The 144,179-nt window shown below is 40.1% G+C and overlaps 1 protein-coding gene across 1 annotated transcript; it reads left to right on the top strand.

Annotated features, from left to right (window-relative positions):
* Window positions 1-46,929: 46,929 nt before the first annotated feature.
* On the top strand, window positions 46,930-92,787 carry tox3 (TOX high mobility group box family member 3). The gene is made up of 7 exons (XM_030048567.1): window positions 46,930-47,031; window positions 72,788-72,853; window positions 80,299-80,550; window positions 88,807-89,070; window positions 89,162-89,392; window positions 89,705-89,785; window positions 90,012-92,787. The coding sequence occupies exons 1-7, from the start codon at window positions 46,930-46,932 to the stop codon at window positions 90,843-90,845; spliced, it is 1,830 nt and encodes a 609-aa protein (XP_029904427.1). The 3' UTR covers window positions 90,846-92,787.
* The last annotated feature ends 51,392 nt before the right edge of the window (window positions 92,788-144,179 follow it).

Raw genomic sequence — 144,179 nt, 5'->3', positions numbered from 1 at the left:
TGGTTGGATGGTGAGGCCATCACAAACACTTTCTTTCTAGCTTCAAACAGTGTTCCAGGGATGATGTTTTTCCCTTTGAACACTTTATTTATTCAGTGCTAAAGCTTTATCAGGAACTTTTTTGACATTTCAAAGGTTCTCTCTGTAAAACTATACAGAGCTACACTGGGCAACTTCAGACCGTGGCAGCCCCCAGTGGCAGCAGGAACTGTTTAAATTTTGCAAACTACAAAACCCCAAAATCATGTAACGTGACGTCAGTGAGCTACACACAGCATGTTCATGTTCACCAGCCAAGCCAGTATCTGATCGTTTTTTAGTCTCAACTCACAAAAAACATTGAATAAACACAAAATTTGATAGTTGAGCCTGCATGTCTCTCATCGTCGGACTGACTCGTTGATAAATGAACTGCTTATTCTGCATTTTTTGATTGCCTAGTGTACACAGTCTTCATTTCAGTCGAACGTCATTTTTGCATGGTGCACCTATATATTCTCATTTGTCATTTTCAATGGGATGAGAGGGTTTTCCTACCAGTGTAGTCTACATATCAGAGTCTCCATTATGTTGCAGCCCCACTGTTGAGACTGATAAAACAGCGTGTATCTTTACATAACAAAATCTAACCTAGTGTAGCTTTAAAACAAACTTCCCTTTGTGGAACATCTGACAAGGGGTGTGGCTTTGCATTAGTCCAAAAACAGGTGCATTTTTACAGACCGGGCCCAGGCCAAAGCTTTCCCACAATAGCTGGATTTGGCAGTACTAGATCAGTAATGTCTGTGATCAGTGATTTTTCAGCCATCTGCACTGCATACTAATCATTATGGTTATGAAGCACCTGGAAGTTTGAATGACTGCAGATGTTGTTGAAACAAGCCTGCAAAAAAAAAACATCTGATGCAGACGGCATTGCTCTGCTGCTGCAGTGACATTTACATGTGTGGGTGTGCGTGTTCAATTTGTATGGAGGCCAAGGCGTATACAGTTTCATACAACTAGAGTGTTTGGCATCGAGTGAAATGCTTATGCCTGTCTTTGATCAATAGTCCTTTATTGAAGCACTACCTGCTACTGCATCCTGTAACTCTTCTTTACTCTAGTTAAACTTCATGTGTTTCCTTTATACATGACAGTGGAAGAGCTATTGGGTAAAAGTTGTGAACAACACAAAGAAGCATTGATTGCTTTCTATTCTGCCATCCAATTCTTTCATTCTTCCCCGAAAGCACTCTCTGGTGTCTTTCCATCTCTGTTTAAAAAGCACCTTGCTTCTTGGCGTCGATGTTCCATTTAGCAACATGTGGGCACTCTGCCAGCTGCTTTCATTGTTACATAAATGAAACAAATCCCTGCTGTGTTAGAAATGATGTGGACATGGAAAAGGATGATATTACTTCTCCATCAGGAGCTGGTCCAAATACCAGGAAGCTTGTAAAAGCTGGTGTGCTTGGACCATACAGAGCCTGTTCTCAAGGAGTGGAGCAAAAGGAGGAAATTAAATCTAGATGCCACTGGAGCCTAATAACAGTTTCCTAATTTCTCACAATGGAAACCGAGCAGCAAAAGGATTATATAATTCTAATTCAACAGTAAACAGCAGTTTATGAGAACAGTTTACAGTGGTTTGCCATGGGGATTTGTCTGCGATACAATCCAAACACCACACAGTATGTAAACAGATGTGCCTGAAATTGAAAACGCTTGGCTGACAAGTGTTTTTGATCCACTCCAGTGATTGAGGTCATCACTAATATAGTTTTCAAAGGCTGCACTGTTTATATCAGGGGTATTACCTCATACAATTATATTTCACTTCATTGAGATGAGAATACCATGGGATTGTTGGGTAAACATGTATGTGTGTGTGTGCATGTACTTGCGTGCACACATCTGCATGAGTGTGTGTGCATGTGTGTTGGAACAGACACGTGAGATCAGTAAGTGTTTATTCATTTCCATGGTATAGTGAGTCAGTGGAAAATAGATTAAATTCTACACAAGACCAGTGAGAAGTTATAAGTATTTGACTCACTCCATCTGTTCTTAATGCATAAAACATCAGGCTATTGACTAGCCATGAATGCTGCATTGTGAAAAGTAGATTAGAGTGAAGCTCTTTGCCATGTCTTTAAGTAAGCTCATTTTGAACCCGCCACCGACCATCAGATACAGTGTGCTGCTACAGGTTCGTTTGTATGCAGTCAAAGCTGTGCTCCTTTTGCCATAGGCATCTCTGTATCATTCTTCATTTAAGTGGTGGTTTGAAGAGCCCAGTGAAGTGTAGTGAGAGATATGAGTGAAAACCGCTGCCTGTCATGTGGGATGTTTACTCTCTTTGAGTGGAGTTTATAAATATAAGTCATTACACTCTTGTCCTATTATTGTCCATGTTGTTGTCCAAGAGCACTAATACGCAGAGCTTTTTGATAAATCTTTGGCCAGTATTGTTCCTCTAATTCCATAGGAACAGTTTTATGTCTTACATCATTAAATAGGCTTTTGGCCCTGTGCCTTACTCTGTTTGCAGATGATGGGAGGATAAATGGGTACACACAATCCATATGCATTTTTGTTGCTGCAAAATAGATGTGGCGCTCTGCACAAGGACCATATGGCTCAAATGCATTGAAAAAAGAAGAACTTTTTTTAAATGTTAGTGTTACAATGTGAGCTTTTTCTGTAATTTCGTTTCACTGATCAAATTTCTTTTCCAATGTTGTCTGGATGAAAAACTTCAGAGAGCTGGCTGGTTGAGTTTAAGCACGGCTAATGAGTAAGCAGGACTAAACCAGTACATGCAGCATTTGCATCACAACACGATGCATCAAAATCATGTGAGTGAATGAATTAATGAATGAATAAATGTTTTCTTTTCATGTCATCATTATGATCCTGTCTTCATTGGATTACCAAACACATTACTTCAAACACAATATAAACAATCAGTATAGCTGGCAGGCTTCCAAGTCAGATATAACTAAAGCGGCATATATGTTCAAATAAGAGCTGTAGTCTTATCTCCACCAGGCAGCAGCCTGGAGGGGATCATGCGTTTAGTTGTGTGTAAATGTCTATGTGCACATGTATTCATTTGCAGGTAATCTTGCATACTACTGGGCCTGTCAGCCTAATATTTTTTTGTACAGTTATGTATGATCAAGGACCTTTCTTGGTTGTGGTGATTCAAAACCTTTGAAAACAACCAACCAAAAAAAAAAAAAAAAAAACAGTTTTATACCACAATTGAGTGCTAACTCCTCATTTGCTTAAGTCTGAACACCAGAGAAGGCAAGAATGAATGCATGTATATCATACAGTCATAACTGTGCACAAAAATATTAGTCTGATAGATCCAGTAGTATGTGAGATTAGCTACAGACAGGTATATGCAGAGACAGACAGATAATCTTGGCATTTTCACTTAAAAATTAATGTTTTACATCACTGGCCATTTGGAATTGTTCCTGTCCAGATGTGCATGCCAAGGTAAGACAACACACCTGGCGGAGATCTACACTCTGCTGACCACCGATCAACAATCTGTAATTTCTAATAGACCAAACTTAAAGTATTGTGCAAATGCAAATGTTTCCTTTTCACTGCACTATTTAAAAAATAATAATTTTTCCATACATAAATAAAAAGTCTTTGCATTTTTGTTGTTGATATCTTATTAATATTGATGTAGCTTGTCATTTGAAATGGACTGAACTTCCATTACAGAGAAAAACATTCAACCACTTAAATGTGATTGAGGGATAAGAGCTGTAATTGTTGTCAGCCTGAATGCAGTGATATACAGCTCATGGAGCCATTTTGTCAAAACAAATAAATTTCCAGAAATATTATCAGTCAACAGGAGACAACTCAAATATCAGATTATTATCAGTCTTTGGATGAGGCACTGACTGACTAGATCCTATAAGAGCCACAACAAAGCACCTCTGCCTGGCTTTGTTCAGACTTGCATGCCATTAGGAAGCACAAGAACACTATTGCCATTTTTAGGGATTTACGTCCTGATTCTGGACTCAATTTTCCTGCAGTTTCATGGAAGATTAATGAGCTACTGCTTTGTGTGGCCTTGTGATATCGCCTCTGCAATAGAACTTCACAACCAATCACAAGCATAAAAGGCGACTCAGACCCAGTGGTCGGGTGGAATTGATACACTCTTTGGCCGGACTTTCCATTTCCCACTGACAGAGATTAGACTAATTGTGAATCAAGCCAAATGATTAACTTGAACACATTTCGAAAGGTTCTGAGGCATTTCAATTAACATGCAGGATACCACTGAATGGAGGAAGTTTAATGAGATCCAATTGTACTGTTTGCCAAAGAAATATCATTAGTTGATTTATGTGTATTGATGATGAATGTTTTATTCTTATTAAATGGGTCTGGCTCATTATTAATCAAACACAAATGGAATACTGATACAGCACAATGGTTAATGAATCTGCTTATTAAACGAAGTCCATGCCGTTAACATTCCCAGCATACAATTTAATTATCTTTTTTCACCCTCACTCCAATTATCTTTGATATTTTTCATCTTCACAACTTCTGATGGCTATCTTATCTTAAAGGCACATAGCCATGACTTTCATTATGCCTTTGGAGATCAAAAAGAGACTTGTCTGAGAGTAGTAGTTTTCAGTCATATAAGACAGAAAGATCAAAAGCAGAGCTGAAGAATACTCTCATCACAATGCTCGATTTGACTGCAATCTTTTACTGCGCTGTGGATTCACACTCTGTAACTAAGGGGGGCACAACACTAATAATATTGGGCAGACTACATTATGTATACATGCATGGTTGAATGCACCCACCCCACCCCCACCACACACACACACACACACACACTCACACACACACACACACAGACACAGACACAAACACACACACTGGCCTGAGTTCTGAGGGCAGCCTCTTAATGTACTTCATGAATATTTTCCATCCGATTGGACAATGATCTCTCTCCAAAAGCCAAAACTAAGTGTAGAGCCATTTAACTGACGGGGGGCCGCACTTGGTGAACGATAAATGAAGAAACTTTAGTCATAAAGCCAACATGTTTTATAGCCTTCACCCGGGAAAAAAAAAAAAAAAAAAGTCTCTGAATACATAAGCAGCTTTTGATCGACACACTGGTCACTCTCATTTCAACATCCTGAAAGCTAGTGGACATAAAAGGCTGAGAAAATAATATTTCACTCATCTATTACAGCGCTGTCTCTTTTGGTTGATTGCCATGAGCCCTTCTATACTGTAAACCTATCCATCCTGCCTACTGAATGGGCAGCTACAGTAAGCACCAGAATGGCTTTAATAACACCATAATGATATCTATGATTGGGACAGTAATTAGGCTGTGAAAGAGGAAGAGAGATGAATGGAAAGACAACTCTGCAATAACGACATGCATTCAGGAGATCAAAGAGTGGTGGATATGCTAGGAGTGATTTAGATACAGTTGTCACAGACAGCTGCCAGCATAATCACACTGCTGTATTCGTCAGCTGATGGGCTCTGATGAGCAGCCTGAGCTTAGCCAAATCATTATTAGATCCCCATTGTGATAAATGTTATTTATTGCTGTCAAGCAGCATTAATGTTTAATTCAGAGGTGGAAAATGGGCAGGGTATAGCCACACGGCTCAGCCCATTCACGGTCAGTTTGTGACAAAGGGAACTACTGAACACCAGCCAGATGAACTTCATCGCCCGGGAACATAAAAAGAAAGCGAGTGTGTGTGTGTGTGTGTGTTGGGGGAGGGGGGGATAATGGCTCTAATTTGCATGTGTTTTAAAAGGGTAATGAAGTAATATGATGTTTATCTTTTCTGAAGAGTTTAATTTCTGCTGGCAGAGACCCAGAGCACACCGTGACACAATATAATGAACAGCAACGTGAATATGGGCCAGGGTATGTAATGGTAGCAGATGTGCAAGAGTCCAAGGGTAGAGAGGGGGAGGGAGGTGTAGCTTCTGTTGTGATAGGGGATGAATTGGGTGTGTGTATGTATGTGTGTGTGTGTGTGTGTGTCATGGTAGTGGTGGGGGAGGAGGGGGTCATGCTCAATGATTTATTCATTAAGTTCTCTAACCAGAAGCCTCTGTTTGTTTGTTGACCCTCGACGGAAAGCTACAAAGACACTTACAATCTCGCCTGATCAATTAATCAACGCCTTCTCTTTATTCTCTTTCAGAGCGATTGACTTGGTTGCCTGCCAGCTTGATTTCAATCTTTTTGAAAAAACATATACACACAGGAGGCCATAAGTTATATAGAGTATAAATACTATAGTATTCAGAATGTGGCCCATGAAGGTGTTATTTATTAGGGTTAATGTGTAAATGATTTTTAACTTTTTATTCCTGTACTGTAGCTTTAATTGATAAGAGTGCAGGACAGGCATTATGCTTCTGCCTGTGCCCTTTCAGTCATAACTTCCCTTAATTACTTTGTTAACAGTATACCGTGTAGACTGTTCATAGTTATTGTGTAATAGATTTTATATTTTTGGGTGGATATTTTATCCTGTAAGAAATCTTCATATGTGTGACCACTTCATTTGATGCGGGATGCAACAAAATCCTGTTTCCCTGCGTCCAACTTGAGTATTCTGAAAGTGGAGGCTGAAAGAGAAATACTGCAGAGAAATTGCCATGCCCAAGAGGTTCTGGTTCCTGAAATAAGATGATGATGTAAAAGGGGTCAGCTGCTAATCTTTATTCCCTGAGTAAAGCCCTCATTCATTATGTAACAGTTTGCATTTGTATTCAGGCCACAGACCCAGGGTGCAGAAACATTCAGAGATCCACTCATAAAAAACATCAATTTATTATAATTTCTATAGCTTTCCTCTTTTCTCTGTCTCTCTAGCCTATTGGCAAACTAGTAATGAAAAAATGAAGACTTTTTTTCATACATGCTTCTTAACAAAGAAATACAGAAATTGAAATGATTGTCAAAAATGGATTATATCAAGAATGAAAACCCTTTGTTCTGAAGAGCCATCAAATATTTGCTTTGATAATGAACCGGATTAATTTCTTGCCCCAGTGTGCAGAGACTCTTTCAGTGTTAAAATGCATTTCAATTTGAAATCCAATCTGGGCCATAATTGTTGGGAAAATGAAGGCTCTTTAAGTGCTTTTTCAGAGTTTGAAGTGCTCATACACTTTGATAGGACCTGACCTCAGTATTATTGCTCGTGTCTCCACTGCAGTGTATGTCAAAACAGATGGGCTATTATATTTTATATTGGCCTGTTATATAGGACTGAAATGAAACTGCCTGTGTGTTTTAAATTAAAGCCACATTCTCCGTTTTATTTGACCATCTAAGATTTTAGCATAAGCGCATTTGTTCTGAAAGAGTTTGAGCTGTAAATGTAAAATGTATGAGTTTTCTTACAATATCATACCTTAAAACACTAGTTCTGTCTCATCATGGTAGTCTTATTGGTGTAAACACACCATGTTTAGTTGTCAGACACTGTCCATCCTTCCATCATCAGCTCAGAGAATACATTTTGAGAGTGACAGAAAAACAAATCCAGCAGTGTCAATTGCTTTGTAAACAAACCCTGCAGTGGGGCGACGGTGTCTCAAGAGGGGGTGTCAGAATTACCACAATTACGGATTGGGCCTTTAATTGACTGGGCTGGAGAAAAGATCACAGATAGCTGGTGTCAGTGACTCTGCAGAGAAGCGGCATGAATGATAATTGTTTAGATTAGATTGGGATGGCACAGAGCCAAACTGGATGTGCAGTTAACCATCTCTTTACAGAGGGATAACATCAGCGCTGCGAGGAGCTGAAGGGGTCCATAGACGGCCCCCATTCTATTTTCATCCTGGCTTGATAAAGGTGCCTGACATCATCTAAACAGAGAAGCCTATTTGTAACCAGGTTACCAGCTATCTTTCATCTGTAATTGAGAGCATGCAGCTTGAGTCAGAAGTGTATCAACAATATAAAATGTTGTTAGCCTTCCATCAAGCAGCCTCTGAAGGGAATTAATAGCTATCATCTAAGAGGAAAAAAGGCCTGAGACAGACTAGAATGGGGGTTGTAGTGACAGTGAAAGATGTTCCCCTGGAGTTATTGTTATTACGGCATAGGAGAGAGAGAGAGAGAGAGAGAGAGAGATGAGAATCACAGACAGATGTGTGTGTCGGCTTTGTTTACATGTGTGCATGTGCATACAATTTGCCTGCTTGTCTGCGTACCATTGCATAAAATAATTCATGTGCATATATTTGCATTCAAGGTATCAATATCATGTCTTCAACCAAACTCAGTGATCAGAAACATGCAGCATTCATACTGTATGACCACACAGAGGAACCTTGAACCACAGTCACACACTGTGTGACTGCTGCTCCACACATAAACCAGTATATCCTTTATTGCTTTTCTCCCTTTTCCATGCCATTTGCTCAAATTCCCAACGCAGCTTGACACAACATCTCCAAGCTGACCTTGGAGAGCGATTGCTTGACATGTGCTTGGCATGTGAGAGGAGACTCCAAGTAGATACATGATAGACACACATCTTCCAGCTTGTCAAACCATTTGCTCCCTGCCCCCCCTCCATGTCTCACTGTGATTGTGAGATGGATTGTGGGATTGCGGTGGAGGAGTGTTACAGAGGAGAGCCTCTGACTAGAATCTGATCCCAACATAAGACTGTCTGTACAAAACGCAGCAGTCCATCCATGCTGTCGTGGAAAGAGAAGAAAAAAAAAACAAAAACACCATGTCAATTGAATGTTTGCAGGGTCACTTACGTGTTCAGCGAGTTTCTTGATCCTTGAGACCTTGAAATCTATTATAAAACCCACTGTATTATTTCAAACATACTTAAGCATCACAGAGAAAAGCAGTTTTGCTCTTAAAAAAAAAAAGAAACAACTTTTTATAACACTTCACCACCACAGCCTCTCACCCTCTCAGACCTCTGCTGCTGGGACTGAACTTTTCTGTCTTCTCTCTTAACATGCAGTGCTCAAATTCAGAGGGTGATGACAGGTTGGATTTGATTTAGCATTATGATAATGATAAGCTTGTTTATGCCCGCTTGATGTGCACTTTGTGGCACATACAGTATTGACATAGTTGTTATGGTCTAAAACGAGCCTTTTTTGAGTCTGAATAAACACAACATGTAGTCCCTGTTGGGGTTATGGTGCAATATTGTGAAATATTTTTCCAATTTCACTTGGCTTTTTTTTTTTCTTTTTTTTTTTTTGCATGGGTTGAAACGAGAACCTGCCACATCAGTGCAATTGCATTGTAAAGCTAAACAAATGGATTAGAATGTACGGAATGTTTCACATTGGAGAAAAAGCAAGTGTATGTGCGCCGGAGGCAGTCAGCAGTTTGATATAATGGGAATTTCAGTCTTGTCTTGTTTGCCTTGGAGCTGAACAACTCCAGTGCTCTGCTTGTGTGTGCTCTAATTACAGACAAGATTAGAGCGGGCAAATTAAACTGCTACCAGCCACTGTTTGTAATTGCCACAAGCAAATGTTTGTAATTATGAACAGATTGCTTTACTGTCGATAATTAAAACAACAACACAACTTATTTAATGACTATCAGGAGATGGCACCCTGAAATTGACAAAGTAAAGCAGAGAAAATCATTTTCATCCTGCTGCTCTTGCCTTTTTCTTTTGCACTAAAATCTCTCCTTTGTTTTCTTGTGCCTATTTCCCAATGCTCCTTCACTGTAGATCAAATGCTTTTGATTGGATTTGCTCCAGATAAAACAAAGAGAGTAAAGTCTATGTTGATAGCATTGCTGTTACACCACTTGAACACATGCTCCGTTTCCCCCTTAGCAGTGATTGTTCATTGTCTATGAGGAAACTGATACACTAAGCAGTTGGTATTATTAGCTGTGGACCCATGATCATAATCCCCCACCTGTTGTCAGCTATTTGATACTGACATACAATATCCAGCCAAAGAAACTGACCCTGCCACTCCTCTGTCTAATGAGCTGGGAGATGAGGCCAATGCCTGCAAGCTAAATATTGTAGTTCTCAGTTAGATCTATATGGTGAAACTGATATTATTACTATTACGAGTATGCTAGTGCCGACTATTATTACTGCTGCTGCTGCTGCTATAGGTACTACAACAGCTACCACTGCAATTCACACTGCCAGGGACACTGCCAAGTGTTTGTTGTGTGTGTACGCAAGAGAACGTAAGATAAACTTTATTGATCCCCACTGACCCCACTCTATTATTTAATCTATGTTTGTATGTTTAAATTAATTTTGTTACTAAAATCAGATAAGACAAAAATGATTCCTAAACTAGATACCTTTTTGAGGAATGTTCCTCCTCTGTTTAAGTAACACTTTTTGTACTTAAGCCATGCACTGTGCCATCATTCTGTTACTTTTGTATTTTCTGTTTGTTCTCTATACCATGTGATCAGGGTCTTCAGCAAATAAAGGAAAGGAAAGGAAAGGAAAGGGAATTTGCATGTGAGAGTTACTCACAAGAAATAGCAAATACTTATGTTATTTGTTTGTATATTTTGAGTATATTTTGAGTATATCTTAAATGAGATACTTTTTACCCAAGTAGATTTTTACAGTACTATTTCTATTTCTACCGAAGTAAAATATCAGTAAAGTAGCAGTACATCTACTTCAGTAGTAAGTTCTAGCTCTCTTTCACGAGTGCATATTTAAACTGCATACTCACTGCAGTCCATTGGCAAAAGAACATTTTTTTGGTACAAAGTATGTTTTTAATAATTATGTAGTAAAATTTGTGAGTGTAACATTATCCAGGATCAGGAGGGTAAACAACAGAAATATGGCCACTATTGTAATCTGAGTATACTTTTGATTACATGAGGATTACAGTTGACTCCAAAATCCATTGACAGCACAGTTCAAAGAAGACTCTTCCAATTTATCAACTGTAACTTGAATTGGGTCAATCACATCAAATATCCATAATCTGCATGACAAACTGTCACACCCAGGCAGTCTTTCAATCCCCCATTGAGGCTCTCAAATGCACTGAGACACTTACACAGATTGATGTACTATAAGTGTTCCTCTCTGATGAAGAAAGCATCACAGTCATCATCAGTGAGGATAGCACAGTTGTGGCTGATCTGAACTGTCTCCCTCTGCACACACGGTGATATCCTGCTGTGTGTCACACTCTGTGTCAATATGCAAAGTCAGTGTGTCTTTGCACAAATGCCACCAAGATGAGCTCCCATACGTTTTTCTGCACTTGGGGAATGGAAGTGAATCTGATTCTGAAGGGACCGTCTCCCACCTTTCAGGACAGTCCCCTGATCACATTCCATTAGCTCCTGTATTCATTATCCTCATTCTCATCCGTGGGTGTGTTTGATTTTATGTTCTAATAAGCCGGTCTTGATGCGATAACAGATGGTGCTTCATTTTGTCGCGGCCCTGTAGCGAAAGTGCCAGGAGTTGTGATGTGTTTGATTTTATTAGAGATGAGATTTAACACATACATGCTACATTACTGCAACAGAACTCCCATTTCTCATCTGCAGGAGAAAATGAAACTGTGATGAAATGTAATATAGTCCCCCTCAGGCAGAACTGGAGGGACTGGGAATTGCAGCACAATAAATCTAATGGATATTACTGCACTCAGTTCTCTCCCTCTCTCTCTGCTCTCTCTATTTTTCTCTCTCTCTCTCTCCCTTTCGCCCTCCCTGTTCCTTTTATTCTCTCTGACTGTGCAAGCATGCATGCATTATATATATACACACACACGCACACACACACACACACACACACACACACACACACACACACACACACACACACTATGTCTGACAGATACAAATTTACATTTGCTTGAAGAACCTGCCCTTGCCTCCATGAAATTCACTTATATTTACCATCAGATCCATTTTAGATCATCCTAATGGATTTCAATTACCAGGTCTGAAGTTGAAAGCTAATGAAGTAGATGCCTTTCTCCTTCCCTCGTTGCATTCTAAGAGGCATGACAATTCAGAAAAAAGGTCTTTATGTACACATTATTATCAAAGCATTATATAAAGAAATAGCTGCCACTGCATGTGGATATAAATATGTATTTAACTTTACATATTTATATATAGTGCAAAATGTCTTATAATTGGGAGTGAAATGACTAAAAACTGTGCATATTAACAACAAGCACCAAAAGCAGCACACAGTAGTAGGATATTACTTCACAGTGCTGCTTTTGGTTGCCTATTCCTTTTCTGATAAATGCGTAAAACCGTAACTGTGATGAGGTTTCCCACATTTTTTCACTCAGAACTGATTGGTGCAAGAACTGACATTAGCAACCCCTAAACATGAGTTTTGTGTTTTAACCCTTTGTTTACTCAGGATAAGTTATGATGGCCCATCTTGAAACATGTGACTTTGGTACTTTGGTCACATTTTGAAACCCACCTCTGTAGTCACCAGTATTTTTTAGGACCTTTTGTAATATTCATACCCTTATTATTTTATTTAGTATCATTTTTAGCACCATTTTTAACGCCTCTTCTATTATTTCATTGCTATAGTTGCTACACTGTTGAGGAGTCAAAACCAAAGATTTTTACTTTCATACACTTGTATGATGGGATGTAACAATAAAAGAATCTTGAAACTAATATCTGAGGCGAGGATCAGCACCAAAATCATCTCTGTGTCTCTGACTGGTGTTTAGTTTTAGTGTACAGGATTTTAGGTCAACATGGGCAATTAGCCAAAAGTATCAAGAGAAACCATTTGGAAAGATTGCGAAGTTGGGCATTTATTTATTGTTCATTTTTGATCTGTAGGTGGCCAACGAATTTTGAATTTTGAATCCACAGCACAAAAACTTAAGCTGTCTGGTTAACTATCCTCACCTGTGTAAACAAAAGATTGTGCTCAAAAGAAATCTTCTGCCATTGAGCATCATTTCAAAGAGTTCATTCTTTTGTGTGTGTGTGTGTGTATTTGTCAATCACCTTAACAAGCCAGCAAGTTAAGTTGTAATAATAAACTAACCATTCAGCCTGAGAACGCCTACAAGTTGAGGCTTTGTCAGTTTCAGGGGAGGGCTGGTCGTGAATGGCTGCATGGGCCACTGTGTGCAAAATGTCAGCGTGCACACTGGACAGAGCTGTCTACCCACACACACATGATTTAACTAGTCATCTTAAGATGCTGTTTATTGTGTTTTGTTTTTGCAGTTGCCATCTGTAAATGCTAAAACTCTTTGGGACAGTTGTGTTGCTGCATTATCACCGTTTCAAACAAACTGCTGACCTACAAGGGCCAATGTGCACATATTTGCTAAATATGGCTAATACAATGTGCCAATACAATGTTCTGGCTGAAAATCTCAGCTCCAAAAATGTGACTTTTCTCTGTATACATCAAACACAGGTGAGGTCACGTATGTTGGTGAGTGTATTCTGACAGAGCACAATAACAAGTCGCCAAACTCTGAGCTACATGCTGCTGAAAACCATGGTTATTGAGGAGTTTATTTGCCTGGCGATCTGTCTGCTGTCTATCATGTCTTTCAGCGGCCCTTTACACTGTGTGTGAGGTCATGCTGTCCTTGGACCATATGTGTCAGTATTATGAACTGTGCTCTGTCCCGAAACCCTGCTGTCAAAATCATAGCATGCACAGAACTGGATAGAGATTGCAGCTTTCTTTTTTCTTTTTCTTTTTTCGACTTGTTTTTTTTAGGTCTATATCTGAAATTGTGAAAGCATCTTTAGCCTTACAGTGAGGCTATTTGAAACGTTTCAGCTCTACTCTCAATTTAAAACACATTTAGCAAGCATTTTATCTTTTTGTGGAGGTTTTGTAATGGCAAAGTAAAATCCCCTCCATGCAGACTGTATTCTCACTCATCATTGTTCACAGAGTCACAGGTCGAAGTTTGTGTCTCTGTTTACCAAAGAATTACAGGAGCCAAGAAGGGCTACATAATGTATGCTAACTTCTCTCATGAATATAAAGAATCCAGAAGGTAGGATCTCTGTTGTCTTAACAGATGGTGTAACACCTACACTGCAGCAGTCAATTGCTCTTTTGTTCTCTGGAATATTTATAGCTTGCACGCCTAACCTCGCCAGCTCTCTGCTGCCACGTGCAGAGAAAACCTGTTCGCTCAGGTTAAGCTGTGAACGGGGCCATTACTAACTCTTGATAATTACAACCACGTCAACAGGGAGCAGAGATCATTTTCACATCTGGCAAAATTCTCAAACTTTGTTTCTACTCTTAAAGGCAAACTCAGTGTTTCTGTTGCTCATGTAGAGTATCATCCCAGTTTTCAGTCTCACAGGTTACATACGGGCTTGTCTGCTCTGGATCCAACTTTGATGGGAATCTGTGCTTGCATGGCCAACACTGATCTACCCAGTGTGGCTAATGAGCCTGCCTTAAAGGTGCAGTTTGTAGTTTTGGGAGATAAATCTTAAACTCAGAGATATCAAAAATGGTGTATGACAAATATATTAAACTGTTTATAAAAATGTAAACAAAATATCCTCAGGGGATACCTGGGTCCCAATAACACTGAGAACTTACCCATTCATCGTTGTTGTTACAATAACAGGCACACAGTTTTGTTTACATACAGATTTACTATTCAGAAAAAAAAAACATCTTCTAGGCTTCTCTTTGATTGAACGTGCCCCAAAATGATTTATTTCTTTTGATTTTTTATGAAATGGGATAGAATAATTCCAAAAAATTGCATGTATAGTAACAAGCTCTGCTCATATAACAAATACTTGTGGCAAAACTCACATAGTGTACCTTCAAGTCTTACCTTCTACATCCTTATTATGCCTTCTTATGGCTGTCCGTGAACACAATCAGAGAAAACCAGTGTTAAGTGTTGCCATCTCTGACACTGGCTACCTTACACATGCTCGGGAGAAGGAGCAAATCATCACTGGTTTTCATCTTCTCATAGACAAATAAATAAATAAATAAATGAATAAAAATAAATAAAAATACACTAGTAGATACAATGGATAGTTTGCCATTTTTTATTTATTTATTTATTTTTTCATAATAATTGGATATTGTCTTACCTAATCGGTATGTAGGGCACTGGTGATGCTATCCTCCTCTCATCGTTCTTCTTTATTTCTGATTTAAAATTTTACCACTTATAGAAGCACTGTTAATCCTTTTTTGAGTGGATTTCGGCAGTCATTTTTTAAGAAAGCTTAATAGTTACCATTGCAAATACACAGCCAGTATCCAGCACAACAAGAAAAATGAGAGGGGGATGGCATCACTGCTGTCCTACATAACACTTAGGGAGTAAGTAAAATAATTTCAAATTTTCAAACTATGTGAACTATTCCTGTGAGAGTAAAATATTAACTGTCCCATAAACAGCAGCAATCCTCCACTCAGAGAATCCTGGCCCTATTAGTGTTATTTTACCTTAGATATTTTAACTGGTAAATTCGGGACATCTGAGGCCTTCACTGTGTAAGGCTGAAGTGGCATGATGCTGAAACCACTGCTTTAGGCAGTTGTTAGGCTCCTTGCCTTTTTGGCACCCTTGTTCCTCATGGGAGGCTCGGTCACTTTTCTAATCAAAGCCCTTGTGTTTTAACACGTGGGGAAATGTGAACTCGTGAAACTGAGTTTGTCTCATGTGCTTATTGTGAAAGAAGGAGTTGGCAGAAAAAGTAAATGAATACATCTCAATTATTTGAAGTGAATCATCAAGGAGGACCATCAAGGAGTATAATGTGATCAACGTCTGTCCTGCTTTGGAAAAGAACAAAAACATGTGACGTGGGGCCCATAATGAGACAGTATCCCAGAAGTCAGTACATCAGTGTGGTTTGTCTGGTGCTGGAGATGAAGCAGTTAATCTCACGGTGCAGATTCCCTCCACTGAATCTTATTGTAAAATACATTTCTAATTTACTGTCTCTCTGCATGAGCACAAAGGCAACAGTGAGCACAGTCTTGTTTGGTATTGGGTCTGCGTTGCCACAGCAACAGTGTTTGACAGGCCCTTGTCAAAAACAAGTGTTCAATATCTCCCCCAGTGTTGAAGGGTCTAGTGCTTTGATCGCTGAGCACACAAGGTCAATAGTTTATATTCTAATGAGACCAAGAAAAAATGTTTGGGCTACAAAAGCTTGGAGAAATCTATAGACATCAACAACGCTGCCAGTTTCATACTTCCATCCTACTGCCCTCCTCTCCATCCCGTGTCTCCTTCTTAGCCATTTGTTTCCTTTTTTCAAACATTCCTGAGATAACGCTGACTGCACTCATTTACATTTAACAAGAGATCAAGAGAAAGTAGCTGACACCTCTCAAAATTCATCTAATTTGCACCATAAAATCATTGCAACAGCGTAATACAACCCATTGTTTTATTTCCACTGCGATATGAGGAGCTGTCTAAGACTCATTCAGTGCATTTCATTACATGTAATCAGTGGAATCATTTGATTATTGATCTGTCTGATGAATGTACATTCGAGGAGGAATAAATTAAGTAGCTGCCCAATAAATTACATCATCCAGCAGTTAACTTTAAAGGCATTTTCAATTAAAGTCTAATGTCTTTGTGGCATTATGATGAGACGGTGTCTGCAAGGCAGTTCAGATCAATACCAGATGAGGACAGCCACATTTAGAGCTTCAACACATTCAGCCACCAGTCCCCAATAACTCCAATGCAGAATAAATATCTTCTTTCCAGACATACCACATTTGGTTCATTGGTGACTGATTATGGGAAAAAGTGCACCTACTCACTATACTGCACTATGTGTACAGTGCATGTCAACATGTAAATGTCAGCAAGTGACCAATGTGTTTATTGTATATCTGGATAATGTTGGCCTGGCCAATCATGTCATGTATGTATAACAGAATTTCCTGCCTGACCACAACTATTAAGAGCAGTCTGTAAAACCTGGATATTAATGCATGTGCACATTTTGTTTATGGATTAGAGTCTTCACTTTCAGTGTATCTCAGAGTTTCCCCAACCCTCAAATAGGCCTAATTAGCCACCCTGTTAACGCAAACATAATTTCAATAGTTTGAGTGTCAGTGGAGAGCTTTAATGTCCCACAGCTGAAATGCTATTGCAAAGGCTTTCTCATTCTGCCAAGAATTAAACTCTGAGGTAAACACAGAATAATATGATCTGTGACATGAAAATGGTGAAATCTATTGGTATCGAATATTAGCACTAAACACTGTGGCCTCAGTCTAACAATATCAGTATTGATGTTGGCCTTAAAATATATTAAATATATATTAAATAAATATATTAAAATATATTGGTTGAACGCTATTGCAGCCACACACACACACAATAACATAAACCATTCATACAAACTTACACATACATGCTCCCTCAAACAAACAAACAAACAAACAAACAAACAAACACACACAGTAATATTACTATGCTTGTATTATACTATGCAGAGGTATTCTTTGATGCTAATTAGGTTTCTAATTTACACCATATTTTCACATCACTTATAATTTTGGTTGAGGGCATTTGGATCTTTGCAAGCAGGCAGTCCTATCTACAGCTGATATTAGAGCATGGCTCCCAACCTGTCAGCATCGCTGACAGCTGCAGCATTAATTAGCCCAAAAGTCTGCACTTGATCTCTGGTTAACCTGTCTCCAAGCATGCAGGGTACAACCGTCAGAAAGAGGCTTTATGAAAACAAATGTCAATGTCACCCCTGTCAATGAAAATCTTATTAGCTCGACTTGTCCCCCTATTTGTACTATCCAAAACACAAGTCCCATGCAGAGCTGGGAGACTATGATGAAGAGCACAACAATTTTCCCATCTCCTCTAACATCCCCAAGGTGGTATCAGTGGAAACTATGTGTCATAGCCTCCAGCGGTATATGACCACAGGGCTGGGACCGGTAAGTTGATCAGCTAGTAACTGGAGGGAAACTAGTTCAATCCCAAATCATCTGTGCCCGGTAATGCTGAAATGCCCCTAGGCAAAGGCATCTAAAATCTAAACCACATGTCTAACTACCTGTTTCAACAGAGTCAGCATTTGCTATTATATTAGGATTTTATGGTACAATGCACAGCAAACCTTATAAATACTAATGCATGGCAGGACAGATGAGGGGATTGCAGTTGGTGTGCTGCTGTAGTCACAGTCCATAAGCAGGAGTTGGGAACTAAGTAGGGCCACAGTGGACCCCAAAAACTTTGAAGGGCCAATTAAAAAAAAAAAAAAAATCAACCACAATGCAAATCAAGGAAGTATACTTTAAAGTAAGCCACATATGGAGGGGACTTTCCATCTTAGCAATGATTACAGTTTCAAATGCAGCTATGTTGTGGAAGGCACAAGAAACATATTTTTACATTTGACTCATTCTGACTAAATAGTGTAAGTGAAAACCAATTACACAAATGTTTAGTTTATAGTTGAGCGATGTTAGATATCACAAATCTGAAGGGGCATGTCAAACCAAGATCCTGCAGTATATCTGAGGGTAGAGGTGATCCTCTGGGATAGAGACATTCTGGGCTGGGCACTCACATCCAGATGGCTGAGTCTAACAGCCATCTGTGGCCTCACAAACCAAATATGAAAAACACCACACCAGTTGACAGTCACTGACCCTGTGTCTCACATACCGTCGGACATTATGCTTAAGAGAAATTAGGTTTTTTTTTTTTTTTTTTGATATTCACTATAAAAGTCAAGTCAAGTCAAGTTTTTTTTTTTTTTTTTTTTTTTATCATGCCAGCATTGTGCGAAAGTAAGAATTATAGTTCAGCAGCACCTAGGATTTTGTGATGGGCTATAATGAAGGGGTAATTCTTCTACACATTCTCAAACAAAACATAGTTAATAACCCCCTTGTTCTGTTTTTTTTTTTTTGTTTTTTTGTTTTTTTTTTTCTCTCAGTGTTACAACAATGAAAACAAATTGGGGTCTGAAAACAGCCCACCATGTAATCCAAACACTGATGCAACCTTCTTAAAAAAAAAAGAAGAAGAAGAAGAAAAAAGCCAATCAGCCTTTCTTCAGCCCTCTGGTGATTATGATGAAGCGTGTCCTCACTCGAGATGCGTTGGAGTTGAGGGGCGGGTCGGCCAGTTGATTTCTGAAAAGAGGAAGTAAAGCAATGGAAAGTCTGTGCTCCAGCACTGTTAGATATTAAACTTCCTCTTCAACTTAGTTTAACCCACCATAATAATAATTGAGACATGCCTGGAAAGGTTCACTAAACATGAATTGTTGTTGACTAAATAGGTAGAAATGGAAAGCGATGGGGAATGACTGCAGTTAGCTGAAAAATTTAAACTAACAAACAAGCACATTATGTGACTCCAGCACTGGGCATGTTCACATAGCTGTTTCCAGAACTCACAGGGTTTGACAAGGGGAAGGGGGGTGGTGGGGGGTAATCACCCTTCTGAAAAAGGAAAACCTACAAACAAAAGCGTTCAAAGCCCCTTTCATATGTTTTCCATTGAAATTTGGTGAATATTCTGTCACCGTGCTTTTGAAGTGATTGCTGAGCGTGCAGTTCAGAGAAACGCTCATTTAGGCCACTGCCTCCCCAGTCTTTGTTGTCGTCTTCATTGTGCTTTGCTGACCCTGTGCTTTTCTAAAGAGCAACATCCCACACCTCCGATTAATGCCTCATTAGGCCTGATACTGGCTGTGAGCAGGGGCGGTGAGCTTGTCTCACGTCTCTTTAGGCAGAACTCCCACACCCAAACTTTTACCACGGAGGAGAAATTGTTAAGAGCCAAACCTGGGTACTGTTTAACTCCCCTTTTCTCACACCCTCCACCCTGTGGCAGGGCCAGAGTGCACCATCAGGTCTTTTTATTTGTCAGTCTCTTCACGTGATCGTCTAACAATTCAAAACTGCTTTCAATCACGTCATCCTTTATAAAAACCAAAGCTGATTCTTACGTGGCCAGTTAATATGACGTTCTACTTTGCGTATTGTTGCATGGCGAACAAAGCCCATTAAATTTAGCGTAAGGCACTGTGCTACATATCGGTGGGAATATCTTCCTTCGGGGAAAATCCATTTGTATAGGCTGCTCAATGCAAAATACTTCAGCAGCCATGCTAACTACAACAGCAGAGGGAGGAAGAGCATTCCCTCTGGTTGTCTAACAGACAATAGTATGCAGAGTACCAAACATTATATAGCAGATGTTGAATATAAAAGTGAATTTTAGATTGATTTTCTCCTTCCTGTGCAACCGGCAAGCTGGAGTAAAAGAAAATCTAGAAATGTAGCAGCACATCAATTACCTTCTATTTCCATGGACACTGCCTTGTGTATTATTGTGCTGTATAACCGTGTGTCTCGGTTTCATTTTTTAATATACCAAAATAAAGTTCCCATTTATTCATTTCCCCAGCTCCTGTGCTGACTTAATCATTTTGGCTGTCGCGCGAATAGCTCCGAGGTATGGCACTACCCCTCCCCAAAAAAATCTCCCTTTCTCTCTCTTCAGATGATGTATGAGGATTCTCATTTGATGGCATTACAAGTTACTACGGCCCCATTTCTTCCTCATCTCAGAAAAAAAAGTAGGAAGATTGTAACAGTATCTGCTGAAGCTGTATAAGCACGTGAAGCAGTGGGAGTGAACAATAAAACTGTGCTGCCTCCGAGGGGAAAAAAATAACATGTAAATCTACCAGTGTGATAACATCAAAAGTCTGAATCTGTATTATTATATTGCATGCAACTGCAAAATACCACTTTCCATTTCTACAGATTCATTTAGTTTGTAAAATTGCTCGATGTGTTGTTTGTTTAATTTTACACAGTCAGTGAGTAGATCAAATAAAAACTGAAATGAATTGACAAGAACACAAATTTATACACTGTTCAATACCATATATTATCCCTGCTGATGTTTATTGATTGAGCTGTGGCAGGTGATTGGTTGGAGAAGCCATGTTGCTGTGTTGAAAGATGGTTGTTTGACCAAATTCCTCGGTCTGCTTCTGCTTACAGCTGTCCTCAGGAGGACAATATGCAGCTCACCACCGCACTAAATATCTGCTCACCACATGTGCACTGGGAGAATAGCCTTTAATGAACAATGCTGTGTTGCTTGGAAGCGTCTGAGTGGTTGATAATGTGTTATTGCAAACTTGCAGAAGCATTGTCAGGTGCTGTGATGTGCTCAAAATGAGGATGGTATAAAAAGGAAGCTTTATCTAGATCAAAGCCACAATTTCACCCGGATAAACATAATACAGGGTGTAGAAATCAAGTCAAATAGCTGCAGTAATAGTAACAACTGCAGCAGAGTGACCTCACAGCTGTCACCACGGTCACCTTTAACCAATTTGTAAATCATGGTAAGAAACAAAAGGTTGTTTATTAACCAAAGGAGGAAGTGTGCAGTGTTAGTGTGCTGCAGACACTGGTAAAAGTAAGGCTCATCAAGATAGATTGTACAAGTGAGATACAAATTTGCTGGTAGCTCCATGGCAATTGTTCTGTAGTCGTGCTCTATTACACCTAAATGCCTGCGCAATAATAGGACATTTTCTTGAAAAAAGATCACAACAATGAACCTGAACAATTTACTTAAGTGTTTCAAAGCAATACACAACATCCAACAACCTCTGCACAACCTTAACATATAAACAACACGGTGCTATTCACAGGGGAGATGGCTGAGCAGTGCCAATCAACAGCAACTCTATACCGTGTTAGAAAAGATTACAGAAGTCAAATGGCCTTTTCTTCCATTGTCACTGTTAAACTGATCTTGACAGCCAGTCATAGACGTTGAGGCTCCGAGCTGCCTTCACCGCCCACCAAATCTATAAAATAAAGCAGGAGAATCTTTGAGGTGTTGATCTGAAAGGAGTGGCCCTGAATTTCTCTCTAATCCCACCCCCCAAAACCCCATTGAAAAGATTCATAAAAGCCATGCCTCGGTACTGCACTGCATTCTTCCCTTCCTTTTTTTAGCCCTGGTGGTCATTTGTCGTGCGATTAGCGATGAAAAAACTAGCCGAACGTGAATTAAAGAGAAATAACAGCGTGGTGAATGACCTGGATGTCGGTCAGAGGGAGGAAGAGAAGGGGGCTGAGTCTGTTCCAGGCAACCATGCTCGCCAGGACCCAGACAATGGACCCCATCGGCCCTGATGCGGCTTGACAAGTGAATGACATGCTGAATGGTTGCCATGGGAACAAATGTGTCGAATTTTATGCATGCATATTCTGTTGTGATTTTTTTCGCCCCCCTCCTCCTCTTTTTTTCATGGCTGAGGTGATTTGACTAATGGTGTGGTGACTCTAAACAGTGCGCTGAATGGAGCTGCACAGGGAGCCCCTTTTCCACAGATTCACTGGACATTGTAGCCCAGCTTAATGTTAACGCCTCGGAGAGTATTAGCTTAGCGCAGCTAGAGCCCAGGAGGAGATGAGTCTGCGTGAATAGACAGCAGTGCATTAGCTCCGAGAAGAAGGGGGCCTCCAGTGCTAATGATCTAATGACAAAGTCTCTGGTCCACTTTGTTGGACCTCATCCCCCATAGATCATCCGGTGGAGATTTCACCACAAGCAGCTGCATTATTGCACGCATCATAAACAACGCTGTCGTGGATTTGTTAAACATTTCATTTCTTCGCTATTTTTCCCTTTTCACTACATCTGTTAGACTGACTTGGGACAACATGTGTGTTGTTTGTCAGCCAATCTATAGTCTGTTAGAATGTAATGACATTATAAATGCAAACCATCTTTGTTTATTTTACTTTGTTGACATCTTTGACGCTAAGCAGCCATCACTGTATCTTTGCACTTTCCAGAGATCTTTTGGCGAACAGTGTGTCTGATACTGTAACCTGTAACCTGTACTGTAACTTGGACTGTCTATTGATGAAGGTTTGCTCTCTGGGGGTTGCTCTCTTTTACATTGCTGTTCAGCCAATGTGATAATTGCTCATACTAACTACCCAGTTTGTTTGTTAACTGCAAGCAAATCGCTGCTGTGGTTGCTGTTACTGGAAACATAAGATGCACCATTTCCTGTTCAGCCCCGGACCCAGGACCTGTATGACGTTTCTAGTGTTTACAGATGTGTTGTCATAGCTGCATCAGCCCATTAGATAGGAGTGGTAACTTACACTCAAAAAAGAAGCATTTCCAAATTAGCTTGGCTTAATGTGCACAAGTTCTAATTTTAATCAATGCAGATAAAATGTACTTTAAAAAAAAAAATCTACTTGACACTCCACTCCACTGAAATCTGTTTTGCACTGATGTAACTATGTCATTAGCCTGGACTCACAGTTATGATAGTCTATACTGAGCTGCTGACAGTTTATGATAACACAGGCAAAGAGTGTGGAACAAGAGAAATTTCCATAGTTTTCTAAGTTTACTGGTTTGGAGGCCCCATGCCTGACCTCACAAGTGCTCTGCAGCAGATTGAGAGCGGTGCATTGCTTCTGTGATGCTTCGAGTTGAACTTAGTTGAGTTTAACTGAATTCAACTTAAGGCTGAAACGCTGTGCTCATCAGTGTCAGTTCAGCATATCCTTGCTAACCACAATTGTCAGAATCTAACAAGGTGGGACCTCTCTCCTTCGCGGTTCTCTCTTTCCCTCCTCTGCCAAACTGAGTAAACGCAAAGATCTGCTTCCACTGTCTGTTGTCTGACAAGCTAGTTCAACATCAGTTCAACATCTTTGTTCAATTTGATAAGCCATTTTTACCTCGTAATCAGATGAACCAATATGCACTGTGTGCTGAAATTAGCTCTCCAAGAGCAGCAGTATGTTTTTGCCACTTACACTTTCATAATTGCAATGTGATGAACAAAAGAAGAGCTCAGTTATATCTAGCTGTGCCTCTTTGACCATTTACTTTTCCCAGCCAACCACCATGAGAGGACTGTGCATTAATGTTGTAGCTGGTGCAGGTGGTGGTGATGCTGTGGAAGATACTAACATAGTGGCTGTAGCTGCATCCACCAAATTATCTGCTCAGAGAAACCCACAGGACCAGCAGCAACAATGCGGAGAAGGGAATGATCACCGTTACTCTGGTCAGGGATGACCGGATAGACCCGCCCTCTGCTCCCACTGGCTCTGTCACCTTTTATATTTTGATTTGTAATTTCCACTGTGTGTGTGCTCCACTTAAACCAGTCCTCAACAACAAGCACCACTGTTATGATAGCAGGCTAGCAAATGCATGCTGATTATGGAAATGCAATACGACAGATTAGATGGCTTCATATATCCTCTACTTTTTCCAGTGGAGTTTTCTGTTGTGGTGAAAGATCCATGCTGTTGGCTATCAGAGGCAAAACTGCTTGTAGCCATCGCCGGGAGCTACCATCCTCCACAGAAATATTTCTCAGCAGAATGTCTTTACAATGCTTCTGATATTAGTCCTGGCTGAGCTAACATGCCTGCTACCGGTTGAGTAAGCCCATTACAGCTGAACACACACCTTAGCCCACCAATGCAAATCTTATTGGCTATCAGGCAATTACTACTAAATGAATCAGAGCCCATACATAGTCAGCCTTGCTTAAATGATGGCTACTCATATTTACCCCACAGTTCTGATAAAGGATAATTCAAAGTATTGTGGTGGCAGTTCTTGGACAACGTGAAAGCACAGTTAAAATGTTGAGTGTCTGATGGTGTAGTGTATTTTTGTTTTGGGTTTGAATGTTTGACTGGAGGCTGGTAATACTGTGCATCACTGAGATTTGGGTGTGTCTATGCTGTTAAGGTAGATGTTGTCTACTAATCCTGGCTGCTGTAACCTGACAGCATGTAAAAATATTATTTTCAACATGTTTGTATGCATATGTGTTATAGTGTTGTTCCTGTGGCTGAATTACACGTCTGTGAACGGGAACGTATTATTAATTTTGAGCAAACTAAAATTAATTTGTAATCAGTAAAAGTAAATCAAGTAAAATCTATGTCTGTTCATATCCACATATGCACAGATTTTTAACCTATTCTCAGCAAGAGTGTAATGTTGCCCTTCTACAATATATGTGAATGACAGCTGAAGCCTAACATTAAGGGCACTATTAAACAGTCACTGTTTTATGACTATTTCATGTTAAACATAAATGCAATTGTAATACCTCTGCTTGTGACATTATCCTCAATGTAGAATATAAAATATTTTTGTAGGGTCCCTTGAGTGCTTTTCAAACCCTCTAGCCAAAACCCTTGCTCCACCACTGGTACATGAATCACAATTGTGTTTTATCAATTGCCAGTGAAGCATTGCAAACTGACATTTATTATATAAAAATGTTTCAGATTATCACTGCAATAGCCATTGATTTCAATCAATATGTATTGATGTTAAAATGTTAAAAAAAAAAAAAAAAGTGTGTTTTTCCAAACCAGGGTTGCTGATTTCTTGAAAATAACTCTTCAGTAGTGTGCACACAATAGCTCAGGCGAGTACAAATGTTGAATGCAGAGTTTGTGAATGTTGGTTAATATGTAATGTGTGCTGTAGCCTGCTATCAGTAGACAGATAACCTATCTTCCTGCTGCGACATTTATAGCCCCTGGGTTTGGTTTGTTTCCAGTTTATGTGTCACCACACAGAGAGCAGCTAAGTTTTGAGTTTATTAATACAAAGTAGTATGGCATTCACAGAAGCATGGGTCCCCTACTTGTGCCAACTGTGTGCTAACATGTTCTGTGAACAGATTAAATGCTGCATTGGCCCTCACAAAACCCTGCTGATGAGAGGGGAGAATCATCACAATCTTCAAAAATACTTCTATCAGACACCTAACACAATGAAATTGAGCGTGTGTGTGCAAAATAGCCCTGTGATGAAATTGACATCTGAAACATTTTTTTTCCTCCCCCAGCACCAATTTATCATTTTCACTCCAGGATAATAGAAAGCAATCTTCCAACCCATGATTACACTCCTCAAGAGATCATATTTCATGTAAGGTAGAGACATGCTCCATGCACAGGACGAATATCCAAAGTGCCAATCATACCAAATGTATACTCTCACAAGCAAATAATGATAAAGGATACATAACAATGCATCCTCTATCTTCAGTGAGAGGAGAATGAATACTCCATATCATCAACAAGAATGCACCTATCACAACACAGAGGTGACCCAGACAAAATGCATTTATACCTTGATTGTTGGATGGTATGTACACAGCTTGCCACGTTTCCAGTTCACTCCACAGATAAAATTAAAATTAAATTACCATTTATCATATAATGCCAAGAATGAAACCATGCTGTTCAATCATATACCTACACCATCTCTGGTAAGACATGAAATTCCATATGAAATAGAAATGTACAATTGTAGCAATTAAGAGTATTAATTAATGAACATCAGGTGCCGTTTTCTTTGTTGGCCTCCAAAATGGATATTTAACATTTTTGGAATGAAATCTTTCAGTTGCAGATATGGAATGTGTAGAGCAGTACTCCAGATTTATTGCCTGGTTAACCTTTGAAACAAATCAACTTTATTTTACAAATGAATCAATGATCTGCTACCATGGACTGTAATGCTATCCCAGCAAATTTCATTCTCCATAGGTCAATTAGGCTCTGCTCCCATGAAACCCTTTGAGACCACAGTTAGCCTCTGTACATTTTGGCTACTGCACTGATGAAATTTGATCAATCATGGGTCATTTATAACTTTATTCATTAAAGATGCGTGTTGTGTTTATACATATATGCCCACAGACAGAGAAGGGTAGAGGAAAGGAGAAATATGGGGGAGGGGGGAGGAGGACAGAACACACCACTGAATGTCCCAAGCCATTAGAACAAGGGATATTTCTGGTTGACTGAGCAATTCATTCTCGACATGTCACATTGAATTTCTTCCATTATAAAACACTGCTGCCTTCTCCACTCCAAAGGCAGATTGCCTGCACCTATTTCACCCAGTGAAATATTGCTTCTCCCCTCAAACAATCTTTTTCATCCCAAAGTTGTGGAAAATTTTTGAAACAGTGATTAGTCTATGTTCACAGTGCAAATGGTATTCCTCTGCTTTTTCATACTTTTTGCTGACTGCATAAACTGCACAGTTTTTGATAACAGTTCGCTTACTTCAAATAAGAATCTGAAGCTGCTTCCCTTAAACATTTATGTGTATAAGGTGTGAAACATCATCAGCGTCGATGTGCCTCACAGTCAGATGGTGCTTGTTCTTTTTACTCTGCAACGCTATTTCGTTTCAGGTGTTACTCATGTGATATTAGACATCACAGACACAACAAGAATCAATTTGTTACTGTCACCCTATATGGGGCTTTGGTGCTGAAGGCAGAGTTTTACACTAAACCTATGTGGTGACACATGATGCACAGAGAAGGATAAAGTCTTTTGGCTGAGCCAGTTGTATGATCTCCCCTCTCATCCTCAGCGGCATCTTGTGGTTAGCTCCACCACTTCACAAAGCCTGATACTGGGAGCCTGGCTTTGCTCCGTGCCTCCGACAGTTCTGACAGCCCGGCAACAGAGATTGATGTTGCCCAGATAGAAAAGAGTGGAAGAATGGCAATTATATCAGGCTGGGAGAAACATGTGTCTGTGTGCTATGATACAAAAGGCCCTTGCTGCATTGTTATCGTTCTCAATAACCCAAGGTGTGTTTGGGAGTAAATAGATTGTCTGTAGAGAGCATTTCCACCTTTCTACCTCCTCTTGTCTCATCTCTTACGCTCTGGTCAGTTTTCCCCTATCTTCTCATTTCTCTAGCTCATGAACAGCTTCTGTTTTTCCTGAAGCGTTCTTTAATAAATGCATTTTTTACTTTTTTATTCAAGAAGGAAAGATAATGCCATATAGGCTACAGGCTGCATAAGATCAAATATATCCTAAAAGTATAGCGCTTGCCAAAAACGCACATGTGCTCTTGCGGTTTGAATCGGGCTTTTTATGTACCATGAATATTGTGAAGGATAACCATGGTTGAATCAGGCAATGCCATTCATGCAAGCACATCACATTCAAATGCTCTTTCACAGTGAGTCCCCCCCAACCTATGCAGACCTTATGGAGCACATGCGCCATAGAATTATCAAAAGCTATCATTATTGCAAATCCAAATTCCGCCACTCAAGAGCATATATTGGACCAGCTCCAGGTTGTAGACCGTAACCACTCTCTTTAAGTCTGATTTCAAATTCCAATGAAAGGTATAGCATTGTAAGAAACTTCTCCATTATACACACCAATTTCATTTACCAGCACTGTGGCACTATTCATGCTTCAGAAAATACAACCATTTATGAAGTATTCAGTGATACAGTCCAGTGGTTGTCCAATCACATAGAGTTATAGGGGATGAGAGAGTTTGTCAGGGCCCTAGTGAGTCCACGCTAATGGAAATGACAGTTTTGGAGAGAGACAGTAGAAGGGTCATGGCTCAGATCCAGCCACCCCTCTGTTTCTCCCCTGTCCAAACTGGCTGCCCTCCTCAGCCTCGTCTCACACAGCTTAATAAGTTGCTCGACTGGAGGCATGAATCAGCTCAAATCGCTGCATTTGTCTTGACATAATTACACTGTGGAAATCAATTATACTGGACCAAAAACAGTGGCGGAATTCATTGAACTGGTTGTCAGCAAGCACCAGCAGCAACTTGTTTTGACTAGTTAGCCGACTGAATACTCATATCTATTTAAACGGCGGTCTGCAGTTTTATGCCGTTTGCTGTTGTTTGCTTTGAAAGGTTACATGGCATGTCATTTGTCCTAAACCATGAGCCAAGCATGACAGTCTGGGAAGCGGGACGTTGTGAGGAATTACAGCATGGCGGATTTGGATTGAAATTAACTACTAGCTACAAATCAAAGATGTGTCACTCAACCACAGACAGGGGCAAGTTAATTTATGAGCACGGTGAGGAGCTTCTTTTTCCCCCAGACTCATCTATATCAGCAAATGACACATTTATATTCAGCAGAATATGAGGTTACATTTTGTTTTACACCTGTGTTGACATTTAATTCAAAAGACAACGGCCACGAGGGCAACACTATTCTCAGACCCATTTTTAATGTATTTGAACATTCAGCCATTGTAAAAATGAGCTCCGATTTTATTGTGATAATGGAAAAGTAGACTGGAAAAGTGGATTTGGAATTGGTTTGCACATAATATCTTGTGCTATAAAAATGAGATTTGCAGCCATAGGGAAAAACAAATCAAGATCCTTTCTTCAGTTATTGGACCATGGAAGTGAAAATGCAGTTATTTTAATGTCGCTGGAAAATGATGCTGTGTTCATTGTGCCCGTGCGTTGTAGCTATTGGACTTTTTAGTTGGAGCATGATGCTGTTGTCAGACCCTGTCAGGCAAAAAACATGTATCTCTACGAAATACATTTTGGATTGTTGAAGAAAAAAAATGTATATTTTCTTATTATGCCAACAAGAAGGTCACAAATCTCTCTCAACTCTGACCATGTAAAATCGGAAGCAGGAAAAACGAAAACATCAAAACTGTGAAGTTTTGCCTGACAGCAGGAACAATGTGCATGCATACCCAACTGAACTGGTATCTTCAAATGCCAAAAAAGGTCTTCATCACATTTGAAGGGAAGTGTAGATAGAGGTAGCCTGTAGGTTCAAGCCTGTAGCACCTCTATTTGTATGCAATGGGCAATATGTAGATTTAGATTTGTGTCTCAAGGCAAACAACCCTCAAGCAGCGCAGTATTTCATTTCATGCTGAGCATTCAGTTGCAGTGGGGCATACATATTCATGAGGATTCCTTCAAACTCATGATATAAACATAAGAATATGGCCAGTGACAGCCATTAGAGAATGGTCACATTGGATCAAATAGAATAACTTGTCTTTGATGCTGCAAAGGTATCAGCATTATAACTGTGATTAAAGGACCTACATGAGGCAGAACAGGACATGTGAAAACGCCTCTTCCTCTGTGACTCTTCCTTTGGAATCAGTTTTGCCATCAGCATCACACCTTTCAGAGATGCAGGGAAGATTAAAGCCATCTGTGGTGACCTTAGCAAACCAATAATGATCTGAGGCAAAAATTAACTGACTGTGTTTGTATAATTTCTGCAAAGGGCAAGCTCATTCTAATTAAAGGTGCAACACATAGCACTTAACCCACAATGTGGTGATGGCCTGTTTTTTTTTTTTTTTTTCTTTTTTTCTTTTTTTTTTGTCTTGTTCTTGTTCTTATAGGCCTACTTATGACTCTGAATTAATGTGGCTATTATTATTATTCTTAGCATTGTTGTTAACATTCAGAGATCCTGTTTAACATGTGAGCATTGCTACTGTTTCTTTTCAGATATTCTATATCTAAAATGAATATATAGATACGTACACATGCACACACACACATGCACACACACACACACACACACACACACACACACGCACGCACGCACACGCACACACACACACACACACACACACACACACACAGGACTACAGTGGGGACTGTACATTGCAGAACATTAACTTTATTTTACGTTTTCAAAGCAGGGCACATCATTTCACACACAATGTAACAGTTTAAAAGTGTAATGTCATCACTGGAAATGTTCAATCCAGAGGCTACATGTAGCTTCCTGTTGTACCTACAATAAGGCAACCCCACTGCTGAATGTGTTTATAGCAATAACACACATGCTTAGAGTTTGGGAGCAACATTGACACAGTAACAATGAGGTGTGAAGCACACATACTCATATAGTGAAGAACATCCTCAGGGAATTATGGCTTTCCAACTTGTGTGTACCGTTAAAAATGTTTTCTTCAATGTGCATTAGTACAAAATAGGAGAAAGTAACAAAGACTGGTAACTAGCTCTCTGGTTACCACAAGAGTTGCTATAGCAACCAATAAAGCATGGCTCACTGAGTTTCATGGGAAGTATAAGAAGAGCTCTAACACATCTTTAACCAATCTTTTTGTTTGGCTGATGTAAAATGATTTCCATTTCACTGGACTGAACAGGGTTTTTCACTCAAATTAACTGACTGGCTGACGTTAAAAGTTTTGACAGCATGTGAAAGATAGAAAAAAGCTCTGTATATGAATCATATTTATATTGTTTTATGAACAGTGCATTGAAGGGGATCCTGTCTCAGTTACAGTGGGATATAAAAGATAATCAAAATCCTCATCAAAAAGTTCAAAAGTCAGTGTGTCAAGATGTGTCAAGCCAGATTTGTCATACAATTGAATATTCACAGGAAAAAGTGTTTTTAGATCTATATAACAGCGGCTAAAGAATGACAAATCATGTTAGAACACAAGTGCACTCTCCCAGTGACACACTAGCCTGTTACTCTCACACCAGGTAGAAAAGTGCAGTTGGAGGAGTGCACCAGCTGTATTTCTCCTTCTCTAGTGCTCAGACGTAGGCAACTAACCACCCCTTTTTTCGTCTGCTGGGAAAAGGGAAAATATGGAGACACTGCCTGCATATCTCCCCTTCTCTGGTGTGCGGACATAGGAAAAAAAAACTGAGTTAGCCCTCAATTGTAGTATAAAACAGGTTTTTCAAAGGTTTTGAATCACTGCAACCCAGTAGTACACGAGGATAGTTGCAGAAAGATACACACGGACAGAATCACCAGTGTTTTTCCTGCCATTATAAGCCTATATAGCACCTAGGTTGATTCAACAGCGAATATGAAAAACAAAGTTTTAACATGCCCAATAAAAACATTTTACCTGTGAGTCTGTGGATGCACAGAATCAACGCAACCAGGAGAGGGTCTTGATCATACAGGCATAACTGTGAAAAAAACATACTTGACTAATAGGCCAGTACACGGAAACACATAGATGGCCAAACACAATATCCCCTCCAGGCTGCTGCCCAGCGGAGATATGATCTGTAAATTATTCACAACATTGAGTGCCAAGCTTCGTCTGGACCCTTTGACCACTACAGTCCTGAGATGGTGGAACTACTTACAGTACAGGCCAAAAGTTTGGACACACCTTCTCATTCAATGTGTTTTCTTTATTTTCATGACTATTTACATTGTAGATTCTAACTGAAGGAATCAAAACTATGAATGAACACATGTGGAGTTATGTACTTAACAAAAAAAGGTGAAATAACTGAAAACAGGTTTTATATTCTAGTTTCTTCAAAATAGCCACCCTTTGCTCTGATTACTGCTTTGCACACTCTTGGCATTCGCTCGATGAGCTTCAAGAGGTAGTCACCTGAAATGGTTTTCACTTCACAGGTGTGCCTTATCAGGGTTAATTAGTGGAATTTCTTGCTTTATCAATGGGGTTGGGACCATGTGTCCATTTGTGTGTCCAAACTTTTGGCCTGTACTGTACATTATAGTCAACAAAAGTATATTTCTCCACTGGAAAAGAGTAAGAGGTAGAATTTGACATTGTGGTTAGAGCACAGGAGGGATTTTCTTTTCAAGGGTCGGTCACCTTCAGTATGAGGCTTTGTTTTCAGGTGGTATGGTGAAGAGGAAGGGAGTGAAGAGACATAAGCCTTAGTATAGCATGAGGTACAGTGAAACCCATGCAGGCAGGGTGGTGGTTCTCCAGGCTGCACCAGTCAGTCAGCCACCACAGCAAAATCATATCATGAACAGAACTGCTGCAATACACCCAACTGCCTCACAATTACAAGGGCTTGAATTTGTTTTTGGATATTGAACTAATGCTGCACTAGGCTATGTTTTAATGTAAAAACAAAACAAAAAAAAAAAAAAACACAGCGTCAGATATGGCCACTAGTAGGGAATCCAAACTTAAAAGCTGAATAAAGCTGTATATCAGTGCATACATGTTCCATCCAGACAAATCTGGACTTCCTTTGGTATCTCCCTCCCAGCTTCATCCCTCAAATGTACTCTCTAAACAATAATTTGTAAAAAGCAGTTTTAAAAGCCAGTCTGATGCTTCAGATGACATAAAATGTGTATTAAATCACATTTAGTATACTAACATAACAATTTCTTTTTCATTCAGTCCCCTCTGTCATGGTGGTTTAAGCCTCTGTGCTGTATGATAGGTGACAATCTATATGATAGGTGACAGTTTCCCTTCACTTTGCATGATAAGGTGACAATTACTCAGCGAGCACAGTAATTTACGCTGGAAGCAGAACAAAGAGCAACTTCTGCTCTGTTAAGAGTACAGCACAAACACAAACAGAGGTTTGCCATGACAAGTTATGGAAAAATAACTGATTGCATTCTGCAAATAACAGCCCAGAACTATTTATCATTATCCAAAGGCCGTGGATACAAAAACCCATTACACTGTACCATTTAGAAAATATACAGTGCTTTGGGACACATTTATAATATTTTCCATGAACAAACTTTTCTGGAATAATAAATGCCCTGACAAAATGTAATTAATATTTTTGTGGCATACTCCTCACACTGAAGTAAATATTTTAAACAACAGCGACAACATATGGAGGGCTGAATGCATGGTCTTTCATAAAAAAAAAAAAAAAAAAAAAAAAAAAAAATGATTATCCATGTGTGATGATGATGAAGTTGTGGTCCTGACTTCTATTGCACAGCAAAAAAAAAAAAAAAAAAAAAAAAAATCTATACCCACAGCAAAATAATATATTGTGAGAGTCAATAAATCAACTGTGCAATTTATACACATTTTGGTAACATTGGAGAGAAACATAGTTTTCAATTACACTAACATTTAAATCATTGAAATGTCATAATTTATGTGTCTTAGTTTGTGAAAGGAGGTAGAAAGTAACAGAGAAAACATGAACTCTCATTGAGATAACACTGGAGCACAAACTAATTGTTTGTTTTTGTTGTTTGTTTGTTTGTTTGTTTGTTTTACCAATGATGCTGATAAATGATATATATGTGCTCATCAATTAGGTATCTATCTATCTATCTATCTATCTATCTATCTATCTATCTATCTATCTATCTATCTATCTATCTATCTATCTATCATCTATCTATCTATCTATCTATCTATGTCTTTTTATATATATGTATTTATATACTTATGTATGTATATATAATAAATCCCTGTAATGCAACTCAGTGAGCCAGGATGTGTTCTTGTTTCTATGTTGTTTGTGCATGTTTTGCAATCTATTATACAGCTTTTGGTGTTTTGGGTAAATGTAGCATGATTTGCACATAAAATACTGAAAACCTCATGAAATATGAAATTATTAAAAGAAAAACTGAAGCATATAATGTAATTACTTCCCGGGTTTAAGGAAACGTCAATCAAGGGCATATCTCTGAATCGCTTAATGGGATATTGAAATATCCTCTTCCAGCATGAGGCACTGAAGGCAAGGCGCTAATTAGTATGAATGACGAGTGCTAAGATGACTAATGCTGCTGAGGACAGGTTTTAATTGAGAATAATATAATGAAGTATCCTGCAGATTTGTCAGTATGCAGTCCTTGTTTCTCATTGGCCAACACAGGTCTCTGAAAAGACGAGTACAATCTTGGTTAAATAGCCTGCAGAACGTACAAAAGCTTTTGTCTTTCCGAGGGTACAGGTGTCATTCATTACACGAGAGCACAAAGCAAGTCATTCGAATGCATGTGTAACTCTTGAACATGGTTGTCTTAACGCAATGATAAAACTGTCTTTGTTTACATGTTTCAATTTGGCACACCCTGTGCAAGAACAAGGTGTGTGTATGTACACATATAAAAGCCTAGACAGACATACAGCTTATGTGTGCAGACAACATTTGGCACAGCAACAGTCTCTGAATAACGTGTCAGTGAATTCCACACAAACAGCGGCTTGGGGCATTAACAGTATTACAAATGTTCGAATGCAAATCCAAGAGGCACAGATATGATTCAGCAATGAGAACGTTACTATGCTCAATAAGAACAGAATGGAGCTAGTTTGCCTTTAATGTCTAATCTCTCTCATCATTACCGAGAAGTGTAATAGAGGCAATGGCCCCCAGGGGCAGGACATAAAACGCAAACAGAGGTTGGAGAGAGAGAGAGATGGGCGAGAGAGAGAGAGAGAGAGAGATGGGCGAGAGAGATGGGCGAGAGAGAGAGAGGAGAGTGAATCTGCTGCAGGATGAGATATTGAGAGATGCTAGCTACTGTATGTAGCGGCATCGGTCCTGAGGAGGCATTTAAAGCAGATCATCAACTCCAGCAGCGCCTCAGTTTGGAGAGGAAATTTACCAGGATATGACAGCCAATGAGCTCGTGTCACACTACATCACAGCTAATCAGATAAGAGAAGGAGCAAACACCCTCCTCTCTGCTAAACTATGAGCATGCCCTGTCCACCCAACACTAAAATGTCAAAGCAAAGAGAAATGAGAAATCTTATAAATGATATATCCGCATTCTTCCCTGGGATCTATTGACCAGTATTTCAGAAATAAGTTATTTTACCTTGTAATCATTGTGTAAGTAAAGGTCTTGAGCTAGGCTTAAACCACTAGCAACACTCTATTAGTGAATTATTACCATCAAGCTAGAAATCATTTTCTCGGTAGATGCCACACTTTTTTTTTTTTTTTTTTCAAATGGTGCATTAGGCTTATATCTTATTTTGCAGCTAAAGTCTTCATATAAAAAGCAGCACTGCTCTTGATCATGTTGTAACTGTTATCAAGACTTAGAAAATCCATCTAACAGGGCAACAGGAGGATTACAGAGATGTGCAGTGATTTAAGGCCTGAAACCCGCTCTCTGCAGAAAGATGTGTGCTGTGATCCACTAACTAGCTTACCACTGCTTTCACCCCGGGACTTTGTTTCTTTATTCTTACCATTTTTCCCCTAACAAATGAGTGCAGAAAAAATGAAATTCATCATTGTCATATTATTAAATATATTACCTATTATATCTATTATTATCATAATAATTCTTTCTGCTAGACACCAAAATAATGAAGAATGAAACTCCTCATATGAAAAGCTGTATTCCTCACTGTCACTGTAGTCTGTTATGTATCCACAACAGCAGGTGTAAGTGAAAGAGAGATATGTAACGGTTGTGTCTGGTCTGGTGTGTGTTATCCCCTCATGTTTACCCCCCTCAGTGTCTAGCTGCAGGGCACTGTCTATCTCTGAGTGGGTGACAGACTTAAATTTGTCAGTGATGGGTGCGAGTGTGTGTATGTGAACATTTGCATCTGTGCGTGTGTGCGCAGATACATGTGTGTGGCTGTATTTGCATATGTATGTGTATGTGTTATTAGTGTAAGTGAACTGGGTGCTCACTTACACTTGACTAAACTGCCATACAGGCCGTGCAACTGAGCCTATTTTTCTCTTCTAATGGCATGTAAACACAGTGATCATCCTTGTTTGTCTGAGGAGAGAGCACTTAACGCTTTGAATTAAATAACCCCTTTTTTTTGGCCATAGTACATTATGTGATGTGTCTTGTCAGTAAGGAGAGTTATCCATTCCTGGCTTAATTAAAAAAAATCATTAATGCACTTTACAAGATTAATATACTTCACAAGGAAAAGATAGGAATGAGAGGTGTTATGGAACAAAAAAGTGCAACACATCATCTGCTTAAACAGGAAGTTAATTAACCATTTTACATGGCTGAGTGAATAAAAAGGAAGCAAGCTAGTGCAAGTCAAGGTGAAGTTGATGCTCTTCATGTTGTAAGCAGTGTACGTTTTTGATGTTGAGACCAAAAGGACAAAATAAAAATGAAGCTTAACATAGTCAGTTGTAAGCGACAGTGGCAACTGATGTATCCAAGGACAAGTAGTTCCAGTTCAGTTAAATGCTGCTCCAGTCAGAGTACAGATTATTTCTCTGCATTATTACTCAGGTAGCCACATGCTTAGTTACTTAAAACAAGGTTTTCTGTATCACTTCATTTCACTGTAAAGTACAACCAGTTATACCTATGGCAGCCACTTAATAAAATTTTGTGAAATGAGGACAAACTCTGAAATGCAGATTGGATCTTGTGAAATTTGTTATGCCATTGTCTCTTGTTCATCATTATCACCGTTATGGCGAGACAAGGATGCGGTAGTAAACTTAAACTTATAGTTTGAGGGTTGAGGACAGGCCACAAAAACAACTTTGTTGAAGAAAAAAAAATCTCTTAAAATTGACACTCACAGTAGAAAAAAAAAACAAAAACTAGGTTGTCACATTTGAAGGCACATGCACACACACATCCACAACCCCCACCACATCACCCTTACAATGCATTACATGTATGTGAGGCTGAAACCTAAACCTGTACTGTGTAATTCTCAGTATTCTTCTCAGTTTTCAGGATCATATAATTGTATTGTGCTCATTCCAGGAAAGCCTGAGAAACAAGGCTGACTAGATCATGATGAAAAAAAAAAAAAAAATACAATTGATTTTGAAACTATGTATACAGTTATGGCATATTATTTGAGCGGTGTGACAAGTGCAATAAACTGCTTGTGACTGTGCTATGCAAAATAACTTTGCAATAACTTAGCAGAATAAATTTGATTAACGATGTCACTTACTGTAGAAGTTTCCCCTCTGTAAATTAAACACGCAATTTAGCTGCAGCATGCATATTTTCTCCATGGGTGCCTGTGATGATAATCATGATAGTTCTGAGCATGACAAGTACCTGAGTTTGAATTTAAACATGCTTTACTATGACAAGACTAGGATAATAAATAATAAGTATTTCTCGACACTTCAGTCACGAAAATGCCTGTTGGTGGGATTTCAGCGACAAACATCCGACAGCACTTATGTGTGACAGTGTCGCACGTTGTCAGAATCACACACTTAATATGAAGGGGATCATAAATAAAGATTATTAGGTTAATTAATTATTTCACATTTATTACTCTTTTGTACCTCCATATAATTACTCTGCAGTGCTTTAATTGAATTTGAACACGAGCCAAAGGAAGATAATTTGTTTTCAGGTTACCAAATGGTTCCAGCATTGCCGAGCTGAGAGGAAATGACACATGGTAGAAAGGCATAATTCATCTGGCTGAGACACTGATACCCAACCATCAGAAAGGAAATTAATTCAGCTCCCCGGCCGTACAGCCAAACAACATTAAAAACAGGAATAAATAACAACGGCAACCCAAATACCCACAGCTCGTGTTGTATTCAAAACCAAACATCCAATAACCAAGCTGAATTCAAAATGTAGTGGTGCTCGCTTATCTGATATGCGGTGTGTGGGAGACTGTGTGGGGCTTTTTATGTGTGTCTGTATGTGCAAGAGTGAATGAGATTTGATTGGGTGGGCGTATCAGTGTGTGTAGTATGTGAAGGCATTGCTTCGTTATGCATGCAAGCACCACTATCAAACAGGAACATGATGAAAAATGGTTAGCATATGCATCAGTGTGTCCATAATTACAAAGTAGATTTCTTGGCGACTATCATGGATTGTTGACCATCTCTAAGCAAGCGCTGGAGAGTGTTCAAATGAGGATTATCTCCTCCAGCACAGCAGAGCAGTTTAGCACTGTATGTCATTGATTAGGCTTGCCTATATTACATGCCAACACACATTCCTCTGCCATAGTGTTGTGTTACATCTCATAATAAGTGCTTGAAAGCACTCTCATCTGGGAGCAACAAAGCCCTATGGTATCTGAAAAATAAATTAAATATGGTATCATTTATTGCATGCATGTTTACAATACACTGATGTTATTAGTCTACATTATTACTGTTAAAAATATTCTTATTGTACTGTAATTATATGCATTATTATTATTTCAATCTACACTAAGGTGTCAGGATGAAATATGGAGTCATAAATTTCTTAAGACAAAGTAGTTCACGGATTCTGAGCTAATGTTTCAGTGGCACTATATATTACTCTACACATGGCCAATTTATTAGGTACACCTGCACAATCTTACACAATCCAACACAACTGTTCTGACATAAGCACTGACATGAGCACTGTTTGTGCATCAAGTCTAACAGTTCCTGAATCCCAGTACCGGGCGTCGGGTTCTGTCACTTGGTACATTTATATATGCTTCTTATATCTATTCATACACATTGTTTATATTAATATATATTGTTTACATTTATATAGGCTGTTTATATTTATTTACATATAGGGGAGAGTGGGGTAATTTGTGCCAAGGGGCAAGTAGTGCCACCCCTGTTATCTAGAAAACTATAGAAGAAGTTGGTCATGTGACCACATATTTTTGAAGAGGCATCCATTTCACTCATCCTGCAAAGAAGGGAGACACATGGCTTGAGAGGTAAGCACATTTAAGTTCAAAAAACATTTTTTTGCCCTCCAAAGTAAAATTTCTATGATCAAGGTTTTTTGATTGCTGTGTTTGAACAATTATAGAAAACTTTGAAAACAGTTCACACAGGTTTTAGTACTTTAGTAAGCTACACCATGAGTCTATACAGTTAGCATGATGTTAGCTCAAAACAGCTGGGGGATCCATTTTTTTCAAAATGGTGGGCTTGGGGTAATTTGTGCCAAAGGGCCTTGGGGTAATTTGTGCCAGTGGCACAACTTGTGATTATATACTATGTATTACTTTCTTGTATTTTATTGTTATTGTACATTATTTTCTTACCTTTGATCACTAAAACTATTGAGATTCAGATGAAGATGATTTTTAGGTGCTCATTTTGGACTTTTTATTTTGTTCTGGGTATGTGTTCATGTGGTGCTAGGCCTTGTTATAGAAAAGTGGCCTGTGATCTTGTTAAAATAATGAATAAATGTTAAATAAATAATTTTGTATTGAATTTGCTTTGCTTTTATATAGCATTATCATTTGTGAGATTAAAATGATCTGTTTTACTTCAATTATCAATGGCACAATTTACCCCAGTGTATTCTCTCTAATGGCACAATTTACCCCGCACCGGGGGCAAGTTGTGCCACAAAACCACTTTTTTTTCAAAAGCTATATTTCTCAAACAGTTTATATAAGATCCAAAGTGATTGTTCCCAGGGATGCACAACATCCTAAACTATATGTGCATATTTTAGTTGGAGGCATTACTGTAATCCCCTTGCTTTAAAGGCACTTTAAGTAAAAATTGGCACTATTTACCCCACTCTCCCCTACTGTTTATAGTTTATACATACTGTTTATATTTATACATATTGTTTATAATTGATATATACTGTTCATACTTATATATTTTATATTTTATATTTACTTTTTTTTTTTTTTTTTTTTTTTTTAACCTTGCTTTTTTTTTATTCATTTAGGCTTATACTGGGACCTGAGTTCTAATTTCGTACCACTAACGTGTAAATGTGAGCTGGTATGACAATGAAGTTCCTTTAATCCTTGAATAACGTTTACGTTTTTGATGCCTATAATGCTCAGGTTTTCTTTTTGTCACAGAAATAGAGGTGTTCATTCAACTACATGTTTGGCATTGAGCTCATAGTGCTGCTGTTTACTAGACTGCATTTTATTGAGAGCTGTTGCTAATATTCTGTCCCCGTCGTGTATAGAAATGGGGAGGACAAAAAAAACAGAAACACCTCTCAATATAATGTTGTCCAGTACAAGACCTCTGCAAACTACAACCTCAAGAATAAACACAGAATTAAATTGACACATTCTCCACAATGTCAACAAAAACTTAACATTACAAACTTTTTTAAAGGTAGAATTTATGGCAGAGCTGTTGCACTGAACTGCATTAGATTGTATAGGTGGACCTGATAAAGTGGCACTGAGTGTACACCTGGCATTTCAGATGCACTGGGATTGCAAGATTGCCAAATACATGCATCAGCCTTTCTAAGCTATATACATCACCACTCAATTCATCCCAAAAGCATCACATCACACAAAGTGGCAGCCGATGATCTGCCAAAAAATAATGGAAAGCAAACTCAAGTGCTTCTCTAGCATTCACCATGGAGGAGACGCCTGGCTGGAGTTTGAAGAGACCAAAATGTTGGCTGGCATTGTTTGCAGACAATTCTGTTCAAGTAAAACTTGAGAAATCTCACAGATATCAAATAGCTGTTGAAGACACTGACAAAAAAAAAAAAAGCAGGGAATGGCATCAATAGAACATGACTGTAATGTCAAATTGGAAAGTGTATTGTAAGGCTAAGAATAATAACTCCAAGAATGTCAGAGCAATAATTGCTCGTCCTTAAGAGCAAAGACGGGAAAGATGAACAATACAGAATGCAGAAGATGCGGCAGATTTTTCCTTTTTTGTGAGGAAGAAAGCAATCACAATTACATCCAGCTTCCCAGCATTTATAAAACGAGATGTAAATGTAATTTGGCTACAGCCCATCTGAATACAGCATAGATACATGTCACACAGCAATGCCAGGTGTAAGCAGGTCCATGTGACCCTCTTTAGAGCTACATTAACATGTGTCCTGGTTGATCGGGCTGTAACTGCATAGTGCAAAAACATAAAATCCAGGTGTAAAAGCACTGAAGGGCTGATCATTCAAACCCCCCTCTGGAGGTGATCAGAGATACATTTAGCCCCATTAACAGCAAAGTGTAAATGCAATGAGTCTCGGTGAGAAACGCATATAGGAGCTACATCAGTGTAAACACGTATTTACATGTGGATGCAAAAAAGGCAAGCAGGCAGCACGGCGCTTGGATGTCAACACACATGTCAAAAACAAGCAACAGCTAAACACAATTAACGCCCTTTTCTGATTTCCTTTTATCATTTGGACATTTGTTATCACATGTGGACTTATAAATTTCTGCAAATTGGCATACAGTTTAAACAACAAAAAACATGAGTTACAATTTATGAAATAATGCTTTCTCTTGAAATATAGGTTAATTGTACTACATGCAATCATTAGCTATGGATTGCTTTTGCAGCAAACCAAGAATCATCTTTGATTACAAACTAATGAAATACACAGTAATAGTCCTCTGTGGCAAAAACACAGAATGCAGAATTTTAAATAGTAAGTTTATCTGATTGTGTCAATTAAGAAAATATGACATTGTCAGACAACAGCAAACAGCGAACCTTTGGCTGGTTGATATTTTTTCATGACCAGTAGCGTAAACTCTGATAGAAGCTTGCCACCCTGGACAGCTAATGGTGAACGTTGAAGGAACAAGCCTGTTTTGTTGGCTTATCTTCTAACCCAGAGTGTAGTAGACAGTTAATAACCCTTCACTCAGTTCACGCCTGTCGTCATTTGTGGGATAGTGGCTGCTTACCTTTTTCAGCTGACGTTTTGAGACTGTCCTCCGGCAAAAAACGAGCCTGTTTGGTCGTTTGTACTGCAGCTAATTACAACCCATAGTTACGTTTTAAAGTTAAGCAACATCTAGTGGTCCTGTAAATGATGACACTGTGGTGTAGTATTACAGGAGCGACAAAGCTCTTGTCAGGATGTTGGCAGGGTGCTGGGTTTTGAACTAACAAACATTCGCTACCTAATATTAGTGAAGATTAGTTAATGTTTTGTAACCTTAACCCTGACCTTTTCCTGTAATCTTAACCTTTACAACAAACCTTATCCTAACTTTAACCAAGTATTCATTATCTTGCTGGCTAGTTCACTGAGGAAACAGCCATTTGGGCCGTATTAGAAACGCTTGTGTGGGCAGTGGTGGAATGCTACAAAGAGCATTTACTCAAGTAATGTACTTGACTACAATTTTGAGGTCATTTACTTGAGTATTTCCATTTGTTGTTACTTTATACAACACATGACGTCAATATTTACAGGCGTCAACCTCATATTCCAGTAGTTTCCAGTAATAACTTCCTATTTCTAAGAACTTATCAATCAGTGACCTGTTTCCTTCAACATTTGTTTTTTTTTTTTTTTTTTTTTTTTTTAGTTACATATTGTTTACTGCATACTATTTCACATACAGGCTTTCCTTTATTTGTTTGTTTCTTTTTTCTTTTTCTCAAGATTCTTAAAACTGCCTCACTAGTAAACAGTGATCTATTCTTACTCTTTTTCCACACATACAATACAGTTTACCCAGGCACTCTGAGGTGGGTTTCTTTTGCATCCCAGGTGTGGGCCCTTTCCTCCCCAGTATTTCCCTTCTTATAGAGAATGAACTACATTTACTCAAAATAACATCCCTGATCTGGTTGTCTCTCTCACGCTGGAAATAACAGTTTCTAGCGGCTAAAAGTAACAGCTACACAATCTTGCTTTGTTTCTCATTCAGTTCGTGAGAATCTGTTAGGAGGAAAGTGCACTGACTGGCATGTGCACTGGCATGAGGTAAGCATTTAAAGCTGTAGTTCAGTTATGTGCAATGATTTTTTGGCACAGTAGCATCTGACCTTCTTGTTTATCTTTCAAGAAAAAAAAATAAATGACCTCTTGAAAGCAGCCATTCACAGCACACAAAATAAAACAAGCAGATGCCCTGCTGGGCCTGCTGGTGGCACACAGGGACACCAAAACACATGAATGTTGACACTAAATGTCGTGGCGATTCACTACATTTTGAGATATACTGCTCTGGACTTAACTGACAGCAGGGTGGCAAAGTAGTAGTAAGTGTAAGAACCTAGGTATTTTGTATTTTTTTCATATTCCACACTAATTTTTAGTTTTTGTAGGTGTTTTTTTCATTGTCTTGCTGAAATTACCTATCATGCATATTAAATGGAGCCAATCTGGGTCAAAGTACGAGATTAGAGATGGGGAAAAAAAACATAAATGTCACACCAAAGAAAAAAGTCACTTTGGGTTGCAGACACCCATTTTGCAAGTTGTTATAATCCACTGTTCCGAGCAGCTTGTTGTTTTTATCTTTTGTTTTGTAATTTAGTATCTAGAGAGGCACTGTCAAGATTAAAAGATTACACTGGAAGGATGACATTTCCCATCCTAGTCTCATTGTTAGAGGATCTGTGAAGTGTGCAATAGGTTTAAAGAGCTACACAAACTTTTTTGGAGTATATGTGTCAGAGGTCATGATGACAAAATCTCACCTCGGTCTGGTGTATATTTGCATGCAATAATATGTTGGGTAGCTGGAAATGATTTGCAGTATCCAAAGTATGGTTAAACTTCATAATAGTCTGTTTTTTTTTGTATAGTGTGTAGACTCACAACTTCTGAAACAAGTCCCAGTCTTCATCATCATCATAATTGAAGTCCATTACAAATCAGGAGGTCAAGACTTTAGCTGTCTGGCTAAATTTTCCTGTGTAAACAAAACAAGCAATTTGAGCAAGCAGGCAAGCGTATCTTATTTTGATTTTTTTTTTTTTTTGTTTTTTTGTTTGTTTTTTTTCTCTCAAATTATACATCTGTTTTTCCTATTCTGTAAAGAAGCCTAGCAGGTTCAGGCATGTGTGATTAAACTTACATGACCTTCGCAATATACAGGTTGTTGTTTTCTCACTTTTAGGATAATGCTTATCACCAAGATTACTTAACATACTGTGTGTTAAAATGTTAGCATGCACACCAAACAAGCCTTTCTACTCATTGTATTGGGCATAGAAATAGAACAGGACATTAAAAAAATGTTAGGGGAATCTGGCCTAAATGATCTCAAACAAAAATAAATATATCACATTAAAATGAATCCACTAAATCACAACATAAATTAGAATTCCATTTGACCATAAAAACACATACCTGCAGAATAACTGAGTGCAGGGAGACAGAAAACCAAATGTTGACAGTATATAGACTGAGTGGACACAGGCTGGCTGTTGAGACAGGCTGCAGGCAGACCTTGCTACCTAGAGAGGCCAGCTTGTGCTCACTGTGTCAACAGGGAGAAATTGAAACAGAGATGCATTTTTTTGCTCCATTGTATCCTATATAAAGATATAAGAAACAAGAACTTTGAACAAATACGAAAAATCACCCTAGATTTAAGAAATCTCTCTGACTTTCTGAAGGCACAGTATCTTTGTGGTGAACAAAGTCAGTGAGTAGCATTAGCTGCAGCATGCAGTATGTTGTAGCCTATGCTCTGACACATCAAGGGGGAAAAAGCTCTGCAATGGGTATTTCTGACTGATTGAGATTGATTTTGTTGGTTATTGATCTCTATAGCCAAATGTAGCTTGTTTATTATTTTTAAAGATGTATTATATTGTCACTAATCCAGAATTTCCTTTGTTGCTTTGACAATATATGCCTGTGTGAATTTGAATTTGAATTTAATTTTGGTACCAATATTCTCATCACATACTGGGTAAGGTAGTGGGCCAACCTCTCAAAGAGCTGTGGCAGTCCTTTATCAATAATGATCACTACTGATTAACCTCCGACTATGACAAACAACTTGAACAACTCACTTGAACTGCAAGTTTGTGTCTTCGCTATCAGTGTGCTGTGCCCACCTGTACCATTACCTTTTATTCCACGCCATCATGGACGGCAGCATGTCACCCTTCAGTAACAGTGGATTAATATTGGGGAGACAATTCTCTGTCTATAATAAATTATGTGATGCATGCTTGTGATAAGTAAAAATCACACTGTAGTGCAGTGGGCAAGAGAGCTGAGGACCATGTTGAGGTGAGCAAATTCAATTGATACCACATTTGAACAACTGAAAACACATGCTCACACAATGCACATGGAGTGTATTAAACAGCTTTCCATTTCTCAAAGCATTACAGTCAAGAGTTGTCGAGAGCTAATTAATAACTAAATATTGTTCAGAGAAATGTGTAATGTTTCCAATATAAGATAGATAGATAGATAGATAGATAGATAGATAGATAGATAGATAGATAGATAGATAGATAGATAGATTAGAATTTGGTATAAGCCTTTAGGTTATCGCCCATCACAAATTATATAATCATAACAGTAAGTGTAGTATACTAATAGAAACAAGTAACAGGAGATGGTGTTACCATTTTCAGTGTAATTGTATTATCTCCCACTGACTTATATACATCAGCACTGCTCTCGACCGTCCTAGTGGTCAGATCAAAGAAAGAAAGTAACAGGCTGAATGAAAATGATGATGTGCACACAGACCTGCACAGTAGTATACACTACATTTTAATACAGGCTTGTGCCATGCCGACCACAACTAAAATGTCACATGGACTAAAATGCAGTGTTTTCATGGGAGTGGCTTGGTGTGTTTGGGGAGTGGCCCGCTTGTTCACACATTTTGCCTTGTTCATCACCATGACAGGCAGAGCTGAGGGCTGAACTGGGATAGTCGGTGTAGTACATCATATCCACTAATTGCGCACCATCTGTGGCGTGTTGTTTTGCTTGTTGTACAAAGCCGCAAAACACCAGATTTAGCTGATAGGCTTTTCGCAACACTCTACCTACTGCTTATTCGGGCTTTAAATATTAAAAAAAATATTCCACCAACTACTTTTAGAAGTTGGAGAAAGAAACTTCAGAGGGCGGAGGATAAGGACGCACAAATTGCATGGACAGTGCCTGTTTGACGTGCGGACTTATTGCGCGGTTATATTACCACTTTAGGCTACTAGTTTTCATTTTTTTTTCCTTTCTCCATCTGAAAAGGGAGAAAAAGGAGGTGGACCCACTTTCAGCCGCCGGTCGCGTGGCTTCTTTGTATACAGCAGCTGTGTGTAAATGCATGGGCAAACAGCGCATATAGGCTAGTACCGCTTGAGGAAAACCTTGGGCACAGTCCAGCCTTCATGTGGTCTTCCTCAGAAATGAAGCGTCTAATCAAGGCGTAGAAGAGGAATATCTTAACTTCCGAGGCTTCTGCTCTACCCGAACCCCCTTTCCCCCCAGTTTCTCATTCTATCCCAACAAAGCTTGAGGCAGTTTCGCCGCCTCTTTCCTCCGTTTCTCTCTGTGCGTTTGGATTGTAAAAGGCAGAAACAAATTGAGCTCTGTGCAGAGTAGGTTCCAGCCACAGCTGCGCGGCTCCTTGAGACAACATGGATGTAAGATTTTATCCGACCGCCGGTGGAAATTCTATTCCAGGAGATCCACCAAACCTGGATTTTGCCCACTGTTTGGGCTACTACAACTTCAATAAGGTGAGAAATCCTGCTGTTTATACTGTAGTTTTGTCTGGTGCGACCGCTGGTAGTCTACCATCACCTGAAACCATGCGCGCTGTAGCGCAGCGCTGCACAGCACTATTGTGTTGTGCATTTCTGCCGAAATTATGTTGATCGAAACAACACCGAGCGCATCTTATGTTTACTAATGCGGCTATACAGTTATTTCCCGTAAACCTACTGTTGATTTAACTCAATTGCTTAACTCCTGCTGTCTTCACTTGCCACAAACTTTGTTGCTGTCTAAGAGGACTGGGAGTGGGAGCAGCCAGTGTAGTGGCACGGTGTTACTTTTGTCAGGCTCAGACCTTCCTCATTGCATTAGAAAACTCTGCCACCCCAGTGATGTGATCCACATTCACGGGCGCTGTTGGCTATACAGTTTCATGTTCCTGAACATCAGTGGTGGATCATTGTAATAGCACCCCATAAAGAATTACAATGTGATTAAAAACAAGACATATCAGGTGTTATGTCTGCTGCTCTGTTTGTTTCTGTCTCATTGTCCGGCAGATGCAGTTTGCTGCTCTTTGCTTGGTGTGGAGACACTTGACCGTCCTCTGGTGTGAACTTTGACTGTGTCCTTTCTATTTAAACTCATAATGACCTGAATGCCAGCTATTCTTACCTATAATACAACATGTAGCCTACCCATATTCAAACTGGATGTTCATTATGGAGCTAAATAACAAGGTTGCTGCATTGGGAATGTTTTGATGCCTCCTGTTGTTGATACTACTTGTGTGAGAATGAAATAAATCATTGTCTAAGTCATGAACAATTTTCAACTTCTCCAAACAGCTGTCTCCAACACACACACATATTCATGCACTTTCTCTCCTTTTCTCTCTTGCTCTCTCACTCACTCACTCTCTCTCTCCCTCTCTCTCTCTCTCTCTATCTCACTCACACACACACACACACACACACACACACACACACACACATAACTCACTGTTTTGTTTGTCCATTCAGAATGAATGCACTCATTGTCAGGGATATATTAATGTTGTTCACTTATCTTAAACATGGCACCGCTGACTCTTCTCATAAACCAGACCGTCACAGTAATAGAGTTTGCCACTGTGATGTACAACAAGACCTATACCCTTTTTTATTTGCTCACTCCAAGGTTGAATATTTGTTTTTGTAAAGTTTTTCCCTCTTGGGTATATTCACTCTCCAAAGCTAAGTCTTAATGCAAGCAAGTCTCATGGTTAGTTGTGGATAACACTGATGAGGAAAGACAAGTTTATCAACTCTCAAATTTGAAGCTGGAGCTGAATAAAACAGAGTTGATGGTTTGTGATACTATGGCAATGATGTAATACTTGAACTATTAAGGCCATGATCCATCAGCAGCTTGACTCCCGTGGTCCTCAGCAAGAGGGAACATCATCGCAACAGAAAAAAAAAAATTACACAACTCTTACGTGATGTTTTTATAAATGCTAAACAATGCGTTAACCCCCCTCTCACACACTCACACGCACCGCCCCTTCACGCACGCACACACACACACACACACACACACACACACACACACACACACACACACACACACACACACACAAACCAAATTATTTACCCCTGGTGCAGCTCTGTTAGCCCCCCAAAACAGTTACCAGGTTTGTCTCACTGTTTCATCAGCTCTTTGTCATGTGGCCAAGTTGTCATGTGTGCCCAATTTCATCATGTATTCATCAGCCTAGAGAAATCTTAACTATATTGCTTTGAATTGGTGTAAGAGTCGAAGTATGATGTTATGCCTGCTCATAAATTCCCGAGGTCAAGTGAAATTTTCCATCTGTAACAGTAATTGGCTGAAATGCAAAGAGAGAGAGTGAGAGAGAGAGCGAGAGAGGGAGGAGGGTTAGAAGGTGCTTATCCCACATCTCTCCCAGTATGTCTCAGAGAGAGAGAGCACAGTGCATGCATCACATGATAATTACAATGCATATCTTCATAAACGAATGGGCTCTTTTGCATGCAACTTTCAAATAAGCCTCCAATTTATTTGAATCAGCTTGTTGAGAGGTAGCACAACGCGGAGCAGTTAGTCAACCAAAAGATGTGTCATGTTTACAGTGTCACAGAGAACTGAAGTATTACTTCTTTAATCTATTTATAAGCTGTCACAGCAACTCTGCAAACAGCAAAACTTGAGCGGAGCTTTCAGCAGTCGCTAGATTCGCAGTTTTGATTTTTTTTTTTTTTTTTTTTAAAGGCAGGCAATACCCTCTCAAAATGTTGGCACAGGAAATGTTTAATTTTAATGACAACAGAGACAGAAGGGCCCACAGGCACTTTGAAACATCAGAGATTCTTTTAAATTTACAGAAAAATCCAAACGAGTGGCACAAACTTAATTAGGTGCTGCAGTCATGACTAATGAAGCTGCCTGTTTTTTGGCTCCGAGATGAAGGAGAAACAGCAGCGCCGAACAGAGACATGCTACAGCTTCACAGGGCTGAATAATGTTCATAAAATATATTTAGCAAGGGAAAAAAAAGACTTGCTATAATCTAACAGGATTGAACACCACTTCTTTATGAAAACTATCTTTCAGGATTATATAAAGATTGCTTTATGACTCCTGGGTTATTATTTCTGTGATTTTTAAATATTTAATAGAGTGGGTTGTGTTCAGCTGTGTGACAGGGCAGTTACAGCAGGGTGTGTTTTTGCTAAAGTGCCTTGATTTAAAGTTGAACACGACTCAGCTATGTTTTAAGGGCATACCCACTGAGGCCCCTTTTTGTCACTGATTGGTTGGTACTTCAAAAACTGCGAGCAGTTACATTGTGTTCAATTTATCTGAGATAATGACTTTTAGTTTTACTGGCTCTTTGGCTTATGTTGAAAGCACATGTGGTTGTAGTCAGTAAAATTTACAAGAGCTGCCTCACTTCGTACCAGTTTAAATGAATACATGCCCACATGCATATGTATTTTAGTCCTCATTTGAGTAGTTGAACACCACTGCTCAATGATATGTAGGACAGCCTAGTTATTATTTTCTTCCTTTCTTTCTTTTTCTTTCTTTTTTTTCAATCATGCACAACATTAACCAAAAGGAGGGAGATGTTTGGATTTGGCTGGTTTGGGTATTTTGAAAGGTCAGCTGTGATTGACTTAAATGGCTCTGTGAAAGGGACTTTTTGTTATTGCCACATTTATGGCCATGTGTTGTATTTGCCTTAATAATGTTTCAGATACACTATCCGTTTAATGTAGCCTTCCATTAGCCACAGGCATAGAAGGACAGAAATGGCCAATCGATGTTAATAATACAAAATTGTGTGACTAATTCCAGCAGCGCTGACACGTCACAGTGTGCTGTAGTTGGGAATGCACCCGTTTGAATCAGGATCACAAATTAGAGAGAATCAGCACAATATTGTAGCAAACAAGGGGAAGTGCACATGTTCAGATCAAGTTATGAGATCTATTAAGGTGATATTATGTTAACGCCAAAGCTGAAAGACATGGCACATTTGTGTGTAAGGATGACTCACCATAGCAAACAATGGCAGCCTCTTTATACTTTGATTTAAGGAGTGTCTTCACCAAGGAATTATGAGTGATGATGACAAATCCTCTAATGCCGCACAGAACGCACATTACTTCCTCTTGCACCGAACAAAGCAGAAGCACCCTTGAGAATTTATTTAACATCTACTTTGTATTTTATCATCCACTCATCTGTGGTATGAAAGACCAAGTGTGCTGTAAAAGCAATGATTAGAAAGTTGTCCGCACTGTAACACTTGGCATGATGATGTAGGGTTGTAGTTGCAATTATCAGAGGACTTTACTGGGCCCATAAAATGTGCTTTAGGTGAAACAGAAGCCTGCTCGCGAATGACTTGGGCCCTAGCCCCATGCATATGTAAGGAAACCAAAAACAACAAGAGATTAAGCGACCTAGGGGCTGGATCAAGACTGCAGAATTACTGTATTTTCCCAGCAGCGAGCCCCCGGTCAATAGCTCCTCATTGTCTGCTGACCAGAGTGGGCCAGGCTCCCTTTGTCTTTGCCGTCCTGTCTGTTGTGTGGGAGGGAAGGGGTTAAGACTCTGCTCAACCGGGGGGCCGTGTGCATCTCTCCAGTGTACACAGCTGGTGCCATTTCATCACACACATTCTAAACATATCCAAACACTACTTTAAAAGGGGGGGGGGGCAACCTTACAGGCTGTCCACTTTGTCAAGCGCTGAAGTTGATAGATATGACCCTGAGGTACATCTTAAATGTTTAAGTATCCAGGAAGTGAATAGCCGATGTGTTTCACTGAGTCTTTTAATTGTGCCTTGTCAGACACGTAGTTCAACAGATTTATTAAACACCTAATTTTCCCTCTGAGATTAGTGTTATTTTTAGCCTGCCAGCTTGATGATGTACTGTACTTGGAGTTTCTGCCCCTAAGAATGACTGCTCTGTTTGACTGTGCCATGATCTGCAAATCCAGGCCCAGCAGATCTGTTTTTTTTTTTTTTTTTTTTTTTTTTTTTTTTTTAATCCACATCTCTTGACTTCCTGCACGATGCCTTAAGTTTCCTGCATGGACTTCCACTGAATGAGGCTGATTGTTGTTTCTAAGGACCAGCATAAAACCTGGAATGATGAAGTCATAAAGATGCTTTAGTGATGGATACATTCGGGTGGAAACAATGTAAATGTTTATGGAAACTGGCTTGTAAGGGTTTGACAATGATTGTTTCTGTAGACAAGACCCAAACTGGGCTGTAACAGGCTTGTGGTAAACCATGAGCCTGATAGTTTCCGATTCCTGTGGCACCAGATTATTATGGCTGTCACTCTCTTCATTTTGATGATCACGCTGACATGCTGACACATGGCATGAATGCGCTCATACATGAATAGAGACGCACACACAAACACACACTAATCACAAGTCTCTGTCAATTTGTTTCAGTTTATTTCAACTCTGTGTTTTACCAAAATAATTTGAGCTGAACCTGTGGGAAACATTTGACCAGATTGCCTGTTTTGTTTATGAGGTGGATCTGACAAAGGCTGTGAATATGTAAATCTTAGACAGGCACAGACCATTACCCAGATCAGCACTTACAAAGACCTTTAATCCTGCCTCCACTGCTCATAAATCCACTTCATTACAGCTCCTCAAACATCAGTCAGCATGCTTGACTTAGGCAGAGCTCAAATTCTAAAACTGTTTTTTTCTCAGTTGCTGAGGTTGGCCCCAAAAGGCCATCACATGTCCTTGGTTATTGGGCTGCAAACCAAGAACAACTTACAGCAGCACGGCATTGTCCCATGTTATCAGCGTGTGATACAATGACCTGGGACAAAATAGTACCTTTTATGACATGACCAGTGCTTTTAGGCAAAGCTTCTTACACGATCATGTACATTTTTAGAATGGGAGACTTTAACGGGTCGTGTTAGTTCCCAGTAAAACACACCATGCTGTGTCTGGACAGTTTGAGGTTTGGCGCTTGTTACAGAGGCATCTTTTTCAGCACCAAGAAGGCAGATGCAGAGGTGTGGCATATTTGCTGTTTGGTTTTGATCATCTGCTATTACACAACATCACGACAGACAAACTAAATCATATAATTGCCCGACTTTTCTGAAAAGCTGTTGCAACAGTCAAAGCCGACAAGGAGTCTTTCAGCTGTAGTGGGTCATTAAAGTGTCCTCTAACCAGTAAATAGTTTACTTCTTGTATTCATGAAGACTTGAGCATCAAAGCCCTATAGTTTTCCTCCTGATAACTAGTGGTCATGCTTTTCCTCATTGCCTATCATCACATTCACAGTGGATCACATATGGATGTGCCATATGTGATCCACTGCTATAACAGACACAATCTTTCCCTTTGCTTTGTTATTTCTTGCCTCCTGAAATTTCACATTGGAAACTCTGCAATTATTTGACACATCATTACACTGTTAATGACACTTGGAATGGTAATAATCTCTATCTTTGAATTATTTTTATGCTAATTAAAAGTAAGGTGTGTAATGCCACCCTAATCTGTTCAAATGGAAAAGTAACTCATGAAGACGCTCGTGAAAATGAAAGGCAAGCCCATACCAAACTCAGTGGTAACTCTTTCTGTTTCTTCTAACTATTGTCAAGGAGACAGACCTAATCTATGATAAAAGTGGAGTATTTGATCCTACCCACAGGTCCCATAGAGAATCGAATGATGATCTGCTTCACAGTGAGGCAGAGCTGGAGTTGGTTTCAGTTTTTGGTTTTAAAAGAGACTGAGAGATCACTTCAGCTGCCCAAAACAAAATCCTTATTAGTTACTGTGGCTTTGTTAGGTTGAATGTCATTGAGGTTTTGAAAGTTATTAAGTCCATTGTTTGGGTTAATTTATCTTATCTTAAAAGGTAAAATTAGTGTTCTTTTGTCGGTGTTTGGAGGACTGCTCTGTCAACAGTGTGCCCCTTTGAATCAAAGCAGATATATTTTTCCGCCATGATAAACCGTTTTAATCTCGTTTTGGCTCACTACATCTTTGACAGCATCAACCTTGCCGACTTATTAAAGGGAAGGGAAAAACTCCCTGTGCCCCAGAAACTGCTTTTACCATGAATTAAGCAGTTTTCAAAAGAACCAGTCAATCATTTCTGGTTGGCTGATTCAATAAGTGTTGTGTCCCTATAGTGGTTAGTCTTGCTGTTAAGACACATTTATTTTTAAAGCACTTTCTAGAGAGGCTGCCATTCCATGTTTCATAGATCTAATGTCCAATTCTCTTAATGGGCTCAGAGACTGTATCAAAACATTCAGCTGGTTTCTTTTCAACTTGACTTGCTTGACTTAAGCCCTTGGCTCTTTCAAGGAGCACAGGCCATTGACAAATGTCCTCCATCTCATTCTGTTGTGGGTAATATTTTCTACGACGGTCCACTTGAATCCACTTGCTGTTATCTCTTTCTGGACTTCTTTCCCTTAGCTGTTCCTGCAATTTTCCTTTTAAGTCGGCCCCCAATTTCTTAGGAATAGAATCGGCTAAGTAAATAAAAAAAATATCACATTTTCAAAATTAAGTTACCATTTGCTCAACACATAAAAATTAGTCTTGTCAAGCAAACCAGAAATATTGGCTGGGTTTGAGATTTATGACCCTGCTCTGATTTAGCCGTGACCCTTCTGGAGAAAGCAGCCTACACACAGAAATATGAATCATTATAACAAGTAATTTTTCATGTATCACAGTGAATCCAAATTTCATTCTGATTAGTGGTGTATGGGGTGAAGGGACTTTAAATTGTCTGTATTATATGTTACATGGAGGATTACTGCATTCTTTTTCAGCTGCGCCCACTACCACACATTCCCATGATTTCAGTGTGCCACCAGGTCATACTAAAGGGACTGACAATAGCAGCAGGTGTGCAAATATCCCCAAGACCTGCTGGACAAAGAACTTGAACAGAGGGGGTAAATGGTGAAAGAAAGTGCTGCAGTCTTCCAGGAGGCCTATCTACCAGTTCGGCTTGTTCATACACAAACATGAATCACTTCATGAAAGAAACTGTGTGACCTAAGTGCTAACAGTCATTTTTTTTTTTTTTTTTTTTTTTTTTTACAGGAAAAAGAAAAAGATGAACATTTGACTTTTTTATCTTTTTCTTAATTCAAGTTTTTTATTATTATTTTTATTTATTTAAATGGTCAGCAAATGACCGACATATTGACTGAAATAGTACTGATGTTTATTTAGCTCTTTATTTATTTTGTCTTGTCTCTGTGTTCATTTTTAGAGTTGGTTGACAATGTCTAAGTTATTTGTTTAAGAAAGCAGCCCTCTGAGTGCCTTTGTATAGTCATACGATTGCAAAATAGATGAGATAAAGATAAAGATCTATTGTCATTCCAGCTCAAAAATTCACTACCTCAGCTATCACGTTGGTAATTGGTGAATTTTTCCCCTCTACTACTTTCAGTCAGACATCTGCTTTGTTCCCATTTTGCACAATCCTGTGTATGATGGTTTGCTTTGGTTACTACTGACAGGGCTTGGATAGTCCCTATAGCTGCGAGTTATGGAACTTTGAGCTCCAAGTTTTCTCATGAATGGCTTATAAGATCGCAGTCACTGATTGCCTGTCGTCCTTTCCTAAACATTATGTCTGTTCGTGGCAATGGGGTAATGTTAATATCCATCTGAAACCAGTTTTTACTGCAGCAATAATACAGCAGCATATAAAGCCACTTCACCCACTAAATAAGGTTTAATAGTCTCCTTGAATTGGAAAACTTCCATCACACTCTGCCAGAGTTTGATTGGATCTTTTATAGACAACCATTACACTGATAAGAATATTCTATTGCATGCATACTTTGTTTTTCCTGGGAATGTCCTTCGCCATAATTCATGCTCAATTTGAATGGTAGCAGGATCTCAGTGCAGTGTGCTGAAGCAGCTGTTCTGGGAAGACTATATCTGTCCTTCATGCCTCTCCTGTAGCTGCTTTTGTCAGAAACGTCTTTGCATCCATGTCACAGTATATCCAGAGAAGTTGTCTCTTCTTGTTCATTTCCCATAAATAAAATTAAACAATAGCAGTCACTTGTCATTCTCTCTCTGTTTTTCTGTCTTTCTCACAGTGGCTCTTTCTCTCTCTGTTTTTCCCCACAGTGTTAAAAGGTGAGGGCAGTCATGTATTTTTATCTTGGGTTTGAGTTTTTCTTGTTTAAACATTGATACTTGACTGTATAACACACAAGAATACAGTTAATCAGGCTAACATGCAAAGCAAGACTCAAAGTAACACAGAGTTAAAGGGAGAGTGGGGGAAAATTTCAGAACTTTTAAGCACCTAGCTGTAAATGTCAGATAACGTACAAAATGAACTATGATATTTATTAATGCTCATCCTGCTCTAAAAATTGAAAACTCATATGCCCAATAAAAGTGGAAAATAGTCACATCTAGTGGGTTTCCAAAAAACTGTACCATAATCTCTTTATTGCTGATGTGATTTTTATTGGTCTCAGATGTACAGTAAACATAAAAGGGGGCTGTCATTTCTTTTTCCCATAATAAATAGCTCCATTGAGAATGCATTAATAAAGGCTCAATCAACAGAGTGAAGATTGTTTATATTGTGGCAGTGAAAAGCGATGTGGGATTTGGAAGTTGGTTAATATTTAAATAATTCTCACTTAAATCCTAGTGAGTAAACCCTACAGATCTCATTGTCCTTCTGTCCCAGACATGTTTGTGTTGTCATTTTTTCCATGCAGCACACTTTTAGCATGAGTTGTCATTCTGCCACATAAACACATTGCCTTCTGTTGAGCAGTAATATCTACTGGTTTACTTAAGACTTCTGATTAGATGAAAAAAGTACAGTATACACTAGCCAGGCCCCCAAAATTTACATTAAAGATATGCTCCACTGTTTTGGGCAAAATCCCCTTTTTCTGACTTACCCAGACTGAAATGTTTTTCACATCTGTACACATGACACATTCTGTAAATTAGACAACTTCAGACTTGCTGAAACATTTATTTTTGCACTTTGATGGAGGCAGGCTAATGACTACCATAGACTTCAAGTCTTTATGCTAAGCTAACAAAAAATGCTAACCATAGGAACCAAACCACTGGATGTACAGAGGTGAAAATGCTATTGAACATCTTGTCTCAGTCTGGGTTAGTTGGGAAAAGGGGATTTTGCCCAAAACGTTGGAGTGTTCCTATAACAAATGGAGTATATGAGTACAGAGAAAGTCAACTTTTTTCATGAAATGCTTTGACTGATACTTCTGTTATTTAAGGGTTTGAAGATGAGACTCGCTGCAATGTGTCTGTTTGTGCTTGCCATTGAACTCTCACATATGATCATAAGTGTGTAACGGCAGAGTTGGAGACAAGTCCGAGGTGTGTGAGGCGAGTTTCCCCTCTCCAGACTGCTGCTAACTGTTCTCTCAAATGACGTGCCTCTTGAAAGAAACCAATCCACATTACACAACTTTGGAGGCTCTCATGCACAGTGTGTCTTTTCGTACACCTTCCCAACCAGGAAAATGGCCCTGGTGCATTTGTGTCTTTCCTGCTGATAAACGAGAAGAGAAGCTGAATGATTACACTGTATCAAAGGCATTACAGGCAGTTGATTAAAGTGTTAGCTCGGAGTTAGCCAAGGTTAACCGTCCATAATGAAACTCTTTGAAAATAATGATACGCTGCATGGTTTTATGAAGGCTTGTGGCTGCTCAGCTCAGCGGTGGTGACCTTCAGCAGTTCCACAAGCTAATCGCGGCAATCCCGCAGCACCCCTGTAGTTTCGGGACTCCATTACCTTCTGATATGCATCTAGAAGAACAGACCTCATACAAGCTCTGCCTCGGAAACAGCGGCTGTGACATTGAGACGGCTGACCATCTTAACTTCGCTCTCGTTCACATGTTAGGAGATAGGCCTTCAACTGCTGCTTTGATTTGCACTTTCTGACCCTGTGGCGTTTGCCGCTGGTGCAGCAAGTCAGCATCAAGTTGTGAGAAAAGAAATATTTTACATTACATTTCCCGTATAGCCATTTAGCTGACACTTGTCTAGAGCAGTGAACAATCAGGGCAGCAGTAGAGTAAGCTGACATTAACAATATTACAAGCAATCGTCTTCAGCAATCAAAGATAGATGTGTTTTGTTTGTGGACAAAGCAATATGCAGACTGTTAGTCTGTCACAAATCATTGCCAGGCATGTGGCATGTTATTAAAAACAGCAGCATGCTTGTCTGCCGAGGTAGCACGGATCTTTTTCTTGCTGGTCCTTGAAGTTCCATATTGAAAACTGGCCGCTTTCCATGTTATATGATTACAGAATAAGTAAAACTTCTCTAGACGCAGAAACAACAATATTAGCTTTGGCTAACAAGTATACTACCCATAGGATGTCAGATGCGAACACTGTAGTTTATTTTTGTCCTGCTGAAAAGTCTCTGGTCCCTGCAATAACTCAAAGGATGAAAAAGGATGATGGTTTTGTGCTGATTCAGAAACACATGAGAGGACACTGTAATCAGACTTTAAATGTAAAACATGCCCTCCATGCCCAATGCTCAGATTTATACTCATGAATCACATATTGTCTCTTTTAATTAAACTAGTAAACTACACTGGAATTACTGTGGAACCTACCGCATTCATTTTTACAAGCCATGCAGTGTAAAACAGTATTGTACTCAGGGCAGGCTTTTCATGTATTGCTGTGTTTCTATTTTACGCCTATTATTTCAGTTTTCCGTGACTTTTCTGTTGGTTACTACTGCACAAGGTGTCATATTGCATGAGGATCATCACAGTGCCTAACAATGGCTTGTCTAACCACAAATAAACTGTCATATTTTCCTCTCAACGTTTTTGTTTGCTTGCTCTCACAGATACAGATGTCCATGATACATATGAGCAGATTGTGCTAATATGTTTTGGGGCTAAACAGGGGTCTGAGACGCGTATTAGTGGGACTGATTCGCAAGTGTACACATTTTCATTCATGGAACTGTGTTGGACTGCCACAAGCTTGGCTCCTGATGATTGTTTTAAAAGATTATGCTTTGCAGATAAGTATTTTAGCTGATTTCATTTGACTAATTTGTGTATTTGTTTGTGTATACAAGAATGGAAAGAGTGTATGCAAATGTATTATGCAAGCATCTTATCCTGTTTATGTGCTGAGCAGACTGAAGCAAATTCCTATTAGCTTTGGTTGATGTACATGTAGCTATAAATTGTGAACAAATTGAACTGAACTTGTATTGTAATATACCCAGCTATCTGTCCAGTCATAGCCCAGTCATTGTTCTCTGTCTGATTGTTATGGGTTGGACACATAACATGAAATGAGACAGCTCTATGTGCAGTGGTGATATTGTAGGTTATTGATATTTTCTGATGAATATGCTCTTAACAGGAACTAATTAACAAATAAGAATAATTGCCCCATTCGTACATTCATCACCAAAGTCTCTCATAACAGGCGAGCTTCAAGCAGAAACAACAAAGTAGTACATAAATCAAAGTAGTTTTCTTTGCCAAGGTAGAACCCCCTGGGAGGTACCTTGGTGCTTAATTAAAATCCAGAAGGATCATGTTTTAAGTGTAGGTGAGCGAGCACTGAATAACAATGACAAATCATGCCCCAGAGCATTAGTGGTGTGTTTTTGGAAAAGAAAAACAGGCACATCTTTTTTTTTCCTCTTTACAAAATGAATGAGATTTCATGTGAAAGAAAGCTGATTTCAATGCACAGTGGCACAAGGGCTGCGGTAAATAAAGCTTTTCCTGGCTGCAGAACCCGCCAAAACCAGGATTGGCATATTAATCTCATAATTACCCATATGGGATTATAATGAAACAGCTCTTTATTAGACATTATTTGATGGCTTATCCTTTTCAGTTCACTGTTTGTACCCTCTTTTTAAGCCTCACAATCTGTCACATGTGTGCCAGCTAAAAATATAAGTAGACTGTTGACAGAATGTCATGGGTCATCACTCATCAATAGCGAGTTGGAGAATTGACACATTAAAGGACCTACAATTTGTGATTTGCAACAGTTAAAGCTGTAATTTTTCAGGAAGATTTTCAGTCAAATTTGGGGCTTTTTTTTGCTTTTGGATAATAGTGTGCTGACAGATTCTTTTACACTGAATGATGAACTTTATATGGATATTTTCAAACTAGATATCTAGCATGCTGAAACTGAACTTAACATCCTGTAGTACAACATTAGTCGTGGCACACAGACAGTCGTGTCAGCATTCAGTTCATTTCGTATGTTGTATTGTGCAATGTCAGAGGCCACGATGGCAGTCCCAGGGCTATTGTTGTCCCTGATCTTTGAATTTCTGGATCTGACAACTCTGCACTGACCAGCCCAACCAATGCTGACTGGTCTCTGGCTGAGAGAGAGAGAGAGAGAGAGAGAGAGAGGGAGAGAGAGAGAGAGATATACTGTGGTAAATCATCAGATTAAACACGATATGGATTAGCATTTCCAGGGGATGGCAGCTGGAGTATAAACTGTCCTATATATACTGCTGCTCCTGCAAGCGTCATAACTCTGATGTCCACTGGCTCTTAGGCGAGACTAAAAAAAGAACAGTATATTGAAAAGAGAATGGGTGTGTAGTTATCAGCAGAAAAACCTTTCCCAAGTCAAATCCGCTCAATTACAGAGCTCTGGAGAGCTATCCCCAAGCAACCCTCCCATTGGCTAATCAGTCACAGTAAATTGCAGTGGTGAATATTTTAGACTTGACAGATTTAAATAAAGACATCATGATTATTTCACTGTTGTACAATCGTCCTGAATAATTCTGGGGGGCTTTTTTGGAACTAGAATAAACTGAGCACACACAAACACACATATGTAGAGATGGATGGATAGATAGATAGATATAAAGCCGAGAGTGAAACACAAGAGCTGTCTGTCAGTGTGGCAAGCTAATTGGGTCGATCTCTTTAGTGAAGATGAATGAAGAGATTACCTCTCCCTATGTGTCCGGTGAATCTCCCCCTCTGGCTCCAGGTAAATTAGCTGATGACAGGTTGACAGTGGGAATTCTCCTCTTTACTCCAACTTAAAGCCCCAGTCTGTAGCAGCAGCATGGTGCCCCCTATTGGAAACACTGCCTTCCCATTACTGGCTGCGTTCATTAATTGATTAATTGGATTAACTAACCCTGTTTTGCGTTCTGGAGTAATTGCCTGAAGTTTAACTGACAGCGTATAACAGCAATACTTGTATTTTGAGGCTGTAAGAGCTTTGGTTATATTTGTAAGGGCTATGAACACTGGAATGAAACAGAGTGATATATGTATGATTTAGTAAGTTACTTTTCATCTGTAGACTTGCAACTCATGTCAGTAAATCCAAAATGTAGATGTTCACATGTACCTTTTTAAATCCCTCCTTCCGGTTCCAGGTAAACGGTCCATGACAAGCTGACTGTGAAATATTTTCCTGTCTCTTACGTTAATTACAGCAGTACTTCTCTCCAACTGCCTACCACAACTAGCAGCCTGTGGTTGAATGTGGCTCCAACACCTCTCCGTCTGCAAAACAGCATGCCAGGAGATCTGGGCTGTGATATCACACCGTGTGATGCTCTCTACAGGCTGTAAGCTCGCAGAGAGTCAGAGAAGCAGGTCAAACATGAGCCTAATGAAGACAAATGAAGAGTGATGGCACAACATGCGCGGGGAAAAGGTGTGAGTGTAGAGCAGACTGTGCCCCGCTCTCATTTATTTTAGTAGAGAAACTCTGCACGGTCCTAAAATAGAGGTCAAGGCTGAAATACAGAAAATGTCAGTGACCCCTTTTTTAGCTGCCTGGACGGGAGAAATGGGATAAAAGTGCTCTGAGGGAGCTGTGGTCAAAGGAGGAAATCAATACAGCTGTAAAGGGGGAGTTGTACAAATAAAACGTGATTATTTTCAATTGTAAAAAGAGACAGATTCAGGGTTATTTTCTCTTACGCCTCCATGTGCAATATTCTTGGAGGAACATCTCAAAACTACATCTACAGTGCAAACGGCCGTACCCTTGTGTGTTTTTGCAGACACTCCAGATTAGTTGGATTAAGATGGTGGATCACTCGGCACAGATGGTAGAGGATGGAAATCCAAATTACATTACAGTTACCAGTTTTTACTGCACTATTTATGCATGAGTAACTTAATGGTTTGTGTAATTGGCTCATAAACTGCTCCAAAAAGTCAGATGGTTTGATTGATATTATTAATATATTATAAGAAGTTCACAATTGAAACAGGGAAATTGGTTGTATTTGATTGGTCATGCATGATCAGTGCAGGCGTGCTCATTCAATATTAAGTCAATTTTAAGTTTTTTTTTTTTTTTTTTTTTTTTAACTCTGACTTGCACTAAAAGAAATGCAAAGTAGCAGTGTAGACAATTCAGTCTCAGCACAGACAAGTCATTTTCTCTTAACAGTGCAGAATTCGATTGGAGAGTGGTGAGATGCTGCAGACAGCCATCTTATGATATGAACCTCGTTTTGTCCCAGAATCACTGGAAACCCCACAAGACGCCAATCATTAAATGGCATGCTAAACATCCTGTTTTCCTGCTAGTTGGCAAGGCAACTCAGTTTGCACTTTAGTAAAAATTGAGATAGGAATCATTAACCTTCATTTTAAAGTCACAGCTACCTACATGTCTGTGACATTAGCCATACTAACAGTTTACATTTTTGGGGTTTTTCTGTCACATGGTCATGAATATAAATTTCACAAGTTGTCACACCTTTCCACAAATAACCACTCAGATAGCAAAACAGAAGCATGGCAGTAATTTAAACTAAATGGAACCCAGCTGTTCCAGCTATTAACATTTCTGTGCATTAATGTAAAGAACAATGCTTTTTAAAATGCAAGCCAACAGGGGAGGCTTTAGCCAGGTTTTTAGCCAACTAGAAACAAGTCAGGCTGACATGTTTCACCTATGCTTAGTGACAGTCTTTGGATCCAAGTAAAAAACTGGGATTCAATTCAACATGGCTTTTTGTTTTTTGTGCGATATCCCAAATTATATCAGGGACCCCTACTCCTATGGGGGTAGTGGTCTTTTTTGTATGTGCACCCCCTCAAAAAAAAAAGGGTGCATGACACTCCTGCATGCTATGAAAGTATTATCCACTCAAAACACAGGCTATCTGCAACCTTTTTTATGCCACCTGGAAAGAAAAGAAGGCCATTTAAAAACTGAAATAATGAAACAAATCAGGAGAAACAGCCTATTTCTGTTTGAATGCAATTAAAGAAAGCTCTGAAAGCCCACATGGGCAGGATAAGAAAAAGGACACCAGGAAATTAATTGTCAAGTGACATGAAGTCCAATTGTGTTTAGTAAAGCAGATAAGATGCATATTGTGCTACTAATTCTGTTCTTTATTAATTTAAGAGAGGACAGGCAATGTAAGAAAAACACTCATTCCATGGTGTAAAAAACTTACTTCTTAGAACTGTATTTAACAAATTCTAATGCTTAAATTTTAGTTTCATTTTTTCTTTTCTTTTTTTTTTTTTTTTTTAAACTTTCTCAGGCTTTTTGAGGACCCATGGACACCCTGAAAACACGAGTTCTGCAGACAGCTCTTTTTACTTTCCCTTGTATGAAGACTTTGCGAGCTGAGCTTACCTTTTTTCTTCTTGTAAAAAGGAGCACTTTAAAACACGCCTCCAGTAACTCCACTGTCATTTCCATGCGCCTTTGATCTCCATCCTATCGTTTTACACAGAGGAAAGGAATAATTTTTACATTATGACTAAACAGATCTGTAGTGCGTCTTTGTTCGGAATCTCTTTAAATGTCAGTGCAATGATATGGAATGAAAGGTGAAGCTTAGTGTTTGTAATTATTCAAGGCTGGTGTCTTAATCTTGCTCTGCTTTTGAAGCGGGAAATGTTAAAATGACATTTTGAGTTTAAATACTGTTAAAAACATCAGTGAAGCACTTAGCCTTGATGGTTCCTGTCACCAGAAAAACAATGTCTTTGACTCAACAGCCGTCAGGTTTGCTAATGATGTCCTGGTGTGCTGTCAATCTAAGAGATGAATGGACAATAGTATGCCACGGAGAAAATGCTTGAAATAGCTAATTGCTTCTAAGATGCTGCTCAGCCGTTCCCTAGCTGCTGTGTACTCACAGATGTCTTTTCCAGCTGCAGTTTCATTGCAGAATTCAATCATAATATAGAAGCAATGCACTAGCTTTCTTTATGAGCCTGCGTTAATGCACACACCAAGTCTTAATGGTTACAGATATATTATTGCAACAACTGTGTGAGGGGGAAAAAAGTATGTGCAGGAACAGTACAAAGCAAAACATCCATATCTGTGCATTTTCATAATTTCAGCTAATTTGCCCCAGTCATACTGTTAATCTCTGCCAACCTGTTGATCGTCAGTTTTTAGACACATTTCTGGAGAGGAGCCCAAGAGTATTTGCAGCCGGACCTCTGTCAGTAGCGCCAAGCAACACAGCCACAAATTGGAATGTGGTACAGCTCTGGGAAGGCAGCCAAGATTTAAATTAGACAATAACCTCTGCTCTCTCTATACTGCCTGTCTTTTCCAGCTGCAGGCCCAGCCATTTGTTTAATACAGTCAGCCCTGTAGAGTATAATAGACTGATATATGAGTCACCGCTCAGCAGTTTGTGTTTTTCAGATTTATAGTGGTTGAACAAATGGACGGTTTGTACTTATTGTGGGCTTATGTAGAGAATAATAGAATATATGCAGGTAGCACAAGCTGGATACACACATGTAACTTATAAGGTATTATTGAGTTCATTACTGGTCTCATGAGTTTTGATTAACAGTTCAAGGGGAAAAGCAAAGAGACTTGAAGCTATTACTAAAAACACCACGGTTTGTACAAAAACCTACAAATCAGAATGTTTTTTTGCTGTGTACATTTTAGGTAGGTCTAGTTCAACTCTGAGTTACACACAGAATCTGAGCTTTTTACAGCAGTTATCATCCATCTTCATTGAAAATGCATGTTTTCATCCAGTATGTTTAAACATTACCAGCTCACACTTTGCAGAATCTAAATACTCACAAAGCTCATGTTTATTTGTCGAATACTGTCAGTCCTTGTATAAATAGTCTAGTCAGTCATTGAAAATCAATGAATCATTACAAGCCAAGCTAGTAATGGGGCAAAGGTTTTTCAGCAGGGTGCTATATTGCAGTTATGGGCCAGGGCTTTCACTGAACATAAAATTAGGTTGTGCTTAAGACAAATGAATATCTTGATGCTGTTGCTCTGGCCTTTTCTACCTATACTATATAAGCCTAACAAAACACATACTGTTTTTATCCCCCAAGTCAAATAGAAATTTTCAGCAATTACTCAATGAGAAATTGAGGATTGCATTGACTTCACTAAAAGCTCTTGACTGTGCACATTTCCAAAGCCAGTTATAATGAGAGTATTAGCCAGTAATGGCACACAGGGAATAGAGAAATGTGTCTGTGCTGCTAGAGCAATAAGACTCCACTCCCAGCAGCTTTCAATAGAGCTTTATGTGGATCCAAGTCCCCGAGCTCATAGCCATCTGACAAACCAAGAGTAGTAGCAAAACCATCACCATTACTGCCACCAAAAACAAACCCATTTCCAGTGGCAGAAAGCTGTTCTTCTCCTGTATGACATTTAACCGTGTAATTTTAGATATTAGCTCCCTTAAAGCCATTGCAGCCTTCTGCTCTGTAGCGCAAGAATGGCAAGTGAAGTAAAGTAAGCCTGTTTAAAATCCACACCTCTGATACCATCTTGGGCTGGACTTGCTTCAAAGCTGCTGAGAGTAAACAGCCTTGAGACATGGCTTAGCAGCAAATGCAAGACAACACCAGCAAGCCGACCCTTTCTCGTGTTGCTTCCTCAAGAGCTGTGTGTCTATGCAACAGCAGCCATTGTGCGAAAGCTACACCATGTTTCTGAGGCCCTCTCCATTGCCTAAGCTCCATTGTGGCTGTGGGCCAATGGCTTTGCACCCCGCTAGATCAAAGATGGAACCCCATTTAGCTTGTGCTTTCTTTTAGGATTTGCTCTCCAGAGTATGGAGACTCACAGCGAGGAGAAGTGGGATGTTGGATGGTGACCTGCATAGTGTTGAGACTAGTTGTATTGGGCCCAGGGTGCGGGTTCATTATGACAAATGCTTAGACCATTTTTATTTTGGCAGCGTTTGCCTGCCCGGAGGCCTCGGGGAATTCAATAAACAGTAGCTATGGCGAACCTCAGTCTATTTTAGCTCCATTGTGTAACATGATGCCATACAAAAGTTGGCTGTGAAAATATTGGCTATGCTACACACTCATATTAATGTGTGGCTGTCGTGTCACAATATTGCAGAGAGCTTTACAATTTAAAACTAGATTAACCAGCTTAAAGTATGATTATTCATTCAAGATAAACCAGGTTGTTGGGTTTAACATTTAAGAAATGTGCCTATATGAAATTGCAGTGTAGAGCTGGTTAGTATACCCTGTGTATCATATCTCTGTATCTTCCATTCATCCCAAAATTTAAGCTGTTTGATCGTGTTGCTGTGGTCGGACCTGGATCAAAGAGTAAAACCGTTCTTAGTGTGTATTTTAACCTGCCTCTAGCACTGGATGGGTGTGGTCTGGAATTGTATATGCGATAATGTTTGCCAGACTGTTTGAAAGTTGATTTATTTTACTTCTCTGTGATTGACAACTTCTCTGACTCTGTCTGAATTGTCCTGACACAGTGAATTCCACTCAGGCGCCAAGTAGGTTAAATCGAATGCTAAAAATTTTCAAACACTGTCTCACCCTCATCTGCTTATGTCTCCATGTTGTCAACCTTTTATTTTGTATATGCGCTTAGGGTAAATTTAGCACCGTGGAATATACTAACTGCACTAACTCTTGCAAAATATAGCTTGTCTTTTGACTCTTTCAACACTGCCATAATGACTGGGAAGCTTGAAACAACATAATGCATATTTGCTGAGCTGTGAAAACACTCAACTCTTTCCCTTATTTTCATAGTTAAGCTTGTCATTTTGGTTGGATATGCAAACTTACTTTCATGTCCCATAAAACAGAATTGTAATGTTCCTGTGCCATGTAGAGCAATGTGGAGAACTGAGGCCCTGCCTTTGGGGTTAACTCTCTTGACTTAGAATCATCTATAATTCCCTGCTCTCACATTTCAGAGACCTTAGCAACTATATTTTTCAAAAAGTTACAGGGAGCACACACAGAACCAAATTTCATTCCCACTGTATCAGAGCGCCAAGACACCTGGAATGTCATGTGTTCTGATCAAACACCACATATTGGTAGTGTACCAGGAAACAGGTGGTCTTTTATTGCCATTTTGATATCTCAGCAAGGGTTTAAACAGTTCCTCCAGGTCTAGATTTACTACAGCAAACAGAGCTGCGATGACACTAAGCCAGGCTACAGTGGCCAGAGTGTGTAAAAGAGGAGATAATCAGGACACAGCCTGAACAAAACTGTCATCAGTTTGATTCAGTTCCCAGATAAGGCTGGGATTTTTCTCTCAGGCCTGTTACTCTACCACTGTGGAGGTAGTCGCACCAAGAGGCAAAGGAAGAGAGAGATACTCTCAACGAACTTCCCCTCGATGCTACCTTATGTAGTTGTGGACCAGCAGTCCTAATGGCGTAAGACTGTGCTGGGCTGGGGGAGTAATGATTTTAGCTTTAAACTGAATTACCAATCGATTCGGCCTGCAGATCAGAACACAGCTTGCGAGCTGACTGTGTGGACACGCTGTGCTGTGGAGTTGCTTTACAAATTGACTGCTGCACACATAGGGGGAAATATATCTATATATGTCAGCTTGGCTCTGCATGCACGGTGGCCTGCTGGGCGTGAATAGGCCTTGTGATCACCAGAGAGGCAGCTGCACAGTGTTTACGCCGAATTGGCTTGTAAATGAGCATGTATTTGGTGAAGAGGACCTCAGGAATCAGAAGATAACTTTCCCAGAGGTTTTGTTTACCCGAGTTATAACTGGGCCCGAGCAGGATGGCAGGGCAGGAAAGGAAAGGGTGCTGCTTTTTTGTGTGTCTCCTCCCCCCTCACTAAATGAAAGGCTCTAACCTGGCGTTGTGCCAAGCCTAAAAGGAAATTGCATAAAATAATACAAAGCAAATTACCCTGGGTTTCTCTGGATTGGAGGTTGAGTTTTAACTGTGGTGTTTTGCTGTCTTTTAAAGAGACCACTGGAGAACATATTAGCACAAGTGTCATGTTCCACAGAACAGAGGCTAGGCTGTGATTACTGAGCTCAAGCTGAACTGTAAAATCGCTTGTCAGCAGTTGATATGTTTCTGGAAAAGCCTGTGCTCTTGATTGAATTAGTTTGGGGTTTTCTGTGGGGAGGAGGAATGTGTCCAATTTGCTTACCTGCTGACAGACGGCACTGATATTGTGACTTTGTGATGTGACTGTGGAACCAAAGAACAGCCTCCTGAAGCTGTTTTTATCGATGGAATAAATTGATGTTGCCTTTGTAATATTTTACACGTGCAATCTCAGAAATTTCCTCTGCGCTGTTACCCCAGGGTATTCTGCTAGATTTATTCATGAGATCTATCTTCTGAATCAAATTGGTTCAAGTGTAGCTAGCAAAATGCAGATGTACAGAATGTACACTCTGATACCATTTTTGTTACTCAGAGGAGTTTCTTATAGAAAAATGCTGCATCATCTGCGCCTTTTCTATCCTCCCTGATCATTTGATGACCACTGACCAAGCAGTATTTGAGTTTTAGATGTAGAGCTATAGGCCGTAAAGCAGCACTATATATTTTTCCATTTGTATGTACACAGAGGTGGCAGCTGTGCTATCAGAGGCTCTTCAGACTGTATTCTGTGGATTTTGGTTGTCCAGTTTATGTTTACTGATAGGATCTGTGTGGTTACTCCATCATATTGGAGGTGAGATGGGGTCATGTTGGTGCAATATTGTGTTCGCCCTGAGGTTGAAATAATTTTGTTTGCTATAATAGCTGTAAAACACCGTATTTCCCACTGGACATTCTTTCATGCGAATATTCCTGGACTGGGATTCAAAGGGTGGAAAAATCTACCTTCAAAATGTCACAGGTTGCAGTCACATGTTATGTTGCATGCTAATGTTTAATTTTAAATCCTGAATAATTGACTCTTACTGCTGGGTCTCATTACATTTATGTACTACCTCAAAACAAGGCATTAAAATGTAACATTTTGCATGGGATTGTTTCAATTCCTCGTCATCCCCAGGTTCACCCACAAAGAGTTGAGGATTATCCTGGAAATACTGTTATGGCTAAAACAAAAACAAGAAAACTATAGATTTATACTAAAAATGCAGAATTTCATGTTGATCTCTTCAACTCGTTCTCTGTGAGGTTGCTTGGTTTTCTGTCTGCCTGCGATCATTCACAGTGGAGTGTTTTCACGTTAGGATCAGGATCCATGTAAGCTCTTAATTCTCTTCTGTTAAACAGTTATTGAAGAAATGTGCTGGTGGTGCAGAAGGAGGAATAAAAACACTGGATGCCCAGTGTTTGCTCTGCCGTGTAGCCATGTCTGGCTCTCAGTGTTACTCATATTACAGAGCACCTTTAGCCATGAATCCACTCAGTTAATAAAAGACTCCTATTCCACAGCTATTTTAAAGCGCCCTTTCCTATTGCTTGTTCCCTTCTGCCAGAGCCCTCTAGCAGAAAAGGCAGAAGGGGGAGGGGAGGGGGGGTTGTAGGTGACTGTTTTTTGGAAACATATAGAACTTAAATGTTTTCAGGTCTAGAAAGCACCGTCACAGTACTGCTGGGGCTGCTGCTGCTATGCTGCAATAGGCATTACTAGCTTAGAATTAAATACACATTAATCACCAGGCACAATAAATGCATATGAATGCAAATATCTGACTGAATACCCGATGACTATTGGTGTTTTCATAAGATATTTAGACTGAGAGATTTTTGAGAAATCATTGGTAATGTGGATATGACGACCAAGTAGATAGAAGCAAATAATAGAATAGTTACAACAGTCTAATAAGTTCAGAAAACTGCACTTTACTGTAATGCAGCTTTTAAATTAAAACCAGGAAAAGACAACACCCATGTTCATGATATCCAAGATCCCAGACAACATGTAGTCTCATATCACAGTATCAATGGAATACCAATACATCGCCCAGCACTACACAGAAATTTGTTTCAGTGACACTGATTCACAGGTTACTGGCAACACATAGAGGCTGAGTTCACATGGCACACATGATACAAGGACAGCATGCAAAGGCACAGCTCAAAACATACAGACGGCAGAGTATTCATATCACGCTACAAATACACACCGAGCATTCATAAAACCCTCTGGATAACATTTCAGTAACATTTATCTTGCCACAATCAACTGAGTCCATTCTCCATATTTTGCAACCTGAAGTCTCAGCTTGCAAAATGCTTTCCTCTGCGTTATTGGCCCCTTACAAGGCTGCTGCGGTGCTTGTCCAGCTCGTCACATCATTTTAATTACAGAGTGTTCATTGTCTGTGCTGACCCATTTTACTGTGGGTCCTTACCATCAGCTGCACAGCCCCTTCAATCACACTTAATCTCATCTGGCATTTGACTCACTCTGCACAGCCACGAATATGAGCATTGAATGCATTCCCCCCAAAATGAATTTGGAATAACAATAACAAGATCCACTCCCTTCCCTGGCCATCCACCAAGGCCCCTGGCCCAGCCTGCACCGTGACATGGTACAGCTTTTAATGGTGAAGATTGATACTGGTGGCTGGGGACATATCTTGGGATCTTAGTCACAGCTCTCTGTGGAGATTTTGAGCTGTTCTTAAAGCACAATAAAACTGTCCTGCCCTGGAAACATAATAAAACGGGCCTCACAGAGACGAATCCCTGAGAATGTGACACTGCTAATTAGAAATTGGACTTCACATGATTGCGCATTCTCCAGTGAAGGTAATGTGATTCACACCAATGTCTATAGTAACTGTGTGATTCCATCATACCTTTTGGTGTGGAGATTGTTGTAATGACACATTACTCCCTGATTTGTACATGATTATACAGCTCCTCGTGCTTTTTGGAAAACTAATCAGAGAGGAAATTAGCACGGAACCTTAAACAGATCCACTCCACTCTCAAAGCGACCTCTATCACCTTGTTTATTTTCTTGCAGGCAGACTATTTTAAAAAAGCAGCGCAAGTGTTCAAATCTGTATACATTTCTCTGGACTGTCACAGAATTCTAAGGGAGCTCTTTAGAGCGAAGAACCATTGTTTGCTCGCCCCTTAAAGTCTTATTCACATCCAGAGAGACACAGGGATGGAGGAAACAGAGACAGCACTGCACGAATCCCTATCTCCCCCCACAATCAGCACAATGTTCCTAGTGTTTGAATAGAGAGGGATATCTCTGAGACTTCAATTTGTTATCTAAAAGAAGAAGGGGGACAGGGTAGCACTTCCCAGATAAGACCAGCATAAGGTTAATTACCAGTCGAGTGGCTGACGTAACCCAGCCATGTCAGGTCTCAAAGTTACACGCAGCTGGGAAGTGAGGGAGTGCTACTTATTGACAGATGTTTCACAACTGACGTGTATGTGTATCTGTGTGAGTGTGCATTCATGTTTGCACGTGTCTGTGCATGCATTTGTGCAATCGTGTAGACCCCATGGCTCAGCTCAGATATAGTTTAGTGGGGCAGCTCCAAGTAAGATTGCACTAGAGCACTAAAGAGCCCAAACCACCTGCTTCAGCAACTGCAAGCAGGGCTTGTGGCGCCTCTTCTCATTGGTGCGTACTGCTGTTAACATTGCTGCTGATTCTCCGCTCACTCTCCAGGGCATAGACTAATTAATGGATACCGTTCGCAGTTGATTAGCAGCAGTTCTTTCGGTAATTACATTCGCATACTAACCACTCAGAAGAAAAGAAGAAGAGGGAAAAAAAACAAAGGGCTAGAAAATATATTAATGCACTTCTCAGTTCGCTCTGATGTTAATTTGTTTCCACTATTGTTTGCTCACTGTTAATATAAGAAATCATCTTTTCCCCTCTCCATCTATTGGAGTTGTTCAACATTCATAATGTTTTAAGAGAGTGACTTTGTAATAAACACACAAAGGAGATTACTCCGGTGCTTTGTTGGAAATAAGGGAGAATGTTCTCAGTGGAACTTCATGAAGACGCAACTAGCTGTGATTCTTTTTCCCTCAAGCCGTGTAGGCAGGGTTTGCACTGCTCACTCACAGAGAGGTGCATTGTGCTCCAGGGCCCAGCTGCTAGCCCATAATTCTTCATTCTATGTCCCATTGTTCCTACCTGTCAGCACGCTTGTGTCTCAGAAGAAAGGAAGTGGCTGCCATTTTGCCAGCAGGCTATGTGTGGGTTGGGGGGACAGGAGGGGGGTGTGTCGGTGTGAAAACACCATGTCATTTCTTACCAAAGTGCAGTTTTCAATACCTTATCTACAGTTTAAAGGCCCTATCTGTAATTGCAGTGTGGCGCCCTCTGTTGAAACATAATTTCCACACCTTTGGCTTTGTTTCTGGAGATTTTCATATTTTTTGCACTCTATCCTTTGAAGCTTTTAAAGCTGTGTTTACATTTTAAATGACAGTAAACACATTGATTTAAGTTGCATAACCTTTACTTTTTATCTTCAAGTCATATTTTTCATGATCATAGGTAAATAACACATTGTAAGTTGCTGATTGTGTTTTTATCCTTACCACCAATATACAAAAATACTCACCGCTTCATTTTTTCTCCGTCAGTAACACTCATCCCCCATAGGTTATTTGAAGTTAATAACCTGCCACTGCATCTTGATACTTGGCTTTGTGATGCAAACCTAGCTTTAATTGTCATCCCATGAGAGCTCAATAGCCAGGCCAGATTCTCATTACCTTAGTTTGAATTGGCTTGGGCCTCTCAAAGGCCTCTCTTTATGTCATAATAATGGCAAAGTGGCAGATTTCGCTTGTGCAAGGGGAGTGACAGGTTAACTCAGTGTGTAAACATTCAAAACCAAGTGTTACACACCATTTGAATGATGGGTGTCCAGTTTAGAGGGGTGATGCTGTGGTATAATAGATGTTACCATGACAACAGTAGGTTGATTGTGTTTTTTGTCTTCATTTTTTCAGTTCCAGAACAACAACAACTACATGAATATGGCAGAGGCCAACAGTGCCCTACTTGCTGCTGGTGATGTGAGTATACCTCCTTTACTTTTATCCATATTCCAGTTTCCATTTGATCACAGGAAAGGCAGCTGATAAATATGTCACCCAATACCCAGTACAGATGCAGCCAATTAAAGTGATAAAGTACTGTGGAGTAGACACTGCTGAATGCAATATCTACTCTAAGACAAGTTTCTTAGTTGTTTCTTGGAGAGGCGTTATGGCCCGAGGTACCTTTCCATGCTGCCACTTAAGTGCATGGAAAAGCATCGTAGTTTGTGCCTTATAAATGACTGCAGCTATACTGCAGTTTGACACATTCCCACTGAGTAAGGATTTCCTGTAGATATATGCAAATGATGCTGCTTTTTCTTAATGTAAATGGTTGGCTTGTGATACTGTTTTTCTCCATCCACTATTATAGATGGGCAAATTTGCCAACAGTCAATAGTGCAAACATCACCTCTATTTCTTAAAGCCCTTCATGTTTTCTATAACGATTGATTCCAGTTTGCTAATCTGTTTCCACTACAGGCAGTATTGCTCATCTTCATTGCCTCAGAATGTTGCCTGTTTATGATTACCCAAAGCCAGGCTCCCCCTAAAGCCTCGTCACAGTAACAATGGGTATACTAAGAGCTGTGTGACGAGACTTTCCTGACAGCATCCAGTAAGCTTAAGTGACATCCCAGAAAGTTTCAGATGTAAACACCTGTTTTCCTCCTCTTTTCAATGACACAATCAAGGAGCCCATAGAGATTCAGCTGTTCTGTCACTCACAGAGCCACTCTCTTTGCTGGCACTCACCGAATCTGAAATGTCACCAACTATCTTAACTGTGGAGCTGTCTAAATAATTTTGTGTGCTGTAAATCACGTTAAAAGAAAGAAGGGAATAGCTCTGTTTCTCTGGAGGTATATAACTGCCTCTCTGAGCTATAGTAGACCTAACAGTGTGCTAAATATACCCGTTTTACTCCCCCTCCGCCCTCTCCACTGCCCTGTCATTAGAGACAAGTGCACCAAAAATACCCATCATCCTCTGTGGTTCAAACGGGCCAATCTCATCCAGTTTAGCAGGCGAGATTGATCCGGCTTCAAAATCCACAGCAAAGCATCATTACACAGCTCCCAAAGAGTTAGATGGATGTTATTGTTAGCGCTTCACATTTTTCACCATACAGGAAAGGAGTTATTGTTTCCATTCTCATTAGCCTGGCAGTGGGGATGCTGCTGTGACATTCATTCACAGGCAGCTACAGCACAAGTGTTTGGAGTGCGAGACCTCATGTTCATAAAGTGACCGCTTCACAAAGCCGGAGAGTACTATAGGAGAAGTTTAATTTTCCCCCACATTTGCTCTGAGTGGGTGCATCCTCTGTAACCACGGGCTGCTGAGGCCCACTGTGACGGGGGCCACGCCGGCACAAGCTGTTCGGAGAGCATTCAGCCCCCAGCTGTGAGGGCCCAGTGTGGCAGCCAGGGAGGGGGAAGGGCAGGGGGTGGGTGGTGGAGGGGACTACTTGATAAAGCAGCTCAGCTGATTTGCATTTTATCAAAAGGAACAACTGTTTCCAGTGTTAGGGCACAGATGGCATTGTGCTTAGAAAGAGAGAGAGAAAGAATCACAAGAAGTCTTAAGTGTTCAGCATAGATTTTTCTTTTCAAATGGCAGAGGGAACAAATTATTGTTTCTTGCAACCTGAGCTGAAAAAAAGATTAAAGTGAATTTCCACTTTGAATCGTGAAGTTTCACACCAAAATGAGTTTTTTCTCCACTGTAATGCTATATTAATCTACTTAATGTGTCAGTCTTGGGCTCGGGGTGCAGTGGTGGGGAAGTCTTCTGTATGAGCGCCAGCCAAAATGAATCTGGACACCATGATGAACGGCCAATTTTGACAGCTGGCTAAATTTATATAGCCACGTTTGCCTAGAGATTGTTTTAACTCGAACCAGAGGAGAGTCGTTTAAAAAAAAGAAAAAAAAAAAAAAAAAAGATGCGGTCCTCCTATAGCTCTGAGCAGCAATACTGTATTGTACAATATAGGCTATAAAAAAACTCTGTATATCTCCTTCTGCTATGTAAAGAAAGCTTTATTTAGGATTTCTCTCTTACACACAAAAAAAATCTTTGGACAGAGATCCCATTTACAGCTGTTGTTGTCTTGGGTTTTGACCCTTACGCTCACATTATCTGATTGTTGATTATTGCAATTTAGCCATTTGGCCTAATTCTTTTGCTGCACAGGCAAATGCCTAAATGTCAAATATAAAGTCATCCCCACCCAACCATAATTAGTTTGGACAACCCATGTCATTCAAATGCATATGCACTTCATATGCATTGTGCAAGAGGCAGAGTGCATGTACCTAAGAGCAGCAGAGCTGTATTTGCTGTTTAGATGGCTTGAGTATCATTTACCTTATGCACTTAGAGGATGAGATAAGATGACCTTGGTGTGCTTGGTAAAGCATACATCCTAGCAGGGAAAGCTTGACTGCTTCCCAGGGAAAAGGATACTGTACACTGAGATTGAGTTCCACCGAGAAGTATCGCTTTACCTTCTCAATCAAATTAGAGGGGTGTAATGAACTATAAATATGTAGAAATGGACTACAAATGATCCAAATTTGAAATAATGTTGATTGGGGGTGCCATAGTTGATGTTGTCATCTGAGTAGCCGTGCACTCTGCCTGTCTAGATATTGGAAACTGGAGCCTCAATCCTGGCTCTATTGATTCGGAGGCCTATTATATGCAGTAATTGCATGGTGCTGCCTTTAACAAGTCTTGGTTATTGCATCTGTGAATTGGATTACAAAGTTTATTGAAAGACTGGAGATATTGCCTGAAAAGCTTTTTCTTGCTCTTGTCTCCTGATATTGGAGGAGTACCATTGTGGTGCGAGGATATGAAACCAGAATCTTGGGATCAGTTACTGATATACATCATGAGTGTCTCTTCTTCATCTCGTAGTCACCTTCCTGTATCTTGCTATTGTTATAATTCTTGCATATAATATTGAAACAAAATGTGCACATGTATCATTAACTATCCTATATTTGTGCAGTCCTGTCGTCTCTCTACCATGTGTCAGTATTTTGTTAATCACAGTTGTCAGTGTGTCTCTGTACCAGCACCACCAAGACACATTCCTATTCATTTACTGGATTCTCTGTACTATTTTGCAAAATCAAATATGATATTTATTACCAAATTCTTAGCAGTGTTTATGAAGAAATGCTATTATTTGTTACCCTGTTTGAAATGCTACTGCCTAGTGCAGCAAACTAGGCACAGTTTAGACAATCAAACAAAAATATTTGGAAGCCATTGTAGTGTCTTTCCTCTGTGATTGATGACTTACCCAGTGCAATCCAAAGTGTTCTGAAGTGGATAAACTCCACCTGGTTCTTCAAGCCAAGATAATAACAACTGCTAAGAATAAATTACACATATAGTCTAACCCAGGTTAACCTCCTCCATTAGGCACTGAGGTGAGTGGAGATTCCCCACACATCTGCACATGATGCTCAAACTGGAGAGATGAAGCTTCTCATTTACAAACCCTGCTCTGCCCTCATGCCACTGGACCCAATACATGCACACTGACACAATACATACAAACACATATGCTCTCTCTCTGTTTCTCTCTCTTTTTGTGCCTTGCCCCCCGCCCCAGTCCATTTCACATGCCCGCACATCCCGAGCCAGCATCTGGCTTGGCACTTGGCTCTGCTGAGCCTTTCAGAACAATTTAAATGGATAATCAGGCTGGTGATGCGAAGAAAGTGGATTGTGCATCTCTTAATCTGAGATCAGAGCCCCCTAAGCTGCTCCCAGTGCAGAATTAGACTGGCTTTATGTGAAGTGACACCAGACAGTGTGCAACACTGTAGCACTCTGTGGGTTCCAGTAGACTCTTGGAGTCTGGCACCTCTCCCCCAGGGAGATGGCCTTCCTTCACTGACGGCTGACACCTTCCATAGCCCCAGATGAGAAACAAACTCCAGGTCTCCATTATCAGCTCCCCATGTGCAGATGTTAATTTGGATCATCATTAATAAAGGGAGGCGACATGCATAAGGCACGGTCTTACCTGTGCTGATCTTGCTCCTCCTTTCCTCTCCCTCCCTTGGCTCCCCCACTAAATGCTAGCATTCCTGCCATCCATGTTCATGTCTCTGTTTATCTTAAAGGTCACGGTCATGTTTGTGCTGATTTCCTTTAAAAATGGAGCTCACCTCAGCTCACCTTCCTTCTTGAAGGTTGTCTCAAATCTCTTGGTTGCCTCTGTAATTCAGGCCACAATGCACCAGCCTATAGGATCCTGTGGCCTATATAGTTCTGCCCTGATTTAACTTACACAATGTAATACCACAAGAAACCTACTTGCATCAGCAAATTGTATCTATATGAGAGCAAGGGCAATAAAAGTGGAAATGATAGATTTTCTGCCTCACAACCATCTTTTTGGGTCCATTTGTGGGTAAATCTAGCCAAACAAACCCAGCTCTTCATGTGCATTTTTCTTCTTTACATTCGTTACATCTCGATGATTCGACTTGACAGGAGGGCAGACCAAGACAGGGCAGAGCCTTCTCTGAGACAGGAATTACAATAGTGCACCAATGTTTTAAAAGTCCTAATATCCCAAAAAATATAAAGATATCCTTGGTCAGAGATGAGGCTGCGACCACAAGTTTTACGTCTCTAGGCTCATCTGGAAATTGATCCTGCTCTAGATGCAAGGGAAGATGAGAAAGACAACAAAGCCTGTGATGATGCATAATCTCTGATCCCCTCCATGTGTTACGGGAACTCTTCTCCAATAACTCATGACAGTTTACTTTTATATATTTCATAAACAGTTTGAGTTTTGACTCACATGCTGCTGAATAGGCATGAATGTGAATTACATTCCAGAGGTTTCTTAGTGGACTGGACCATGATATGACAGTAGAGGACTCATAGAAAAGGCTTTCTACAGTGCTGCTTGAGATTTATTCTGCTCTCTATGAGCCAGGGGCCAGTGCTGTGATGAATATGACCTTAGCTCCTTCAGAAAGGAGAACTGATTCAATAGCTGTGAAACAAGCACTGAAAAGTGAAACAGTGGTAGGGAACAAAAAGCGAGAAAGAAAGGGGGAATGAGAACTCTATTAGCTGCCTCTGCCACTGGAATTCATCAGTGCTTGTCAAGACAGCTGCCCTGAGTAGGCAATGAATTAGTTTCAAGTGTCTGTGTGCTAAAGCAAGCAAGGGGAACATTAATACTCCCTAATCAAGGGCTGTGTTGGCATATTCCCTCCGCTGTCTCCCTTCTGTTATTCCATCCCCTTCTGGAGACAGAGAGACAGAGTGGAACAAGATGGAAAATACAAGCCTGGTTAGCTCTGTCGGTGAGTCTAGCTAACTCCGATGGTGGAAGATGTCAGGTTTGTATGTTCACGTTTGATGTTAGGAGTTCATGTTGTGGTCCTGTAGAGTTCAAAGGGTTTGATCCCATTGGGGCCACCTGTGCTAAAATTGTGTGTGCCCAAAGGTACTGTAAGATGCTTTACTTGTCACTAAATGGTTGCTGTGTCATGGTGTTGCGTTAGGAATGACAGGACAGAGTGGGAGAGGAGCAGGGTTTTTTTTTTTGGGTTCTCGGAACCATGTATTAAAACCTTCTTTCAACAGCCTCATCAGTCCATTCAAATCTATCAACAACTTTGACAGGGATTTGTCTGAAAAACTGAAGCATTATTATCAGCAGTACCCACCAAAATGAAAGTCAGCAGTGTCAAAAGCTGGATCAAGGTGGGCATGTCCCATCTGTGCTCGCTCCAGTTGGTAGAAATACAACGTTGCTCCGATGTTTACCCTGCAAACAAATAATTTGCATGCCATGCCTTTTTGAAAAATGTAAAATTGTTTGTGAAGTCAGTGGAGGAAGGGATTTAACAGCGCTGTAACAGTGACAGCAGACCCAAGAAAATATGTTTGAAATTAACTTAAAGCATTTAAAAGATAACACCGGTATAATTGTGTTTTTTTTTTTTTTTCCTTTCACATTTTTGCTTAATCAAAAGTCTAATCCCAGCAATGTATTTGCCACAAATTGTACTGTTTGTCCTACTGTAGGTTTTGCTTTATGTCACAAAAGTCATGGGCTCCCATTGTTTACTAAAATACATTAAAAACTACTCAAAGCAACATATAACTGTACTGACAAAATACAGTCCTTAATTTTACATAAGAAGTATTGATTTTTCCCCTACCATGCCCTTTACAAAGCCACAGTCATTGCAGGTCATATTAAAAGTTTTGACAGTTGAATATAAAAAGATCATTTTGTGTGTATTTAGCCCATTTTGCTGTAAGTTTGGTTTGCTTCCTCTCTGCCACCAGAAGTAACCACGCACAGTAATGGAATGTGTGAAAACAGTCCTCATTAAACTCAATAATAATGTGCTAAAAAGAAAAACTAAAAGTACACCGGTGTTTAGGTTATGTGTCTATTTGTAAGCTCTCTTCATAGAGCTGGCTTCTTTTTCTTTTATTTTTAATGAAAAGGACACTTTTCACATTTCCAACAAATGCTGAGAGCTTAACAAATTCTCAGTGCTCACTAGAAGTTAAAACATTTCTACTTTTAGCAAGAGACCTGTGCTTCAAACAAGCTTTCAGTTGCTAAACAGCAACTTCCTCAAATAATTCTTTAATAATGCTCGCTTAAAAAACAAACAAACAAACAAACAAAAAAAAAACAACATTTTGGATGGACACAGAAGTTAGCATGTCATTCTGTTTGGTCCTGTGTTCATTTACGGAGCTGCAGTGTGGTCATTGTGGGTATATGATGGCTGGCCTTTTGGAGAGTAGCTTAATGCAATGTGAAGATGAAGACAAGACCCAAGTAGGTGAACAGTTCCATCTCCAAGAAGGCAAATAAGCAAATTAAGTGTGACCAAAAGCTTTAATTCGAAAGGCATAAGGATTAGGATGTTTGATGAGCAGATTTAAGGGTGCAGGCAAGGGGAACAAAAAGAAACACTTCTGGCCAAGCGTAATAATCTTTGAAAATGTTCTTTAAACCCATCTCCCTGTGACGTGTATTTTCTCTGCACTTCAACCCAACATCTTCCATCCGTAAGATTAAGGGCTTTTATCATGTATCCTCTCTCTCCCATGATTGCCGCTTGATATTTTTGCGTTTGACGTCTTCCTCCTGCACTTGCCTTTTTCCTTCTTTGCTCAAAGTGGACTTTAATAGGTTTAGGAAATGTTACATCTCAGTGCACTTATAGACAAGTGTATTACCACTCCACTAAAACACTCCCTCTCTTAAACAAAGTTGTTTGATTTAATCCCTAAAGGTTTCCTGTCGGCATGTTAGATAAGGACTACCTCGGCAAATGCTTCTTGTCTTAGGTCGTTTTGTGTTACTGCTTTTCATGATTTTCCTTTATCCTTCTTCCTAGACTTTTCATACGCCCAGTTTGGGAGATGAGGAGTTTGAGATCCCTCCCATTACACCCCCACCTGAGACGGAGTCTGGCCTGGGTTTATCGGACGTGGACTCACCCTTCCCTGGAATCCCGGAGCCCCCAGCCCAGCACAGGGGCCCCTTAACCCCCCAGTTCCCCCCACAGAGCCTGGAACTGCCCTCTATCACAATCTCACGCAATATGATGGACCAGGAAGGGCTGTCCATCAACAATGGCCCACCTGTGGTGAGTATAACTCTAAGTGCACACCACAAATTCTAAGTAATAGTGGACAGAGCTGTTGGTTTGTGGTTTGTGGTTGTTTTGAAGCTAGGGCACTGTGTCCGTGTTTACCACCACAACATAGCAGCCAGAATGATGCAAAGCACTGAGGCAAAGTAGATCGATTCACAGGCAACCTGTAAATCACATGGCAAACCTAATCCAAAATAACAAAATAATATGTCATAGCCTCTAAAAGGCTCAATTATTTAAAAAAATCACCATGGGAGGTGCATTAAAGGAAGTAAAATTATGTGGTCTATTGACTTACATGGAAGTGGGAGGGGTTTGGGGTTGCTCTAGAGCCAGACACTAGGTGGCATCAGAGGAACCTTCTCTTCCACCACCTCCACATTTGCTTCAAAATGTTAACCATTTCGTACAAACCACCAGCAAATTGAAAAAAAAAAAAAAAAAAAAAAAAAAGTTTCATGAAATAGAGAAAGAGTGAAAGGCATTGTTGTTCCAATTTCAGTAACCACAGTTAGTTTATAAGTTTATTTACAAATCTTTTATAATACAAATACAATCATCAATTTACAATCATGATACGTTTTGTAAAATGGGACTCCCCAGAAGCTATCTGTAGCTTATGAACAGGGGCCCAAACACAGTTACTGATCTATTAGACTAGTAGTTACTTGTGTTACATTATTTAGCCTTTTTTATCTCTTAATTAATATAGGCTAATGTCCATTGAAAGATTCCCCTCATCTTACCCTGATTTCAGGTCATGTCAACCTGACAAATATCGTAATTATCGTAATAACTGTATCTCACCAATTAATAGCCCAGGCGTTTAATTCGCAAAATCAACTTGGACCCCAGGTGTTTAAAAGAACCAGGTGGCTATTCGCTGCAGGCCTTTATTTATTTTTACACAGACCTGCACCAGGCCATTATTGTGATGACAGTTACTGTCCAACATATTTTTTAGTACAAAAGTACTAACAATATGGTACAATAAGGTACACCCTTTTTTCTAACGTTAGCTAGCTCTCTTATTTTGACAGAAAACGGAAGTGCCGCACAGTTATTGTGGGGCTAACTGTTTACTTCTGCAAAAATGAGGTGAATAGCCTTATTTTGGGTTTACCTCAATATAATGCAAATAATCGTCCCGGCGGTTATTCGGGTGGGTGTTTAATGCGCGAAATGGGTGCAGACCCCAGGCGATTAAAAGAACCAGGCGGCTATTTGCGGCCCCGCGATTAATTGGTGAAATACGGTATCATAATTATGACTACAGTGCACATGAAAGAGTCAGCAAAGAGGTAAAAACTTAGTGGAAGGTTGGAATTTGATATTGTTAGTGTTTTTGTCATTAAAAACTTTAAAGGAAGGTTTTTGTGCCTGCTGGCTTAGGTCAGTGATATTTATTGGATCAATGGATGCATGTAAACCCAGTCCAACTGTTTTAGCCTGTAACACAAATGTACATAATATAACACAAGTAGCAGAACTAAATACTTTTCTTGGGGAGTAGTATGTGAAGTAATTCGTTACTTAAAAAAAAAAGATGCAAAAGCAAACAAACAAGCAATTTGCACTTCATTACTTTTTTTCAATAATGCCCCAAGCGCTGCTAGAAACCCATCAGCTGATGCTGTTGTCATGTTCATTAATGCAGAAATCTCATACTAGCGTTGTTGTGTCCTGCTTACCACTGCAACACTGCCGGTGTACAGCTAGTTATCATCTAGGTCAAATCCTCCAGTAACACAGTGATTCTGTTGCTAGAAAATGAACACTCATGGACACCCCTGTGAGGACAGTGCAGAGTGAAGTAGTGCCACAAGCATTCAGGTCTTAAATGAGTCCCTTTTTACTGAACCATAGTGTCACCTTCACACTTTTTGTATGCCTCCTGTTGTCAATGCATCTGGCACAGCATCTGGCCTTGTTTACAACGCAGGAGGTATATGATCATATTGAGTAAATGTCATGATATTATGTTACTTACTGTGAGGATTTTAAAAAGCGCACAGAGCGTGAATGATCCTCTCTGTAAGGTGAGCAGATGTGAATAGATCACAGGTGTTAGAGTACAAAGTGCATTCAGCCCTAGAAGGACAGTGAAAATGGGGCCCAAAAGTGCCACTGTTTCACAGGCTCATATATTATTCATGTTGCTTCCAGAAGCCCTTCTACTGTAAATGCTGATGCATACTTCTGTCCAATGTCACATGAGGTCTTCACAAGCCTTTATCTGATACCGAGTGCCTGAATGTTCTGAATAGGCCATAGTGCTTTGTTTGGAGTTCAGGTTCAGCTATTTGTATGCAATGAAAAGCACAGTGTTGGAGAATTAACCTCACAGAAAGCCTTTCTTAAGGACCTGATGAATAGATCCGGGGTTTAATGCTGCTTTCCACCGATGTGGATGGTCAAACATGGAACAGTAGATGGAGTAATCACTCTCTTGATGTTGATAATGTTATGTGCTATAGATTTTAAGATTGTTGTGTGGGGGTGGAAAGGCATTTTCAAATGCCACAATCATAGAAGCATTGAGGAGGAAAAATGGAAATGTCACTGGCTGACTAGTTGTCTTACAGACCCATTACAAAAATGGAAGATTCATTTAGGAGAAAAGAAATGAAAGGACAAAGGCATGAGCAGAGAGATGATGATATTGATGCTGAATTTGCTTTGTGAACCACAAAACGTATTACAGTGAGAAGAGGTGCCATGATCATTTTAACTGTGTGAAAAAATGAAATGTGTTTTAGACCCCCCGCTTCCCCCTCGACACATTTGGTGAATCACACTGATAATACAGATATTTATTTACATTCTATATGGGAAGGGGCTATAAAATTTTACAGCTCTTTTTCCTGCCTTCATGCTTCTGGCATGTAAAATAATTGCAGCTTTTAAAATATCCCTGCCACATACAGTAAGTGAGCCCCAGAAGGGTTTTGCCTAAAGAATTTTCATTTCATGGTCAGTTAAGCTTTCTACATCTGGAAGAAACGGAACCTTGACACAATTACATTCCTGACTGTTCTCACGACTTGCTGGAGGATTAGATTTGATTCTCAAACATTATTCCTCTTTAACACCATTTGCATGGCTCATGTCTCTGATTGTGTGGAGACTCTATTAAAAACGGGGGAGAGAATGTAGGTTTCTGCTCCCTGCCTTGTGGCATTGTCGCTGGCACACTGTTCACTTGTTATCAGTCATCACACATTGTACCGCAGGAAGGCTTACAGTGGCCCTTCATTTTCTCTGCAAATGAGATTGATCCCCAAAAGTCTAGAGACAATGCCTATAGAAATCCCATTCATCTATGTTTTTATCTTTGCCGTGAAAAGGGAACGCAACTTTTAGATGAGATAAGTAACACTGCCTTTCATGATGTATTCTGTATACAGAGACAATGATTTACGAAGCCCTGCGAAGGATGTTTTGTCATTTTGTCAGCACACTGATAATGGAATGACAACCTTATATACATGATTATATTCTCTGTTATTTGTTATGGCTGCAGGGGCAAACAAATAAACCATGCTGTATTGCAATTACATTTTTCATCAAGCCACCGTGCTCACATTTCCCAAACAGTTGTCTTGGTTTTCTTCTTCTACAGTAGCTTACCGGTGGTGAATATTTAGTGTCTGTGAAAGCCTGTCTCTTATCAGAACTTAATGAGAAACCCAACCAGTGAGTATACCTGGGCTATTTTCAAAACCTCCTTCCATGTCATTGCTTTGCCAAGTGTTCTGTTAATTCTTCTCCCCTAATGTTCAGCGTATGTCTTGCAAATTGGCCACAGATGCTGGGGTTCTGCAAAGAGAAATACATTTTCTCAGCTGCAGAAATGCCTGGCAAGCCCTGAATCTGAAGTCATTATTTATTTAATCTGCTCTCCTAACAAGCTTCTGACTCTCATTTTTGTCTCCCAGCATGTGTCCTCCTTATTTGTGATTGAGTCTCAATAGTGCCAAATAGTACTGGAGTTAGAGCTGCCAGTATTGCTTTATTCACAATTTCTTCTTGATTCTCTCCCCGCTACACAGCAAGGGTCTTTGGGTACTATTTCAAAAAACACCTGGTGCCTTCACCATTTTTTAGCTTTTTTTTTTCATTCTTGACAGATGTAAGCATGTACCGAAATGGGGTCTATGTCTGCCATGATTGGATTTGAAATCTACAGTAGTCAACTAGTTTTAGCAGATGCCGAAATCAATATTTAGGAGATACCGGCGCTTGCTGCCTTGTTACATTTGCTACTATGTGGTGATGCATTATATATTTTTCACTGCCACCAAGCTGTTTCTGATTTGGCTAGTTATACAGCAGCATACAAATTACAAAGATAGCATCTAAGTGTTTGCACTGCACGCATCATTCAACAACAACATATAATATGAAACTGTGGCAGAATGAGCCATTTGTTGTTTGCTATTCGCATGATCAAAACGCCTTGATATTGTGTAGATTGCCAGTGAACGTAATACCCCAGGTTTTGACTGGTCAAAAACTACTATATCCTGAATCAAATGGAAGATGTGACCACTGTTGCAGAAAGCATGTTTTTTACACTTCTCTCTTATCTCCCTTCCAAGCCAAGTAGCACTGACATCAGTTGTACATCAATTTCAGAGAGTGAATTTTTTTCACTCCGTTTCTTCTCCTGTTCTTTTCTCTTTTCTCGTTTTCGACAGACAGCTATTGTGACATATTGGGTCAGTCAGAAATGAAAGATTTTCATGCAGGCATGCAACTTGTAATGAAGTCTCGGCCTGACCTTCTGCATGATTGATTCTGTAATTTACTTTTCTCAGGCAGCGCTCAAAATGAAATGATGTCATGTTGAACAAGTTTTAAATACCCATAGTGCATCACGAGAAATGGTGGAAGGGGTATGGGTCAGTGGCTGTACCAGAGCAAGGGGAGGGAGCCCGCTGGCCTTAAGGTCTGGCCAAGGGGTGGAGGAGAAGGGGGGGGGGGGGGGGGGGGGGAGTAAGAGAGATTTGTTTTTAAGTGGGGGTTAGAGGTTGGGAAGATAGACTGAGTTTGCACCGCACAGAGAAAGAGAGAGAGAGAGAGGTGTGTTTGACTGAGACAGGGGAGAGGAAAGAAAAACAATTTATCTTCATGCTATTATAGCCTTTACCAGCATTCAAAATTCCATTTTTCTCATTTGGCTTAAGCACAGACTTCAGCAGGTTGCTGAAAATGGAGGGAAAAAAATAAAATGATGTACCCGTTTAGAAGCCGAGTAAAGGAATATGTGCAGAGCACTGATAAACTATCTTTAATAGGACTGACCTTTCATGCTGGCGAAAGTTACTGGGGGATTCATCCTTATAATTACCATATAGATGATTTTACCCCTCTCCTGCCATGGAACATTTCCAAGAGCTCGGGCGTTGATTGAATGGAAATTGAACTTGTTAACATTCTTTTCAGCCTGTTACAGCTTACATGGTGCCACTGTTCATAAATTCTCCACCTCCCCAAATTCTGATTTCCAATATCTTCAAGAACAGACCCGAGCCTGCTTTCATTGACATTACTGTTGAGATTTTTATCCCTGCACTTGTGAATGAGTAATATTGCATTTTGAGCCCGGCTACAGTGTTTATTGGTTGGTGTATTGTGTTAAGGGTTTCACCCATTGTCAGTAGTGTTTTTTTGTTGGTTTGTTTTTTTTTTTTTTTTTTTTTTTTTTTTTTTTTGCATCTCCTGCTTTATAGAATGCCTCATGCGGCAGAGTATTTGCAGTGTTAAGTGGGGATGAGGCCAACAATAATGTACCAAACAACTTCTTTTTTTTTTTTTTCTTTGACCAACATACTGCTGGCAGTATGATGCCAGTTATTTCAGATTTTGCATTTCAAAGGCACACAGTGGGTAAAGTTGCAATCAGAATTTCCATCAAAAAAGCTTTATTGATTAGAGAATAAATTTCAGCTTCACCAGTGATTGACACAATGCATTCACGCAGACATGTTCACACATGCACACACACCCGCAAACACATACACACACAGGCACAAACCTGACAAAAGAGGGCACATCTGGCCACTGTGCACTCAAGATAAGGACTTATTTGCAGATTTACGATGACTATCAAAATATCTAGTTAGATGTCTGCTGTGACTGCCGACAATACTGCAATCAAAATGCAAATGAGATGGCAGAGGGACATAAATAAACATCCTTGTTCTAAATTCATATTCACAATCAGGGCCACTGTTACTTAACATGATTTCTTTCACTAGTGTGTTATTAGCTGTTATCTTTTCATGTAGGATAGCATTTGTTCAAATCGGGCATGTGCTTAAGCTGTTATTTTACTGACATAACTGTCATTGCACTTTTGTATCATAAAATGAAAAGGAAAATTGCTGCCACTCTAGCTCTTGGTAGAATATGGGGCAAAAGAATGCGTCTCGGAAGCTTTTTGAGTGTGATATGATTAAGTGTTAGATATTTAACGGTGGTCATCAGTGCATGTCTTTAAAATGCATAGCATCTGAAGGCCATTTTGAAGAAATCAGCATATTCCAAACAAATGGCGGAATGGGCCATTGCTCTAAGTCAAAATTGCAACATTGGGATTGAGCAGAAGTGTTATTATACAGATGGCCACGACTAATGAGCTCAGTGTGTGTGTCTTTGATGTTCTCAGCAAGCAGAGAGCAAACTGAGAGCCATCGTGTGCTCAATAATGAAGATGACAATAACACTTGGAACATTTTGGGCCGCAGATATGTAAATCACAGTCATTTGGTCACAGACTTGTTTATTGCAGCTTTTATTCACAAGAGAATTTAAAGGTTCCACATTCAGAAAATCATAACAATATGTCTTCAGATACTTTCCCCATTTTTGTCTCACCTTTGCCAAATCTTCCTCGCACATGTAAATATGAAGTACGCACTCACCTCATAGATTGCATTTATGATAAGCAGTAGACATGGCATGTGAGAAAGAAATGGATTGTAGATCCAATATGTTTGTCTGAAATGGTGTTACAATATTGTTTTTGAAGACGGGCGTTCAGAAGGTTCTTTCAATAAAGCCAGGTGCATGGGTTTATGATGTGTTGATATTGGTAGAGATTGAGTTTGTGCTGCTGAATACCAGATGGATGTACCTAGGGGAGAACAAATCACCTTTTCTGTTGTGTTCACTTCCCCTTCTCTGTTCCATGTCAGCTCTACTGGCTCTCTGATCAGTCTTCCCTCTGGGGAGCTAGCAGTCCTTGTAATTTCATCCTCACCGCAATCAATGCAAACACTTCGCCTGTGCCTTCTGTAGCACTCTTTCAAGAACCAAATGTTTTACACAGGAAAAACGTACATGAGATTTTGAAGATGTTATTATACTATACCCAAGAGTGTAGAAGGGAGGGGACCTGTCCAAAACACTTAAACTTTATTTCCTCTGTCAGTTGATTCATGGAGTTGATTATAAAGAGATATTTTTCCACCCTGTCCATTCAGTCGAAGTATGATCTATCAAAGCTGCCACTTGACAGAATTTTATCTCATTTCAAACTGTACTGAAAGTATAGTTTTTGCAGGAGCAAGAAAAAGTGATAACTGCAAAAAGTTGCATTTCATTGAAACATATAGGGCTTCTTATGTTGCTGGGCACTTCAGTCCAAACTTGATTTGTGGCTAGTGGTATATGCATACAAACTGCAACTTCAACAGCCTCTTTATTGTGACATTTTAAGTTATGTGCTTGTCCAGTGTTAGCCAGTCCGCTGATACTCTCCAGGGACTGGACAGTCCGAAGCGCTGTCCCAGAATTCCATACAATAGAGTTCTGAAATGAATCAATTGAGCTGTGTAGCCATCTATTACCGGCTTATAAAACAGGCTCCTCGAGTGTCAAGATAATTTATCATGGCTGGTAATAGAGACGTTTAAGATGCGGGGCATAGTGGCATGTGATCTGCTGTGTAACAATCCACAGAATCCAATGACCCGAATTCCTCTCTGGTGAAAGGCTACACCTTCATAAGCTTAATGCATTGGGCAGCAATGGGGGCGTAGTGATAGGGAGACCGTCTTTCACCTGCAGGACCCAAGTTCAAAACGTTTATGTTGACAACCTACCAGCCTGCTAAAGTGTCTGTGAACAAAATGCCTAGAAACGGCTTCACAAGCATTTTTCAGTGGTTGATCCAGTAAAGTATCATACATATTTACCTTATCTCAACCCACCTCTCTCTGTATACCAATGTTTGTCCAGAATGTTGGACCAGGCCATCTTCGCCAGTACCCACCCAACCCAGCCATGGTGATGAGATCCATTATCAGCATGAACAACCCCAATGGGATGATGTCGCGGAATCAGCTGACCACCATTAACCAATCTCAGCTCAATTCGCAGCTGGGCCTAAACATGACGGGACCCAACATCACCCATACTTCCCCATCACCGCCTGCCAGCAAATCCGCCACACCATCCCCCTCCAGCTCCATCAATGAGGATGACCAAGACGATGGCAACAGGGTGAGAAAAGAGTTGGCAAATAACTATAGAAAACACATATTGTTGGCCTTCTTGTCTTGTTTTGTCTGAATGATATCATGTTCGATTGTAGGTTATTGGAGAAAAGCGACCAGCCCCCATAGACCCCACAAAGAAACCCAAGACCCCTAAGAAGAAGAAGAAGAAGGATCCCAATGAGCCTCAGAAGCCTGTGTCTGCTTATGCCCTGTTCTTCAGAGACACTCAGGCTGCTATCAAGGGTCAGAATCCCAATGCCACCTTTGGAGAGGTGTCCAAAATCGTGGCCTCCATGTGGGATGGTCTGGGAGAGGAGCAGAAGCAGGTACTGCAAGATTTGGTTATTCAGGCTGAACAGGTATTCAGGAATAATGCTAATGATCATGAATGAGTTGGAGAACTGCACAATCTAAGGATTAACAAGTTTTATTTAATTACAGTTTAAAGGGAAATAGCTACTAACAAATAGATTCACACAGGAAATTAAGGGCGTGAGTGCATGTGTGCATGCATGTGTGTTGAGTGTATTTCGCCTGAAGTAAAGATCTGGACTGCACCAAAAGTAACAGGAAATATATTTATTTATAAAGACTTTGTGTTAAAACTTGACATTTACACAGTTCATTTTTCATCACAGGTTTACAAAAGCAAAACAGAAGCTGCCAAAAAAGAATATTTAAAAGCCCTTGCTGCATACCGAGCCAGCCTGGTTTCTAAGGTGAGCCACCTTTTTTCCCTTTCACCTGACAAATGTGTGAATTAGACAAGAAAGGGAATTTTTTGTATCACATTATATGGTTCCCTGAGAAGTTGTATAAAAGGTTGATTTGCAATAACAAAAACTTCAAACCTGAACCCTATGACGTTAGTACAGTAATGAAAACAGTGTTTGAGGTGAAAACCGTGGCTTTGTTGACTCACCTGTTGCTGTTTTGTTCACTCAGGCTGCAGCAGAGTCTGCTGAGGCCCAGACTATCCGCTCAGTGCAACAGACCCTGGCGTCCACCAGCCTCTCCCCAGGCCTGGTGCTGCCCTCACCCCTCAACCAGCACCCCTCTATGCCCTCAGCTGCCCAGGCCCTCCAACAAGCTGTACCACGGGCCATTGCCCCCAAACCTCTGCAAATGAGACTGGGGGGCAGTCAGATCGTGACCTCGGTTACAGTGGCCCACCAGAACATGTCCTCTGGGCTGCCACCGCAGCTGCTTGGCCAGATGGGTGCCGGAGGAGCCATGGTGGCAGGAGCTCAGTCTACGGCAGTGTCTCAGATGAGCCCCCCCATGCAACCAGTGCAGCAGCATGCAATTCAACAGCTCCAGCAGCAGCAACAGCAGCAGCAGCAGATGCAACAGCACCTTCAGCACCACCAGATGCAGCAGCAGCAAATGCATCACCAGCAGATCCAGCAGCAGATGCAGCATCAGCATTTCCAACACCATCTCCAGCAACAGCTGCAGCAGCACCACATGCAGCAGCAGCAGCAACAGCAACAACAGCAACAGCAGCAGCAACAGCAGCAAATGCAGCTCCAGCACATGCAGATGCATCAGCTGCACAAGCAGCAAATTCAGCATTTGCAGCAGCAACAGCAGCAGCAGCAGCAACAGCAGCAGCAGCACCAGTCCCAGTGTTCCCCACCCCAGCATTCCCCCGGTACACCCCATTCAGTGGGAGGCTCTGCATCCCTCGGCAGCCCCCAGCCGGCCCCACAGCAGCAGCCCCACCCTTCCCAAATCCAGGCCCATGCCCAGGTCCTGTCCCAGGTCAGCATCTACTGAGCCAAATGGAAATCCTATCTCAAAGAACAGGAATAGAATAAAAGCATCAATCCACGTTGCTTTTCTAAGTTGCACTTAAGAAGTGTGTAAGATTTAGAATGTTATACAAAGAAACTGTCCATTGTTATAGACGGATATGCACTCGTGTGTACAGGGCAAAAACACATTAGCTGGATTTTTGTCTATGAAATAGGCTGAGCTATGAGAGAAGTCTGTGTGGGCAAGTGCCCAGTGATTGTTTATTTGTTTGTTTGTTGGGTCTTTCAATTGTCATTTTAAAACTGACTCTGGGCACACAATATGTTGAGAGACATGTGTCTTTCAACATTTTATTTAACACTAAAGCTTTATTTATGAGGTCAAAGTTGTCAGTTCAGCCCAGCGAATGGACATTTTGAATGCATTTCAACAAAAGGATTTTTATCAGCTCTCACCTCTTGCAGAGAGCACCTGAACTGAATGACTCACAGGTACCATGCTGGAAACCAGTAACCCACACATCAGTCTTTGTTCCCACACTGGCCAGAATATTGTGAGACTTTCTTTACTTCAACCTTTCTCTTTCACCCATCATTCCTGTGGACGTAACTGTGCAAGAATGGCCTGGGGGAAATCGTAGATCAAATCATCACATGTAAGGCCAAGTGATATTTGAACGAATTCAAACCATGTCATGAAGGCAGACAATGTCTTGAGGAATAAGGGAAACCGAAAAAAAGGTCTTGGGATGTAGATCTCTGGATGAAGGACTGAACAGACTGAGACATAAACTGCCATAAATCATTTATGTCATCACATCATCAAACTGTAGCTGTAATCTGCTGTACATGTTTTGTAGAGTGGGAAGAGATCAGACCTCCTTTACCCTCGAGATCATTTGCTGAAAAGCGTGTAACTGGCACCCCAAAAAATCCTCCTTTTATGTATTTGTTTTTACTTAAGATGTTTAACGATTAAATTATGTTTTTATTTTGTGTAATAAAGGGGATATTTTATGGTAAATACAAATTTCAGGATCAAGGCAGATGGTTTCATGATTGATGTATTTTTACACTGCTCCTTGATACCATAATTGTTTCAAAAGAGCAAAAAGAAAACTAGTAGAGCCAGTTTGTTGCACTGTCAAAGCCAATTGAAAAGGCATTGGAGGTATTTTTGCCAGCTGTACAGAAATCCCAGAAAAAAAGAAAATGTTGTAAATTTTTCATATCACCTGTTGTAAAGTTTTAATATGTGAGGCTTTAATTAAAACATTGGTAAACGACCTGTGGATTGCTATATCACATAGTGCATTTCTGCTCTTTTATACTTTTTTATGAGTTACAATAGCAGCAATTAATTTTGTTTGTATTTTGCTTACAAACCAACTGCTTTTGAAAACTGTCCATAGAATAAATGCATATCGGTATGAAATTCTTGAAAACTTGTTTTCAGCTCTTAATAGGAACAGTAATTTAATGTTTTGAGTTTTGCTCGGCCATTAAGATGAGACATTCCATCACTAATATGATAGTAGCCATAATTTTGTATGAAGTATTATATATTTCTTTGTGTCTCTTTGTTCAGAATTAAAATAACAATCACAAATATTTATTTGAAGGAATTGGTTCATTTCAAAGATTATATTAGCCATAATTTCTATGAAGTATTTCTTCATGTCTCCTTGTTAGCTATTGAAAATAAAGATAAATACATTGATAAATATTCATAGCACTCACTTCTTTACAAGATATAAAAAAATAAATTTGTATGTTTTTTATGGAGTAATTCTATGAAGGAAAAAAAAAACATCTTTGCAGGGATATATGACCATTCATGTTGGCATTATTATAGTATGTACTGTTTCTCAGTGATTTGAATGGAAGTCCATTGTAACTGTGTGTAAATACAGTGTTGAGACTGGACAAGGTCAGCATGTAACTGGTACTTGTCTCAATAACAGTCCCCTTCTCACACACCAGTGCTTTGGATTCTGCCTCTTTCTTACTCCCTTCAAAATCGCTTCATTTCCAAGACATCCCCAGGGGTTTTCTGAGCTCCCTTGAATAATATGGCGAGTGGGGGAGGGAAGGCAGGCAAACAATAATTATCATATCTCCACAATAGGCTGTGAATCCACTGGCCCAGAGAAGGTTTTTTTTTTTTTTTTTCCAAGACAGCTGAGACATTTAAACATGAGTTAATGTTAGTTACAAATTAGGGAAAAGAATCTGCTCCTGTGCACATGTGATAGTGGCTTGATAGAATTTTAAAATTGTGGTTTGTTTTCAATTAGCTAGTTTGAGTAAAGCATTTGTAATTTGGGCCGAGGCCTGCTGCTGTGCTGATTGGCTCTTCAGCTCAGTATGGAAACGATGCCTGTTTCTCTGCCGTGATTAATTGCAGCATCTGTCCTGTCAGAAGCCTGAGTGAAGAGGTCTGCAGGAAAACTGCAAATAAGCGCTGGCAACAGTCTTAAAGTGCTTATGATGAAATGAAAATTAAAAACAGCAAGTGCCATGCATGACCTGAATCTCAATACGTGGAGGAAGAAGAGAATGTAAGAGCGGGGTGTCCATGGATACCAAACACATGCTTTAAAAACACACAGTAATGAGGCTCTGGGAAATAGCTGTTATTATTCTGAACAGATTCACAGCAGAGCCCATTAATAATGCATGGAGCTCCTTGTTATTCCATAACCCCTCAGTACTGCGGTCACTGTGTGTACAAATATCTCACAGCCAGGGTTGGAGTTATGGGACTCTGCAATAAAAAGGTTACAGATTCAAAATACTGCTATACACACAACACAATTTCCAAGGATAATACACTGCTCCTCCTATAATGGGGATTGGATTAATTTGAATAGTTGAATAAATATATTTCACCTGTTTTGTGCAATTGATTTTTTTTTTCCTCTGTGGTGCTTGACAAACAATTCCTTCTAGCACTGTGTACTATGTTATTATGATACAACCAAGAAATAATCAATAGCACACATGGTATTTTTCAGTATTATCTGTCCCCATCATTAAGTAATGCTGATGAAACGCATAAAGGGCACAATAGCTGTAAAATGTCATTTGAGTAATGTAATCATGAGGTGACCTAATTGTCTTCCTCCTCCCCACTAAGGTCAGTTGTTCAGCAGTATGTCGAGGCTGACCGAGGAGTCAGATGTGGAAGCTGAGGGATTCTGTATTTTAATGATTCATTTGGTCCTTTTGTTGTTTTCCCGTTCAATGCACACATACAATGTGGGCATAACAAAGGCCCTGCTGACACTGACCGTCTGACCATCAGACCCACGCTGCAGCCAGGCTCAGAGTATGGACTTAAGTCACAGATGCAAGACCTGCCACTTGGACACCCAAAAAATCTGTCTCCTAAAAAATTTTTGAAACAAATAAAAAAATAATTGGCCTTTGAGTGGTAACACCTGGTTCAGGAGGAGGAGTAGAGACAGTTGACCCTTCAAGTCCAATGGTAAGCTTTGTTTACAGAGAACAGTTAGACCCCTTGTCGAATGGCTGCCCATGTTTAAGAAATTCTTGACCTTGCAAGCCAATAGTGAGCTTTGTTGAGAGAACTATTGACCTCTCGGTTGAATACTCAACTTTGTTTAGGGGGTTGTTGGCTGCCATGTTGGCTGGCTAGACTTTAGATAATGGACTGTCAACGTCCCTGACCAATGGCAACCTTTGTTTAGGAAACTTCTGACCTGCCAGGCTAAAGGAGTGCCATGCTTACAACTCGCCTTAGAGCAAAGTTAACAGTGATTCATTGGGGTAGTATAAAGGTTATGATACCCTTGTGCGACCCTTGTTATAATCTAATCTGGAAAGAAATTGTTGTATTTTGGGCGATAACTTTCTTTTCAACACTGATTTCATCACTTGATTTAGTGTTTTAAGTACAAGTCCACCGACAGTGTAAATACAGCTCAGTTTACATGAATTTGATGTTATCAGGAGACTGGCATTGCTACAGGAGGTACAATAAAAACGTCTGTTTGCTATGCCCTGGAAAATATGAGCCCAAGCACACATAATCACATGTACACACATGCATGCGCTCTCTTGTTCCCCCTTCCTCTCTCTCTTTATCTCTATCTTTCACAACCACATGCATGCACACACACACACACACACACACACACGCACACAAACAACATGCAAACTCACACACACATACACACATTCTCCTTCCTCGGATTTCTGCACGATGATGTTGCCTTGGTGACATAGTGATTCAGCCTTTAGGCTTATCCCCCGTCTTTTGTTGAATTCTGTGAAAGTAAGCCTGATCTGCCAGTCTTTCGACCTCTGTCAGCCTGTGCACTGCTCACTATCGCAATTCTGATACTGCCACTGACTGAACACCACCTTCTTAATATATGATATATCAGCGATCTGACTGTGACCGTACAGACCAGTGATCTACATGGCGCTACACATTACTCTTTTTTTTACTCTTTAGTAAATCATCCTGCTAATAATGAGTTTGATTAATCTTTTTCTTAAATAGTGACTGAGAAATAGACCCAATCATGAGCAATCATAATCAGCAGAGGATTGAAGAATATGATGATATGCTGTAAGCAGTTCTGCAGAAATGTAATGTTTACAGCTTCTGAAGCTTGCAATCTATTTGATGAAAGAAGGAATCTGCAGTAGATGGGTTACTCAACTATACAGCATTGAAATATTCCTTGAAACAGACCTAGCTGTCTTGCATCTGATATAGCTCATAGAGTAGTATGATTTTGAAAGCTCTGATGCATCAATACATAGCACAATCGGAAATTCAAATGACAGGATTTTACATTTTCAAATGTATTCTGATACAGACTGCGGGGGTTTGAGCACAAGCAAAACCACAAGCATGTGTAAACATAACACAGATAAATATGCTACTTAATCTCAACCTCAAACAAGGTCATGGAATAAAAGCCTTTAGCCAAAAAGCTGTTGAAAAAAAAAATACCAGTCAACTTGTAACAATAACATCAGTGAGCATATGAGGCTCTGGTTTGTTTCAGATTATTACGGTTAGCACAGTATGTTATTGTGCATTGTCAGTATTTAGTAGATCCAATGCAGCTGGAGCATTTATTCTGTGTTGAGTTATACAGTCACTCTAAAAATTGCAGGGCAAGCTGTCAGTGATTTGAGAAAGCTTGCTTTATTGTGACAGATCATCATGCCCCAGAGGTTGACAGATGTCCCAGCATCCCATGGAAATGATAGCAGTTTCTTTTTATTTGGACTTGTTTGGTTTCAGAATGTAAAATCCTGCTTGCTCTCCCCTATTGCCACTTTCCGATTTATTTCATCACTATTTTATAGGCTTTGTGTTCAGCAGAGGAGCCCAACGCTGAAATTGCCTTTTATTGCAACTTACTTAGCCTGTTAATATAGGCTATTACAGAGCCAACGTGTCTCTATGGCAACAAAACTGATAAAGTGTACCAAGAGACCAGAGTGATAGATTACATGTGCACGCTGTGTCACATCCAATTAACTCAAACTGACTGTACACCACATTATGCCACGACTCGGAGGAAAATCAATAAATATGGACGGTGCCCAACAAGGTTCCCCCTCTGTTTCTTTCTTTCATCCCTTACGATGGCAGCGAAGCCAAGACAGATCATGCCACTAGGATGTCCCTGCCGCTACAAGAGGCAGGTGCTGTGTAGACACCATTCAAAACTTGGCCTATTCAGTCCAAACTCCTCTAACGCTCCATTCATGCATAGCAAAACACCATCTGCTCCTGTTTTGCCTGGAGCAATCACAGCTGACCAAAAAAAAAAAAAAAAAAAAAGGAAAAGAAAAAGAAAAAAAATCCACGATAACAGCTGTTGCCAAACAAAAGCCAAACAAAGGGGGTAGGAAAAGGTTAGAGACAAGTTCGACACCAGAAATTAGTCACTGGAGAAGGCGAAGGAAAACATTTACTCTGAGGAATAGTCGGTAAAAAGGGATGCCATCCAGCGGAGTGATGGGGAAAGGGTTAAACGTGAGGCATTCAATCTGTGGGTCTGGCACACTTGAAACAGCGCTGGATCAGGTGATAATAGATTCAAGCTGAGGATGATTCTTTCACACAGTCAATTCTCTGGGCTCTGAAGCAGAGACAAATGAGCCATGGAGTTGCCTCTCAGTGTATGATTGCTCCTCTAGCATCTGAAATGCATGTATATGCTCAGTATGGATACACATATGGGCTATTCAGGCTCTTATGAGGAACAGCTAGCACACTTGCAATCCTACCAGTGTCTATCTGCTAGTATGACCAAGTTATTTTTTCTAACCATGAAATAGTGTGTTGACAGCAAACAGTCAAATATGTAAAAAGACTATGACAGGCAAAGGAAAAAACAAAGACATAAAGAAAAAAGAAAGTTCAAAATCTAAAAATACATGATATGAATTACATTGTATGTGCCTGTTTTATGAGCTTCACACAGACAGCACTTTGGACACATCTAAAACAATTAGGCCAGAAAAGCTTCCATGAAAATCTTTTACGATACATGCTATTTTGTCATTAATACCTCCTAAATGGCCTGTGAAAAATCAGTACTAAAAATATTGTGAAGCGAATGAGGTGAGCAAAACATGACTGAATGAAGAGAGAGCGCGTGGGCCACTGCTTCAGCGAGGCTGTTTCTACCCCTGCTATACGGTGAATTGTGGTGTGATTGGCACCGGTTCCTTGACCCTGTGAGGCCTAGCTTGATCTAATGTATGGTCGCTGACCTGGGGGAGGAGCCGTGAGGGAAGGTGAAAGACCAACAGCTTGCATGCCTCCAGACCTCAGCTGCCTGTGAAGACTGTAAAACCTGTTTGAGCGACATAGAGCTATCAGCGGAATAGCAGGGCAACCGTACACAAAGCTGATGGCGAGTTTACCTGATACAGAAAACAGCAGTCAGAAAAAAAACGCGGCTGTGGTTCTCTGAGAGGCATCAGGATAAATGATGCTATTTACCCGCAGGGATAACTAAGTTTCATCTTACCTTACACTGACTATAAACAGTATGACATGAGTCATACTGCATTTTCAGTTTACTCTTGAGATGGAAATAATTCCTTAAATTTCTTCTGCATACACCAACCACCAGTGTTAACAAAGCTAAAATCGTGGTTGAAAAGTAAGTTTAGTGCACATTTCTGTGATGTGCTTAACAACAGGATCTGAATTTCCCTGATATTGTGAATATCCAGTTTGGAGGAAAAGCAAACTCTATGAATTATTTGCACATGCATTTTGGTCCAATTTGACTATGACACATGCAAATCTTCAAGTTGGACATTGCTGTTGTGAGAGTTGTCTCCATTGGTGGAGCTTGATTTATAAACAGAAGCTCCAGTGGCCGTTGATCAGCCAATTTGCCTGACAAATAACCCTCCAACACATTTTCAACGGCTGTATACTATGGCTTTGGAGTCTGTAACCAGTCAAGCAACCAAGAGCTTACACAAAAAAATAAATAAGCATAAAATCTGCAGTACATAATAACTGAAAAGGGTCTGGACCCATGGAAATTTCTTGCTCTTTAAGCTCATGTCCTGTGCTATGAACCCGGCTGAATGGCTTATATGGCTGTATGGATGCCTGGACAGTGTACCAGAGACTTGTAATGAAGAGGGGTAAGACAGGACAGAAGACAGGCTCCAGCCTCTTGCCATTAGAGGTGATTTGTCTGCCGCACTGATTCCAGTCCTGGTCGTTTTATCAGTTTAATGCCCAGGCAGCGTTCATTATTTCTTTGCCGTGAGGGTGAGCCTCTCTTCAGCAGAACAAGTGTGTGTTGTGTTTCTGTCAAAGAGGGAGGGGGGTTAGTGCTTGACCTGCAAAGCCATTCAGCTCTCAGAGTGATCCATTGTTTGGGTCCTCTCTTTGTTCAGTCTTTACAGAGAGAGAAGGGGCCAGTATAGGGGGAGGGAGGAGGAGAGCTGGGGTCTCACTGGGTGCCAGAGGTCTGCACTCTTCCTAAACATATTCTCGCCTACAGTGCATTCAGGCCTACAAGAGCCTACAGTCTAATGCACTATGAGTCTACTGTACCTGCACACACACAAAAACACATATTTAAGCGACTGCACTACAGACACACAGGTAACATACCAGTGTTTTTATGCAACTAAAATTTTCAAGATACTGTCTGAGCACCAAGCAGGAAAAAAAAAAAAAATTAGATAAATGTTAATTCAGCGATTATTTTTCTTGTAAAACCGATTAAATGGTTTAACAAGTTTTTGAAGTTAACTGCAAAAGGCTTCGTATGAGAAAAGTCAAAGGTATGTAGTTACATGTGTCCTTTGCAAACAAAGTACAATGGCATAATGACATGGGGGAGTCAAGGAGGTGCAGGGAGGTCTGCCCCCAACAACAGCAGTATTGTCCTTTTGGCTGTACTGCACACCACAGAGATCCAGACAGGCTGAAACTGATCCAAGTGGTAGAAAAGTATGCAAAAATATCCTCTTAAGAACCAACACCTTGAATTTGCTGTTTCCCCAAGCCCAAGGTCAAGGGCCGTGTTCATGGTATGAGGGAATCAAAATGGCATTTTCAGCTATTCAGAAATGTACGGGCCACCTAGTGCCTAGAAAATACACTGTGGCTCAATGGCTCACAGCAAGGACCTGCTTTTCTTTGTGGAACTTAGATATACATTGCACTTACAAGCTGTTAAGCTGTATATGTACACACACACACACACACACACACGTGTGTGTGTGTGTGTGTCTATATCTGAAAAGGGTCTATCTATAGTTTATAGTTTTATAATTTATATATGTATATATGTATATATATATATGTATATACGTGTGTGTGTGTATATACGTGTGTGTGTGTGTGTGTGTGTGTGTGTGTGTGTGTGTGTGTGTGTGATCTTTATTTCTGCCCAGAGATCCATTGGGAATCTTCTTGACAGAAAACATGGCACCCAGCAGGCCACAGGTTGTCTTGTCATTCATTTTCTCTGTTATTGGTATTCAGCAGGTCGGCGCTGGCAGCATGTACTGGGACACTGAGCGGGATTAAGGATCAAAAGTGGTTCAAAGTTGATCGGTGTGTTATCTCACAATATTTTTTTTAATAATGTGTTATGGTCGTCAAATTAATCGCATGTAGGGATGTCATAAGAGCTGATACTTCAGTACCAACAGTACCAGTACCAGTATGACAATAGTCCAAAAATACAATGCTATCCGTTTTTCTATTGCACTGTACCAGATGTATTTATTTACATTTAGTATGTATTTAGATTTAGTATTTATTTAGAGTTAGCCTTCAGCTGGCCATAACATATTCTTCCAGAACTGATGGGGTCAGTATACATACAATTTACTGTTGTTTACTGTCAGTGCCGGCTTGACCTGTGTTGGCGCTCTAGACAAAATTACTCCCTTGCGCCCTTCCATGCTTGAAGTTTCCTGTTGAATAGTTTTGTTTTCTAATTATGTATAAGCCTACTTATTATTTTTATATTCTTCTCATGTCCCTGCAAGATACTGCAATTGAAATTCTGTGCAATCTAAAAAGTTGTTATTTAAGCACAGTTGACATATTATTTCTTTTAAATACTTGAAGTCTTAAATACAGACATTAATGAAGGAGTGTATGTTGATTTATTTTTTTTTTTTATTTTATTTTTTTTATTTTTTGTTTTTTTGTTACCATGGTATCGAAACAGGTATTGAGAATCATAGAAATTCACTGGTATTGGTATCGACTATTAAATTTGTGGTATCATGACAACCCTAAACACATTCATTTACACATTAACTTCTGTAGACTGGGATAGCCTAGGCTCTAGCCACCTTCAGGATTAAACAGGCAGAAAACAAATGACTGTAAGCAGTGGACAGTTCATTGTTTTCACCTCATTTTCGCCTTTTCACCTGTGAACTGAGTTATAAAAATAGTAAAAGAGACAAAGTTTTCATTTTTAAGATTTTGGTAGCATCTTTTTTGCCTGTACCAGTCCATCATTCGCACCCACTCTAGCTAGCTGGCTAGAGAGGTCTATCACCAGTCTATTGCCAAGAGGAATAAATCACCCCGCTCTGCCAACATCACATCATATCTCTACACTCTGGTAGGGCCGCTGTCTTTCAGCATCACAGTGTAGCCTGCTAGCAAAAATGCTGCTTTTTATTTGTGAATAAAAGCTTCACCAGGTAAAATGATTTTATTTTGAAAAGAGTTGCAGTTGCAAACACACAGAATGAGACTGTAACAGTGGGCCAGCGAGGCATCACTCAGTACATGGTAATGGAGCACATTTTCCCAATCTTGGGCTACTACACGCGTGCGTACACACACACACACACACACAAAAAAAAAACTGCAATGAAATGTAGGCCTGCTTTGCAAAACCCTACATTGCTATGGTGAACACGCACAAAGCAGCAAGCTCTTACATAAACTGCAGTGGCCGAACTGCACTAAACAGTAAGATTAACACAGAGCTCAGACCGGCGTATCTGATCCTACGCTAAACTCAAACATCAGTATATGCAGGCCGATCAAACAATACATCAGCACACAATGCAATAGGAGAGCACCCCACAAACAAAACCTGCCCTGGAGGTTTTGTTCAGAAAGAGAAAATTAAATAAACCGTTTATACACCATAATCCCATAGCAGCTGTCTTCCTGTGACATCATGCTTATATATAGAAATTTATCCAAGATGTTCATTGATATTTCATCGTTAATTTACACCTCTACTAACGAATCATGTCCCGTTATCAAATGGTCACGTTAGTTACAAAGTGGCTGAATGCTAATGTTAGCTGTTGTCTAACCGTAGCTAGTGTATGATCAAATATGTTGTTTTACCCTGAAATATGGCCCCATGTCCCTCCAGATTTTTGCTATCCATTGTTTTCTTATTTACTGATCAATCAGGAAGCAGTGAAATTATAACATTTTGTCAGATTCCCTATGTCTGTAAGATATGCAGCTGCACAGCTGTACAACATTATCCTTTTGATTACAGCATTTGAGCTTTCCACCTTGAGTGACATCAGTGTTAACATGGTCTATAGATTATATAGATTTCCATTCTCTCAACTATTCATGGCTCCAGTTGTGCGGTCGATCAGCAGGTGGTCCAGCAAAGGCTTTCACTGCCAAATCGTACAACTGGTCACGTCATCATCGTCCTCTCCTGAGCACTTACTAGCTCAGCAACCATAGTTTTGTTTGTTTGGTTGGTTGGTTGGTTCGTGAATCTAAAGCTGGTCAGATCAGATCAGCAGCACTTGCCTCCATTTTTACAAATCCCCTGTGGAAAAAAGCTTGATTGAATGGATTACTATTTAACATCCTGTTGGTGGACAGGTGACAAACAGACAAAAAAAAAGATGGGCATGGACATGACCTTTTGACTTTCTTTGCAGTCCAGTTTTATTTTTCATTACTATTGAAGAGTATCAGTTATTGTAATTAGTAAAAGAATAGTTTAGACTGGTGCACTTATTATTATTATTATTATTATTGTTGTTGTTGTTATTATGTCATGCATGGATTAGCCATTGCAGCTGCATAGCTCAGGAAGAATCCCTCAATACCAACTAAGAAAGTTTGACTGATTGATTCACTGAGAAATTGGAATCTGGTTCAGAGTGAAAATGAACACATGGGGAAAATAAGTTACATCCTGATTATATTATCTTACATTGTTATTCCAGACTTTTGCCAGTGCCATTATGCAGTTCACACCATGACAGGTTTATCTTAGCGCCTCGGTATGCAAGAGGTAAGTAGCGTCAAGTTTCAAATTCTACTACCAGCAACTCTAACTACAGAATTGATGGGGAAGGTGTTGGCTGGAATTTACATATGACTTACAAAATATACTTGAGTAGATCTGTGTACATGTATAAATCAATTAATGATAAATATTCTGCAAAATGTGCCATAGCCACAAAGCCAATGAAGAATACCTGCATCACAAAAACTAAAATAGAGCACCGAGGCTTAATCAACTTGTTATCATTCCAAGTATTTTTACCATTGTTCCATTCAGCATCTAGACAAAAGTGTACCCTATTCTAATAAATAAGCCCTTACACATTGTTTTACTACATTCACAATTTGTAAGGTGTTTTTGGGTATGCTGATAATATTTTTGGTTGAAGCTTTTGGAACCAGCTCCTTTAAAAATCTATCAAAGCAGTTAAAGCTTCATCATGTCATGGAGGAGGGACCTCTGTGCTTTGTCACCAGTATAATCGTTTGGCCTGTTTTGAAAATTTCCACAATAATTGGAACCTACAGTTTATCATTAATTATATAAAAAAACATCTCACAAATAGCTGCTCTTATCTTGTCAGGCATTTGAAAAGTTTCCCCATCTCCAGCCTTATCTCAGCCGGAGTCAGTGTCAGCATCAGATGTGGGTGTGCAGCCAATTATCCTCTTTTGCACAGTGAAGTACCTCTGTGTCCTCTCATAAGACATTTCTGTGCTTGTTTTCAAAGCACAGTGTGTCTCAGGCAAGTTTATTGCTAGCCATACTGATGACAACAAATCAGATAGACTTAGCACTTGTGAAGTTCATCTCACCCTGACAGACACACTGCAATTGTTGTGGACTTCTTCAGCTGATTGACAGATGGAGTTAATTACAGAAGCTGAGGCGAGAGGTTTTCTGCAAGCGGAAAACTCACATCGCCATGTGGCTTTGTGGGCCTGTGTTGACCAAAATAATATCAAATGTTAAATTAATGGTATTTACAGAGAAGAGATGTGAAGAAGACATTTACTTGTTAAATTGTGCAAATAGTGTAGTTATGCACTGTTCCTACAACTACAATTCTTCAGCTAATACTTGTGTATTGTGTACTTGTGCACTGAGTAACTGTAGGCTATGCAATTTCAAGCTTTATTTAAAGAAAGTAGTCTATTTTACTATATGATACCATTACCTTCCTCTCTGCTTCACTGATCTAAGCTGCTATTGGAATTAAGTTGAGCTAAATCAACTTGATGTAATTTGCGCAGACCACTGACCATCTCAAGAAGCAACTTATTCGGGTACAGTGGTCAGTAACCTTCAAGTGACATTGTCAGGTCCACCGTGTGTCAGTGTTGCTTAATTGGACATTGTGGACAGTGGGTAACCCAGACAATATGGGCTAGGGGTTCGATGCAAGCACATGCTAGCCAACTGAAATCAGCTTAAGCTGTGGGTGCAGTCAATTTGTCTGGCTGCTCTTAGAGGTGATTTGGGGACTGGGTGGTGGTGTGTCTATTTATCATACAAGTCCTAATGTGCTAATTCTGTGTTCATAATCTGAGGCAGCATCATCGATCAATGTCGGTTTGACAGGCCCTACCCCCACCTCCTCTCTCAGAGGCTGTCCACGTGCATAAGGGGGTCATTTCTTCACAATGTCCTAAATTCTGAATTGCACTCCGTAACAATACAAATGAGCTTGCTCTGCCATTGTTGATTAATGGAAAATCAGAGGCTCTCATTCTTTTTGAATTCATACAAGAGATGCACCACTAGTACTATTATACCTATTGTCCTCCTGCCTCTTTTACATTGGAGGGAGTGGAGAGCAACATATAATAATTATCTAAGCATGGGTAAACACTTATTGGAATTTTTCCTCTGCATGTACACCATTAATAATTTTCTATACAGTAATGATCTTGATTTAAAGTTTGATTACATAGCTTCTGCATTTTTAGGTATGTATTTATTTATTTTTATTCCCTATAAGCCAAATTTTGGCTAAATACTGATAGAGCAGCTGACTTCAGGAAGTTGTAGTTCTCAGATATGTTAATATATTTCAAGGCTAGCGGTTTAATGTTTTGTTATTTATATGTGCATATAAGTACTGTGGTTAATATGGCACTTTGAGAAACTGTGTGCATATATGGTCGAATGAAAGTACACAGACTGGTGAGGTCTGACTCTGGAAACATTAAAGGTGACACAGCTAATTCAGCAGGCAGACATCAGACATGAGTGCTTGCTTTGACCTTTTCTATGACTATGAGAACAGAGTAACTCACAATAGGAACTGTATAAGAAAATAAATGGATGGTCTTGGTGGAAAGGTCAGGACACATGTTTCTGTGAAGTGATGTGGAGTAAAGTCTATGTTTGTGGCAAGGTTTGGTTGAATGCGTGTCGATACCTAGAATGTGAAACAAATCTCTGTTGAATCTCAATGCAAAACATATCTACATACACTGTGATTATATCATCAGGAGCTGCAAAATACCAAATGGTTGACAGGTTAAGGCTTAACTTAATGGCCTGCATGACTGAAATGTTTGCTATATATTTTGTCAGATATGACCAACTTCAGTTGATCCATAGTAATGCAAGCTGGCAGGAGGGTTGTGATCCTGCACTTGTATTGAACTTTAATGTGATCTTACATTTCACTTGCAATTCCCTTATCAGTTGATAAGATGAGAAAAGTGCTGAGGCTTCGAAATATCCCCAAAGAGCGCAGACCATCTCAGACCAGATGTTAGCCTAATGTGAGCAGAACTTGGGCTTTGCTCCTTTAAAGCTGTGATAGAGAGAAAACATTTTGAGGCAATATAGATGGTAAAAATGCCTGCAAAAGGGATACTGAGACCAAGTCAGTATGGATGGGTGCAGTAAGGACATGATAAGTATGGATTAAATGCAGATTCTGTACAGCTCCACAGTATATTCAGGGTCTTGCAAGTTAAAACTAGCAATTTAATTTAAAAAATGTAATATATTGCAAATACCAGCCATAATCTGTTTTAAGATAGGGTAGTAAATTGCAACCAAATGGTCCTAACTTCTGGGAGATATGTTGTTTATTGTGAGTCGTATTCATCCAAACATTTTTCTCCTATCTTATTTTTTTCTGTGTTGACACAGTTAGTAAAGATGTGTGAAAACTGGCTGCTAATGTGTGAAGATTCGTAGTTAAGGTTGCATTTTCACAATAATGAAGCTTTTGCTCCCCATATAATGATGAATAAATACCATAAATGATTTGTATAAAATGATTCTCCGAGGTGTTGTGAACCAGAAACTCAGAAGTGGGGAAAGCAGTTGAGTAAAACTTTCCCTCAACAAGCATGACTGCTGTACCTTTGTGCTTGAGAAAAACACAGAACCCTGTATTGCTCCAGTGAAGCTGCTTAAATGTTGACAGTAGAAAACTGTGGTTGTACTGGGCTGCTCCCCACTGTGAAAGTATGTAATTATATGAACATCAAGCAGGGCAGTTCTAAAGACAGAGAAAGCATGATAAGCAAAACTTTCCCTTGTTAAATAAAAAATGATTTAATGATTGGTAACCATGGTATGTGGGAAGCATTTTAAAAAAGATGGACTTGAGCAATTTCTGGAAAGTGGCATGGCCATAAATTTGCATTGGGTTTGGGGGTCCTTTGCAATCACATTTTCTACAATTCTACACAATACTATGAATACATAGTGCTGTTAAACACAAACATTTAGACACAATTAAATTTATAATGTGCACTTCCCAAGATATTAATTTAGATGTATTTGTTTCTAAAATGAAATTAAGGGGAAATAATTACAAAAATTCAGACATGCATGTTTGCGAGACATTTAAGACTAAGAGAGGTCCCAGAAGTCCTGCAGGTGTGGAGGTCAGCCAGTGAACTGAGACAGGAACCAGTAAGGAGAGACACGATCAAGTGGCCAAATGCAAAATAAGGTGGAGATGTAGCAGAGGTTAGACAGGGACCTCAGCGAGGTACTAGCGCACTCACTAAGTGGAAACCAAGCTTAATTCATTTAAGGAAATCCTGCGTGAGGAGTGCAGGGACGGGACAGGGTGGCAGAGCTGCCAAATAGGGAGGCTGATGCTCCAAGAGGAAAGAGTAGGAGGGAATAAGATATCGACCACCTGATACAGAGGCGGTGAAATCTCTGGAGGATCTGGAGAAAGGCGATACAAGAGGACAAGGTGGGCCTGAAGATTCTGTGGGAGGAGGTGAAGCAGAAGCTGGGCAGCCTACACAGAGCAGAGCACATTTGCAAGTGCAAGAAAGAAGGAAAGATCCAGTTTCTTTCTTCTTGATTATATCCAAAAACAGCTGGAGAGCAAAAGACTGGGAAGCTAGAGCCACCAAAGAAAAGCTGGAGCAGCACATCAGGAGCCAGTACAATGAATTGGTAAGGACAACCCAAAAGGGAATTCCAGGGTAAGCTCCTTGTCCTGCTCCACCAACCCTCCAGTTCAACACTGCTCTCCCCATTTGCTTTTGACTCAGAGATTATTAGAAAAGCATGATCAGCATCAGCACCAGGCACCAACAGAATATCTTACAAGCTTTTACGAATTGCCCTCGCATGCTCAGAAACTTATGAGAGCTACGTGGAAAAACCAACACATCCCATCACAGTGGCGCACAGCAAAAGCATGTGTCATAGGTAAGGAGGAGAATGCCAGTGACATCAGGCGGTTCAGGAGCAATGCCTTGCTGAATGTACATGAACATATCTTCTCTTCTGTTGTGGCCAAGAAGATGACCAGCTCCTTTATGAACAATGCCCTCCTACATTAGCACCAGACGTCAGCAGGTGGGGGTGCCAGGCTTTCCAGGATCATCAATCACCATCAGTGATAAGTCCCTGACAGAGCAAGCTGAAGTGTGGATGTCAACTCTTGTTGGGCCAACTAGGCTATTTGGGTGTCCCACACCGTTAGGTCTTGTTGACTCCCATAAGAAGCTAGCCTGCACACTCAGCACACTGAATCAGTGGCAGAGGCAGTATTCTGATTGGCTGCACAACCTGAGCAAATCAGGACTCAAGAAGAGAAGCAGAAATCTAGTTGTGTTGATATTTTACTGCTGCCATTTATTGGCATGGAGAGTTATTATGCACACGAAAGCTGTTGGTCGCAGGTCAGCTTATGACCTGGGAAAGAATGAAAATCAAGTGCTCCAAGTCACAGCCTTTCTCTTTCAAAAGTGGCAATATCTATTTTTCTTTGTCACAGGTATAAAGCAAATTCCAAAGTTGGTCAGGCCACCCATCCAGAGCCTAGGGAGGCAGTACACTGGGACATCTCTGGCAGTGGGATGGGGAAGGTAATGTAGAAACAGTTGTCAGATCAGCCTGGGGTACAAGCAGGAATCATAGACTTGTGCTGGAGCTTAGGGAATCTTCTCACCCACCAGTGAAGCACAAGTGGACAAGACCATCAGCTTTCTGTAAAATCAGGAGGGCATTGGTAGCCAGGAAGGCATTGTGCACTCCATTGTTTGGAGTCCACATTGGATGGGCAGGGGTTGGCTAGAGAGAGGTGTTGCATCTGTAGTCCAAAGCCACCAAGAAAGAGAGGACAAAACAAAACAAGAGGATCAAGGCAGCTGAACAACATGGAAGAGCACTGTCAGTCGGTCATTAGTATGGAGACATTTGGGGCCCTATCTTGCGCCAGACTCCCTAAACCCGCTATTTGCGGATTTAGGATTTAGGAAGAGGCGTTCCCCCGTAAAAGTTGCTATCTTGTGCACCTCCCGCTATCCGCAAAACACCTCCACTACCCGCTATATTATGCATAGGCGTGTTTTGGGTGTTACGCCAGCTAAACCAATCAGTGTGCCAGGTGCCATTGCCTTTAAGGGCAGGCTGCGCTATCCTAAATCCTAAATCCTAAACCCGCGATGGAGAGAGGGAGGTAGATTTTCTCAGGGCTTCTACTGAGGCTAAAGCAAGTTGGCTTTATATACATATTATATATTATATTATAGGCGAGTTAATTCGGGAGGTGGAGCCACATGTGTCCAAGTGGACGTGTCACAAGGTTGTTCTGATTGAGTAAAATCCCCGGGTCACACCACACACACACAAGAGGCAGAGGTGGAACTATGTGTAAACTAATTTACTGACAAGGTAGATTGGGCAAATAAAATATTAAAAATAAAAATATAGCACAGCTGCTGGCTTATGATAAAACAATAAAACGTGCTGGCATAAGTGTCCAATTAAAACAGTCTTTCCTCTAAACAGTCTATATGAGTAATATACTCAGTCCATTCCGGCGGCGTCCCGGTATCAGTGCGTGGCGAGGCTCCGTCGGGGTGCGCATTGAAGCCGCCTGGGCGCGCTCTCCTAACAGCCCAAACTTTAGGGATAGCGGATAGCGGGTGGTCAGGACCACCCGCTATCCGCTTTCCCTTAAGTGTGTGCGCAAGATAGCAACTTTAGGGATAGCGCATGAAACACGCCCACGACGCACCTCCAGGCGCAAATGATGCAGTCGGCATAATGGATAGCGGGTAGCGGGTGGCGCAAGATACCATTTAGGGATAGCGGAAGTTCCTAAATCCGCAATTTGCGGGTAGCGGGTCGTGGCAGCGGATAGCGGGTGGCACAAGATAGGGCCCTTGGTCTGATTACTGGGAGATCCCACAAGCCCAACTCAGCTTCCACCCTTCCCTGCCCTTGACACCTGCATTAACAGTTAAGCAATGCAGAGAGCTGCTCCCTGCAAAATACCATCAAAGCCAGCTTCTAACAGATGCAAGCCATGCTGCACCAAGGGTGCTGTAGGTGGCAACATGATCAGGATGTAAACAGCATGGCAGGATAGACAGCACCCATAACAACCTCATCCACTTCATCAAGACAGAGGAAGCACTGAAACCTCCTGCCCAAGACTTCAATCAAGACTGCTCGCCCCCAGCAACAAGTGGAACATGGTGGTTGACCACAGCATGCAGCTTCAGTTTCCTAGCAAGATCACCACCACATCCCCCATTTCAGAAATAGTGATATGGCCCATAGTTGCCAAGACGATCCTTCTCATTAAGCTCACCATCCCATAGGAGGAAGAGGCTGTCCAAACCTAGCCTTATCCCATCTTTACCTCCACCAAAAGAGCTGGACAGGGGTTGTTTTTTCTCCCATTCTATTTGTCTCTCTGTTTAGGCAACTCCATAGAACTTTGCGGGAGGGCTGATCATGTGCAAAAGAAACATTTATTAACTTTTAATAAACTGGCCAAAGTGGGGGCATGGCTTCTTACAAAAAGGTATGTAACTTTTAAACAGATTCATGAAACATGCAACTTTATGGAAAGGTTGGTAATGTGGCAAGGAATAACTGATTCCTTTCCACACCAAGTGGCCTAAGTGGGTATGCTGGTGAATACCCAACATGTGACATCTTGTGACATGTGACAACATCTACACTTGTTATGTTATTGTAAGCACAATAAAAGCTTTGCACCACCCCCAAAGCAAATCTTTGATGTAACATTACTGTGTGAACTGAGCAGCAATAACACACAAAAAAGAAAACTTTACACTTCATAATGTCTTGTATTCATAACAGGAAGTATGGGTAGGGTCCAGATCAATTTGCTTTTTTGGGAAAATGGTGATATATGAATGAACCTCTTTTGAATAAATCTTTCCAATGACCAGCATGAACTGAATCATCACCATACGCTTTTTCATGCAATGTACAATTTCCACACACAGGCCATAGCTGGTATGGATACAGATAATTAAAATCTTGTTTTAAAGACATGAATACATCTTTGAACCTAAGTGGATGAAACAATTGAAATCAATAAAGTGATTTGTAATTACCGCCATGATGTACCTCTGTAGAGCTTCCTTCTCCTGCAGCAGCTAACTTCAGACAGTCAAGCCAATCAACCAGCCACATAAATGTATTAAAGGGAAGCAGGAGCAAAATAAACACATACCAATAGAAATGCTTTCTTTGGAATGCACAAGTTGGAACATGAGTCAATGCCTCGTGGAGCAAAAGAAACTAGATCTTGTGATAAATCTAAATGGCATTCTTACCACACTGACGATAAAGACAATTTTAGGTAACCAGAAAATTGGTGGGGAAATTAGTGAATTTTGTGAATCAGCTGATTATTGAAACAACACATTAAGGTGAACAAATTGAACTTTCTGAAATTGTAAATCATTCAGGGATCGAGGTCGGGCTGCATTTTGCACACTGTAAGTGAACCAAAATGTGTGTACAGTAAACACAAGATGAGCATTCTGGATGAAGGCTGCCTGCCAGTGATTTCAGTGCTGGTTGGTTGTTCAACAGCCATCACAACAAACTGACAGAGCTCCTTGTTCATTCATAGTTTCCACAACAGGACATCCAAACAGCATGACACTTCATGGTGCAACCGTAGTACTGTATAAGTTCAGCTTGTTCAGCACTTCAGTAACTAGTGCATGGGTTAGTAGCTCAGTTACTGAATCGGCATCTTTCAGTTGGATTGAACAGACTGTTCAGCTTCTGTACTGGCCTGAAAAAATCATTCAAAATGATATGCAGTGGCACCTGCGTTTGTTTAGGAGGTTAGCAATGAAATTGTTAAATTAGTCCAAATTCATGGTAGCAGACATATTTCACTGACTGTATTTGGCTATTTGAGTGTGGGCATGTAAGACTAGATTTAGATAAGCTTTTATATTTGGTTTGTTCATGTGAAGGTGTGTTTTTTTCCATTGAACTTAGACCTTATTGTTTCACTGTATTTGTCTTGTTTAGTAATGATATTGCTGTTCCAGCAGCACAGATTCAAACCTGCAACCTCTAGTCAAAAGCCCACGTTCCCAACATTTACGCTACTCAGTGAAGACCTAAAATCTGCACTTCTCATGCAAACATTAGGGGTTTAGTATGTGTCGTCTTTTTTTAGCAAGGTCACTGGGTGCATTTGGAGTCACTCGGCTGAAAGAGGTGACGGTGGGCTGTTACGGATGGTGCCAAGATTCTTTCAAAGGTTCCAAAAAAGTGGCTACAGTGCTTGCAGTGTCGCAAATAAACTGCCCTGATGAACTTGTGGTTTCATCATTTTCAGTGCTTTGAATTTTGGGTTATACAATATACTGTATGTCCAAAAAGAATGAATATCCACGCAAGAATGTCCACCTGAGTGGTTTGTTCAGTGGGAGCCATTTTGTCACGTTGCTCTAAAATGGTGTCTGACATTTTTCTAAAAGGTGACAGCCACTTTTACAAATTAGTTGATAGCACAGTAAAGCAATTAAAAGAAGCCATAGTACCTTTTAAAAGCAGTTACTATCTTAAGTCCCTTGCTCATAACACACATCTATTATATAGAAATACTAGTGATAAAATCAAAATAATTATAGTCTTGAAAATTAATAAATATGTGTAACTTTTTTGTATAGAGCACAGCTCAGGAAGGACACAAAAGCAGACTCAGGCATGCATGGGCTGGAATGAGTAAAATCAAAGACTTTACAAACAGAAGCAGGCAATGCACAATCAGAAGGGATGGGAAGCTGGGCAAGCAGATGATAGGATGAATGACTGGAGAGCAGGGTGGGCAGAGGGCACAGCAGCAGGCAATGCAGTAGACAAAAAGGTGTAGGACAGACAGAGCAGGACAGGTAACTCAGGCTGTGAGCAGAATGGCTGGCAAAAGTGGGAGGCAGACGGGCAGTGGTGTACTGGAGGGTATACGCTGACATACAGAGCATACCCATCTATCAGCTAAAAAGCCATTTAAATTTATAGAAGAGTTATCCCACTTCCTCTTTAATGATCTACCCATCTACGTAATAGCATATCCATCTATGCAGATAACACTACACCACTATACTGCACACAGTTTGATGATTGGCAAATGGGAAGGTGGGCAGGAAAGCAGAACACAAGACCTGGACACAGACAAAGTGAATGCACACAAACACAAGACACACACACACACACACACACAGAGAGAGAGAGAGAGAGAGAGAGAGAGAGAGAGAGAGAGAGAGAGAGTCAGAGAGATATTGGATAGCTATCTAGTGCTGGAACAGCTGGCTGAATTCGTGACAAGAATGCTGTATTATATATTGACCTCATGTGCCCTGCCCATTTTCACTGTTGTCTTTGTGTTTCCAGTCACTGGACTTCATAGCAAAGATACCAGCTCGTGTGGATAAATCCCAAACTAAATAAAGAATGCATATATGAGCAAAAGTGAGTACGCAGATCATTGTTCTTGTAATGACAGTAATTGTAAAGAAAGAAACAAATGAGTGGCTCACCTTTTTTCACTCAAGACTGACAGACTTGGAGGGCTCACAGATCCTTTGCTAGACATTGCACTGGACATGTTGGTTGCATGTTGCCTGGAAACATAAGCATTGCTCATCACATAATGATCCATTACTAGTCACTTTCCAGCCACTGCTCAGCTCTGCAGCTCTGGTTTTTGTTACATAAAACATGTTATATAAAATAGCCTTCAAGGTCCAAAGCGTATGTTGTACTTCAGTATGGTGGAATAATGCAGTGATCTGTTGGACTGAAAACACTCTTTCTATCTAGTTTTTGTAAATATTTTATCCTCTGACTAAAGGGCTCACAGTATGTGACAGTCAGAGGTACAAGTTTTGTTTATATTCATCATGGTTGGGGTAAAACAATGTGGTTTGAGTTATGGTGAATTAGGCAGATTTTAATAGAGCTTATTTTCTATCTACAGGCTAAAATCTTCAAGAACATAAAGAGGGGATGATCTATGGCTGTGTAAGCCGTTCAAGTAAATGGTGAGCCTTATTTTTGCTAATGTCGTTTTTATTAAACATTTAATAAAAGAGCTTTGAAAGCTATTACTGTACTGATCCAACATCTCTTTTCATCTATTGAAAATAGATTAATGTTATCACTTCCACAATAAAACTCTACTGCACATTTACAAACCTACTAAAATCTATTCATATAGTACCTATTGTGCTATATGCCAAGTCAAAAACATGATGGAAGACTGCATAGGAACAATTTCTGCAGAGGGAAAGGTCATGAGGGCTATAAATCCATTGCCTCAGTAAAAATGAGATGGATTCCTTCTATTGTAGTCCATTCTTTAATTCCATCCCCCCACTCTCTCTCTCTCTCTCTCTCTCTCTCTCTCTCTCTCTCTCTCTCTCTCTCTGTCATAAATAGTGATTCAAGGCTCTGATTCTGACCAAGCTGATGATTTTAATTTTCCGTTTTCAGAGTAATAAACATTGACATGAGAATGAGCCTCAGGCAGAGACTTCTAATGAGAAAATGAAATTAGTTTTTCAGCTGACTGATCAGAAACATTTCATACATTATAATCAAGCATTTATTTGACGTTTTGTGTGTGTGTGTGTGTGTGTGTGTGTGTGTGTGTGAGTGTGAGTGTGAGTGTGAGTGTGTGTGTGTGTGTGTGTGTGTGTGTGTGTGTGGGCACGTGTGCCTTTGTGTGCGCATATTTATTATTCATGCTTCTGTTTGTGCTGCGCTACGCTTATTATTGCTACACTAAGAACCAACTTGTGACATTTTCCAACCTTTTGTATCAGAACTAGCAAACGGACTGGCCCAGTGTGTGTAATGTTTGGTCGCATGTCAGTTCACTATAACGTATAAAACTACAGACACTTGACGTTACATCAATAAGAGACGCCAATGTCTTCCTATGTATTCATCTTCACAACTGATATGATGCTGTGTATCAGTATTATTTCATATCTCAAGGGTAGAGATCAAAGATTATGCAAAGATTTGCTTCTAAATTATGTTTTTGAAAATGTAAAAAAGGTCAGTGACAGAGTGCTTGAAGGTTTGAGAGGTCTTAAATTTTATTTAGTCTTGGTCCATGAATAGACCTCAAAAGTAAAACCAACTTTAATACATCATTGCTTGAAGGGTTACTACAGTCCAAATTAAAGCAAAATGGAGAAATGGATGCAGTATGTCATCATGCTAAATTAATCCTTAATGTTTTGCAAACCCTCAAAAATAACATCACAATTATATCATGGTAATATTAAACTTAGTTATTTTTTCCAAAATGAAAACAAGTAAAATCATGTTTTGACATTGCTAACCAGGTTTTGTATCACTATATTCCATGCTCATGCTTGCTCATGTGGATAATGTCTGCTCCTTATTTCCCTCTAATTGTTTTAATCCTGCTGCTACAGGCTTGTGGGAGGACTTTCGGTCATTAGCATCTACTTGCTGTTTAAGTTCGAGGTAGTTCCTGTTTTTGCCATATAAATGGCAAGAGAAAATCACTGCCACCTACCTTCAGTCTCACTGGACAAAAATAGGAAACCAAGCAAAACAAGGGATGGACAACATGTTTATTGTAATTTTGCATCACTCATTTGATCCTACGTTCCTTCATGGATGGCCTGCTGTGATCTGGTTAGTCTGATGAAGGTTAAGCATCTGTGGCTGTAGAGATGCGTTTAGTAAACATAGGGCAACACATGATGCCAAGATATAAATGTAGAGAGTATACAGGACGCCCACTTGACCTCCAGAGACATCATGCACAGTTTGCAGTGCCACAAATATTTGATGAGGTTAAATGACTGCAGATCATCATGCAAAACTGTTGTCATATAGCATTAAAATGTCTCAGCTTTGGTTTGGGCAATTTTTGTTACAAATAGCAGAGCTGGAGGACCCAAACGCAGGAGGCTGCAGGTGAACTGGACTGAAGAATAGTATTTTAATAAACACCATGGACAACCACAAGGAACAAACACTCAGGCATGCAGAGCTTAACAAAGAACCAACAAAGAAACTAAACTCAGAACAGGACTAAAACACAAACTGAGCTGACTGGCAAACTAGACACATCTGGAAAAAGGGGAGGGACACAAGACTGGAAGGAACAGAGGATTGGCTGAAACAACACAATGAGAACACGCAACAAGTGCAGGGCTTATGCAGACAACAGGGACAAAATGAGCACAGAAGACCAAGATACATGAAACACTAGGGAAACAGAAAATACAAGTCCAACACAATCAAAACATGAAAAGTTGAAAAACATGAGTCTAAAGGAGACACAGGAGTCCATAAAGTAAAACTCAAAAGTCCCAAAACACAGACTGATGACAGCTTCACTCTAAACATGAGTTTTTCTGACATGTGTGGTCTTTGGTTTGAGCAATTTCCTTTTAAACTTAATGTGAATTATTTTGATATGTGGCTATGTGTGGCTGTATGTGGATATGTGAAAGTGGGCTATTTTGACAAACCAGAATTTTATGAAGTCACCGAGCAGTGCCATTTCAAAAATGGACATTAACTGCAAAAGAAGATGCATGAAAGCAGACTTTGGACATCAGTAACACTTCTTTTGTAAGAAGAGGCAAAGGTGCTGATACGTGGTTCTCTGCAAGGTAGAAAAATTATGGAAACATGTTATATCAAATCACAGCCTACGTTGTTATGATAGGAGAATGTAATAGTTTAATGTATGTCTGGTGAAGTGTAGGCCTAAATGTACAGGTATGATGCAAATAATATGCATCTATGGCTGCTTTGATCCAGAGATATTGTATTAAAATTGGATAGAACCCTAAAATGACTTTCTGCAGCTGTTAGTTGATGTTCAGGGAAACTTTATGATGAAACACATTCGTTCATGTTGTAATCTTAACAACACATTGCATAATGTCCTTCTGGATTTTATGTGCAAATCTTGGCTCTTTGACATAAAGTAGAAGTAGAAAAAATATTGTCAGAAAGATGACATGTTAGTGGAAATTCCACTTTATCCTTGTGCAGTGGCACAAATTCACAGCCTGGATAGGACAAATAAGTAAACCCATTAAGGGGGAATGCAAACTACAACTAATGCTGTTTGTTTTTGTGCTTAGTGCTGGTGATCCTAGCCCTGGTTTAGCCTGTATTGTCTTGTCAGTCTTTGTCTTTGCGTAATGGTACTTAAACTAATAAAATTTTTATGCTGCCATCTTGACCAGGACTCCCTGGAAGAAGAGACATTGTGTCTCAATGGGACCTTCCTGGTAAAATAAAGGATAAATAAATAAAAAAATAAAAATAATAGTAAGCATTTTCTTTGAATCAGTCAGTACATTTACATGCATGCTAATTATTCTTAATATGGCAATATTCCAAATTTGAATTTGGCACAGGTCATGTAAACAGCACATTCCTTTTGTATATTCCAAATAAGGCCTTTTTCTGAAAGTAGCATTTTCCAGTGAAGACATGTTGAATGTTGGTATTATTCAGGTTTTAGTAGCATTCTTTGGTCATGTATACAGCACATTAAGAATAAGCTTTTCAGCTGGTGTTTTTACTGCAGCTTGTGATGCATGGCTGCCTGTTTGCGGTCAGCTGTGTGTGTTGCAAACAAACCAACTAGTCAACAGTTTGCAAGTCTGGGGGGGAAATGCATTCACAAAAGAAAAGCCCACATTTCTGCTTGGAAAGAGGAACATAAGCATTTAAACATTATGATACCAACAGGTTCATGGACATGCGCAACTATCACAACACCAACCTTTCAAATAAGGTGGGTGAACGAAGGAAAGAGGGAGGCTGGAGTATGCACGGCTGCATGTAAACGGGAATATTAGTGAAATATTCATCTTCGTTAGCTATTTCATTAGTAGGAATATTATCTTTTTGCGGAATAAGAGCTTAAACTGGACTATTTTGTGCATGTACACACAGTGAGTGTTTCAGTAGGTAGCAAGCAGGGCTGCTGTCAAAAAAGAGAAGTAAAGCCATCCCAACAGTGGAAAGAATGCTGGGATGAATGGATGAAAAGTCGCCTCAATGGATGAAAGGTTGCATTATGAGCAGAACTAAAGTGATGATAAACAGCTCTTGTTGTGTGGAGAACAAACTGAAGCCTTGTCGTAACACAGAGGCTTTAGGTAAAATGCTGAAAGAGCAAGACTGCACATCTGGAGTGATGAATAGCAGAACACGTGCTGAACCTGAGAGCTTGATGTTCTCTCTCTCTCTCTCTCTCTCTCTCTCTCTCTCTCTCTCTCTCTCTCTCTCTCTCTCTCTCTCTCTCTCTCTCTCTCTCTCTCTCTCTCTCTCTCTCTCTCTCTCTCTCTCTCTCTCTCTCTCTCTCTCTCTCTCTCTGCTGGTCTCTACAGCTCTCTGCTTCCACACCAGCATATTCTACGGTATCATGAGGCCTGCTTGCCTACATGCTTCACTGGCTCTCTCTGGGCTCACTGTCCATCTGCTGTGGGGAAAAGGCAGAACTGAGGAGAGACGAGAGGTTAGCGTTGGGGGGCTGCCAGGACACTAGAAAGTGACAGTGTGGGTCAGGATTAAACCTTTGTGTGTACTACAACCTGCTGGATTACACTACTAACATTATTTCTGATGATCCATTGATAGCTGCCAAAATAATGCATGACTACAGTGTATGATCCTTTTACCACTTCTCATACTACTAGTAACAGCATCAACTGTCTCTATCTAAGCTTATCTAAAGGTAGAGATGAGGAGGTGCCTTGGAAAAAAGGCATAAAAACAAGGAATAGTAAAATACATCAAGAATATAGTGGTTCAAAAACAATTAGGATCAATGCAAGAGTAAACATGAACACAATCAGAATATTTAACATTAACACATGGAAGGGAAAATATGTTTGAAGAAGCTAAGAGTAGCACAGTGTAGTGTACTGAGGCCGAGCTGATGAGGTAACAATTTGTAAAAAAAATAAATAAATAAAAAAAATCAAGTAAAATATCACTTTGACTGAATCTAAAATGTAATCAAATTTGATAGTTTTTTTTTTTTTTTTTTTTTTCTCAGAGTGCACATTATTATAGTGGCCTACCATTATTACTTTCTAATGGTTGTAATTTTGTATCATTATTACAATGTCAGGCTCAGGATGCTATTGTATTATCTGGTACTTTATTACATTAACACATTTTACATTTACATTTTTTTTTTTTTTTGGTTACACATGAACGCTTATAGCAAAAAAAAATACTGCTCCAAGGGTTTGTACAGATATGAATAATGTTTCTGAAATGTGAAAGACTGAGGGTTTCACAGTGTGCACATGTACATATCAGCCTCATAACCACCTCCTCAATTACACAACTAACCACAACTAGCACATTATTTCCAAAGGTCTGTGTTTTTTCTTTTCGATCTTGTCTTCACAGTAAGTAGGTGCTTTGGCAGTTTATGGTACGCATTCATGACTGAAAAGAATTGTGCTCTTTAGGATATATCTTTCTCTTATGTAGAGCTGATTTTGCATTATTTTTTGGCAAAGACATGAATGAATTATGTTCATATTGTTATTGCTTTTTTGAGACATTATAATATATATGACTACAATGTTGAGAACATCTGTCATTTTTATGGAAAGTTGCAAAGCTCAATTGAATTTGCATGCCATTGTTTTGCAGGCTTAGCCCTGTACACAAAGGACCACATAAGCTCTCACTGTGCTGTAACTGTGAAGCCAGAATTAAATGTTAAGTCTTGTATTGCTCTCTGATGCAATCACTAATAATCCTGTAGAGTAATTCAGTCACAGCTAAATAAAATATATTCTAACGGAAGCATCAGTTCCAATGGGAATAGTTATGTAAAATATTTTCACATTTCTTTAGCTTTATTGTACATGTGAATGTTTTTAAATACATACTTACACACATACATACATACTTAAATACATACTTACACTTCCTCTACTTCACTTGCATTACACCTGTTCCACATGATGTTAGCTTTAGCTTCACATTCTGACATTGCATATTTATTCTCTTATTTGTTCTTATCTATCAGACAAAATTTCCATCTGGCTTGCACTACATAGACTCCTGTACTTGAGCGACTGTATATTTGAGACCATACTCGCTGGTAATGATGTATATCATTTCTTGTGGTTTTTCCCACTTTTCCCCATGTGGATGTCAGTGGCATTTTATCCTAGAGCATGGCTTGTACAATGAAACAGCCTCTTTCCCCTGACTTTGCGCTGCAGTTGCTATGCAACTATTAGAAATGTTGGCAAAATATGACTTTGATCCAATCTAACAACAAAACACTGAATATAGCAGCATTACGCAAATTAACCATAGGACCTTTGTGTTCTTAATGTTCCTCAGAATAGTTTAATGGAACATGAAGCAGTGTAATCTGAGGCCGTGTGTGTAGCCTGCCTATACCTTAGAATGAGTCCCTAATCACACTTCCCCGGTACTGCCTTTAATCCCTATCATAGTTATTGCAAAGGTAATATTGCATTTGCATTTCACTTTCAAAATTGTATGTAATCTAGCCCAGAGAAGTTTGTTTTCCATTTTTAGCATTTCATGTTGTGTTATGTATTCTCTGTAACTTGTGATTTAAAGGTAACAGAATAAAACTGAATTCTGGGTCTGTTTTTGGGGTGCATGCCTTACTGTATCCATCTTTGCGAGTTGTCACTGTGTTTAATGAAAACTGTGAGAAGTTGAATGGGTGCCTTTGACTTTCAGTGAACAGAATGTGTGTGTATGTGTGTGGGTGGAAAACAGGCGGCCAATCCAACCTGCCCACTCGTGTATGAATGTAAATATTTCAAGCACACCTAAATTAAATGGCACTGAAGAAAAATCAAATGTTCTTCGGACTGAAAGGCAACTCTGAAAATGCCAGTGGGTTGTTTAGTAAATATTTGCAAAAATGATGTAGCCAGGTATTAATATTAGCTATGATAAACAGATAAATAACATGTCGTGATGCATGTATTGGTGCACCATTAGGGTTCATTTTGAGAGTGAAGTTGTTAAAGCTCATGTCTTGGTTAGACTGTTATTTCTGTTCAGCAGGTTGATTATAATCCGCCACTTTCACTGATCACGTCTTCAACACAAGACATCACCACATAACATCAATCAGAGTCAAACAAAGAGGCTGCCTTGTTTATCTTGAGTGATGCTTGCTAGCTCCAGGGTTAGAATTCAGTGTGAGGCAAATCCAGAGATAGCGAGGAGAAAGTTTACAGCGGAGGCACTTGGAGCAGTTGTTCAGAAATAGTGACATGGTAAGGCAATCTCCCCCAGAAAGTTGCTGCATTCCCCACAAAGACACTGGTAGTGATGGGGGCGAAAAAAAAAAAGAAAAAAAAAAAACTGCAGGCACTACGAGGACAGCTCAAAATGTAAAGAAGACACAGAAGTCAAATAACTTGTCGGGACTTTCACTGCCCACTTGCATATTTTTTTTATATCTTGCATTCTTTCATTCATAGTTTGCAGTGATTTGCAAATAAAAATTCCCTTTGCATTTTTTGTGTTCCTTTCAATTATGGCATAATTTCCTCGATGATAGTAATTAGCAGTGAGTGATGTATCTAATTTCCTAAGACTGTGCAGACTATGAGGCTGTATCAACTTTGATATTGTGAGAAATGGCGGCAATGTCACTCAAAATCCAAATGTAGGCACAGACAGGATGGTGCGTTTCAGACTTCAGCATTACATAAACTCTGAGCTATGAAAAATAAATATGAAATATGCAAAGGAAAATGAACTTTGTGATGGAGATGCACCCAAATCCAAATTCATACTTGGCAAATAATGAATGATGGCTTTCTGACAAAAATCTACCCTTCCAAATATTTTTCTAAAAGTTTGGCTTTAGATAAGTTATTAAATATCTTTGCAGTCTAGGATGACTTATGAGGAATAACACTGTTTTGGCTATTTCTGACAACAAATATTCAATTTGAACTCAGATCTCACATACAACATACATAGTGGATGTACTTACACCAAAAGAATACACAGTCACAGTACAAAAATAATGAAAACCCATCTTTTAATTTAATAATACAACACAAAGACCACATGAGAAACAATACACATACAAACTAAATAACTAAATAGGGAACATGAGCCAAATAACTACTAAGTAAATTTCCATTGCCCAAATGCATGCTGGGAAACTCTTTTCACAGCTATATTTCTGTTGATTTGCAGAATGCATGGCTGTTAGAGTGGGTTTCCTAAACCTACATAGTTTAAATAAGCAGGAATTTAAGTCATTCTTAATTTCTTTGTGGTTAAAAATCCAACAATAAAAACAAAACAAAACAAAAAAACAAAACAAAAAAAAACACTGAGCCACACCTACTTTTTTTCTGAATCAGAATTATTTTGCTGCAACACAAATACAAATACAAATACAAATAGTAATAATATGTAACTTTGCTGTACTAGCCCAGCGTGGTGGTGCTCAAGTTTGAGCTCATTGCTGGCTGTGATTTGATATATCTTAGTGAATCCCCACATGCCATCCTTTAAAACCCAGCACTTCACACATTCTGTTTCACTATAAAAGAAGCAAACACAAAGTTGGTGCACCAGGCAAATACACTTTAACACACTGACACTGTACAGTGAACATTTAAAAAGGCATATCACACATCACACACTTCCCCTCCACCTCTCACACCTCCCCCTTTACCACTTAGTTAATATGATATGTTGATATGTTGTGTTGTGTGTGGTGATATGTTGAGTCACGCTGTTCTGGCAACAAAGTTGGGAAAGAAACACTTTTTCAGCATCCACCCATAACAGCTACACTCTTCTGTATGTTATTTTCTTTGATCACCAAGTCTCTTGGCCATAATGTTACAATGATCTCCTACTGAGTGCTCACTTGACTGGGTGTATAGCAGTTGAATTTATTGAACACTTTTTTTTTTTTTTTTTTTTTTTACCTCTTTGCTTAGCATATCAAGGTTGTTTGTAGCCATTCAATTATCACTGAAGTGGGATATGTCAGTGGAAATAATTTTAATTAGGTCATGACCCTGTCAATGACTGTTTCATGACAATTACATGATGTCAGATTAGATTTATTTGAAGTGAATATAAAGTAAATATAAAATATCATATAAAACACCAATGCAGAAATGAACAGAAATTCAGAATGCAGGTATGGTTCATAAATTTTGAGCACAAAAGTTCTTGTCTGACATATTCCTCATTGAGGTCGTCAAGTTTTACAGTGGACTTCAGTGGATTTCAACTCAGGTAAATTCTTTTGAAATTTGTCAGTAAATGTTTGATTGTCGTTTCTTGTACCAACTGTATGCATTCTTTAATACTCTACTGGATACATGCATTGCAAAACATGAGTGAGTGAAGATTTTTAGTGCAGTCAGACACTAAAAGCAAATGTTTTTTGCCTGGTGTAAACAGAGAGATGGCTACACTCCCATTCACTGTGCATTTTGCTATGCCTGCTATACTTGTGTGTTCAGGAACCTAAGGATATAAGATTAGGTACCATCATGACTGAGATAATGTTGTGGTAAAAAGTGTCTCCATTTATGATATTCTGTCTGGGTGTGCACAAAGCCATTGATGCATTGTCTGTTGCCAGGCAACACAAACCTGGCTACATGCTTACGTTTTGTGTTTTTAAGGCATTTAGCCAACACTCTTCCAGAGTAACTTACAAAGCATACAACAGTTGAAAAAGCTTCAAGTCCCCATGAAATGGTGAAATTTGATTCCTGATGAGATGGGATGTTCGGGTATCAATCAGAAGTGTAAACCAAAATATCAGTTGCGGAGAGAAACACAGTTTTAGTTGAAGTGAAGGGAGGAGGGGCAGGATTGTTAAAAAATAAATAACATATATATATATATATATATATATATATATATATATACAGTACAGGCCAAAAGTTTGGACACACCTTCTCATTCAATGCGTTTTCTTTATTTTCATGACTATTTACATTGTAGATTCTAACTGAAGGCATCAAAACTATGAATGAACACATGTGGAGTTATGTACTTAACAAAAAAAGGTGAAATAACTGAAAACATGTTTTATATTCTAGTTTCTTCAAAATAGCCACCCTTTGCTCTGATTACTGCTTTGCACACTCTTGGCATTCTCTGGATGAGCTTCAAGAGGTAGTCACCTGAAATGGTTTTCCAACAGTTTTGAAGGAGTTCCCAGAGGTGTTTAGCACTTGTTGGCCCCTTTGCCTTCACTCTGCGGTCCAGCTCACCCCAAACCATCTCCATTGGGTTCAGGTCTGGTGACTGTGGAGGCCAGGTCATCTGCCGCAGCACTCCATCACTCTCCTTCTTGGTCAAATAGCCCTTACACAGCCTGGAGGTGTGTTTGGGGTCATTGTCCTGTTGAAAAATAAATGATGGTCCAACTAAATGCAAACCGGATGGGATGGCATGTCGCTGCAGGATGCTGTGGTAGCCATGCTGGTTCAGTGTGCCTTCAATTTTGAATAAATCCCCAACAGTGTCACCAGCAAAACACCCCCACACCATCACACCTCCTCCTCCATGCTTCACAGTGGGAACCAGGCATGTGGAATCCATCCGTTCACCTTTTCTGCGTCTCACAAAGACACGGCGGTTGGAACCAAAGATCTCAAATTTGGCAGCTATTTGACCATGAAGGCCTGATTGGCGCAGTCTCCTCTTAACAGCTGTTCTAGAGATGGGTCTGCTGCTAGAACTCTGTGTGGCATTTATCTGGTCTCTGATCTGAGCTGCTGTTAACTTGCGATTTCTGAGGCTGGTGACTCGGATGAACTTGTCCTCAGAAGCAGAGGTGACTCTTGGTCTTCCTTTCCTGGGTCGGTCCTCATGTGTGCCAGTTTCGTTGTAGCGCTTGATGGTTTTTGCAACTCCACTTGGGGACACATTTAAAGTTTTTGCAATTTTCCGGACTGACTGACCTTCATTTCTTAAAGTAATGATGGCCACTCGTTTTTCTTTAGTTAGCTGATTGGTTCTTGCCATAATATGAATTTTAACAGTTGTCCAATAGGGCTGTCGGCTGTGTAGTAACCTGACTTCTGCACAACACAACTGATGGTCCCAACCCCATTGATAAAGCAAGAAATTCCACTAATTAACCCTGATAAGGCACACCTGTGAAGTGAAAACCATTTCAGGTGACTACCTCTTGAAGCTCATCGAGAGAATGCCAAGAGTGTGCAAAGCAGTAATCAGAGCAAAGGGTGGCTATTTTGAGAAACTAGAATATAAAACATGTTTTCAGTTATTTCACCTTTATTTGTTAAGTACATAACTCCACATGTGTTCATTCATAGTTTTGATTCCTTCAGTGAGAATCTACAATGTAAATAGTCATGAAAATAAAGAAAATGCATTGAATGTATATATATATATATATATATATACACACACACACACACACACACACACACACACACACACACACACACACATATATATATATATATATATATATATATATATATATATATATAATGGCCATGAGATATAATAACAATGATTTAGTAAACCCGCTACCTGTGCCCAAAGATCCTTGGGGACAAACCTGTCTGGTCCACAGTCGCAGTCTGGACCCAGTAGCTCCCAGGAGAAAGGAAGAGTACTGCACACTTATCTCATGGCCACAAATTAACTAAATCACGGGAACAAGTTAATTAAACTCAGGGAATGAGTTATATCTCATGGCCACAAATTAGTAAATCATGGCTTCAAATTTATTTATTTTTCCTCCTGCACTTCTTAGGCTCCATACGCATCTTCATTTGAGCCTTCTCCAAGAAAACTGGAATGGAGACCTTTTTTTTCCAAAAAGGGCAAAACATTTCCATACAATGGCATACAGCATAATGTATGTGTTCTTAAGCTAAACGACTGCACTGGGGGTGCACAAGTCCAGTATTCACCTCATTATCTCCCAGGTTTTCTGCACCTCCAGCTGTCACTACAGCAGCAGGGAGATGTTGCCTTCAAATGCTGTTGGAAATATAAGAAGCACAGATATGCTTGACAGAACTGGTAAATACAAAAGGGGAAAGTGAAATTTTGCATGATACCCAAGATATAATCTTCTTCTTCAAACATTATTTTTTGGCATTTTGACTATATGAGAGAGACACAGTGCAGACAGAGGGGACAACATGCACAAAGGCCCAGGGGCTGGACTTGAGCTCAGGTCGTTGCAGGTAAATTAGCATGAAAAGTACATGGCACGCACCCCACATGGTGAGCCACCAGGGCACCTGACATTCTCACTGTTGAGTCAATATTTACGTGCTACACAAAAGAAATTTGACCTAATGAACATATTAAAATATCTATTGCGAAACTGATGTGAAAAGGGATGCACCGATCCCATAGACCTACTAATTATCAGAATTTTTCCAATACTGACGAAAATTCTACAACTATAAACAAGTGATCTGGTGATAGAAATGTACACAGCAACATGTGATACAACTTACTGATGAGAACAGCTCACAGCTCACAATGCATGGAGCAGCGGAAAGCAGAGCAGCTGGGCACAGGGATGAAGTGTTGCACAATGGTGGGGGGGGGTCTGCATCAGTGTGTCACTTGACGTCTTTTGTAGCTACTTCAGCGAGTGCGTGCATCAATGTATCGTTGGAATATTCTTTTCATTTGATTAGCTGGTGCGTGGCAATGCCTTCTGAACTCTACCCAGAACTCACTTGATTCCTCTACCTGTTCCACTGTTATAAAAAAAAAAAATAGCGGCACAACTTGGTGGGCGTTATTCTGGTAATTTCTGTGTGAAAAATACAAGGTGTGGCGTGTCAGCGTGTGAACGGGTTGAAATGCGTGTGTCTCATGCCCAAAGCGTGAGACTTGAGAGCCCTGCGGATGCATGTAAGCATGAAGCAAAATGATTATGGGAGTGCAACAAAACGTGAAAATGACGAAACGAAAAACAAGTTTGGGAGTGTTTTAACTTCTGTTTGTGTCTAGCACAGATCTGTGGTTTTTAATCCATGCTGGAGAGAGCACTGCTGCTTTTCCAAAAGTTGTTCAGTTATTGGCTAATTGCTAATGCTAACTAACAGCAAATCATGGCTTGCAACTGGGCAAAGTTTTGGATTTTTCAGTGCCTTGTAATGTTTTAATGTCTTAATGTGCTATAACAAAATGGTTTGTCCTCTTTTGAATAGTATGGCTCTGCCTGGATTTACAACTGACAGAAAAAAACACCAAGCTGCAATGGCGTTAGCAAAATGTTCTAATACAGTCAGAGTAACCCTACTGGACTTGCTGTTCACACTGTTTGGCGAAGTACGGCCAGACGGCAACATGTAGGGCTCTAGTTTCCCAGCGCAGTGCGGGGTGGCGCAGTGAGGCGCACCCCGCGCAGACTAGTTTTGACCGGCGAAACGGGAGAGGCGGACAGTTTCCAAGTTTCGCAGGCGGAGGTGCGCCGAGATGGGAGTGGCGGCGCAGCAGGGGGAGGTGCCGACAGATTCAGCTTGGCGCAGTGACAGTTTCGTGCCAAAAGGCTTCGCCGAGGTGCGCCAAAAGCTCGCCATCTGAAACCACGTCTACTTTCAGCGCAAGGCGGAGCGGAGCCAGCGCAGTGGAAGTTTGGCTGACTGGCACACATTACCAAAACCTCACAATCAGCACAAACGGTGCCAATCTCCTTTGATCTGACATCAGTTGTGACGGGACAGTTGATATGGAGATATATGTATGTGCTGATTGTGATCGTAGCATTGAATAGTGTTTTTTGTCAGTATTTATTGCATTGTTCATGTGTCTGACATTCCGGAAGCCTGCCTGTGAGGTTTTGGTGACGTGTCCGCACTGCTCGCCGGTCTCCGCTCCGCGCCTGTCTCCTGGGCTCCGCTCCGCCTGCGGCAATAGACCTCCATGTCAGCTGTGTAAACTTTCATTACGCCGTGATTCACGCAGCACATTTTAAAAGCGAGGACAGGGGCTCATTTGATTGGTTAAATGTGAATCGGCTGTGTCAAACCCACTCCACGCCTTCTCTCCTCCCCTCCGCCGGTAGGAGGGACGGCGGAGTACTTGCGCCACCGAGAACGGCGTGCCAAACTTGGAAAATCCGCCTGGCCACACCCAGTTGGCGAAGCGCATCTGTGCTACGCCCCCGCCTCGCCAGGTCTGTGAAACTAGAGCCCGTAGCCTCATGTATTCTACGAAACATGTAAGCATCCAGACAAAAAAAAAAAAAAAGAGAATGAAAAGGCTTCCACTACCTGCACTTACCCGTGCTTTCAAATGTGTGGTCATTGCATAATAAGATGAGCGAACTCACTGCATTAATATTAAATGATGGAGACTACACATGTACCAGTCTCATTTGCTTCACAGACACGTGGTTAGCTGAGGGTGTGGACATCAACCTGAATGGCTTCATGATCATACGATCTATCCCATGAAAACATGGAAGAAGATTGGCGGGGGGCTATGAACTGGATGTCAATAACAGGTGGGCAACTAACTGCACTGTGTGTGAAAGACTTTGAAATAAGGACTGCGTCCCTCCGGCAGTCCTTCTGACCTCACTATCGCCACTGTGAATTTGGCCAGATTATTGTTATCTTACCGTCTGTAGGGCCTAACTTCTTAAACGGAGCAAAATACATCACTGACAATTAAAACAAAGCACTTAAAAGATCAGCAGTGCATTTTTCTATTGAGCATCTTTAACAGTTGTGGTATATCAGCCCTGCTGCTCAATTTAAAACAGTACATGTCCTTTCCAACTCGGCAGCAGAATATTAGATACACCTACTGCCCACATCTTGCTTGGTCGTTCCAATCATAATGTAATACAGCTACTGTTATACAGCTACAGTTATGAGCAAATACTTGAAGCTTATCCAGTACAGACCAAAACTACCCCTATGTGGACTGATGATACAATAGAACAAGTAGTAGTAGTAGAACAACTATCATTACAATTAATCATAAGGATAATCGATAGAATACTTGGATATTGGTAGTTGCATCCTTAGAAGAAATTGCAAAAAAGGAACAGAGTGGACCACAGCAAACTAATTTTGTTTCCATATTAAGGGTTTGTGTGCTGCTGTGCAACTGTATCAGTTCATTATTGGCCAGTACTGACAGTTCTGTACTGTACTTTATACTGGTAACAGGAGTGAAAAAATGTATCTATATGGTGCAGCCCAAGATACAGATATTCTCCTCTTCATTCTGCTGTTAAGGCACAAAGAAGCTGTATCACAAAAAAGTATTTGAATACATGATAAGTTGTATTTATGATTTAAAAGAAATAATTAGCAGAGCAAGAAGCAACTGGACTTTTGGATGGTAGCAGTTCATTATTGGCACAAGGAGGCTTCACTATCTTATTTCTGAAAAAAGTTAGAAAATCAGTGGCATCGGTTCCAGCGTAAACGGTTGTAACGAGACCGAATAATAACGAAAATTTCAGTGCCTTATTTCGGTGCCGGCTGCTGGTGTTCCGGCGTCAACTTGCAGTTGTTGAACGTGACGTCAGTGCCGCTACTCTGCACACTTGTTGATCAGACCTGATAGTGATAGGATCAATTAAGATGCCGAAGGCAAAACGCTCCAAGGTTTGGCTTCATTTCACGTCTAAGGAGGATGCAGACTCTGCGCCATGCAACAGCAATATTAAAGCAATGTCATGCAAGGGAGGTAACACGTCGAATTTAATGAAACATCTAGCACACATGGAGTTTTTATTTAAAAGCCGAACAATGCACCGTGTTTGATAATCTACGTCAGTGGTCCCCAACCACCGGCCCGGTCCGGTCGTGCAGCCCGACTGTAACCCTCCCTCCCCCCACAAATGGCACGAGTTTAATAGTACCATATGTTACTTGTATTTATATTGTTTAAATATTTAAGTTAATATTGTGTTGAATTTGGCCCTGGAAATAAAAGGGTATTGTTTTTTGACAAAGTGTGTGCGTTTTCGTTTTTTTAAGTACTGGTTCGAGAACTGTTTAAGCACCGGAACTGTTTAAAAAATACTGAGTAGACACCGGTATCAGATAAAACCCAACCGATACCCAACCCTGTCAATCAGTAAGTGACCATTTTCTAGTCCTTCCCTCCTACCGGCAGTCTGGCAATTATTTCTAGATGGGAGATAATGCAAATTTTTGGTTCTGACAAAAGGCACAGTGGGTGTGGCAACGAGTGCAACATGCCTGAAAGTTTGAGCACCTAGAGGGCAGTGCAACAGCCGTTTTTAAACATCTCACATTTCCTCTTTTAAGTATGCCTATCTGAAGTTTTAGCCTGCCACAACTATTATTAATGTCATTCTTGTGCAAGTTTTGTCACAGTTATATAGCAGCTGCAACTGTGGCCTCATGAACTGGACTAATAGAGGAATATAACATTGAGTGTGAAAATGAATGCAGGTTATTTTAAGCATGAACGTTACAGCTATACAGTACAAGTAGTTAATCAGCATTTTATCAAAACACAAAAATGGAGTAAACGATAGACATTCTCTTTACAATAAATGAGAGTAGTTCTGTGCTGGAGTTGACTAGTTCCAGGGTCGCTCCGGCTGTTGCGTGTGTTAAGACACATTAATGGTGCATCAGAGCAACCAGTTTAAAACATGATGTGGTATTTTGTTACACAGAGAGCTGAGAACTTCAATTTTCTGTTCTATTAAGCTTTTATTGTCCGAGTAGTGGAAATTTGGGCTGGAGCCAGGATTTAAAACCTGTCTTTTCTTAGTCTTGCTCTCTGTAGCTGGCTTGATGTAGCTCATGCTGGATAAACAAGGAGACTGTTAAACCTGTAACCCTTAATTAGTATATTGATTTTCATCGGCTGTTACCTGGGTAATTGCTGAGAGTATGGCGGTGGCTCCATCTTGGTCATCGCACTAGCTTTTGCTAACTTTACAAATTTCCTCCTTTAATCCCAGAGTAAGGTTTTCTTGGTTGCTTTTCCATGTGTGTGATGCAGACAGGGCCTAAGGCTGGGGTTGCCAGGTAGGCCACCAAATGTAGGACAAGTAGGTCTTTGTATGTGTTTGTTTCTGTTCTCTCCTGTCTTTCTTTTGTCATCTTCCTCTGATTTATTGTTGACTAGTTAGACCTATGAAGGCTAATTTTGTTGGTAAAGTCCTTTGAGTGATTAAGAACTACATAAAAAAATCAACCTGAACTTGAGTATTTAGGAATTTGGCCTTTTGCAATTGCTTTTTTTTAGGGAAGAACAGTAATTGTCTTGGGCAGCCATGAAATACAGCTTCATCTTTAGTCTGTTGACTAGAGTAGCAATTTCATGATATTTAAGGTCAAGTAGAGAGACTCTGGGGCTGTTCAAACCTGGCATTACAACTGTCCTGGCTGATTTGATGACAAATGACAGTGCAAAATACAGGTCTGAGTGCACTAAAAACATTTTGAGGACTCATTGAGATCCGATCACCAAAGCTATATTCAGATGTGACCTGGGACACATTTGATGCATGTTTTGTAGTGTGAACGCATATGTGTCCTTGCCCACAGTGAAGGACCAATTAGCCTGCTGCATGATCTCAGTATGTAGGTGTTAATTTCCTTGACAAGAGAAAGCATGAAATCCAAACAAGTCCATGAAATGAATGGAGGCGATGTTGAAAGCGGTCACTTGAGACACATTCTTAATGTCAGGTGTGAACTGCAGGCCAATCTGGACACAATCTGCATGTATCTGAACATGACCTATATGACTCAGCTGGGGATTTAATCCATGACTTGCCAATGTTAGGGCAGATATTCTAAACATAAGACCACTGAGACCTACTATGCAGTGGGTAACTCTAGTTGTATTTGTCAGACTGTTTTTGTGTATGTGTGCGCATGTTGGTGTGCGGTTACCATGTCAGCCAACCAATCCATTTTTGCAACTGTTCATGAGAGAGCCATGAAACAAAATCCTAAGTGAAGTGTTTGAGGATGGGACAAGAGTGAATATGTGACCTTGTCGATGGAAGAATCAGGCTTTGACAGGTACACTCCAAGTTGCACAAGTACAATGGTTCAGTCATCAAGCACTCTTCACCAACTTGCAACGTCATCACACACACTGGCCATGACCGTATACACTCTGAGGACAGTGTAGCATATCTTTACAACATAATTTATATCATTTATTCAGTAGAAATGTGAGTGTCAAATCATGCAAAGCAAACTTCGGTAAGCATTTCACACTGTCTTGCAAATACATCAAAAACAAACCAACTCAAATTCCTATCGCAAACACCAAAATTCAGATCTAGTGAATGTTGCAGAGAACATAAGTATTGTTTTTGTTGTGGTGTTGCTTACTATATAGGTTAATTTTGGTTTCAATCTCTCTCAATCGTTTTAGCTGCTCATCTTTACCTACTTTCAAAACACAGTCATGGTGTTCAATGCCCTTCTTCTCCAACAGTGAGGGGAAGTGATTGATTTTTTTTTCTTTTTCGAGGCAGCATGGTTTGAATAGAGATCTGCTGTGCTTGAGGTTATAGAGGTAGTGAATGACGACCCATAATGGCACTTAAAAGAGAAACTTGCATCATTAATCATCCCTTCCTTTCATACCCTTGACACATGAGACAAGGAAATCTATGTTTATCTGAGCACAGACAATAAATATGAATGCTTCCAAGATTAGTCCCCAAAGAACACAACGGCTACTCTTTCAGGGTGCATTTTCCAGTCATCACTCAACTGACTAAAATGAGCCAATTATTTCTTATACAACAGCATGCCAATTAGAGAAATGTCTGCTCTGCTCCCCTCATGATATTACCATGTGGCTTGTTTAAGATGCTGCCAGACAATATCTTTTCCAGTCCAATGCAATTTATATGAGAGTTGGAGAGTGGGAGAGTGGGCCATCATTGTTTGACACCAATGGCCTGAAAAGGAGGATTAAAGATTGTTTGAACTTGTCTGTTTTATTTGAACTGTGCTGCAGCAAGCAGAGTGGAGGTGTGAAGTTACATCCTGTAAGGGGAGAGCAACCACTAACTAAGTAACAGGCCTATTGGTGAGGACATCATTACACTTGGTTTCAAAAATAGCCATGTTGTGTGTTTTTTTGCACTGCATATTCTGAAAAATTCTACTGTTTTCTCATCAATGTTTAATGTAGAATACATTGTTTTCCAGAGGTTTTTTTCTACCCAAGGCGAAGTGATACACCTGTGATGTTGTTCTCTATATTTTTGTAGTTTGCTAAATATTTTCAGCTAGCAGTGCAACTTACATTTATTCATGAAGGCAGCAGCTGCTGAATTTTTTCTCTTCATACTGACTCAGCATGAGCATAATTACCCGGGACCGTTTTCTTATCTGAACCTCTCATGTAAATAAGATGCTATTTGCCATCTTTTAAAACCCCACTTGGTGCTACCTCTGTACTGAGGAAAGTGGGGTCGTAAAAAGAAGCTCATCTGGCTCGGTTAGATTTATGTTAGAAAGGTCCCATTGTTATATTTCTGTGGTGCTGCGCTCAACAGATTTCTTGAATTAACATTTGGTTCACAAAGAATGATGTAAATATGTTATCTCTGCCATCTAGATTAATTGTTCACCAAGGGTCTTAATCGTTAAAATGTAAATGACAGTTTTCTGTATTATGACATTGATTACATATTAGGACAATTTGACAACAGCTTTTCCAGTTCAGTCCAATCTATGATATTTGGAGAGGTGAGCAAGTGGGAGAGCAGCATGTCTCTGTTTGGCACACAGGATCAGACAAGACGGATATGAGATTATTTGAATCTGTGTTTTATTTAAACAAAACGAGTGTTTTAAGTTTTCCATTTTCCGTTGTTAATTCACAAAAGTAATGCCCCAGTCTGCCCACAGGACAAAAAATGATTTGGCCTTCCTGTGGAGCCTAAACTACAGGACACCCATAGAGCTTAGTTTGGTCAGTGGTTAAATGATCATATGAACAAAGCCACTGTGTGCCATGGCACACAAAGAATAATGAAATCATATCTATATAGATTTAACTACACTGGTTTCCAGAGGGTATAAATTTGATTTTGGTAAGTGCTGGAGACACACATATGACAAGGAAATTTGGAATTTTTAATTGCATTATCAACAGTTCTGCACAGTGTAATATACTGCTCAATTGAACACAATAAAGGTAAATAGCCTAATTTAGAATATAACTGTTATTGATACAAACATACATATCGTTAAGCACTGATAAATTTTATGTCATGACAATTTTAAAAGCAAAATCATGACTTGGAAATCAGCAATTGGCAAATATGTTAATTATTCTATATCGATATGAGGGAAAAAGTTAATTTATCCATATCAGAAGGCTGGGGCAAGAAAGGGAAAGAAAATGTAGCTTTACCTTGTTTTCATTAATTTTCTCTCTCACTCACTCACTTTGCACAATCACTCATGACAAAAATGGCCCCATGTCTTGGCATAGTGCCCACTCTCTGTAAACAGGAAGACAACTTATTGGTCAAGTGAGTCCCAACCCCAACACACCAATTTGATAATATATTCATAAGCCCACCCTGTTTCCAAATGCACCACATGCATCTTGTCACAACAATACCAAAAGCACCCTGTCGCACCCACTGCCCACTGTGTATCGGACTGTGCACCAAGTGTTTGACCTGAAGGTGGCACTAGAGGAGAGGTTATAGGGTCTCCACAATTAAAAGGAATTTTCCTTTGGGGAGTATGAATGCACTTACACCATCATGTCACTCCACTAATCATAATTTGTGATTATATTGTGTGCAAAGTTGATGTCTTGCCCTGAGGGTGGCACTCAGTGGAAAGCTCATGAGATTACTGACAGGGTTCACCCTTTTGGGAGCATTAATGTGTTTACCAAATTTCATGGCAGTTGGCCCAACAGATTTTGAGATATGTTGCCATGTGGAGTTAAGTGTTGAACAGATGGACATGGGGATGGACAGACGTTCATGGATTTCACTGAATGAATTTCCATGTGTTTGGAACAGCAGCATGTCCATGAACTTTGGAAGACATGTATATTGATACAAATATAGATAGGCCTAAGAATAGATACGTATACATATATAGATAGACTGATAGACAGATGTGTATGTGTGTGCATGTGTGTGTGTGTGTGTGTGTGTATAGATGTCTTACAATGTCCTTTGCTCTATGCTCCATCACTTAGCAGTTGAATATGAGTAGGAGGGTGGAAGGCCATCAGAAATGTCTTAAAATTCAGTTGTGTAGGGAATACAAGCCAGTTGGTTAATAATGAAAGCCAGAAAGGTCTCAAGACCTTGATCAGCAATTCTTAACACTCCACCAACATACTATGATCATTGCTATGGTGCTATGCAGCAATATACGTTTCCCCTTTAATTTTGCAAGTTAAACGTGTTTCAAAGCATCTTGAGAATTAACAGAATGAACACCATGAGCAACTCAGCTCAATGCTGCAGCTGCACAACTGGGGTATTGTCAACAATTTAAGGCAGCTACTTGTGATGCACATGCTTGGTTCAATGTCACAAACAGGCTTCTCTTTGTTAATAATAATAATAATAATAATGTCAGGGATTTTTTTTTTTTTTTTTTTTTTTTTGGAAATCTTTTTTTATTTATTTATTTTTTGGAAATCATACTCAAGTCCTTTGCTGAAAAAATGCTAACACCTTTAACCTTTTATACCTTTAAAGATTGATTGTACTGAAAAATGAACATGACTAAATAAGTTGTTTTGCAAACTGATAAAGCATGTTGGAATAAAACTCTTCATTTGGGGCATTACTGTTACCCACTTGACCTTGAACAGTCTCTGTTAACAAAATGATGAGGCCAGTCAACCAGCTCCCCACTAAACAAACCATCAAAAGAAGTTGGATCGACACTGACATCAGCCTTGCAGTTCACTAATGGCATCTGCACAGAATGGGATTGTAATGATGTGATCTCTGTGAGCATCAAGTGGAGGGCAAACAAAAGGATGAAAGGTTTTCCCTGTAAGACCTGTAACTGATGCCGTGTTAAAAACCATCTGCCTCAAACTTGTCTGGGCTGTCATCTCTGATTCTAATTCAGCCTAACACAACACAACTGGAGCCAGCTCTGGGATACCGCTGCAGGCTGTCCAGTGCTTAGTGGTCAGAGTTACACACTGCTTAGGAGAGACTGGGGGCAAAGAGGCACAGTTACTGCATTACTAAAAAAAAATAAGTGCTGACAATGTTATGTTGTCCCTGCGTCATATGGTATTTGATTATACATTTACTGTAATGCATCTTATCCATTTCTAATTCTGCCTGGTTCTGTCTGTTTCTTCTTCTATCCTGTTATGTTCTATTCTAAAATACTTGCCATTCTAAAAGTGTGTGAAGGCTATGCTGTCAGTTGATAGATTCACTGGGTCCGAGATTTCATTATGTGATGGGTAGAGCGGAGAAACAAATGCATATGAGCTGGTTACTGTGGCAAAACAGCAAGGCCCTCTCCTTTTCTAACTTTTACGAAAATAGCCCTCAGCTCATTTGCGTTAATAAACTCTTGCCTTTACTAAACCCCAGTTAAGCACAAGTGGTTCACCCACTGCAAACCCACTGTGCTCTAATTCAGGCAAGGTAAGCTGGGTAATTAGGTTATAATTAGCTTGCTTACACTCAAATTAGTTCCCGCTTTGGCATATGCCAGTTCCTTGCAGCCTCTATGTGGCAGTAATTACTCTATGTGCATGTAAGATTTAAATTTACATTTGACAAAATCTAAGTTTGACAAAGACAAAATTTGACAGTTTGACAAAGACAAAACGACCTCTCATAAAGAAGTTTTGTTTTGTGAAGACCTGTCCTGGAGGAGTGCACTGAACATGCATAAATGCAACAAGGAATCAGAATTCAATTGATGTTCATCTGCCTGCTAGTTGTCTTGATGACAGCTGTTACTGCGAAGGTCACTTCCATAATGGTGCTCCGTGCCCTGGAGACAGTGAAGCAGTTTTGTTTTAGAACTTATTTACTACCTGTGTGTGTGTGTGTGTGTGTGTGTGTGTGTGTGTGTGTGTGTGTGTGTGTGTGTGTGTGTGTGTGTGTGTGTTTGTACAAGTGCTACGTACTTAAGCTATCACTCTAACTAACTGTCAAAACTGACATGAAAATTTGAGTTGAGAATTTAGAGCTGGTCTTTTGTCTTGCATGTCTACAGAAAGCATCTCCCTGCTTTTAACCATGCCTTCACGTTCGTGCAGACAACCAGCTGCGTTGTGAATCGAATTGTTCACATACTTGCCTGCATGCTTTGCGTGGTTCCTTGTGTACTTGCTGCCTTTTGTATCCTGTATCCGTTTGTAGCAATACTGTTTGAGGACCCACACAGCCAATGCTCCAAACAGACAGCAGGATACACAAGCCATCACGTGCATGTGAATGCATAGTTAAAAGCAAGTATATCTCCAGCTTATGGATCATGATGATATAATGCCACCAAAAATAGGACATAGCTCTTGATGAACTCAGTGTTGTACAGTTTGTCAAAAAATGATAATTCCATAATGCTGATAAATACACTCAGTAGCTGAAGAAAGATATCTGAGGCAATATTGATAATAAGGTTAAAATAATCTGCTCTCCACTACTGAAGAGACACATTAAAAACTCATGTTCAGTTCATCATTAGTCCCTGCTGAAAGCTGAGAGGGAATTGCACTAGTTTTTAACTTCTTAATCCTCAGTGCCTTTAAGATATATTTGCAAGCAATTAATTTATTCATTTTTCACAAGACTCTGTGTGCAAAAACCCTTGAGAGCTGATATTCAGGATGTAACTTCTTACTCTTGTCAGATGAAAGCACATAGCACCAGTAACTACATCTTTTAGAAGTGAAGACAATAATGCTTATATTCTCATTAACAACCATGTATTCTTGAATCCTGTGGGTTTTAATAAATTTAAGTGATGTATATGTGTAGATGACAGCTTTCACATCACATATAGAGAGCTTTCATAATGCTCGTCTCTGCTAGCCACTGTTGAACTTTCATTTTTTGCTCATGCTTGCTAAACTGCTGCACTTTTGCAAGAAATAATAAATAAATAAATAAATAAATGAATAAAACTTAAAAACTGCAGTTTTATTGCCCCACAGCAGTAGTGTTATTTACACTACTTCTGATCTGACCTGGTTTATCTTCTGCAGCACTATGTTTGTGGGCATCATCTAAAGCATTGTTTTCATGACATATTGCTCATTTGCAGTCAAATCTAAACAATGAATTTACACACACACACACACACATATATATTACAAAGATTAAACTCATTAATATGATGCCCTCAAGCAGCAGCAAGGCGATATCGGCTCTGCAGTGTGTGATTTACTTGAACAGAGAGTGGCTATTTGGAACAAAAAATGTTACCAACTCACAACAGCTGAGCTTTTGTCTGTTTGATATGGTTGGATGAGTTTGCCTCTGGTCTGATAACACTCGTTGCAAAAACAGGTGTGATTGTGTGTGCGAGCGCATGCGTGTGTGTGTGTGTGTGTGTGTGAGAGAGAGAGACAGAGAGAGAGAGAGAGAGAGAGAGAGAGAGAGAGAGAGGGGAGGGAGGGAGATGTAGGGGTGGAGGGTGGAGGGCGTCAGACAGGCAGAGAAAGACAGAGACTGAGATCTCTCCTCAGTAAAATTTGTTTAGGAAATAAAAGTGTAAATTTTGTAACTCCCCTACATCTTACCATCTAGTTTTGATGGGCAGCCATGAGCCCCTGTCCTTGTCTCTTATCATACACCTAAAACAGTTTCAGTATTCTTGCGATACCACAAAGCCACTCACCAGAAATGCACCTGGAGCTCACTGAAACACATTTCTCATTCGCTTTGCACCGCCCTCAGCTACATTAGCCAAAAAGATAGTGCTGCTACAAATTATTATATAAACAACACACTCATGTGCGTGCAATTTCATGGACACACTACCTGAATGTGAAAGATTTGTAAATACTAAAGAACATTTTTTTCAATGACCACAGCACGGCTGTGGTCACGACAGTAAGGATGTGAATGTCTGTGAACCACCTAAGCAGTTTGCCATTCATCACTAATGCTTTCAATCATTGAGTGCAGCTGAAAACAATCCCCTCTGTGAAGAGTCTTGGTTAAGTGGATGCATTGTTGATTACCTGTAACCACTCATAACACAAAGGCACAGCTGTTTACTTGTGGTTCCAGCCATGAAGACATTATTCTCTCCCCAGGAAAAGAGATGAGTGATCACAATGAACAGATAATGTTCAGAGTTACATGCATATGCATGCTGCATATCAAAACTGTATTTTAGACTTTTGCTGTGAAAATGATAATTCAGGTTTAGCCCCAGATTTTTTTTTTTTTTTTTTTTTGTAGGGTTTTGCAAAATGTCTTCAGTACAATGGTGCAAATTCCATCTGCATAAAACAACGGGCTGAGGATAGTTATTGTGTTGCCTGACATAGTTAGTGTGCTGCCGAAAACCGCAGGTTACAAATTAACTCTCCCAAATGAGCCTATGAAAATGTTCTTCATGGTTGTTTTTGTATTGGAGAGATTCATTTTCTCCATGCAGTATTCAAACATGAGTAACAGGCCTCTCTGGGGAGCTGATGTTTATCCTTGGATCTCAAATTCCAACCTTCCTAAACAGGGCATGACTGACCTGGAAGAGTACAGATGCCTCCTTTATTCTGCAGCTCTAATCTCTCAGGACAGGGCCAAAGCAGCTGAGGAGATGGAAGGAAGAAGTTTTATTTTATTTTATTCAATTTTTTGTGTCTAGTGTCTGAGATGCTGTTTGCATTTTAACAGCATGCCCACTTCATCTGTTATACTGTATCCAATTCACTTTAATTGATTTCTTTTTTAGTATTTGGCCCCTTTAAATTAGAAGATGGCTTTGTAAAGCAGGGTAATGGAGTTGGCCGAATGCCAAATGCTTCGTCTCTTTTGTATTTGTGTGTGTGCGTGTATGTGTGCATATCTGTGAGTGCATGGGTGTGTGTTTGTATTAACGAAAGGCAGAAAAAAGAAAGTGAGGCGAGGAGCTTGTTCTATTAAAATTTGCCTTGATAGTCTGGCCACGTTTGCAGCCTGCTGGTTGATTCAACTAATTTAACTTCTGTATTACTGTAACTGTAACTACAAAGGAATAAACGCTTCAGTCTTTTTCAGGTGTTGTGTGGACCATAGACTTAAACATCTCCCTGTGCTCTGGAGTGTTTTGGGACAAACACAAAGACCCAAACCCCCTCAGTGTGGAGAACAAAAAGGCAGGTGCAACTTCCTTCCTTCTTCACTCCTATGTAAAACTGACACTTTGCCAGCCACAAATACATGCGCTCTAATATGCACAACAGGAGGCCAGCATGTGCTCCATCACTCTGTGGCTGTGTAGCGAGTGTAATACAGCTCGTTTTCGCAACCAAAGCTCTTCCCAATGCAGCCACTAATGCCTCCATTCCTGATGGAAAGCAGCTGTTGTTTTAAAGCTGCAATATAGGCAACTATGCACATTAGCAGCCCCAAATGGCAAAGAGAGATAACTGCTTGAATTTTACTGACTTCAGTACCCAGAAATCATTTCACATGGCCTGTACATCATCCCCATGTTTACCAACCTGGCCAAGCTGTGATCAGTTTATACCAAAACATAACAAAGGGATGTCTTCCTGTGGACTGAGCGCCCTTTTACTACTCTTTAAGAAACAGTTTATGTTATTAAAGTTGTGCTGTAGTTATGTACCATGTTCAAAGTTTTTATTACGTATAGCAACATAGTGTCATCTGGCAATCTTTAAAATGTTGTTTATCATCAAAATTAACAATTTGCAAACCTCTACAGCTCGTCTCGGTCCATGCTGTCACGAGTGTAAATCAACCACAGACACGGTGGAAAAAGTATAAAGTGGCCAAGGCGCGGTATTTCCAAAGTACGGTATATCTTCAATCTAATTTTTTGCAAACCAAAAACAGCTCTATGGTCCTGTAATCCAAACAAAACAAGACCATCCTAACTGCTGATATAGTAATAAATTACATAATATGATAGTACATGGTCAGTATCTGAAATGGTGTTTATGGACAAGCTGCTGCTCAAGATTCTTATTCAAACACACGTGTCATAAATTGTGGGTAAACACCATTTCATACATTACTGAGCACATGCTGTCAGATAGTTTTGAGGAAACATGGGTCTGTTTTCCATTTGCCAAAAGAGCATTGAGGTAAAATAGGGTTCCTTGGAATATAGGATTCAGGGAACGTAGTGTGGATTAGAGTTCTCATTGGGCCTGAAAATTAAGACCCGACCCGACCCGGGCGCGACTGGGCCAGCCCGAGGCCCGACCCGACCCGACTAATTAGCCGAATTTTAGGCCCGACAGCCCGATAAAGCCCAAAAAAAAAAAAAAAAAAAAATCGCCAAATTCGCCATTATTTAGCAGAGCCGGTCGGCCGCGGCACCGGGGCACCATCAGTCGGTATCAGGCGGGCCCGCCGCGGCACCGGCCAGCATGAGGCAGCTCACCTGTCAGATCCGGCAGACCTGACGGGTGGGCGCGGTATCGGACGGTGCCGCGGCAGGCCCGCCTGATGCCGACTGATGGTGCCGCGGCATGTGCGGGTCAATACGGTAGTCTAGAAAACAGGAGATTTTTTTTTTTTTCTCGTGCGCCCCCAAGTAGACTGCGCCCTGGGCAGTTGCACTGCCCATAGCAAAAACTGTCCCTGCTGCCGAGTCTGCCAGCACAGCCGGATACTGCTGCAACTCTCTCTCACTTGTTTGCGCTGCGCTCGCACAGCTGGTTGTCTGTCTGTCACTGAAAGTTGAGCCTCCAAATCCAATCCAGTCTCTCACTCTCTCCACCAGTCACATAAAAATGAAACGTCATAATCAATAACAGAACACATAATTCTATTTTTTTTTTATTTAAAAAAAATCCCCCACAGAACCCGAAGCCCGACCCGACCCGCCCAATTCACGTAAATTTTAGGCCCGACCCGACCCGAAAAGGTCGGGTCGGGTCGGGTCGGGTTCGGGCAGAATATGAGAACTCTAGTGTGGATACCCACATCAGCAGCCTCTACTGGCTGCACAGGAACCAGTGGCGGGACGTTTTCATGCCACTAACCAACTGGTCGTGAGTTGTGTGTTATTTACTATAACACATGTAAACAACACAGGACCCACATCACTTTATCTGTAGTATTCCTCTACAACAGCTGTTGAACTAACAGCTCATTATCTATCATCTACAGGTGACTCTGTTTCTGTTACGCTAGCTAACATCTGACAACAGTTAACTGAAACAATGGATATGTTTCCAAATATAACTTTTGGTTTGGATTATGAGTCTGAAGAAAAAAACGAAAGCAAGGCAAATGTTACGGATTACAAAGTTACGGATGAAGCCAAGGGCGCGGGAAGGGTGGTGCTGAGGGTGCTGCAGCACCCCCTGCTGAGGAGGGGTGGAATAAATGTCAAATTAATTTTACCACATTTCAAAGTCATTTTCTTTTGAAAATGACTTGATTGTGGCAGTCACTTAGGGTGTGGACAGGGGGAGAAAGTATAACGTGTATTAATCTACTGCACCTAATGCAAGGAAAACGAAAAACATGTAAAACTGCAGAGGGGCAATCACACCGAGACACATCAGGCGGCACCATCAGTCGGTATCAGGCGAGCCGGCCGCGGCACTGGCCAGCATGAGGCAGCTCACCTGTCAGATCCGGCAGACCTGACCGGGTGGGCGCGGTATCGGACGGTGCCGCGGCCGGCCATCCTGATGCCGACTGATGGTGCCGCGGCATGTGCGGGTCAATACGGTAGTCTAGAAAACTGGAGATTTTTTTTTCTCGTGCGCCCCCAAGTAGATTGCGCCCTGGGCAGTTGCACTGCCCATCGCAGAAACCGTCCCTGCTGCCGAGTCTGCCAGCACAGCGGGATGCTGCTGCAACTCTCTCTCTTGTTTGCGCTGCGCTCGCACAGCTGGTTGTCTGTCACTGAAAGTTTAGCCTCCAAATCAGTGATGTAGTCTACGTGATACGCAGGTATACGGCGTATACCTACTAGAAAAGGTCCCGCATTTCCGTATAACCACTTAACCCCCCCCCCCCCCCCCCCCCCCCCCCCCCCCCCCCATACGCAGCACCCCCTGGCAAAAAGTAGTTCCCGCGCGCATGGATGAAGCTCCTTGTCAAGAAGCATCACAGAAGATGAGTTGAACAAGCTGGAGAAGAAGTGAGTACAAACAACCTTGACAGTTGGCCAGAAAATAACATTGTAACACTGATGTAACGTTGCGTGTCGGCTGCAAACAGTCTACCCTAGGGCTGCACAATTAATCGAATTTTAATGGTGATCACGATTTTGGCTGCCACGATTAAATGAGCCTGATCGTCTGCGATATTTACATTTAAAATGCGGGCTCTGCTGCATATCTAATCAAGCACTTTCTCAGCCAGTAGTCAGCCAACCACCAGGGGGCGAACGCATGGTTAGGGCTTCATTAAGCTGCTTAAATAACAAGCGAGCGCACCTTGCAGCGGCAGCCTCAAGTTACTCGGTGGACTGATGAGAGCGAGTCATATCGGGAGAAGAAGGTAGGCTATGGCAGTTCCTGCAACAAGTTCCCCGTCAGAAAGGCTACTCAGGGCCTGCTTACATAGGGCCATTTGCTGCGTATCGTACTAAAGCAAAAATGCCCCCCTCTCCAGTCCCTGGCTGGCCTGCACTCACATTACCTAAAGCCCAGACGCGCCCAAGTGCGATTGTCCCTGGTATACACATCATCACGTTGAAATACGACAACAGGCATGTTCCAACGTCATCATAAATCAATATAGTTCAAATACATTCATTATGTCTTCCTTTAACTAAAAGACGTTTCTGTTTCTTTTAATCCGACATAGGTTAAGGGATGTTTATTTACCTTGACAGTTTCGGAGGTAACTTCCTCCTTCAGAAAGCGTCCAACTGACAGCCGGAGCGGCATGTCAGCTGGCTGCTACATTCAACCGGGTGGACGCGCACACAGCGCGTCCAAGTTGCATGATTTACGTTGTATCCACGTTCGCGCGGTGCGTGCGTGACCGTGCATGTGCTCGTGCATGAACCCCCGTATCATACTGGAGCACACCCCCTCCAACCGTGCCAGAGTGGGGCAGGTGTACTGTATTCAAGCACGGAACGGAGCGATCACACTAGTCAAATAATTGTATTTCTTTTTTTTTATTTATTTATTATTAAGCATTTATTCTTATTTAAAGTTTCATTTTGCATTGAAAACTGTTCATATATTGTTTGTTTAAAAGTAGTGCAATAAAAATACAGATGCTTTCCCTAACATGATGAATAATCGTGATGAATAATCGTGATCACAATATTGATCAAAATAATCATGATTATCATTTTGGCCATAATCGTGCAGCCCTAGTCTACCCCTTAGACTGGTTAATGTGGATAAGCAAGTTTTAATTTCGAGAACTATACTTTTTGGCAGAGCATTAGTCACAACTTTATTTCAGCGTCTCATTTAAGATAAAAACAATATTATTGATTTCATAAAAGCAATAGAGCACTCGAGGCCTGTGACAATCTACAACCAAATCACAGCCGCAATGATATTTCCTATATACTGTATACTATATATGATATTTACTCTACTGCTTAATTTGACATGAAAGTCTGGCTCAAATTCACCATGATAGAAAGTGACTGACAGTGACTTAAGGTGCACTGTAG

Source organism: Myripristis murdjan, chromosome 3 (genome assembly GCF_902150065.1).
Source record: "Myripristis murdjan chromosome 3, fMyrMur1.1, whole genome shotgun sequence".
Lineage (NCBI taxonomy): Eukaryota > Metazoa > Chordata > Actinopteri > Holocentriformes > Holocentridae > Myripristis > Myripristis murdjan.
The sequence above is the reverse complement of the archived record's forward strand: the minus strand, read 5'-3'. Positions and strand labels throughout refer to the sequence as shown.

Excerpts from the sequence above, each read along its gene's own strand:
- tox3 (XM_030048567.1), top strand. The coding sequence starts at position 46,930 with ATGGATGTAAGATTTTATCCGACCGCCGGTGGAAATTCTATTCCAGGA. Across the intron at positions 47,032-72,787 it reads GCTACTACAACTTCAATAAG|TTCCAGAACAACAACAACTA; the intron begins GTGAGAAATCCT and ends TCATTTTTTCAG. Across the intron at positions 89,393-89,704 it reads TGGGAGAGGAGCAGAAGCAG|GTTTACAAAAGCAAAACAGA; the intron begins GTACTGCAAGAT and ends TTTTCATCACAG.